Here is a 144,179-nt window from a genome sequence, read left to right as displayed (position 1 = left end):
CATATGAGATCCCTTCTGCGATCTGGATAGACAAAAGCACCCGGCCATCTGAGGAGAGTGAAAGGAAATGGAGAAAATAGTTTCAGAGGTAGTTTGGCAAATGCAGGGAACGTTTCCCTGAAGGGAAAGTAAATCTCCAGGACCTGAGAAGAAAAAAAAAAAGTATTCAATTCATCCTGCTCTTTTGGAAAGAAGACTCCTTATGTTGAAACTGTCAGCTCAGACCATAGCCAATGGTCCTCTACTGCTTTCTTTCCTGTTGTGTCACAGAAAAGCCTCCCCCAAACTAATTCATACTAAAGTTATAGGGATTAAATATGTTACCTCTTCTCCTTTTATGGTCTCTGACTGTAACAGTAACCTTATGTAGTTATGACAGATAAAGAAAGAGAAATCTAAAGAGGCTAAGAAAATTGTCAAGAGTTATACAGTTAGTCAAATAGCGGGACAGAGATTTAACTCCTTTTGACCTCAGTTCTCAAGTGATAGAATCTGAGCATCATTGAGGGGAGATACTTTTGAGCAGAATAATCTTCCTGGGATTTTAGGTCATGCCATGGTAGACAACTGCTTACTGTTTGTATTTAAGAGGAGCCTTGAATAAAGCAGATTTTTCTGAGAGATGATTCACTCCTGTGATTTGGGAGAGACGGGTCTGACATGAGCATGGAGGTTTGCCACAAGGTGACATACAAGTTTGCCAATAGTATAAATAATAATTGCTGTATTTAAGTAAACATTGATTAATTTATTTGTCCTTGAAATTAGAGGAATTCTTTCCAGATTCTATTTTTTCTCTTTTGTTTAAGGAGCAATCATTGAAAAAGCATTTTATTAACTATCATTCTTAATCTGAACATATCATGTGGATAGAATAAAAAAAGGGGATAGAGACCAAAGAAGGCAGCCCATGAAAGTGGAAAGGACAGTGTTTTAGAGTCTGGACATATGAATCCAAGGCCTCTCTGATCCTTATTTTCATCATTTGTAAAACCAAGGTGCTAAGACAACTAGATGGTATAGTGGATAGAGTACTGACCCTGGAGTCAGGAGAACCTGAGTTCAAATCCAGTTATATGCTTACTGGCTATGTGATCCTGGGCAAGTCACCTAATACTGATTGCCTCAATAACAAAAAAAAAATCAAGATGCTAAACTATATTGTTTCTATGATTCCCTTCTGGACCAAAGTTTTATCATTTCTATGTCTTTTTTCTTCAAGGAATCTGTAATCTAGTTAAGGGTACATACAAGAATATATATGTGTATATATGTACACATGACAAGTAGGCCCCATACAATTATACATATGTATATGGGTATGTAGATTGATGCATACATATATACATGCATGTGTAAATTTAAATCGATTAAATATCATTTAAGCCTAAAAAATATTGGTTAAGTCTAACATTGGGGTTTATGTTATAAACTGAGGATATAAAGATATGTAAAATGTGATCTTTGCTTTCCAAGAGCTTACAGTCATCCAAGGAGGTAAAATGAACAGAGATGAAATAAAAAGAATAACAAGTAACTAAACCATTTAATTCTGATGAGTTTATTTGGCGTTCTAAAAACATATCATTGTAGACTAGTGTAGTGGTAGAAGACTTCTTAGAGAAGGTGAAATTTGAGTTGGACCTTGAAGCATGGGTCAGAGTCAAATAAGCTGAAGGATGAAGAAGGTTTTAGCACAAAGCTAAAAGAAGAGCAATTGGTAAATTATTGATTTACCTTACTGATAACTTCATCTTTCAGACGATAGAGGCAGGACAGGGTGAACTGCTCTTCTGGACAAGATTTTGATTAATAAAGGAAGAATTGATTAGTGAATTAGAAATAACTTCAGAAAACAATGGTCATGCCATTTAGTTTTGGTAGACAACAAGAAAAACTGGGCTTGGTTATACATGCATCCTGAGAGTGAGCTTCTGAGAGTTCAGAGATAAGATAGGCAAATTTTATGACCCAAGATTTGAAAGATTTGAAAAGAGAAGTCAGCTTGATGAGGTTAGTAGCAGTTTAGAGAGTTGTGGGAATCCCCTTCTGGTTGGCGCAGGTCCTTTGTGAAAGAATTCACGAACCCAAAAGGTTTAAATGGCAAAAAGTTTATTGTAGGATGAGAAGTCAGCTTTGCTGGGAGACTGACTTTCTCAGTGGCAGAGAAATAACAAAAAGTTTTTCCCCTGAGAAGAGAATGTCTTCATAGTGGACAGGAGTCACAACAGGCAGCTATGCCCTATTCCAGACTTCTGCAAGGATCAGGAGTTTAGAAATATCTTGGAGTTTCAGTCACTCAGTATCAGGCCCAGATCTCCCAATAGAATTTGAATGGGGATCCGGCTATCAATGTAGGGGAAGGGGGTGATTTGCCTTAAAAAGGCCCAGCCTGAGAAATATGTTCTCTCATAGACTCTGGAGCCTGGAAGGCCAGGAATCTCCCTTCTTTTACAGATCAAAAGGGGACACAATTTCAGAGTGATAATTTTACAGATCAAAAGGGAACAGTTTTTTATTGTTTTCCCACATCAAACTTAAGAGGGATGGAAAGCCCTTTCCAATAAAGTTCTCATAAATTAATTAAAAATAGATTCAAATAATAAGGAAATTGATTAATGTGGTAGAAAAGGAGGCTCATCTATGAACTTAGATATTAACTTTTATACAGTGCTCCAGCATAGTTAGTTGTAATATTCTTCTCTAAAATGTAATGTTCTCTGGGAGCAGGTTTCTTGCGGGGTTTCTGGAGGCAGCCTTAGTTTCAGTTCAGTGTAATTACCCCAAATGCAGCCAGGAGTCCAAATCCTTTATTGTTTCCTTTTAAGTCCTGTCTCCTTTCTGGGGCCCGGTTAGCTTTCTTAGAGGCCTATCTCTCTACTTGGTTCTGAGAGCTCCTGCTGCTAGTTCTTTGTCTCTGCCAACTTCTGCCTCTAGCTCTCTCCGAATCCAAAGGTTTGGGGTTCAGTCTCTAGCCAGCACAAAGGTAGAAGATGGAATGAATCTGTCTCCTCCTCTGAGACCTTCTAGTGGGCTTGTGTTCTTTGGCCCTGAGAGCTCTTCCTTATATATACTCTCTTAAAGGTGTGAATCTTGTGGAATTATAGTAAGTACTAAGTACATGTAAATTAGAGAATCATTATCTCATCAATTCCACTTACTTAGCAGTTACTTTGTTCTTCCCATTTTGCACTTGCAGATTGGGTTTCCAGGGAGATAACTACACTTAAATTTAAGATACTCATGCTATCTGAAACTCCAAAAATATAACTAATGAGCCCCAACAAGTGAACTTAACTTTAACAGTCAGCCAGTAAAGACATTTATTGAGATGTTATTGTGTATGAACAATAGTAATGAAATAACCTCTCCATAAAAGGCAACTCACATCTTTAGCACTTAAGGCCTTCAAGTTCCTTTCTCTTCTCAAGTGACCTTGTATTATTTTTCCTAGGTAATATATCTCTTATAAGAAAATCACTCAGTTGGTTTCCCTGTACTTTTTCATTTTAATTCCCAACATCCAAGAATGGTTCTTTTCTCTGTTGTCAGAAGTTATATTTCCCAAAATCACCTCTTCCCTCTACTCTCTGGGTCTGTTTCCTACTGGATCTGGTATCTTCTACTGAACAAGTAATACCATTACAACATACAATGATCAATGAGGAAAGATATCTTTTGCTCCACCTCCAAAAGACCACATTCTTTCTCCCTAAGTATTTTCTTTTCTTCATTTAGGCACTCTCTTCAAATTGTCTCCTTACTTCACTGACAAACCAGTGAGTGGTAAATGGTAGACTTTTTTTTTTTTTTTTTTTCTATTTTGCTCTCATCCTAGAACTTCAGGGCAACTTTCCTGAATAATTTCTAATAATTTTGTATTAAGATTCTTTTTTTAAATCATAGTTTTTAGGTAATCTAACAATTCTTATATTATCTCCCCTCTATCTGTTGTTCAGATCAATTGTTTTTCTAATGACATGTTTTAGATTCTCTTTTATTTTTTCCAGTTTTATTATTTCTTGGTTTCTTTAATATCATCAGATTCCTCTTGTCCAATTCTAGTTTTCAAGAAGTTATTTTCTTAATATTTTGGACCTCTTTTTTTCCAATAGGTTAACTTTTTTTCATACTTTTCTTGGATTGCTTTTATTTTGTTCTTAATTTTTTCTCAATCTCTATTATTCAATTTTTAAAATTCCTTTTTAAGTTCTTCCAATAATTCTTTTTGGGCTTGTGACCATTTGATGTTGAAGAGGCGCGGGATTGTGTCCCCAAATGATGAGGTTCAGCGCAGGGCAGGGAGTTGTGGGAATCCCTTCTGGCGGTGCAGAGGTCCTTTGTAAAGGAATTTATGAACTTGAAAAGCTAGACTGGCAAAAAGAAGTTTATTATTGGCATTAGCAACTCAGCCTTTACAAGAAAGACTGAATTCCTTGATGGTAAGATCCCCACAGAGGGATATAAATTTATTATCAGAAAAATCCTATCCTAGCAGAGAAAGTGAATAAGGTCTTGTTAGGAACATAGGAGAGAGAAAAATAAAGAGTGAGTCACACTGAAAGAGAATATCATTTCAGCAGGCAGAGGGTTGCAGCTTATGCCAAAGGGAGAGAGAGGTTCCTTGGCATAGCATGGCACGTTAAGTCTTTTGCAAGGAGTGAGCCCCAAGTTGCCTCTTTTTATAATTGAAACCTCGGCTAGAAGCTGGGAGCAGCTATTGGTGGGGGCTAGGAGCAGTTTGAGCTGGAATCAGAATAGAAAATCTTGGTATTGAATGAGTGTCTCTGGGCTAATTTCCAATTCAGTAGGGTTAGGAATCAACCACTCTCACCCAGATAACAGAATAAAAACTACTTTATCTTGATTCTCTGGGGTGGGTCTCTCAGGGGGAGAACCTAGCATTCCCCCCAAAGTCAGGGAGAAAGAAAGAAAAAGAGTTTCAGGGTTCCCCTTGTCAATGTTACTCTTTGGAAGAGGAATGTTTGTGGGTTTTTTGTTTTTGTTTGTCTTTTTATCTCACTATCTTATTCTGAATATGAACCTAGATCTTTTTTTATACCAAAGTAGTTACCTATGGCCAGCTTCTTTTTTCTTTACTATTTTTTATTTTGCTTTATTTTGTTTTTTAGCAGCTTATTGTTATAATTAGGTTTTAATATAACATTGTAGGTAATGTTGCCCGAGGCCTCAAGTCCTCTGAATTCTATTCCAGGAGGAAAACTTACAGGAATGTCATAGCCATGTTTCAAAACTCCCATATTAGGTGAACATATTGCAAGCAATAAGAAAAAAAATTTAAATACTGTGGAAATAACAGTCAGGATTTCGCAAGACCTAGCAACTTTTACTTTAAAAGATTGTAGGTCTTTGAACATTATATTTTGAAGAGAATGTTTCTCAGTTTTAAAGTACCTTTTAAAGTAAACATGATTGTGTCTTTAACTAGTTATTGGTTTGTTACTTTTAAATTCTATCAAATTTGCCTGTTCTGTCACATTTCAATAAATACTGAAATTTTGTTTTCTTTGTTACTAGTTTTTTAATGTAAGTTCATTGACTAGTCTGGAGACAAGTTAATTGATCAGGTATTTCCTTATTAATTCCCTCTCCAACATTTAGTTTTATTAAAATGTGTCTTAGAATTTTTTTTTTAGTTTAAAAAATTTAGTTTAAAATTAAAATGTTTTATTAAAGTCTTTGAACATCAATATAAACAGCTAAGCTTATCATCTATTTGTATGTAAATTAATTAATTCCAACATAAATTATCTTAACAACTTTCAATCACTCCCCTATATCTTCATCAGGATTGTTTGTTCATTTTCATTCACTTTTCTTGTCAAATGGTTTCCATTCTTCCAGTTCTACTTTTTTTTTTCCATTTTGTATTATTTCATTAAAGAACTTTCCAAATTTCTTTGTTTTGATTGCATTATAATCTTCAATTACATGAATATACCATAATTTATTTGGCCATTCCTCTCCTGCTGACCATTTTGGTTGTTTTGAGTTTATCATAGTTATATGTAATTCTGCTATAAAAAGCTTTAAAAAGATATCACTTGTTTTATTTCCAGTCACATTTTCAGGGCAGATTCCTCACAATAAAATTATTGAACCAAAGGCATGATAACTTTTATAACTTGCTACCAGATTGATCTATAAAAAGTTTTTATTAATATGATATTTTAATACTAATGAATGAGTATCTCCATCCCTTCACAGCCTCACTATTTTTTGCTTTTAATATTTCTGGGATTCTTAACTTTGTTTGTTGGTCATAGATGACCGTAGTGTTGGTAGTCTGGTAGCAGTGGTCCTCAAAGTGTAGTCCAAAGAATTGTTGGGGTCTCTGAAACCCTTTCAGAGGGTCTACAAATTCAAAATTATTTTTTATTTCTAATATAGTAAATAGCTATAAAGATAACCCATGTGAACAAAAACTCTTTGAACAGATCCTCAATAGTTTTTTTTAACAACGTGAAGATACTGAGAAAAAAAGTTTGAGAACCACTGATTTAGGGAATTCTCAGAATAATGTTTTTAAATGCACAAAAATAAAACATGTAATATATCTATTTTTTGCTGAGGCAATTGGGGTTAACTGACTTGCCTAGGGTCACATAGCTAGGAAGTATTAAGTGATCAGATTTGAACTCAGGTCCTTCTGACTTCAGGGCTGGTGTTTTATCCACTGTGCTACCTAGCTGCCCCAACACATAGTATTTAAAGGAAAACAGCTATACTGAAATATGCAAATGTATCTCCTATCCAGTCCATATATTCCCTGAAATCTATCCTCTGACCCCTAGATTACAAATCCTAATTTTAATTATTTTTTTGCCAAATTAAGCTCAGAATGAGATGGTACCTGAAAATTTGGCTTTCTATATTTAAAAGACATTTAGAGAATTTCTCTTCACAAAAGTTCTATTCTGATTTCTCATTATAGACAAGAGGTGACCCTAAATTCTTGAAGGCTATTCTCATAGAACTCTGGTATGTTCTGTCAGGCTGCACAGTCCTTGAATAAATAAGGTGCATATTATATCTTCTGTATGGGAATGAGGCTAAGAACAGAGAGGCTTATTTTAAGTACCCTGCCTATTAGGAGATTAATTCTTTAATTATGGCAGTCCATGAAGCAAAATGACCTTCAGTTCTATATGGATTTTTTCCTTGTAGTGATGTAACTGAGAGGTTAAAAAAAGGGGGGCATGCTAAATATCATAAGTTTTGTTTTGCCTATTAAAATTTATTCACTTGTTCCTATTGTGACTACAGGTTTGTTATTCAGCAACTAATGGATGAATATATTATTATAGGAACTGAGTTGTAACAATATTGACATTCTTGTTGTAAATAAAACCAGAACTTATAAATTGTGCAAGTTAACTTACAGGCTCTCTTTAAAGAGGCAAACGAAAGAATTGACAGAATAATTCTTTGTGTTTTTAGTGTGTGCCCAGTGACTAAAAGAAATATAATTTTATGGAAAACTTTTGTCATCTTACCTTGTAACTCACAATGATTATGAGCAAAGAGACCACCATTGTAGTTTATGTGCTAGCATCTGTTGTAAAGGATAAGAAGATAGAAACATTTTATGAGAAATTCAGTAAGGACTTCCAAAGTAGGACAAAAATACTTAATATTTTCTTACTTTGATGCAAAGGTAGGCCTAGGGGAAGATGGTTAAAAAATCTGTTGGAAAATATGATTTAGGATCAATAATCAAAAGAAGCCAAGAATTTGTAGACAACAAAAGAGGCTCATGGTTATTTATTATGACAATAAAAAGAGTTGGGAGGCATGAGTATGGAAAGTAACTAACATGTCAGGCATTCCATGGATTTATGATAACAAATATATAACTATTCCCTGCATTGCTACAGACCACAACTGTTCATGCCTTTCCTGCGGAGGTTCTTTTCTGTGTCTTTCCATGGAAGCTACCTGAGGAGGATGGACCTAATGTATCAGAAGCCTTCCTCTAGTTCTAAGAATATGAAGATATCAAGGTATCATATGATTTTCCCTTACATTTTTACATGACTGGTCCATTTTTTTCCAATAATATTTCTTTTTGCATATCTTTTATATTGCTCTCTTACACAGAAATCTATTATTTATGATATTCTACAACTTATTTACACCCACCATGAAGCTCTCCACTGCTCTTTGGGACAAATTCAATTCAGTCCAATAAACATTTGTTAAGCATCTAGCACTGGGGATACAATTAATAAAAAGAAACACAGTCCTTGGCTTCAAAGTGCCCACAATCTAAAAGGAGAGACAACACATAAAAAGAAGCAAAGGAGGATAGGGGAATGGGTTACTTGGGGATATCCAGCAGTGTGGGGGCATCTTGTTTTGTGGAATTGAAACCAGACAGAACAGCAGATGCAGAGTGGAATGAGCTGAAAAATTTAGTTTCTGGACTCTATAAAAGAAGGCATTGGAAAAAAGTTTGGTACTTCATTATCCAGTCCTCCAATCTGGGGGAAAGGAAACAAAGAGGAGCTGTTGTCAGTCTTAAGTTAGCAGTTTGGGATTGAGTTTAGAAATTATATATTTACTCTAGAAAAGCAGCTTTTCCTGTTGAGTTGAAAAGGCAGCAGATGCAAAATAAAGAGCGACCCCAAATTTTGATTCTTTTAGTGATTATTGTGCTATCTGATTTTTAATCATTTAGCACCTTAAGAAGAATATTGTTTAAAAATTTTAAAAAGAGATGAAGTTTTGTTTCAGAGGGAACATTGAAAATATCTTACAATTTCATAAATACAGTTTAATTTTCTTTATTCTTTGTATTCAATTTTTTCATTCATCCCCAATAACATTATAGAACCTCCTAACTAAGATCCACAACTAAAAATTTTGAGTTAACCATCCACCCAGAAATCAACAAGGATAACAACAAGCAAATGAAGCATGACTATTATTTAGACAATAATCTGTAGTTTGATAAGTCCCTTAGATATTGTACCAATGTACATATATCAAACAGATAAACATTCAATTTTGAATTTCAAGCAAATTTCCACAATGGATTATTAAAGGGCTTTGAATCATTTAGAAAAAGAAACAATAATGAAAAGTTAGCATGAATTCAATAGAAACAAGTCATGGCAAAGTTACTTTATTTGTTTTCTTATCACATTATTGGAATAGGGAATCAGGAGGATTCTGTGATTTCAGGAAGATAGTTGACATTTTCTTGAAATAGTCTTTTGGATAAGGTGGAGATATTTTAGACAAAATAGTGCAGTCAAATGGGTTTGCAACCAAGTGACTGCACTGAACAAATGGTAATTAGTGGATTGGATCAGTGTCAACTTGGAGGCAGATTTTTAGTGGAGCCCTCCAGGACTATGTCCTTGGCCCAGTTCTGTTTGACATTTTTATTAAGGGCTTGAAAGAAGGCAGAATTGGCATGCTTATTAAATATGCAAAAAGTACAAGTCTAAAAGGGATGCCTAATATATGATAAAATGGGAATTCTAAAAGATTAAGACAATCTGGAATGTCAACTTATAGCTAACAAAGATGAAATTTAATATGAATAAATGTAAGTTTATATATACTTACATTGAAAAACACATTTCTGATGATCAAAACCATCTGTCATTAGTTAAAAAAATAGAGAGGTGGGTCAATGGAACAGACTAGAAAAAGGGGAATCAGAAGCAAAGGAACTCAATAACCTAGTGTTTGATAAAGTGGAAAACATAACTTGCCTAGGAAAAAACTTTATTTGATTAAAAAAAATCTTATAGAAACTGGAAAGCAGAAATTAGACTTAGACCAATATCTTATACCACAATCTACAATATATTTTAAATGGATAATTTAATTAATAATTTAAATCTTAATAGTAAAGATCATGCTGTAAAATTAGAAGAGAGGCAGAACATACACTTCTCTCAGCTAGAGATAGGAGATATGTCCTTAATCAAACAAAGGAATTATAGGGGGAAAAAAACGACAATTACAAAAGATACTAGGTAACTTTGATTATGTGGAGTGAAAAAGCTTCTGCACAGACAAAATTAATGCACTAGGATAGAAGGGCATGGGGGAAAATGTTCATATTTAATTTCTCTGATAAGAATTTAGAATCCAGAATATATAAACAATTAACATGAATACACTGTACATATGTGTGTGTGTGTTTCTTTAGTCATTTCACTTGTGTCCAACTCTTTATTTGTGTGGTTTTTTTGGCAAAGATACTGGAGTGATTTGCCATTTCTTCCAGGTCATTTTATAATGAGAAAACTGAGGAAAACAGGGTTAAGCGACTTGCCCAGGATCACACAGCTAGTTCTTTTTTTTTTTTTTTTTTTTTTTTTGTTTGTTTGTTTGTTTGTTTGTTTGTTTGTTTGTTTTTGGGTTTTTTTTAATAGCTTTTTATTTACAAGATATATTCATGGGTTATTTTTCAGCATTGACAATTGCAAAATATTTTGTTCCAATTTTTCCCCTCCTTCCTCCCACACCTCTCCCAGATGGCAGGTAGACCAATATATGTTAAATATGTTAAAATATATGTTAAATACAATATATGTATACATGTCCATACAGTTATTTTGCTGTACAAGAAGAATGGGACTTTGAAATAATGTACAATTAACCTATGAAGGAAATCAAAAATGCAGGCAGACAAAAATAGAGGGATTGAGAATTCTATGTAGTGGTTCACACTCATTTCCCAGAATTCTTTCGCTGGGTGTATCTGATTCAGTTCAGTACTGCTCCATTGGAACTGATTTGGTTCATCTCATTGCTGAAGATGGCCAGGTCCATCAGAATTGATCATCATATAGTATTGTTGTTGAAGTATATAATGCTCTCTTGGTCCTGCTCATTTCACTCAGCATCAGTTCATGTAAGTCTCTCCAGGCCTTTCTGAAATCATCCTGCTGGTCATTTATTACCAAACAATAATATTCCATAATATTCATATACCACAATTTATTCAGCCATTCTCCAATTGATGGGCATCCACTCACTTTCCAGTTTCTGGCCACTACAAAGAGGGCTGCCACAAACATTTGTGCACATACAGATCCCTTTCCCTTCTTTAAGATCTCTTTGGGATATAAGCCCAGTAGTAACATTTCTGGATCAAAGGGTATGCACAGTTTGATAACTTTTTGAACATAGTTCCAAATTGCTCCCCAGAATGGCTGGATGTGTTCACAATTCCACCAACAATGTATCAGTGTCCCAGTTTTCCCACATCACCTCCAACATTCAGCATTATCTTTTCCTGTCATCTTAGCCAATCTGAGAGGTATGAAGAAGTATCTCAGAGTTATCTTAATTTGCATTTCTCTGATTAATAATAATTTGGGAGCTTCTTTTCATATGGCTAGAAATAATTTCAATTTCTTCCTCTGAAAATTTTTTATATTCTTTGACCATTTATCAATTGGAGAATGGTTTGATTTCTTATAAATTAGAGTCGATTCTCTATATATTTTGGAAATGAGACTTTTATCAGAACCTTTGACCGTAAAAATGTTTTCCCAGTTTATTGCTTCCCTTCTAATCTTGTCTGCATTAGTTTTGTTTGTACAAAAGCTTTTCAATTTGATATAATCAAAATTTTCTATTTTGTGATCAATAATAATCTCTAGTTCTTCTTTGGTCACAAATTCCTTCCTCCTCCACAGGTCTGAGAGGTAAACTATCCTATGTTCTTCTAATTTATTTATAATCTCATTCTTTATTCCTAGATCATGAACCCATTTTGACTTTACCTTGGTGTACAGTGTTAAGTGTGGGTCAATGCATAGTTTCTGCCATATTAGTATGGCAAATTTTCCCAGCAGTTTTTGTCAAACAGTGAATTCTTATTCCAAATGCTCAGGTCTTTGGGTTTGTCAAACAGGTAGTAAGGTTCTGAGGCCATTTAGAAAGATGAATCTTCCTTGTTGGAATCTTTACAAACTGCTAACTCATTAGAGTTGATAGATTATTGATCTGCTCTTACAAGAAGATGTTTTGAGCCAGAACCTGAAACAAGGTCAAAACATCTTCTTGTAAGAGCAGATCGATAATCTATCAACTCTAATGAGTTAGCAGTTTGCAAAGATTCCAACACTTCCTGACTCCAGGCATGGCATTCCATTTACTGCACCACCTAGCTGTTCCCATTTGTATGTTAGTATGTGTGTGTATGTATGCATATCTGTGTATTTGTACATAACCATTTTCCAATGTATAGTTGATCCAAGATTATAAACAAACAATTCAAAAGAATTGCAAATTATTATAAATCACATGAAAGAATGCCCTAAATCATTAATAATAAGAGAAATGCAGATAAAAATAATGGTCAAGTTTTACATCATACCTTGCAAATTGGAAAAAAAATGTCAAAAGATTGGAATGACTAATGGTGGAGGATTTGTGAGAAGATAGTCATCTTGAAATGCTGTTAGTGGAGCTGTTTATCAGCATAACCATTTTGGAAAGCAGTTTGGAATTATGCAAATTAAATGACTGAAATGTCCCTACTGTAGACCTAGAACCCCATATTTATAGCCCAAGGAAACTATTAACAAGCAAAAAATATTTATACCAAAATATTTATAGCAAAACTTTTTGTGATAGCAAAAAATTGGAAACAAAATAGATATCCATTGATTGGAGAATGGCTAAACAAATTGTAGTTCATGAATGTAAAGGATATTACTATGCTATAAAAAATGATGAATGTATTAAGTATAGAGGAAGATGGAAAATTCTACAAGAAATGATGTGGAAGTAGAGCCAAACAATATACACAAGGATTATAATAACATTCTTGGAAAGAATCCCATTTACATATATACATACAAATATACATGCACATATGCACATACAAATAAATCAAAAGTGAATGTTGCAAAATTGCACGCATAACACAAAATACATGACACTTGATGTGCTTATTTGGTAGGTCCACAAGTATTGCATATTATGTGTGTTGTCAGTCTTTTCCCCAATATATTTATGCTGATATTTTTCCCTTTTTTTTTTCTTCAAAAATATTTATTGTTATGTGATGAACTTAGCTCTTTTCAACAATGGGGTAATTCAAAGAAATTCCAATAGACTTGTGATGGAGAGTGCATCTGTACCCAGATAGAGGACAGTAGAGACTGGATGTATATCAAAGCATAGTATTTTTACCTTTGTTGTTGGTGATGGTGGTAAGTGATTATTTATGCTTTTTCCCCCTTTTTTGTGTTTCCCCACACTTTGGAGCTGATTTTTTTTTTGTTTGCACAGCATGATGAATATGGAAATATATTTACAAGAATGGCATATGTTTAACCTATATCAGAGTGTTTGCTGTCTTGGAGAGGGGCGAGGAGAAGAGAGGGAGAAAAATTCAGAACACAAGGTTTTGCAAAATTGAATGTTGAAAACTATCTTTGCATGTATTTGGAAAAAATAAAATACTATTAAAATAAAATAACAAAAAACATTTGTTTAACTTGGGGTGTTGTTACTGAAACTATGATAACAAATAAAAAACGTCAATTAAAACTTAAAAAAAAACCCCAAAGTTAAATCTACCAAAGAAGCAGTAGTTGGAGATGATGTGGCTAGAACTTAGCTCATGTGAAAAATAAATTCTAGAAACTTAAGTGGATTGAAAGTTCTTTATGCGATAATAGAATTAATATAATCTTTTTGAAGGTAATTTGCTGTGATTGTTCCTTGTACTAGTGTTGATCATAATGCATGAAAACATTTTATGAGGAGGTGATTAGAGAACTAGAGGCTTTTCTCTGCATTATAATATTGTGTGGATACCTATGCAATATTTGAGTTATCTATCCATTATCCCCTGCTCTTAAAACAAGACTCATTTCTTTTTTGTTTTCTATATATATTATATATATAAACATATATACACATATATATTCTTGATGATGTATTTTATAATTGCTTCTTGAACACAAATTATCAAAGGCAAAGAAAATGTGTTTTAATCTATTTATAACTGTATTCTGTCTTTTCATTGTCCTTTGAAACATTTATGATTTTGATTCTTCATAGATTATAATGTTTTATGATTCACAATTCTGTATTATTTTCAGGAGGATGTTGGTATTGAAAAGAAGAGTTTCTATAGCAATAAAAAGCTTGGAATCATGAAAAGTGGCCAAAAAGAAAAGCTGAATTTTTCTTCCAAATGATGATTCTTCAAATAAAGATGATTCTCACAGTTCTCCCTAAGTCTTGTCTTTTCCAGGCTAAACATGCCCCATTTCTTTTAGCTAGACCAAAAAATCCTTCACCAACCTTGTTGCCCTTCATTAAAGATTCTTCAACTAATCAATGCCCTTCTTAAACTGTGGTTCCCAGAATTGAACCATATTTCAGATGAAGTCTGATGAGGGCAGAGTATTGGGGAATTGTCACCTCTTTATTTCTGAAAGCAATGCCTTTCCCTGTAGTCCAAGCAATAAACATTTATTAAACACCAAACCTACCACATGCCAGACTTTGCTAGATACAGGGGATGCAGAGACAAAAGTAACAAGATATCTAACCACAAGAAGCTTACATTCTACTTAGGGAAATGACCTACATACATGTATCCAACACAGATACAACACACTCATAAATACACATGTGCATGCACAAATTATGTGATAAGTTATTTATAACATAGAAACATCAATATAACATGTATACATATGTAGAAATTATATGTAAACCACATATGATTTATAATACATAAATATTACATGTATATCTATATTTATATCAAAATTTATGATTGTTCCTCTGACATGTGAGCTTTGACTGGAAGAATTTAGGATGTTCATTTTGGAGTATCTTATCTTTGTGTCCTGTAACAGTGCTTTGCATGGGCAACTAGGTGGTGCAGAAGATAGAGCATGGATTAGAGTCAGAAAGACTTGTATTCAAATTTACCTTCAAACACTTACAAGCTGTATTACTCCTCCCCATTCCCCCACCCCCCGGGCAGGTCACTTAACTTTTATCTACCTCAGTTTCATCATTTGCAAAATGGAAATAATAAAAGCATCTATCTCACAGGATTGTTGTGAGTATCAAATTTAAAAAAAAAGTAAAGCATTTAGCATAGTGCCTGGCAAATGTTAGCTAAGATCATCATCATCAGTAGCAACATCGTGTAATTAATACTTGTTGGATTGAATTGAAGAAGATATAAGAAGAACACATTAGTTATCTTCTAGTATTTGAGGAGCAGTCCTGGGGACCCTCCTATTTGGTTCTTGAAGGAAGAACTAAAAACATTTGCAAGAACATTGATTTTTATCTCAATAAATGGATCAGACCATAAATTTGAGAAGTTGAGGAGGGCATTGAATTAGTTTCTTTATATTGGAGGACTTTTAAGAGCATAGATTTGGAATTGGAAGTTACCACAGAGATCCTATGGTCTTTTACAGATGAAGAAATTGAGGTACAGAGGAGTAAAATGGCTTGCCATGTAGTCATTAGAGCTAGGATTTAAATCTAGTTGTTCTGACCCCAAATCAAGTGCTTTCAATAGACTTGTCAAGGAGGTTGCAGATAAGAACATTTGAATAGGGATTGGATTTAAAGAAATTTACTTCAAAATACTAAGATTCAGTGATTCTAAGTGGAACTGAAAGGATGAACTCTAGAGATGTTTCTAAGGAAGAAAGAAGAGGGCTTAGTGATAGATCCAATTACAGGGATGAGAAAAAGGGGTAAAATCAGTTACACATTAACTCTGTGGTTCCTGTATAAACAGTGCCAGAGAGAAAGCTCACACATGTAGAAGCTACACAATGCTACTATTCTTTCCTCTGCTCTCCTGCTGATTCAAGCAGTGCAGAGCCCAGGAGGACAGTTTAAAATTCACATTTCCCTCTCTGTGCTTTTTGGAAATGTTGCATCTCTCAATCCTCCCTCCTACTCACTTCCTTCCCCAAGAGGGTTTCCCTGAAAAAAGACATGACCATCTGGATGTTTCATTGCAATACAAACTTTCTTTCAAGATTCCTTCTCTGGAATTCACTTTTAGTTCCTAGTGTATTTCTTTAATCTCTCTATGACTTCGTTAAGTGCCTTTTTTGGGGGTGGGGAGTATAGGGGAGTAGCAATATCATGATCATAATTTTTGTTTTTTATTTTGTGGGAACTATATGGTTCTTCCTCACATGGATTTCTTGGCATTTCTGTGGTTTATGTTTTGTTTTGTTGTCATTTTGTTGTGTTCAGATTATGCCATATCCTGTTTGTATTGCAAACACTAAAATAAAGTTCCAAATTCAGGATGACTGGATGGGCCTCAGGGTCATCCCTGCTGAAATACTCCCATCCATCCTTGCTTAGGATGCTGGCTCAGAGAATACAGTTAGTATTAGGAAGGGAAATTGCTTTTGAGATACTAGCCAACAAAGGGGAAACTTCATCTTTCAGGCACATATCTGAGTTGTGTCCGAGAATAACCCTTCACTTCTGTTTTGAGAAGGGGTTCTGAGAACATTTAGCTGAGTCAATTCTACTTTATAGACTAAAAACTCCAAATGTTGGACACAAAAACAAATTTCATCTCTTTTGAAATTTTACCTCAGCTGGGGTATTTCCCCACCATGGAATTTCTCCCATTCTTCTGTTACTAATTTATTTTATTTCTTATTCCAATTATTCGCTTTTCTTTAATGATTTCTTTCCTCCCTTATCTGTTTTTCTTTCTTCCTTCCTGCCTTCCCCTTCATTTTCTAAACCCTGACTACTTTTAGGTTATTATAAAACTAGTATTGAATGGTATTTATGTTTCATTTCCATAAGATTTGTATAGCCCCATTTTGTATTTAATGTTGTACAAGTCACAGGTATCCTATTCTATTGTAAGTTCCTTGAGGACAGAAACTCTATTTCAGTTTTTACCTTTCTATTATTATGGACAGAGTAGGTGCTTTATAAATGTATGTGGAGATGGATTGAATCCATTTATTTTGGAATGACACTTTATAGATTTAAAACCATTTTCAAACTTTTTTTTTTTTATGGCTTTCTCTTCTACACTCATGGAGATAACTGGGAGCTCTCTACTGGCTGATGCAAATCACACACACACACCTGCTCACACACATGTGCAGTACACATATACATGAATACACACACTAAATCTGAGGCTCATATACATCATCAACTCATAAAGTCCTGACTTGGTCACAAAAAGATGTGCTCCTCTCTCTTCCACATATTACCCTCAAAGTTTAGACTGCCTTTTTGTGAGTTTCTTTCTCTTCTTAGCATTTGGATTCGTTCATCTAAATAGCATATCGGGGATTGGAAGGAAATTGAAATGGTCTTGCTGTAGCAGGGAGAAGCAGTATAGTCACTGACCTGCTCCTCCCAAATCATGGGGATTGGATAATTGCCCCAGTTTGCTATGGCTTTGGCTTGATTCTATCTGTATTTTTGCCTACTTTAGAAAGGAGTAAGTATTCTTAGCTTAGGTTAAAAGCATAATGTAAAATAGCAGATTCATTACACCAGGGAAGAGCAATTTATTAACCAATTATCACCAAACACATTAGCACTGATTAATTTACCAGAATAGCTGAGGCCCTTAGGAAATGGGAAACAGGACAGGTAAAGTTTGATGGAGGAAGGGGAAGAGGTAAAGAGAAAGGTTGAGAAGGAGAAGAGAAAAAAATAAGGAGGGCAAAAATCAAAATACCCATATTTCACAGTTTCGCTTTGTGTTCCTATTTCTAAGATTTGTTCTGTGAAATAGTCTGACTGAAGCTGGCACCAAACTTGTAGAATTTAGCTGTCAAATTGAAAAGAAAAATTATTCGGTTTCAGTCATATTTTAAAGTGCTTCATTTTATTTTTTATTAATTTTGCATTAAAACATTCTTTTTACATTTCAGTTGATGCAAAATGTATGACTGATTAAATTCAGGCTAATAAATGATAAATTATTTAAAGATGACCTTTTGCAAATCTTATTCTGAAGTCAGCTTTTTAAAATGCCAGCTTTTGAATAAGCAAATTCCAACTTTCTTAAGCAGAATCATTCCTCCAAATCGGCAAAAATCTTTACCCAAATTAGCAATATGTGAAATCTACATCAACTTGGAGACTTTGGCATCATTCATCTGGACAACCTAAATCTTAAAGCAAAATGATACAGTGGGCAACTTTGTGTTTGCTTCTTTCTACTTCATTTCTCCTTTTTTTTTTTTTTTTTTAAATAGAGCAAAAAACCAAGCAGCTCTCCTCTCTCTCCCTCGCCCCTCCTTTCCCACCCATCTTCCCATACTCCACCCCCAAAACCCAACCCCAAACCCAAACTGGTAAACTTCATGCATGGTTTCATATTCAACATTCTATTTAATTTTGGAGATAGTGTAGCTTTTAAAGTTAAGGTCAGAAGCTAAACTCATAGATCTAGAGCCATAAAGGAATTTAGAAGTCAACTAATCTCAGCCCTTCATTTTAGAGATGAGGAAATTGAGACCTAAAGAGAATAATTTACCCAAGATCATACAGATAATGTGTCAGAAGTAGGATTTTAATTCAGAACTTGGACTTGGAATATCTAAGTACAAAATCCATCTCAGACACTCATTACTTACATAACACTGGGTCAATTATTTAACTTCTCTGATTTTCATCTATAAAATGGGCATAATCACACCTTCTCAGAGTTATTGTAAGGATGAAATAAGACACGTATGTAAATGCATTTGCAAATCTTAAAGCCCAAATGAACAGTGAGCTATGATGATGATAATGATGATAACGGTGATGATGAGGGAGTTTCTTCAAAGGGAGTTTTCTCTTGCAGATCATAAGATATAATGAACTGAGGTTCAGAATCCCTTACTTGGATCCTTCTTTTTTCTTCTTTTGGCTTTTCCTTGTCTCCTCTATTCCTTCACGTTTCTTTATACTCCCACCTTCCTTTTTTTTTTTTTTTTTTTTTTTTGCCCTAGCCTTCCTACCAACTCTTTCTTTCTCCTGAGGCTAGTGAAAGAAACAGAGATAAATGAAGTCAGAGGACAGCATATACAGCAGTTGGTCTCTATTTTTCCTTTGCTGTAGAAGGTGCCTTCATGCTAAGTATTTTTTTAACTTAAAAAATGCATTCTTAGAATGTATATTTTCTTGGAATGGGGGTGGAGATATTTTTTATTTGTTTGCTTCATAGTTCTCTAGTTTGCTCTCTTAAGAAATCCTCTTTGAAAAATTTAATTTACTCCTAGGAGAAAGACAGTAATGGGAGGATGGGGAAGAGAGAAAGAGAGAAAAGAAACAAACTTTCCCTTCTCCTTTACTCTGTGTTGCCTGAGGCCCATTCATCTCCCATCGTATTGTGTGAGGCCTCCTTTCAATCTCTTTACTTTGCAAACCTTAAAGAACTACAGACATGGGAGCTATTATTATTGTTGCCTAACCTGGAGGAGTTATTTATGATGGGAATTTCAGGTCAAGCAAGAAAGGAGAGTTTTGCTGGTGAGGTATATTCGGAGGGCAGGTTAGACCTTGCAGAAATGATGTTTCTCAAATTATACCATGTAGATGGATATCTATTCTGCTTCAGCCCAAGGGCATTGATCTCCCTTCCCTTGACACCTTTACCTCACCCTAAACAGGTGTCCTTTAAATATTTCTGTGCTGAGAATATTTTAAAGAAACATGCTCTTATTTTTAAAATACATAACACTTTAAGAGGTCTAATTTTTTCCTGATCATAAACTTTTTGATTCTCTGTTTCTAATCTGTCAAAGGAGGAGGTTGACGTTGGAAGTCTTTCTTTCAAAAGCTCATTTTGATATTTTAGTCATGTTACCTTGGTTAAGTCACAATCTACTGGATTTAAATTTCCTCATCACTAAAATGAAGGCATGTAATTATACAGCCTCCAAGTTTTCTTTCAGTTCTCAATCTATGATTTCAATATTCTATTGTAGCCCTTACAGACAGTACCAGGAAGCAGTTATATATAGACCCCAAGTGTTCTAGGAGTATTTGGGGGTATCTTTCTAATACTAACAGAATTTTTTTTTTGACTGAGGCAATTGGGGTTAAGTGACTTGCCCAGGGCCACACAGCTAGGAAGTGTTAAGTGTCTAAGGGTAGATTTGAACTCAGACCCTCCTGAGTTCAGGGCTGGTGCTCTATCCACTGTGCCACCTAGCTGCCCCATACTAACAGTTTTGAATCTCCATTTTTAGTACATTTTCCACAATATTAACTGAGTTACAATTATTGTAACTTCATTAATTGGCCCAGGGATCACTACCTTTTAATTAAGTAACATCAATTGGCTTGATGGATATTTAGTGACAGGACATAGCAAAAACAAAAGTTAAGAAGCATTTTCCCCAACACTAGGGTCACTAGGGACACACTATCTCCTCTATTACCTTGGTTCCTAGGGAGTAAACAGTAAACATAATCACCTCACCAAATTCACTTCCAAATATAGCTGAGCTGATTGATAAAATCTAATACTTCCCTGAAAGACTGTGTCTTGGCTATTCACGAGATCTCAGCTATTTCCAATATTCTTTCACATAAGTGTAAGAAAGAGGAGACAGAAATAGGGACAGAAAAACATCCAGACCATGCATTCACCATCCCCATGTTGGGCTGGGCAGGAAGGCTTGAGTTTCCCTCTTCAGCCAGAAATTTAACAGCATGTCTTCCCTCACAGACATAAGGAAAGAAAAAAAAAATCAAGTGACTTTTTTTTTAAATGACTTTTGTATGCACACCCAGTTCTGACTCAGCAGCTAGTCAGGCTTTTCTTTGCCATAGTGTAAGCATACAGGAAATAGTGGCCAAATACCTAAGTATGATCTAACATGGAGAACAGGACTCTATTACCCCATGGTTGAGAGCAAGTTTATCCAGCCTCCATATGAGGCATTGTAGTATACAAAATAGCACATGCTCAAAGGATGAGAGTTAAATTAGCCATAGTCATCATCACTACCATGTCTCCCACCCTCCCTCCTTCCTTCTTACTTTCCTCCCTTCCTCCTTCCCTTCCTTCCTTCCTTCCTTTCTTCCTTTTAAAATAATCATGTTGAGGCATCTGCTAAATGACATGACATGATAACATTATAAACTACTGATATTATACCTAGAATAGAGAAAGCATGGTTCCTTCCACCAGGGGCACAGTAATCATTTTTGTTGTTGTTGTTGTTTATCTTTTTTTATTTATCTCTTTTTATTATAGTTTTTTAATTTACAAGATATATGCAGGGGTAATTTTTCAGCATTGACAATTGCAAAACCTTTTGTTCCAACTTTTCCCCTCTTTTCCCTTAACCCCTCCCCCAGATGGCAGGTTGACCAATACATGTTAAATATGTTAAAGTATAAATTAAATACAATATATGTATACATGTGTAAACTGTTATTTTGCTACACAAAAAAAATCGGACTCTGAAATATTGTACAATTAACCTGAGAAGGAAATCAAAAATGCTGATGGACAAAAATAGAGGGATTAGGAATTCTATGTAATGGTTCTTAGTCATCTCCCAGAGTTCTTTGCTGCATGTAGCTGATTCAGTTCATTACCGCTCCTTTGGAACTGATTTGGTTCATCTCATTGCTGAAGATGGCCAAGTCCATCAGAATTGATCATCATATAGTATTGTTGTTGAAGTATATAAGGATCTCCTGGTCCTGTTCATTTCACTCAGCATCAGTTCATGTAAGTCTCTCCAGTCCTCTCTATATTCATCCTGCTGGTCATTTCTTACAGAACAATAATATTCCATAACATTCATATACCACAATTTACTCAACCATTCTCCAATTGATGGACATCCTTTCATTTTCCAGCTTCTAGCCACTACAAACAGGGCTGCCACAAACATTTTGGCACATACAGGTCCCTTTCCCTTCTTTAGTATCTCTTTGGGGGATAAGCCCAGTAGAAATACTGCTGGATCAAAGAGAATGCACAATTTAATAACTTTTTGAGCATAGTTCCAAATTGCTCTCCAGAATGGCTGGATGTGTTCACAATTCTACCAACAATGTATCAGTGTCCCTGTTTTCCCACATCCCCTCCAACATTCTGCATTACCTTTCCCTGTCATTCTAGCCAGTCTGACAGGTGTGTAGTGGTGTCTCAGAGTTGTCTTAATTTGCATTTCTCTGATTAATAATGACTTGGAGCATCTTTTCATATGGCTAGAAATAGTTTGAACTTCTTCACCTGAAAATTGTCTGTCCATATCCTTTGACCATTTATCAATTGGAGAATCACAGTAATCATAATAGAAATATTGGCAAATAGATTCTGTAGCACAGTCCTAAGCATATTTGGCCTCCTCAAAAGGAAATGTGTAGAAGAGAAACTCAGTTGTCCTCACTCATGTACAAGGATATCCAGGGAAAATAGTGTGTTGGAATATTGGATTTGGTTTCAGGAAGCTCTGAGTTCAAATTCTACTTCTGACACTTATTAGTTGTGCTGCCGTAGTCTCTCTGAACCTCAGTTTCCTCATCTGTAAAAGGATGCTAATAATTCCTGCACCACCTATTTCATGGGGTGCTGTGAGGCCCCGCTGAGATAATGTATTTGAAGTCTTCAGCAAACTTTAAAAATCTGTGCATGTGTTAATTGTTATCTTAATTATAGATCAAAAAAAGGATTAAAATGAAGCAGAGACTCGGTCTCCTTTCCCAGCCCAATACCTAATACCATGTTTTATACATTGGAAGTATTCAATCAATACTTGTTAACTACATTGAGTCATGGAGAGCTGGAGAAGGGACCGATTTCTCTGAGGCAAGATGGGGTTAGAATCTTGAAAATGAATCTCCTTCAACAGCAGAACAAACACAGAACACAGAGAGATCCAACTGAGTAGTTCATTCAGCTTTGGCAAAAGTACAAGGTCATTTAACTGGGGCCTCCTGAAAACAGGCTACTAGACTCCCCATTGACATACTGCCATCTGGTGGAGCAGGGCCGGCTTTCCAAGTCTGGCTCTCCGAGCCGGGAACATATGCTTGTCTCTATTTCCTGCTGGTTTTTCTGACGCCTGTCCAAATATCCAGGAGAGGAAGGCAGCGAGGAGGAGATTTCTGCAAAACTGCGAACTAGGTGAAGTTTGTTTCTGGCACTTTCCCAGATCCTCTCTCAATCCCATTTCCCCTTTACAGTTGTCTCTCTCTCTCTCTTGCATCCTGTTCCCACTAATGCCTCTGAAATACCCTTTTAAATTGTTATCCCTTGTGAACTGGTTTGAATAAGGTGCCCTTAAAGACCAAAAAGCCTTCAAGACTATTGTACAGAGTTCCTTCTTTTCTTTCTTTCTTTCTTTCTTTCTTTCTTTCTTTCTTTCTTTCTTTCTTTCTTTCTTTCTTTCTTTCTTTCTTTCTTTCTTTCTTTCTTTCTTTCTTTCTTTCTTTTTCTTTCTTTCTTTCTTTCTTCTTCCTTCCTTCCTTCCTTCCTTCCTTCCTTCCTTCCTTCCTTCCTTCCTTCCTTCCTTCCTTCCTTCCTTCCTTCCTTCCTTCCTTCCTCCCTCCCTCCCTTCCTTCCTTCCTTCCTTCCTTGTTTCTTTCTTTTTCCTTTTTCTTTCTCTCTTTCTTTCATTTAAAAAAATTAAATTAATTAATTAGCTTTGTGCTGAGTTTCAATAAATAAATCAGCACTAGCAGGTCTTTCTATAACAATCCTTTTATTTATGCAAATGTTTTCTGGACAAAACTTTGTCTAGAAATCACGAAAGCCACAACTAAGGGGAGTCCCAAAGGAGCAAAACACAAGCAGTGTTGCATAGCAGAAAGAAAACTGGATTTGGAATCAGGAAGGACCTGGATTCTACCCAAAACTGTGAGACAAATTACTTCAACTATCCAACCTCATCTAAAAAATGCACCACCCACTAAGGAAAGCACATTGTAGACCTTAAAAATCTAAACAAATAAAAAAAATCCATATCAATATGAGTTATTCTTAGGAATATTAACACTTCCCCAAAATGTTTTATCTGGTGAGTGAGAAGTGAGGAGTTAATGGTCTAGGAAATGTTGACTTTAGGTTCAGTTCTAATTCTGTAAATAAGCATATGCTGAGTACCAAATAGAAGATGCTAGAGCTTCACACAGTGTGACATCATTAAAGGCTTAGCCTGAGAAAGGAATTAAAACTTGGGGTTGGTTCAAACTTTAAAAGCCAGGATTCTGTCCAGAACCCTGTGCCCAAAGAATAACCAAAGAGCTTGTGAATAGTTGTCAGCTTCTCACAACTATAACAGTACCACAAAGAAATTCCTCTGTTGTCTGGAAGAAGTTATATGCTGCAATAGCTACAAAATAGATTAGGAAGCTTTTTCATGATGGTGATTGAACCTAGTGTCCCCCACCATCACCCCCTATTCCAGCCAGCTGAGCCAGTAATGTGCAAAACTGAATGTCTTTCAGTGAGATCTTGCTAGGGAGTTCATGTCTGGTGGTGTAGCAAAGTCTTTCTCTATTTTGTGTTCTAAGTGTTTATGTGTCCTTTTGAGTCATCAATGTGGACACTTTCAGGAGAAATGGATCTCATCTTTTGTCTTCCTTACACAATTACCTTGTAAGCATTTATGTAAAGCTACTTGGTTCTTGTCATATGTTAAATGGAGCAATAAAGGACACCTCATAATTACTCTGTCATACAAGAGCCAATTGGACCAAGTATGGAGCTAGGTTTCATCAATAGAAGCCTAGTAATCCAAACAGCTCAAATGAAATCTTCACATTGCTCATACTACTTACTGCACATGCATATAGAAAAAACGCCAAAGCCTCCCTTTTCAAAGGGTATTCATTCTCTTAGAACAGAGCTCAGTAAATAATAGCTCACAGGACAAATTCAGTTCACCACCTGTTTTTGTTTAGCCAGCAAGCTGAGAATGGTTTTTACATTTTAAAATAAAGTTTTGTTGGAATATAGGAGCTTATTCATTTACATATTATCTATGTCATGCTTATTTCCATACTAAGATATTTTAAAAATTATCAGTTCATACCTATCATATCAAAAAAAGAAAAAATTATTATGATTTTTTGATCTGAAATTGAGATTGAAATTTTTCTGAAGAAAAAGAATTACCATCAACCATTATTATGGAACACTGAATGACTTTGAGCAGAAGCATTTACTGAAGACTTGATATTATTTCTTAATCAATTAAACCTGAGTAACAAGGCAAAACATCACTTATATGTGAAACACTGCAATAAAATCAATTCAACGATAACTAAGCTTATTTAAATCACACATAATAACAAGTTGCTTCTTATACTTCCTGTGCTGTCAAAAGTTAAATTTTTAAGTGAGATCTTCATTCCTACACAAATTTGTGGTAGATATATTTTCTGAGCTCAAATTACAGACCCAACAGTGTTTTTTGGACTTTAATGAAAGTGCAAAAGAAATGTTGATATTTTAAAATCTGCTTCAGTTGAGAAGAACTGTTCAGTTGAGAAGCTTGCATTTAACATTCATTTAGGAGTGATTAATCTGCAATGTAATGATATGCTTAAAGGCAGGCTAATAGAATTCTATAAATACTTCCTAAGTACTGAATATGCTCAATTAAAACCATATGCTCTGTACTGATATCAGTATTTGAAACTGCCTATTTTTGTGAAAAGGCATTTTCAAAGATGAAATACATAAGATCTTATTACAAATTAGTATTATGCAGGTGAACATTTACAATTTATTTCAATGATAAGACCACTAACTTTGAACCCTAATTAAATACCATCCTCCAAAAAGGAATTCCATTTTTCCATTAATAGACCTGCCTTACAAAGATTATACTTTATTATTGTTGTTGTTGTTGTTACTGTGTTTTGAATTTTTTTCAATAAAATGTTTAGAGAAAGTTTTTCTCTTATTGATTTTGCCTCTCAGCCTGAAAAGCCTAAAATGTTTATTATTTGGCCTATCAACTTCTGTCATAGAATATAGATATATGGATTGTAGCATGGTACTCAAGTCATTTCACATCAATTTCTCTTTATTGGTGAAGAATGATTATTTGATACTCTGAACTTGCATGAGGGCCAGAGTGGGAGAGAGCTTGGGAGAGGAAAGATTTTAGTTTTCTGCTTTTGAGAGAGGGCACACAGGGTTCTGGGCTCTCTTCAGGATAAGGAAAATAGAAAGGAAAGAAAGACTCTAGGAAGAAGTCTACATGCTCAAGGAACTTGTATGTCGGCTTCTTGGAGTCTTTCTCTTATTCTAGGAAACTTCTCCCTGAAAAGAGCCTGGAGCCATATGTGTCATTTCTCCATATCTACATGGAGCACCTAAAAATCATTCTCTATCAATAAGAAGTCTTATGCAAGTGAGACTGAACACTGTATTACAGGAGAGACACAGATTCTTGTACTTAGACCCCAAAATTAAAGTGCCAACTAGTTCACACAATAGACCCAAAGAGTAGCGTATTAATATTAGGGGCAAGATGTTCCCTGGTTCCTGTGATCCTGTACTCCAATTCATATCGTAACTGTGGAATACATAAGGATCCTATTTAGTACTTGCATTTAAATTGTAGATAAGTAGCCACATAAAATCACCAATATCTGGGCATGCTTGCACTTGATACTCTTACATTACTGCCTTGAGAAGAGATGTCAATTGCTAAGTTATATATATATATTTTGTAAAATGTGAGAATTGCAATATGTCAATGGTTCCTATCATTTTTTTGCTCTGTGCATTTCTTTCAACAACAACCACCAAAAAAGGGTTGTGAACTTTCAGGGCAATTTAACATGTTATTTATAATATTCTTTTCAATTTATTCATCAAATATTCACAGTTAATTATAATGATACATTTTGATCCCCAAAGCTTCAAATTAAAATTGATGTGTTATTATAATATAAAATTGCATTTTACCCACAACAGGTGTGAAATTCTAAATATAAAATTATAAAATTCCAATTATAATATAATTACAAATATTTTATGAGAAATTCTGTAAAGATTAAAAGAAGTAATGCATAATGAACTTATATGCTTATTATTACCTATAAGACTTCATATTAAATTTTTTTTTATTTCAAATTCTATCGAGTATAAATAACATTTTAAATGACAATTTGGAGGGTACCTAATATAATATGATAATCACTTGTAAACTTGATGCTGAACTTTTTTATTTGAATAAAGGCTTGCAATCTTTGACTAAACAATAGATTAACAGACTTAAATCTGGTTCTACATTGAATTTATTTCTCTATTTGGATTTACAACAAAGATGAAGTTAAAATGCTTACTTACACACATATCTGGTGGAAAATGATATAAGAATTTTATATATTCTCTTGATGAGAGATGGAAATTCAGTTTTTATTTTTTTCCACCTAACCAACTGACAAAAATGAATTGCTTATTTTTATATAAAATAATGTATTTACTTTTCTTCTAATGACAAGAACTCTATTAAATGATAAATACATTTAAATTTAAATTATATATATTATATAAAAACTAACTTTTGTAAGGAAAGAATCTCATCAGATATGACTTTCTTCTTTCTTACTACAGGTATACCAGCTTTACTCTCACATAAACTCTACTGAATAACTCACCACTACTCACAGTTAGTTCATTAAAAAAAAAAAAAGAAGAAGGATAGTAACATAAGCCAAGGAGAAGTTGAAATGAGAAAACAGTCTTAAAACTGCAGTGAGAGGCAATATAAAGATTGTTTCTACAGAGAGTTGAAAATGGTTCATGATTATTTCAAGAAGGTTTATAATGTGAATGCTCAGTGATTATGTTTTTCAAAAAGCCTGATATCTGTGCTACAAGAATGTAAATGTGCATAACATCTTGATCATGTGAGTACATTGCTGATTAATAATGATGATTATCTGGTAACAAAGGAACTACTTTAGTTCAACATTCAGAACACAAATGAGTGTATGTGATGTGCCTATCGGAAGTTGGTTTATGCTGAATGTCAAACCTTTGTAGCAGTTTGGCAATAATTTGATGACAGGTTGAAAAACTGCTAGAACATGCTAGACTAGATCAGAAGTAGTCAGAATTGGATACAATAACAATTGTGAGCATGATTGTGGTGGTTTTAATCTGATGAAGAAATAAGCCAATAATGCTTCAAACATGCATATGATGGGTGTCACAGAGGAAAAATATATTTGTAGCATAATTAGGCAATTATTCACTATTTAAGGAACCATTGAGGAATTTTTAGATGATTGTGTTGTGGACTATTGTCTCAAACACATGAGTATTCACAAGTCATTGAACTGGATGATTTCTAAATTATTTTCCAATTCAGTAATCATCATGATAGGAATGTTATGGACATATTTTACCTAGATTTTAGCAAAATATTTGATAAATGTTATTCTTTCTGGGAAGATGGAAGAATTAAAAACTAGATGATAATAAAATCAACTGGGCTCAGAACTGGTTGGATGGTTCAATGTCCATATGATAAGAGATTTCTAAAAGAGGGCCCCAGAAAGCTGTCCTGAGTCCAAAGCTGTTTAGCATTTTTATCAATGTTTTTGATAAATGCATATATAGAACATTCATAAAATATGCAAATGACAAATCTGGGAGAGATAGCTAGAACATTGGTTTGAATCTAATAAGATGAAATTCAATAAGGATAAATGTAAATTCTTGCATTTGGTCTCAACAAATCAGCTTTACAAATACAAGATATGGGGAAGACCCTTGGTTAGAAATCTGTGTGAAAAACACCTGTATTTTAGTAGAATATGAATTCACTATGAGTTAGCAGTGTGATACAGTAGACAATAAAGTTAATGCCATTTTGGACTGCATTAAGAGTGGTAAAATTTCCAAGAATAAGGAGGTGATAACTCCTCTGTATTCAGCCTTCATCAGATCTCTTCTGGGATTTTAACTTTATCATAGTTAGGAGATTATCCTGAGAGGGGCAGCCAGGATGGTAAAAGGCCTTGATTTCATTTCACATATGAATTGATAGAAGAACCAAGGGGGAAATGATAACTATGTTTAAATAATGAGTTTTTATGTCTAGAAAAGGGATTAGGTTTGATCTGTTTGGTCTCCTAGCATAGAACTAGGAACAAAAGATGAAAATTGTAAAGAGACAAATTTAGGTTTGATGTCAGGAAACACTTCACTTCCTAGCAATGAGCTTTAAAAAAATGCAATGGATTCCTAGGAAAATGGTGGTCTTTTCATCTTTGGAGATCTATCTTTAAGTGGATGCTGAATAACTACTTGTCAGTTATGCTATAGTAGATATTTCTCCTAGGTATGGAAACCTAGATAGCTGCTGAAGTAACTTTCAAGTTTCAAATTCTATGATTTGATTCTATCTATAGGAGGCTAAACTAAGGTTTTTGATCTTATATAAAACTAATCATTGAACACCATTGATTTTTCTGTGCAATAAATTTGCTACCTTTTACTTATAGAAGTGGTAAAACTTAAGTGTTTTATTTTCTAATCAAAATAACTGAAGGAGAATAGAAGATTGAGTTTAACACAAAGGTCTAATTCAAAAATTGTCTTGTAAATCTCAGAGTAGTGTGATTTTAAAAGGGCTAGAGTATTGTGGAAACAAGACATTCTTAGCCCCTATAGTAGATATCCGAGTCTTCTGCATAGAGATCATAGTTGAACTCATAGGAGCTGATGAAATCAATTAGAGAGAAAGTATAATTAGAGAATAGGGCAAGGATGTAGAAGTATACCTATATATAAGAAACGGACATAGATATTGTTAGAAGACACTAAGAAGGAATGCTCAAATAGATAAGAGAAAAGCTAGGGGAGAATGATGTCACACACCCACACATCCATACAGAATATTTATACTGTTTATTCTACCTTTCTCATCATCATCATCATCATCATCTAAAAATGTTTTAATATTGTCTTGGACCTTTTCCTTTTTGTTTCAATCTGATGAGATTACCCTTCGCTACAGTCAATGCTCTCTATGCTTTTCTTTCATCTCTTTCCTACTTTCTTCTCCAGTAGATTTTACTCTCAATCATCCCTTCTGTCCTTTTCAATCTTCAACCACTCCCTGTCTACTTACCCCCTGACGATAGACCTATCCAGGTTTTCCCCATCCTTGGAGAAGGGAGGAACCTTATTAGACCCTATTATTAAACTATTAGATCCTACTATCCTCTCAAGCTATTGTCCCATCTCTAGTTTTTCTCAAACTTTCAGAAAAGATAATTGATTCCTTACCTTTATTTTCTCTCTTCCCATTTGTTTCTTAATTTTTTGCAATTTGGCTTCTGACCTCATTGCTCAATCGGATGTCTAAAACTCCTTGTTTATTAATTGATGAGTCATAGAGTATTCTCAGAATGGGCCTCATAGCTTTTTTCAGCAGCTTAGACAGTAGAGGGGGCTGTTGCACCAATTGAAGTGAATAAAGAATTGAATTCTTGCCAAGGGAGCTTTCTTGATTTATCAGTTTTTTCCAAGATGCTTTCCTTTAACTCCAGAAATTGAAAAATGCCATGTCTAGTGCTATCATCAATAGTAATAAAAACTTGCCTGTTACTATTTATTGTCTTTTTTTTTTCAATTTGATAAACCTAAAAACATTTTTATCCTCAAGAAGCTTGCATTCTAACAGGAGATGTCACATATAAAGGTAAATGTAAATTATATACAAAGTATTGCAAAGTAATTTCATTTTTTCAATAATATTTTATTTTTCCAATTATACACAAAATAGTTTTCAGAATTTGTTTTTGTAAGATTATGAGTACCAAATGTTTTATCCTTTCCTTCCTTTGCAAAGTAATTTTGAGAGAAAGAATAATATCAACAATTATTTCTTTATTAAAATGCTCTAGAAACCCTACTGCTTGTTCTGTAATGTCTTCTTCCCTACCTAATGGCAGAAGTGGCAGTCAATTCTCATCTCCAGATGTTGTGATATTACAGGGAAACTCCCCTCTGAATTTTGTAATGTTTTTCATCTTCTTCTTCAGGGTAATTTTTTTCTCCCATTTATCATTCTACTTAGTAATTAAGATTTTGAATTATAAGATAGGGAGAATACCTGGATGGTTCATCTAAATTTTATTCAATAAACTATTAATAATTATCTACTCTAGTCTTTATTTCTCTCCACATTACATTCCTGATTCTGTGGACTTTCTCTACAATGCTCCAGAAACTTCTTCATTCTGGAGGCTCCCTTAGCTCTTGCACTTTACACATTGTAAGCACCCTTAGGTCTCTTCCTCTTATTAGCTGGTTTTTCTTAGAAACTCCATTTTAAGGAGAAGACCCAAGCTAGCCATGTCTTCATTTCTCTCCAAGCAACAATCTTAACTCTGCTGGACTTTCTCTACCATATTTGTTTTCCTTAGTCCATTGTCTTAACATAGTAAATACTTAATAAAGATTTGTTGACTATGTGCAAGATTTGGTTGTCTTGCCTAAGTACTAATCCCCGGAGGCCAACCTTCTGTTTAGATTTTGTGGTTTTTAAGAAGCATTTGACAATGACTAATATGGAAATGTTTTACATAATTGCAATATAACCTATATCTAATTGCTTACTATCTCAGGGAGAATGGAAAGGCATAATGTTTAGAACTCAAAATTTTAAATAAAAATGTTTTTAAAAATTAATAATTTAAAAAATAATAAACATATGACTTTGTAGAGCAAAATTCATCCTTTAAAGCAAAAGTTCATAATCTTGGATCTATGGATCCAAATTTCAGAGGGTGTGTGAATTTGGAAGGGAAAAAATTTATGTTTAGATTTTCTTTAGTTTCTAACTGGAAACTTAGCATTTCCTTCAATTTATGAATTTTAAAAAAATATATTACTCTGTGAAGGAGTCCATAGGATTCTTCACCGGACCATGAAAGGGATCCATGATACACAAAAAGTTTAGTAGCTACTGATTTAAAGGTTCTCTTCCAACATGATGGATTTAATCCATATGTAGGTAGAGTGCTGAACTTGCAGTCAGTAGTAACTGACTATTGCCTCCTGTCTTCCACATTAACTGTATAATTGTGGCTAAGTAATCACCTTTCTCTCAGTTTCTGAATTTACAAAATGGAAATAATACCTACACTATCTCAAAAGTGTATTGTGAAACTTAAAAAACATTGTATAAAATGTTTTGCTAACTTTGAAGGATTTTGAAATGTCAGCTATATTTGCCAGTCTCTGGTTGGATCCAAATAAAACAGCTTTAAATCAGGGAATTTAGAAGAATATAACACAATTATACTTCTTTAAACACATTAGTCAGTCAAAGAGCATTTAAGTGTTTATTATGTGCCAGGGATTGTACTAAACAATGGGGATACAAAGAAGGGTAAAAGATGATCCCTGCTCTTCAAATGCTCACAGATTAATGAAAGCTATAATATGTACTCAATCGTAGACAATTCTACAGGAAAAGATGGAAATTAACAAAAAAAGTAGGCACTAGAATTAGAGATCAGGAAAGACTTCTTGTTGAAGGCTTAAGGTGACTTTGCCCAAGTTTCTGAGTGCCTAAATTAACACCCTATGACGTATCTAGTAAGTCAAAGGGAATTGGGAATTACTTCAACAGGCTGATGACATATGAAACAATGTGGCAATAAGATTTAAGATAAGAAAAAAACTATTAAACAAGATTCTCTCTCTTTCTATCTTTGTACCTCTGTCCGGTTGTCTCTGTCTCTCTCTGTCTTTTCCCACTATCCAAGTGAGTATATATGTATATGTATATAAATATAATACTTCTCCATTATATTTTTAAAAATTTTGAGTTCCAAATTTTTTTCCCTTCTTCTCTTTTGTGTTGAAAAGGCAAAAAATATGACATCATTTATACATGGTAAGATATAGAAAACATATTTCCATATTAGCCATAGTTCAAATTTTCATTTTCATTTTTATTTTCATGATTACTGCTTTGCAACAGTTTGAAATCTGGTACTATTAGTAATATATATTTTAAAAATAATTTCTATGAACCTTGTACTTTGATGATTCATTGTGACTAATGGAGGGCTATGAGTACTCCTAAGGTTTGTCAGATCCTACTAAGCTGAAATGGTTTCAAGGAGGAACACAGCAACACACTGTCATCTGAGGACTAACCTGGCTAAATTTGGTGAAGTTGGCTACTAGATGATGGGATTCTTTTTATATTAGCAATTCATAAATAAGCCTGCTAAGTCATGGAAAGGATATAATCTGTAATGGTGGAAGGAATACTTACAATAATGAAATCATGGATGTTTTAAATTATTGAAGCATTCCATAATAAAAACCCCTTTTATATTTTAAGTGGATAGAGTGGTGCAGTGGCGTAAAACTCAAATAAAAACTAGGGGCCACTAATCCATAGACAAGAATCTCTGTGGGCCACATATTGATTTAGTTTTAAAATGTGATAATGTCTATGTTGTATTGTTGTTTAATATTTCCCAATTACATTTTAATTGGCTTCAGCTGCACTCAAAAGTGTTGTTGGCTATGGATCAGGTGTTTAATACCCTTGGAGTAATAAATAAAGCTGAACTTGGAATCAAGAAAATCTGAGTTCAAATCCTGCCTCAGGCAACTGTGTGATCCTAGGCAAGTCACATGATCTTTCCGAGGCTCAATTTCTGCATCTGTAAAATTAATAGCTTTTACCTGCCATTGTTGTTGTGGAGATCAAATAATTCCTGTACAGTGCAACTCTTGGTTCTCAATAATGCCTGCCATCTTCCTTTTAAGAGGTGACCACAGATAACAAGCATCAATATTTAAGAGTTGACTCTTAGTGCTGTATGAATAGCAATGCTTCAGAGTGCAACAACATGTATCAGCATTCTGTCTAGTTATAATGCATAAATAAGCTAAGAGCTGTGGACCAAGCCAAGATTTTGTAAAAACCAATTTAGTGTTACTCTTCTTAGCTGAGTTGATCTATGCCATTATTAGGTCTATTTCCAAAGATGATTAGATAAAAAGAAAAAGAACCTATATGTTCTAAAATATTTGTAGTTGTTCTCTTTATGGTGGCAAAGAACTAGAAATTATGGGAATATCCATCAATTGAGAAATGTCTCAACAAATTGTGGTATATAATTGTGTTTTTTTTCCTTTCTTTTCTTTTTACTTTTTTAAAAAAAAATCTCTCCCATGCTTTTTCCCTTTTGCTCTCATTTTTCTCTCCCAACATGATTCATAAAGCAATATGTATTAAAAAGAAACAAATTTGCTGCCACACAAAACAAAGCTAATTTCCTATGGATATTATTAGAAAAAAAGGAAAAGAATCACTTGTGCAAAAATATCTATTGAAAGATTTTTTTTAATGTAAAAAACTTGGTACATAATTGTGATAGAATATCATTATGTTATAAGAAATGATGAGCTGAATGATCTTAGAAAAACATGGATAGTCTTGCATGAAATAATGAAAAACAACAGGACCCAGAGAATGTTGTATACAATAGCAACAATATTGTTTTAAGAGTAACTTTGAACAAATAAATTATTTTGATTATTAAACATATCCAAATTAACCACAAACATATGAAAGAAGATGCTATTTGAATCCAAAGAAAGAACTGATATACAGTATGTATAGACTGATTTTACATATGCACACATACATATACATATATAAACATATGTTTCCCATGGAAGGTATGGAAAAAGTTAGGGCTATTTCCGTCTGGTCTGAGGAGGATTGCATGAATCAGGTGAAATGCTAAAGCTAGGTGAATTAATATTATTTAGTTTATTTTAAGATTTTGATTAATTTGATATGCTATGTGCACTGATGCTGAGTGAAATGAGCAGAACCAGGAGATCATTATACACTTCAGCAACAATACTGTATGAAGATGTGTTCTGATGGAAGTGGATATTTTCGACAAAGAGAAGATCTAATTCAGTTCCAATTGATCAATGAGGGACAGAATCAACTATACCCAGAGAAGGAACACTGGGAAATGAATGTGAACTATTTGCATTTTTCTTCCCAGGTTATTTCTATCTTCTGAATCCAACTCTTCTTGGGCAACAAGAGAACTGTACGGATCTGCAAACATATATTGTATCTAGGATATACTATAAGACTTCCTGCCATCTAGGGGAGGGGGGGTGGAAAGAGGGAAGGGAAAAGTTGGAACAGAAGTGAGCACAAGAGATAATGTTGTAAAAAATTACCTATGCATATGTTCTGTCAATAAAAAGTTATAAAGAAAATTTTTATATGCTATGCTTTGTAAATGAGTTGTGGATCTATAGAGGGTCACAGATAGTGGGGAATTCAGGGTGAGGTATAAGACCTCCAACCCAGCAAGGGGACCTGCTGACATCTGCTTTGGCTCCCCATCACCCCTTGGGATCTCTCAGCCTTCCTGAGAAGTTAGGGAGCATGACAACCTGTGTTGCGATTAAATCAGAGTTATACTAAAGTGGCAAGGAGATATCTGCACACAATAGCAAGTTGTTTATGTGTATTGCATGTGCAGTATATAGTTAGTGCATGCGCAGTGTGCTATAGATATGTAAGGGTGTTAGGGTATATAAGCCTGAGAGAATTTTGAATAAATGAACTCCTGTTTTGACCATCCTTGAGAGTTCCACCCCTTCACTCCTCACTCATGATCAGGATTCGGGATGGTACCAAAATCCTCCAGTGAGCAGTCCGGACATGGATCCACATAGCTAGGGAAGTAATAAAGATCAAGAGCTTGTAAGATGGTGGAGTAACATCCTTAGATTTTATTGGATAATGTCCAAATATAAACCCTAGATCAATGACATAAGATAACAGCATTTAGAAAGGAGAGCGAGTCAATCAACCTTTTGAGAACCAGAGAGAGCTTATTAGTTACCCAGACATCACCTTGTAGAGTTAAGTGGTACATGTGGCGGGCAGGATGAACATTTGATGTCATCTGGTCCTCACTATCAAATAGGACTAAATATTAATCATAGTGCTGCTCACCTGCTATGGAAACATCATGAAAATTCCCAAGACTTCTTTTTATTTGTGGTCACTTTTTAAAAGGAACATGGCAGGTATTAGTGAGAACCAAGCTTGCTAGAAATATTTTGTCTGGAATTAACAAATCAGCTACTTCTATGATCATAATTATGATATCCTTATTGATATACTATTGGGAACAGATATGTCTTATGGGAATACATTCAAATATTCAAAAGGGGAGTATATTTTATCTTTTTGGCACCTAGTAGGGGTCATTCTCTTGTTCTGCAAAGAAAAACAAACAGTATTCGTCACAAAATTTTGCTATTATTCAATTGTTTCAGTCATGTATGACTCTGTGATTCTTTGTGACTTTGTGTGAGGTTTCTTGGCAAAAGTGGTTTGCTATTTTCTTCTTCACTTCATTTTGCAAATGAGGAAACTGAGGCAAACAGGATAGGGTCACACAGCTAGTAACTGTCCGAGACTTGATTTGAACTGAGATCTCTTTGACTCCAGGCCCTATACTTTATCCACTGTATTACCTACCCATCTTCACAAATTATTAAGGTCTGAATGATATCAGTACCTACAACTGCCACTTCCCATGCTACTGATTTTAGGCTAAAGGTTCAGCAGAAAGAACTGTATCAAGTTGAAGTTGTGGGAAATCTCCAGCCTTTTCAGAATTAGCAATGAAGATGAATGAAAAATATTTTGGTCATGAGTTCTCAGATATATACTTTTTGGATTGTCTAATATCTCCTAGAATTTAACTTTAAAAATTGTTTGGTGGCTTCTCTTAACATGCTAGGGCCTATTTAGATATCATTTTGATTTTTTCTAGTTTGACCAAGGGCTTATCCCAAAGTTTTCTGAAGTGCTCAATTGACTCCTGCACTAAATCAATGAGATAATCTTTCTAAAATTTGGGGAGATGCAAAAAGTTATCAAATTGTGCATATCCTTTGATCCAGCAGTGTTTCTATTGAGCTTATATCCCAAAGAAATACTAAAGAAGGGAAAGGGACCTGTATGTGCCAAAATGTTTGTAGCAGCCCAGTTTGTAGTGGCTAGAAACTGGAAAATGAATGGATGCCCATCAATTGGAGAATGGCTGGGTAAATTGTGGTATATGAATGTTATGGAATATTATTGTTCTGTAAGAAATGACCAGCAGGATGAATACAGAGAGTCTTGGCGAGACTTACATGAACTGATGCTAAGTGAAATGAGCAGAACCAGGAGATCATTATACACTTCGACAACGATATTGTATGAGGACATATTTTGATGGAAGTGGATTTCTTTGAGACCTGAGTTTCAATTGATAAATGATGGACAGAAGCAGCTACACCCAAAGAAAGAACACTGGGAAACGAATGTGAACTATCTGCATTTTTGTTTTTCTTCCTGGGTTATTTATACTTTCTGAATCCAATTCTCCCTGTGCAACAAGAGAACTGTTCGGTTCTGCAAACATATATTGTATCTAGGATATACTGCAACATATCCAACATATATAGGACTGCTTGCCATCTAGGGGAGGGGGTGGAGGGAGGGAGGGGAAAAATCAGAACAGAAATGAGTGCAAGGGATAATGTTGTAAAAAAAATTACCCTGGCATGGATTCTGTCAATATAATTATTATTAAATAAAAATTAAAAGAAATAAAATTTGGGCAGATGACAATGTTTATAAATCTAAGGCATATAGAAACTACAAGGGCCTGGGTTTCACCAGCATTATATTTAGCACTTCTTGAACAATAAAATTTTAAAAAATATTTTTACTTTTTCCCCAACAGCATGTAAAAGGAATTTTAAACTTTTTTTTTAAGTTTTGAATTTTAAATTCTATCCCTCACTCTCTTCCTCCCTCCCTGAGATGATAAACAACCTAATATAGGTTATACATGTGATCACCTGGCAGTCTAAGATACAAGACACTGAGGTCGTTTCTCGAACTAAACTGCCAAGCATTCGAACTCTACTGCAGAGAGCCCAACTCTGTTGGGCTGGCCACAATGTTTGAATGTCAAATGTACTTTTGCCAAGAAGACAATTTTATGAAGAAATTTCACAGGGCAAATGCTCACAAGGTGATCAGAAAAAGCTATACAAGGACACTCTGAAGGTTTCTCTTAAGAACTTTAGAATTGATTGTATGACATGGGAGATACTGGTACAGGATTGCCCAGCATGGCATATACTCATTAGAGAAGGTGCTGTATTCTATGAGCAAAGCAGAATTGAATTAGCTCATAAGAAACATGAGATTCACAAAGTTAGAGCAACCACATAAAATGTTCATAGGGATTATTTGTGTCTAACCTGGGTGTTGATCTGATCGCTTAGGGGGATACCCCTTCCAACTGCATACAACTCTGACCAATTAACTTCTGTGGAAATACCTTAATTACACTTTAGTAATTTGGAAGTTTCTTGATATCAAGGCTGTACTGGAGATCTGACAGCATCTTCTGGAGGCAGCAATGCACCTTTAATCCACAACAACTTGGTTTACTTAAAAGAGCTTATCAAGTTGCAGTGCAACAAGTGGACAATGAGGTCAAGTGATTATTATTACAAATTCTGCTATCTATTGTAGAAAAGACACAGGTGGAACCCCAGGCATGTTCAGCAAAGATTAGTAGGTAGGAAAATTCTTGACTATAGTTCTTTTTTGGGTTGATTGAAGTGAGACAAACTATTTTTCCCTCAAAAGTATTTTATTTTTCTAAATAACTGTAAAGCTAATTTTCAACATCCATTTTTTGTAAGATTTTATATTTCAAAACTTTTTTTCTACCTCTCATCTTTATAGCAAGCAATCTAATATAAATTATATATGTACAATCCTTTTTAACATATTTCCATATTTGTGGGACCAAACTTTAGTGAGGAAGTGTTGCAGGAGTATCTTGATACTTTAGTCAAACACATTGGGGAAGTGAGGACCAAAAATTTAATCCAGCTGTGCTATTGGTTCAACATTTTTTATTAGTGACTTGGATGGCTTCTCACTTCTTGCCAGTGAGTTGTTGGAATACAAGTATAGAAAGAGTTATGCATTTATAGACATAGCCAATGTGTTGATTTACTTTACTTGATTAGTTTTTTTGACAATAAGAGAGGGCTTCGTGTGTGTGTGTGTGTGTGTGTGTGTGTGTGTGTGTGTGTATGCAGCAGAATTAATTGGTAATGAAATGCTGCAAACAAAAAAAGAAAAGCGCATCAATGAAAGATTAAAAAGTACAAAGAAGAAAGCAGAAGTAAATTCAGAAAGGGACATATATACATAGGGCAACTTTGTTTTTGTTGTGTTAAATTAATATGTATTTTAGAAACTGTATTAAGTTAATTTCAAATGTAATCCTCTTTTCTGTTGAAATATGTGGTTTGATGTTTGTTAAGTTCATAATAAAAAATAATGACTTGAATGCAAGCATAGATGGTATGATTAATCAAATTGCAGATGACCTAACAGCTGGGAGGGATATCTGATACATTAGAAGAGAGAATTGGGAAACAAAAGGATTTCAACTTACTAGAATGATGGTCTAACTTTAATGAAATGAAACTGAATATGGATAGACATAAGGTAACCTGTGCTCAGTCATATCCAGGTTGATGTTTGAGGTAATTATTTATTTTACTGAGTAGCTTACAAAACCACACGTATACTTTTACCAGATCAAACCAGATGACCATGAATTCAAAGCAAGGACATGTAAAGAAGTGGAAAAACTAGATAAAACAGGGAATTCAATTATGTTTTAAAACACTCTTGAACCCATCATCAAATAGCTGCCTTCATCTAGGTTTCTAGATTATTGTCAACTCTGTGTGAAGGAGGTTACATTAATCACTTACGGGAAGCTTCTAAAGAATTTATCACAGTTCTAAGGAATGCTGACATTCTCTGAAAAGAAACTGAATGATCACTGAAATCCTGTATAGGTTCTGAAGAGGGCTGCTTCTCTGCATGGAAACTAAAAAGATAACAGAACTCAGAAAAGAAATGCCAAATTTTTGTTGTCTTTTTTTTATCTGATCCCTTCACTTTTCCAGTTCTAAATCTCTTTCTTTATAACACAGGCTGGCTGGCTCCTGATGATACTTAAAGAAAATTAAGGCAATCATCTCAATAATTATTTGATTACATTATGATAATGATGATAATCATATATGCATGTATAGTGTTTTAAGGTTTATAAAATATTTTCCTCATAATAATACTTTAAGGTAAGTAGCATAAGCATCAGTATCCCCATTTTGCATGTGAGGTGATAGATTCTGGGAGATGAATCCATTTTCCCTGGATCACACAACTTGTGAGGGTTGAAACCAAAACTAGATGACCTCTTTTTTAGTGATTTATATGATATATATGTTTTGGTGATTTATATTTATTGGACTTTGTGTTGAACTAAATGCCTTGTATGGTTCCTAAATTCTTATTTTTATTTTTCTAGGGGTTTACTGGAACATACCCAGGGGTATACTGACTAATATTTAATAACTGAGTCTCCAGGGGAAAACATACAAATGACACATTTTTAAAATTTAATGTGCATTATTATAAGATTCTCTATCACCTTCTTTAAGTGTAGATAATCAACAAAACAATAAATCAAACTATTTATTTATAGCATTTGCCAGTTTTCAAAGTATAAATGCTCATAATGAAAATTTAGCAGTTGGCTTTCACAAACTAGTTTGAGCTGGCTCCAGCAAATCCCTGAACGTTTCCCATGAAGCATAGAAAATACTCATAGCTCCATTGCTAACTTTTACTAAAATATGGCTCAAAATTAAAGAATTTAATGCTTTTGGATGATTTAAGAAATACTGGGTGGTCTCCTGATACCCTCTGCTTTTCCCCTACTACTTCCATATACTTCCTTTTTTTGTCTTCCGAGAGAGACAAAGACTTGTAAAACTTCTCCATGGAGGGATAAGGGAAGACTAGTATCATCCCCTAACCCAACAGAAATGACAAATTGTCCATATATAGCAGGCAATGCATATTCTGGACTAGGTGAGCTTAATACCAGATCTCAAAATTAAATCTCTAGATGCCTCTTCTACATTCTGTTTCTTTCTTGAGCATAGGTGACTGTGCCATAATTCTAAGATGAACAGCCTTGGAGGCAACTTAGTGAGACTCAGATGCTGGAAATTTCTGAATCATCATCATTTTTCTGGCTGTATTCAGGGGAAGTACTTAACAACAACTATAGCACTTATTAGAGAATATAATCACTTGTAGGAGGATGGATTGACTTGCCAGAAGAATTGGTCTTAGGTAGAATTATATGGAGAGTATAAAACTGAGGTGAGGATGAAATGTCAACTCAGTGGTCTTAACAAATTATTTAATTTTGATGTTCTAAATACCAGCTTTTCCAAAGAGTAGTTATAAAGTTACAAAATATGCTATTTGTTTTAAGTTTTTAATCAAGGATTAATGACAAATGAATTCAGTCTTTTTTTTAACATTTATTTTTGCATAGCTGTCCTATGTCTTATTTATATCATATATTGAGTTTTTCCCTCTATTTTCTCCTTTGGTAATATGATTATCCTAGGCATGAAATAAAGTTAAGTTTTAAGTGACTTTCTCTAAGGATCCAATATAGTGATGCACAAAGCCAAAAAGTTTGGGGAAAAAAAGAGCCTGAATCTCTTCTATGGAGCCAGGCTTCCTTAGCACAGAAGTCATGCATCTAGAATTGAGATGGGCTTCTTAATAGGGGATGCACTTCTGGAATAGAGAGAATAAATGCCCCAGCTCTCTTGGGCTCAGCAGTGGGTCTTATTGTTACACTAACATTTTATGGAAATGGAGATATTTGGCTAGATGATCTCCAGTGTTCCTTCTAGCTTTTATTTGTGCAATCTTTAAAAAAGTAGTTGGTTTTCAAAACTACTCTGGCAATCTATGCCGAAAATATCTCAAACGATATCTGATATGTTTGAAAAATGACAGTGTTTTATATAGATTATCACTTAAAGACATGAACTAACTATATACATAAAAGTATGTCAGTGCAAATGGCATTCAGTTTGGAGTCAGCACACCAGGGTTGGAATTTCAATTTTGCTTTTTACTGTCCATGTTAATTTTGGCTAGTAATTTAACTTTGGTGGGATTCACTTTTCTCACTGTAAAATGAGGGGGTTGAAGTTGTTGATTTTATGACAGATAACACCATCCTTATTATCAGCCTGTATTACAACATATTCCTGGTAGTGTGATCATTTTGCCAGTAGAGGGTGACATGATGCCATAGCTTTGGAGCAGTAGAGACATTCCATCCTTTGAAGGGCAGTGACAGCCACATTGATCTGCCACAACCCAGGCAAGCTGAAGACAAATATTGAATACTGTTCTTGTTTCCAGGGTGCTTGAAATACAAAATGGGCTGAGATGCAAAATTTGAGTGATTTCATGTTTTTGAAGATAATAGAAATTGAAAAACTCTTCTTTGCAATATTAGTTATAATCCATATGCTCTAGCATTATCAGTTCAATTGACCTCTATATGAAACTCCTATTGTCTTCTAACAGAATATGGAAGTTGGCTATATATAGAGGATGATCTAGTCAAAAAAAGTTGCCATGACACATTCCATTTAAGATAGATAACTGAGGTTTCTAGAAGGGCCATACTTGCATCCTTAAATCTGAACCTATCAACAAGCATTTACTAAGTATTTCTTTAACACTAAATAAATAATAAGTACCAGATGTGATTTTATAATTTTATTAACTATTGTTTTCAAGAAAAGATAACATTTAAAGTTGAAGCATTCTTAGTAATGCAGTGGTTTTTATCAAGGAGAATAAAATTTTATAGCCACACATTGGACTTTCTTATTTAGGGGATGCCAACCAAAGACTTTAGACTTTCTTGTATATCTTTGCAAACAATTCAACAAGTCACTTTACTATTGGGGGAGTTGGTAGTGATGATAAACAAGAGTACATCTTTTATAAATTAATAGCAGAGTAGGAACAATTAAGTCATGCCCACAATCCCTTTTTCTTATCCTCTATCCAAAATACAGTTATTTTGCTTATTAACCTTAGTTCATCTTAGTTCTAGTCTAAGTTGTCCTTGCCAAGCTCCCAGGGAAGTTTCAGGGTTCTTTCTACCTAGAACTTGCTTTTAGTCTACTCCATTTCCCCCATCAAAATTGAATTTCTCTCCTTAGGCAGCATGAATATTCTATCACTTCTATTATAAGTCTTGGATAAACAATCCATGGAGAATCTAGAGCTATCTATAACCCCAATCTCAATTGGTATTCTATTTTCATAAAACTCAAATCCTTTTCATTTTTTCCTTTTCTTTCTCTTACCTGAAAAAATTGATTTTGATACATTCTTAGATGGGATCCAAAAATATTTTGTTTTCTAGGAGAGACAGAGCTGTACTCTTATTTATCAGTTCACAGTTAGCCCTCGACAATTAAGCTATCCTTTAATGAGTAGAGATAGACAAAAAGCAGCGAGGTGATAGAGTAGATAAAGAACTAGGTCTTGAATCAGGAAGATTTGAGTTCACATCCTGCTTCAGACACTTAGCTATGTGAACCTGGATATGTCATTTAACATCTCTAAGCCTCAGCTTCCTCATCTGTAAAATGAGGACATTAATGCCTACTATACAATGTAGTTATGAGAATCAATGGTGATATTGTACTTTGTAGTACTTTGTACTTTGAGTACTTTGAGAACCTTAAAGTGCTATATAAATATCATTATCTCAATATCATTATGTAAAAGATCAGGTGTAGAGGCATGTGTAGCATTGGGGTGGGGGTGATTGCTGCAAAGCTTAACAGAAAACTGTGGATCTTTCATCTGAAACAATAATAATTTATAAACTTCAAGCTGCAGCTTTCACTTTAAACCTATACCCAGATGATAGACATTAAAAAAATTTAACTATCAGGAGGTCAGTTGTGGTCACTACTGCCCAGAATTGAAATGAAACTCTCTTCTTCCATTTTCTCAGTTTGAAAAAGCAAAGTTTGTATCTGCTTCCAGCTCTCTAAACAAAACTGATTTCTTTAAAAAAAAACAATAAAAATTTTAAAATAGAATTTCTAGTTCATGCATGAGAATGTTAATGAGTAATGAAAATGGGGTAATAGAGACAAGGCTATTGGGCTAGGATATTTAGGATTTCAGAGCTCCTCCCTGGGCATTAATTTCTCCCTGGACAGTACTCAGTTTTATTCTCATGTTGTCTGAGTAAGTAATGAGTTGATACTCATACTGTGATGCTGTGGAAGGAATGCTAGATTTGAAGACAGAGAATTTGGGTTTGAATTCCCTGTCAGCTGCATGCAATGTGACTCTGGAAAAGTCACTTGGACTTCAGTTTTATTTTTTATCTATAAAATGAAGAGGTGTACTATGAAACCTCCAAGCTCTCTTCCAACTCTAAAATTATGTCATGATATTAAAGATCAAAGATTAAAGAATAATTAAATTAATTAACTAAAGATTAAATATTGAAGATATAAAGTTACTTTTAAATTAAGAATAGCTGTACTGATTTGGTCATTAGTGTGCCTTCCTTTGTGCAAAGGTTATGTTCCTAAAAAGATCCATATAAATTCGGTTTGCTTGCACAGAAAAGCCAATGAATTCTCTCAGGAGTGTTAATTGGTTACTGCTGGTGCTGCTATTTACTATTGTTTTTCAGTATTTATAGAGAACTGTCATTGGGTTGGGCTTGATATTAGCTGGCATCGGCCTTGGCTGCCCAGGGTTTCCAAGTCTGCATCCAACAAACACATGGTTATTCTTGGGACACAGATATTCCATCAACCCTCTTCTCCCCCTTACATTCTGGATCTAAGAAGCAACTGAGCACTTTCCAAATGCTAAATTGTAAATTACACAGACTTTCTTCAGAGGGCCTGTCCTGTTTCTAATTTCAGAAGAGAGTAAACTAACTTCCCAAGAGGTGTTCATACTCTTAATGTGCCAGCACAGCCAATCGAAAGGTGAAAAATGTAATCAACAAGTTGTTTTGTCTGTACAATTTTTCAAACTAAGTTGGCTGAATTTGTTATTATGCTGATTGAGATGACCAGATGTTTTGGCAGCTTATATAAATTTGACCCAAGAGACTAAATAATTGGCCAGAGATACAGTATCAAGATAGAATTGGCCCAAGAATTGAGAATCCTCTGCTTTGTGCCGCTTTAACAGGGTTACTGAGATATCATAAACTTTGTACTGGTCTTTCATTTAGTTGATTTTTAGAGCCTTTTAGATCTTAGTATCTGTGCAAATTTATGAATATATCGAAGGAAAATCTGCATTCTTAGAAATTTTAAAAAGGTATTTATTAGGTTTAATGTAGATACTATAAATGAGGTGAGAAAATGCAATAATTATGTGGAGAATTGAAGCAATTAGCAGGAAGCATAGACTATATTAAATTTGTAATCATGAAGTCTGGAATTCAAATCCCAGGGCTGCTATTTAGAATTTAGAGCTGGGAGGGGTCCTCTTAGAGGCCTTCTAGCTTAGCACTCCCATTCCCCTATTTTACAGGTGTGGTCAATGAGGCTTAGGAAGGGAGATGAAATGATTTCAACAAAGTCACACACAGAATGAGTAGCAATGATCAGATTTAAACCTACACTCTTTGATTCCAGATTTAGTATGTTCCACTGCACTAGACTCAAGTAAGTCACTTAATGTCTCAGGCTTCAATTTTCTCATCTGTTAGAATCGCTAAAGAATAACCCAGCTTTAAAGTCTGAAAATAAATTCAAGCCAAATGACCCTTTTGAGTTAGTTATCTATTTTAAGTGAAAGTGTTTAGGGACTGAATTATTGAGAGAATTCCTTTGATTATCTGGGGCTTTGAGTATATAAAAACAGCTATAATCTGTGCCCATGCTGCAGTCACATGTATACCAATGTTTATTTTCTCTGATAATTTTAAGGAGACATACAATTCTGGGGAAGGTTAAGACTATGCAGGAAATGTCATATTTTAGCTGATGGTTTATTTCCTTAAAAGTGAAAGTAGACTATTCTTTTTGTTTTGTTTTGTTTTTATTGATCCTTTTTCTTTAATCACATTCATTCATAAATATATCTTTCCTTACCCTCTCAGTAAGCTATTGCTTGTGTAACCTTCTGTATGGGGTACAGCAATACCAGGATACAAAACAATAGATGTTTCTTTTAAAACTCTGTAAAACTCTGTGTGTGTGTGTGTGTGTGTGTGTGTGTGTGTGTGTGTGTACTTCTAGGATTTGTTCATCGAAAATTTTGGGAAGAAGAGAAAAAGATATTCAGAATTTGAGAAAGACAGAAACATGCTTCAACTTGAATAAGAGAAGCATGCAGAACAATTTGTTTCCTCCCCGACACTTTCATCTAGCAGGACTGAAACCTGATGACCATAGAGATATAACTGCTAGTGTTGATTCACTATCAGTGAACTATATCCATTTTGGCTAGACTTCTCCCAGAAGTTATTCCTTCTCTGCCCATTTCTCCCACCCAAAGACTCACTTTAGGAGAAGGTACTGATTAACTGCTCCTCACCAGTGTCCCAACCAGGAAATTCTTTTCTGGTTCCCTGAAGTCAGGTGAATCTCTGAGAATTGTAGTTTCACTGTAAAGATCAGCTTCAGTGCTGCCCCTCTGCTCCCTACTCTTCCAATGAGTTTTCTATTACCTCTCTCAATTTTTTTAATTATATTTCATCCTCTTTGACAGGGTAGTGGTGGGAAGTAAAATAGATCCAAAATGAACATAATAGATTCATTCACTCAATGCACAGTTTGGGCCCCAGCCTCTGGAGCTAAAGATGCCAGGGAAAGGATGAATTTCTCCAGTCCAGCTACAGGATCTACAACTTTCTAAACTGCCCTATGATGATAAATGGGAAAAGTAAATAAGGGTCCGAGAGAGTGTTATAACTAAGTTTCATTTACCCCAGATGAAATATGAATCCAATAGTACAAGCAAGAATAAAAAAGAGAAAGGCAAAAGAAGGATTACAATGCGTGGTTTCCCCTGACTTCTCCTATTCTTGCCACTTAACCCTCCCCATTCAATTACAAGTAGAGCACTTCAGCTTCATTACAGTTATAACAAAAATTAAAATATAAATTCAACAAGACTAGAATATATCAATCTTATTTGACAGTATTTGCAGCATTCTGCCTTCAGTCCCCTATTTCTGCAAGGAAGAGAGGAAGTTTCATTTTCTTAACTTTCTCTGGAGCTTTGCTTGGTCATTACAATCATGTAACATTCAGATTTTATTTGTTGTTATTTAAATTTTCATTGTTGTTTTCATTGTATATATTGGTTTTCTAATTCTACTTATATCATTTTTCATCAATTCACACATTCAGCCAGACTTATCTGATTTTTTCATGTTCTTATGATAGTTATATTCAATTGCTTTATGTGATACAACTTTTTCTATTTCTCTTTTTTTCTAGTTTTTTTTTGTTACTAGGAAAAATGCTCCTGTGAATATTTCAGTTTACATAAAACTCATTCTGTTTTTTATCTTCTTGCCTAACAATGAATCTATGGATATTTTAATAATTTTTAAACTCCAGTTTGTCTCATTTTCCTTAACTATAAAATGGAGACAATAATGGCATCTGTCCTGCAGGATTGCTGTGAAAATGAAATAATATTTGTTAAACTTTATACAATACTTGGCACATAGTAGGTGCTATATAAATGTTCATTGTTATTGCTGTTGTCATTATTATTATAATTATTATCATTGCAATGTAATTAAGTACTAATCAATAAGAGTCCAGTCCTTAGAACATGAAGACATATTTTCTGCCTGTTTTTAATGCAACCACTTGAAAATTTGGGAAGTCAGTTTCTAACTAAGAGTAATTCTGGTGGAGGCAGAAGGTCTAATGATTTAGGAACTGCTAAATTAAAATTCAGTATGCTTACAAAAGGTACAATCTGCCCATTTCTCATTCTCTTTCCTTTATAACTGTGATGAGACAGGACTGCTTTGAGATAGTTTTGAGAGTTGGATGAGGGAAGAATATTGATCCTGTCTTCCACCACTCCAATGGTGTTTATGACAAAGCAGCAGCCTCTGTTTCTTTGTGGTTATTCTTTCCTGATATTGGATCAATGTGTGCTCCAAGGTAAACTTATCTAAGTATCAACCTTGTGAATCTAGGAGATTGAACATCTAGCATGTGCAGCAGAGCCAAGTGGAAACAACAGCAAAAATAGCAGAAGCCAGAAACCTTGGGAGGTGACTGAGCAGCAGCCTTGAGATGGATGTTCCCAGGTAGTGTTCTTGTAAGCACTTCAATGTCTGCATACATTGCAGGGTGATGGTTGCACATCCTTTCCTAGTAGCATCTGGGCCTAGGAGGAGCCAGCACAATAGGCTGTTTACAATGGAAATCTTCCCTTATTTTGGTACCCAAATTAGAAAGGAAGGAGAAATAACCAGTGGCAGTGGAATATTGGGCCAAATGGAAAAGAGTGATGTCCCAGCATTACAAGAGCAGCCTGACCCAGAAGTGATTGACCAACATGGCAGGAGTATATCTAAGGAGTACCTTAAGAGGACCCCTGGAAAGGAGAAAACTGCCAGCACCATGTAATTTATGTTTTCCTTCCAGAGATTTCCTTCATTAAGAGGAAATATTTATAACTATAAGTATTTGTATGCTTTATTACCATTTACTAATACAGTGGTATTAGTACCGTTGCTACCACTTACTACCACTATTCCTAGGAATCTTGTATATACAAGGAGAGAACGTGCTCCATATTTTGGGGATATGTTTTATAACAACTTTTTTTAGTACCTTCTCAGTAAATCTCTTTTCTAAAAGATAACTGAATTCAGTTGATTGATGGTTCAGGAGCTATAAAATTATAAATAACAACCCTCTAAAATCCTGAGAAAAGTAATAGTCAGATATTGTTTTGAGATATCTTCCTGGTCCAAATGGGAGTTGAGAGGAGCCCTATAGTAGTTGCTACATTATTACGTTTCTTAATTGCTTTACAGAAGGGTTGGAATGTTTCATACAATTACTAAAATTATGATACAGAATTGACAAACTATTGTCAAAGCAGATAAAAACAGGTAGAAGGCCATATTTGATCTGTAGATCTTATTTTGGGAATGATAATGCTTCATATGCTTATCTTTCCTTATCCTCTCCATTATTTACTATTTCCATCTTTTATTATCTTTACCAATTTGAAAGGTAAAACCTTGGAATCATTTTAATTTGTATTTTTCTTGTTATTAGTAATTTGAAGCAATAATTCCTATGTTGTAAATAGTTTATTTTCCTACATTTAGAATTATTTATGATATATTTTCACTACTTATCCACTGGAGAATGAGTCTTGGTCTTATATATTTATGTTAATTATTTTTATTCCTTGGTTTATCAGGCTTTTATCAAAGGTATTTGAGACAAAGATTTTTCTTAATCAATAGTTTTCCTTCCTATACTAGCTACATTAATTTTCCCTATAAAAGCCATATGCAATATGCATTTATATAAAATAAAAATTTCATCTTTTGTGATCTCTATTCTTTAATTAAAATTTCTGACCCTACCCACAATTGTGAAGTTACCTAAACTTTCTTCTTTCTCTTTCTTTCTTTCTTTTCTTTCTTTCTTTCTTTTTTCTTCTCCCTTTCTTCCTTCCTTCCTTCCTTCCTTCCTTCCTTCCTTCCTTCCTTCCTTCCTTCCTTCCTTCCTTCCTTCCTTCCTTCCTTCCTTCCTTCCTTCCTTTCTTCTTTCTTTCTTTCTTTCTTTCTTTCTTTCTTTCTTTCTTTCTTTCTTTCTTTCTTTCTTTCTGTCTAGGGAAGAAGGGTGGGGGAAGAGAGGGAAAAATTTTGAAATTCAAGGTTTTGCAAATGAATATTGAAAACTATTTTTATGTGTATTTTGAAAATAAAAAGCTATAATTAAAAATTTTAAAAAAGATTTAAAAAATGTGTTTTTATATTGCTTAGATTTACTCCTACATCCTTCCCACTTTCTTTCCCCCTAAATTATGCATTATAACAAAGAATTTAAAGGAGAAGGGAAAAAATGCAGCAAAGCCAATCAACACATCAAAGAATTTTGCTTCTTTATACAATATTTAATAGGCCTCTAACCCCAGCCACTACAAAAGAGTAGGAAGAGGGGCCTCCCATATATTTTAGGGTGAGACTTATTTTTATAATGTTACAACATTCAGTGTTGGTTGTTTTGTGGTTGTTCTTTCCATTTGTATGGAAAGTAGTCATTTGTTTCCCTGGCTCTTGCTTAACTTTGCTTTAGTTAATATGTGTTCTCCCTGTTTCTTTGTATCCAGCATGGCTCTTTAAGCAGTTATATTCCATTACATACCCGTATCACAATTTGTTTAGCCATTCAATCAAAGTCATTCCTTTTCAACAAATATCTTTAAAGTATTTTCTATGTGCAAATCAAAATGTTAAGCACTGAAAGTGATAAAAGGTTTCTTTTCTTTTTCACACTTTTATGTGAAGGAATTATATTTGTCTATACCTAAGATTGAAACTCATGAAAATTAGCATTGCCTTGTGAAGGTTCAATCAGGATGCCTGGCAGCTAAAATTAATTTTTTTCTCTATCTCATGAGATAGAGTATCCATTCTCTAAAGTTCATTTTACCATTAAGGTCTTATAATTTGTCTTCTTTTTGCATCCCTCTTTCCTCCTTTCTCTTTTTATTCTTCATTCATCATTGGAAAAAAATATTTCCAAGTATGTATTAATCCCTGCCCTTTGTAAAGGACAGATGAGTCACTCAGTGTATGGAGGCTTAGAGTGAGGAATATTTATCTTCCTGAGCTTGAATACAGCCTCAGACACTTACTTGCTATGTGATCCTGAGCAAGTCACGTAATCTTCTTTGCCTCAGTTTCCTCATCTATAAAATAAACTGAAGAAGGAAATGGAAACACATTCCAGTATCTTGGCCAAGAAAATCCCAAATGGGGTCACAAAGAGTCAGACATGACTGAAAACAGCTAAGCAACAACAAACAAAAGAGGTCATAGCCTCTTTCTTGAAGAATGCCTATTAAGTAAGGTTGAACCTATTACTTTCAAAAGATGATAGATTTAGTCATTCAATCACTCAGCAATCAATCAATAAGCATTTATTAAGCACATATTATGTTCTAGGCAATGTGCTAAACTCTGGAAATAAAAAAAGGGAAAAGCCAAGATATGATTATGTGTGTGTATGTGTGTGTGTGTGTGTGTGTGTGTGTGTGTGTGTAGGTATAGAGAAAGAGACAAGGAGATAAAGACAGAGACAGAGAGAGACAGAAAAAGAGAGATAAAAGGTAATCTGAGATAAGAAAGCACCAGACTCCAGAAGCATAGGAAAGCCTCCTATAGATGGTGAGATTTGAATTGGGTCTTGAAGGAAGATAGGGACACTAAGAGACAGAAATGAGGACACAACATTCCAAGTATGAAGGACAGCTGATACATAGGTATGAAGTTGTTGGAGAGACAGCAAATCAGTCAATGTAGCTAGATTATTAGAACAGGAAGGGAGTTTTCATTACACCCAGTATACTTAATAATTACCCTACTTGATTAGCATAGAAATAGTAGAACCAAGTAATTTTTTAATCATAAAAATCTTCTTGTAAATATTATTTTTCTTTCATGTGCTCAATAAGCAGATTGACTCCACAAGTTTTTCCATTTGCCAGCTAAGATAAGAGTATATTCTTGTTGACAGTACCAGTGATGCTAGTGATTCCTTGTTATCTTTAAAAAGCTGCCTTACAGTATGGGTCTTACCTCACTGGGTTATTAGTGAGGACTCCGAGGAAAGGTAGCCTGAACCAGGCTTCAAACCAAACTCTGACACCGGATTTGATAACACTAGTGGAATTAATTTTTTTTCTTTTTTCAAAAGCAAGGGAGGTTTAGGGCATAATGCAGAGAGTGTAGATGATCCTATGTTAGTATTTTCACCAGTGTACATTGTTTACATTGGAAGAATTATAAACAAAGCAGATGATAGACAGGTACAGATGTGCTGAGAATGTAGCATTAAGTGCCAGATGTTAACCAGAAATTAGGAATGATCTGTAGACACTATCATTTCTTAGAATCATAAAATCATTGCATTTTAAAAATAGGCAGGACCTTGGAGATTATTTCATTCAAATCTCTTTTACATATGAGTGATTTGAAAATAAAGAAATTTATCTAATTAATTAGCAGATTAAAAGATAACCCTTTTGAGAGATTTCTACTTAATTAATTGTCTTTCTAGAATGTTTTGGGCATAATTTCAAATTTAAGTCTACCTGATTCCAGACCTAGACTATTCACTGAACTGCTGACAAATTATAACATAATTTAATGTCTAAAAGTGCTATTGAGTATACCTAATTTTCCTTTTTTTTAAAATAAAAAAAACCCTTTTTTTTTTGGAGAAACACTTCTATACCTCCTTAGTTCTGGGTTGGTTTAAGGTTCTGAATGATAAAAGGATCATATATATGAAAAAAATGAAAGGATATATAAAACGATCATTATATATATGTATAAGATCATACTTTAATAGCAAGAAGGGATATTTGAGGCCATCCAGTTAAGTCACCTTATTTCATAGATTAAGAAAACTAAACCCAGAACAGTGAGATAACTTCTACAAAGTCATACTTGTTAGCGTATTTGAAAACAACTTCTTTGACTCCACATCTGGCACTCTTTTGACTGACAAACTCTGCTTCTACAGTCTTAAGATTTCTTAGGATATTTATTTTTAAGAGCAATTATCTTGTTTTATAAAGCATCTTATTAATCAAAAGCTAAATATATTCAAATTCTAGAATATACGAGTGTGTGTTTTAAATGAAGATCTTGGCCTGGTGGAGATGCTGAATTTTTACAGAAGAAAACAAAAAACAAAAAACTCTTCCAATAGGGCTTATTTCTTACAAATGCTAGGAAGAGGTTTCAAGCACCAAATATTGTGCGATTTTCAACTATTGTCTAAGACTCAGCACTGCTAGAGTGGCAATCTGGTTTTTTTTTTTTTTTTTTTTTTTTTTTTTTTTTTTTTTTGGCCAGTGGAACTTAAGAAGGCATGGAGGAAGTTTGCATCTGTATCAGTGATGAGGATACTCATCCTGAAGAAATTACACATCTTTTAAATAGTTGAAGAAGCAGCAAGTGCTTCAAATTCATACATAATCCTGAAGCGATTGAGTTCCCTTTTCAGTATTGCAACAGAATGAAACTGGCTCACCCACCATATGAAATAGAGCAACAGCAATGCTACTCTCCATCTCCCCACCCCATACTCCCACAGTAGCTTGGCTAGTGCGTTGCCATGGTTTGTGACCCCTATTTTCTAGGTAGGGAAACTGAAATGCAGAATAATCATGTGACTTGAACAAGATTCGTACTTTTGGCAAAATCACCATAAGAGAACGCTACAGCATCTATGTTAAAGCTTCCTTTATTTTTAATGTTTGTTCCTTTAGTGTTCCTCTAGATATTTGAAAATGTGGGTGATTGATTGAATTTTCATTATTTATTCCAATGACAGGTATTGTGAAGACATAGTCTTTTCCTGCCATCTTTTCAATTTAATGTTTTATTTTCTTAGAAACTGCTGTGAGAAAGAATAGAATAAATATTAATCCAAACATAGAGTGCTAAATTTAAAGCTGGGAAAGAAATCATTTAGTCTAATGTCCCAATTTTACTGAAGGGACAAAATTTTACAGAGTTGAAGTGACTTGCCCCAAATCAAAATCAAAGCAAGGGCTGACTCCCTGGTTCTTTGTTTCTGAATAAGGTGTATTTTGGATTTCAATTCTATGACATACTCAGTGTCTTCAGTTATGTAAATTATATTTCTTCCTTCTCAAAAAAAAAGTCACAAAAATTTGTGAAAACAGCAGCATTTTTATGTGTGTATGTGTATAAATAAAATTTTCATAATTAAAACTTCCTTGCCACTTTGGTTAAGTCTTGTTATATATTCTTGTTACAGAAAAGCTCAGAAGCTAGAGAAGTTTGGCATGCTCTCTCCTCAGGACTAATTTCTCATTAACACTTCCATTTTAGCCTGTTATGGAAATAAAAATCAATGACTTGAATGAAATCAAATAAAAATATTTTTTTTCTAGAACTTGAGATGTAGTTTTCTCACTGAATAGATTATGGATAAACACCCAATTTGATGATTTAATAAAATATCTACACATAATATGTCTTTGGGAAGGTTAAATCAAGTTATTTCTACTATTGTTATTTTAATTCTATTTGTTTGATTTGTCATTTATTCTAATAATGCAGGATTCTGTAGTTGACTTTAGGAGAAGGGACTGGCAAAGTGGTGAATTTTTGATCTTTAGTTTGCATTTGTCAAAACTTCTGATTCTAGCATTTTGCAAATGTGTCCTTGTGATCTATTATCCTTTGGCTGGGTTCTGCACCTCTCCCTCCCCACAGCAAAAGCAGGTGTCACATTGGGAAGTAGATTTCCTGATCTCACTTTGGTGAGAGCTTGCTTAGACCAGAGAGAACTTTCTCACTATATGTTTATGGGAATGTCTTCCAAAGGTACTACCGAGACATAGTCACTGGAGGCTGGGAAGCGTCTTTGTGGTTCCAACAGCTGTAAAAGGTTTGAGTCCCCTTGGCAGATGTTTGCTATCCTGGCCACTTCATTAATGTTGAAAACAAAACCCCTTACTATACTAAAGTTCTCCCTGCATGATTGACAGCTAGAGTGTGCTTCACAAGATAGAAACCTTATTATTGCTTAGAAAGAAAGAGAGGAGAAGGGATGTTGAAAAGGAAGGAGAGGGAGACAAGGGAGGAGAAAGGTAAGAATAAGCTGTTCTTGCTGAGAAGACAAAAAAAGGAGATGAAAAAAGAGAAACCAAAGCAAATCTAATAATAATGAAAACAACTGAATTCTACTTGGGAAAAGATGGTAACTTGAGCCCCATTTTATGAACTATTTCTCTATCCCTGATCAGAAGCCCAGAAACAGAATCAGAAGACCTTAATACCCAGCCTCCTTCCCTTGGCTAATTTTAAATGAAGTTACCAGATTTTAGATAAACCAATGTAGGGGTTGGGGAAAAAATGATAAATATTGTTTCCTTGGGGAAAAGGAATAGGTGAAAAGCAAGAACAAACAATGGGGGAGAATTTTGAGTAAGATTGGACAGCACCTTCCCCCTTGTCATGTGTATACTAACTTCCTTCCAATTCTTTCTAACCACACCCCAACCCCCAAACCCCATCCAAAAAGACAGAAATTTCTAGATAGAAAAAAATTTCAGCTACTGCTTTGAAAAAGAAAAAGAAGGAGGAAGAGAAAGAAAAAAGGAGACAGAAGAAAAGAAGAGAAGAGATAATGTAAAGGAAAGTGAAGGGGAAAAAAAGGCAGGAGAAGGTTAAGAGAGTTAGTAAATAAGACAGGAGATGGGCAAAGGAAGAATGTTGTAGAAAGAGGAGGAAGAGAAAGAAGGGAAAAAGAAGGGAGTTAAGCAGGAGGAAAGAAAAGGAAGAAGTAGAAGATGAAGGGAAGAGGAGGAAAAAGAAATGGAAGAAAAGGGAAAAGACAAGAAAGTGAAGAAAAGCAGAAATGAGAAAAAGGAGTACAAAAATAAAGGAGACACGAGAGAGAAGAGAAACAGAAATGGGGAGATGGAATAAGAGGAAAATGAAGAATGGAAGAGGTGATGGGGAATTTAATGAGAATGAAGGAAAAAAGAAAATATATGAATGAAAGATAAAAAAAGAAAAGCAGTGAAGAGGAAGATTCAAGAGAAGAGAGGAGAGAAGAGAGGGAAAAAGTAGAAAAGGAAGGAGGGAGGGGAAAAAAGAAAAAGAGACAGAGTAAAGGAAAAATAGAATGGAAAAGAAATATTGAGGTCCAGGGAGGAAATGAATTGCGATAATTCTGAACTTCTGCATGGGTATCTTTAGTTGAATAAAAAAAATGAAACTTTGATTTGATATTGCCTGAGGCAATATGCTTGGAGATCTAAGCTTAACCAGGAAACCTAGTTCTGGTCCTGGTTTGGACTCAGATTCTTTTTTAGGTCCAAGGCAGTCCTGGAGATAGATGAAAGAAAAGACACAGATGAGAAACTTCTGTTTGGATTTTTTTTTTCTTTCTGAAAGCTGAGATAGAAATCCCTTACTTTGGATTATTTGTGGGATATAGACAGTGAGACAGAGAATTTCTAACTTGTTGCTGCGTCCAGTTGCTCACCTATACCTCTAACTAAACACTCGCGAACTATCTGGGCGGGTCCTGTTCGGTGGTCAGTAGTTTTGAATTGCTACTGCCAGCTAAGAGTTATCCCTGCGGTTCTTCACTGTTCTCTCTGCTGAGAAACTATCGGGGAAGAGTCACGTCCAAGGTTCCAAGTAGCAGGTGCCCCGGACCCAGGAATTGGATTGGCTTAAAATGGAAGAAAGGGTCTGGGGCCTCCGTCCATAACCTCTTCACAACCTCTATAGGGAAGACAGTATGTGAAGATTTTTACTATTTAAGAATACAGATTAACTCCAGCTTTTTTGTTTGTACTTTGGTTTCGGCAGCATTTATTGGAACAAAAGATGGGAAATAATTATTACAAACAGGAAACAAGAACAAAATGAAACATACCATCCTTCAAAATCCCACAAAAGCATTAGAATTTATATTTTAAACGGACCGCTCAGTTTTCTTTTTTCATACCTATTGCTTCCTTGATCTATTATTGCCTTAATTAAAATATTAACCTACCAATTGTCTTTTTTTCTATCCATGCAGAGTTAGTTCATTAGTTTGTTTTAGGGTATTAGTCTGCATTAGTGTTTGTCTATTAATTTAATCGTCAGCTTGCTATTAATCAATCTATATGCGTGTCCGTTCTGATCAGTAATGCATTGTTGCTTCCGGAAGATTAAGAGCGGAAAGTAATTGTACACTTTTCTCAACTCGAGGTGAGTGAATCAGAAACGGGACTTAAATATGTATGTTTCCGATCCTGCCTTACGGGCTATTGAAGTAGAGATCGAGGTGCTAGAGAAGAGAGGCATAGAGACGCTCCGACTTAGCTTTGCGCAAATGATTTTCTGGAAGACAGTTTAACTAAACCGTGGTCCCCAAGCTAGAGCCAGTAGAGATTTGAAATGTGTGGGTCCGTTCGGACGTGTGTGTGCGTGTGTAATAAAATCGCCAAACACGCATACGAAACAACCCCAAGGAGATAAAACAAAAGGATTTGAATTGTTAATATTTTTCAATATATTAAAAGGAACCCCAACATTTTTTCTTAGCTCTGGAAATCTTTACCTGCAACAAAACAAAAGCAAATCTAATTTAATGTGGGAATAAATAGGACAATAAAAGAATATGTTCTGTGCAGCCATCAGCGACCAAAGCCTGGAGAAAAACCCCAGAATCCAGTTTGGGATAGGGCATCTGCCATCAATTTTCAAGAGAGAGGTGAAAAATATGCTGCAATTTATGTGTTTTTGCTTTCAAACACACACACAGACACACACACAGAGACACACAGACACACACACACACACACACACACACACACACACACACACACACACACCCCTCTCCACAATAAATTTCTCGTGTTTTGTTTTCTACTACTTACGTCAAAGGGTAGAGGATGGACATTTTGGGATTGGGGGAGGTAGGAGAGGAAAGTGAAAAGTTTGAATCTTTTAAAAAATGTTCCTACCATAGAAAAAACACAAAAGCTACCGCATCTTCCACGGATATTGCGCGAGATCAAAGCCGAGTGGAAACGGGGAGGGGTGCGAGGGGCGACGAGAGGGAGAGGAAGAGTTGGGCAGCTCCGTAGGAAGCTTCTCCGGTTGCAACAAGAACAGGCTGACTCTTCAAAGTATGCACTTCGAGAGCTCTAAATAGGGACATCGTAACTTACAAACTTTGCACTCTCTAAGCTTAGCTTTTGGTTACTAGCTTTCCCTCCCTCCCTTTTGTTCCCCTCCCCAAAAAAGTTCCCGGAATCTCGGAAAGATAGAAAAATTACTTCTTGTGACTAGTAAAAGGAAAGACAGCCCTGGCTGCTCGCTGTTGGGGCTAGTTTTCTGGAGATAGGAGAAGCGGTCTTCTATAGAAAGGGGCGAAATGGTCAGGCGCAATGTGGGAGTTGGGGCGAGGACTTGCTTCCTGGAGTTTTCCTTAAAGGTATTACACTTAATGGTACTAGGAAGAAGCGCGCGCAGACACACACACACACACACACACACACACACACACACACACAGACACACACACACACACACACACCTGGAGTTTCTCCCAGAAGGGGGAGGAGGAGAAAAAAACCTAGCTGTATGAGTATCTTAAAATAGAGACTTGGGGAGAGAGAGAGATTGAGAAAGGCAGAGAGAAGGGAGGAGAGAAAGGAAGGGCGGAGAGAGACAGTAGTTGAGAGACACAGAGAGTCCCAGAGATAGGTGGTGGTGGTGGTGGTGGTGGGGTAATTATCTGGCGTTTGTTGGCTGGCCCTCCCCAAGCTGCTGCTCGGAGCAGCGACACAATGCAGCCGGGCCAAGCAGTGCAGGAAACACGCCGTGATTGACAGCTGCGCTGTCCCAAAAAGGCTCCCAAGAAGATGCTTATCGGCCGGTGTGTATAGGAGAGAAGGATAAGGCGCGGGCGCTGCACTGTTCCCCGCAGTGCGCGCGGAGCCCGAACCCAGCGGTGCACTGTCTGTCCCCTTCAGGCCCCCTGGAGGAGGTGGGGGTCCGATCCCACAGCCCCCGCCCCTCGCGCCCGGAAGACGCTTCTGCCTCACTCGCTGTCCCTCTGGGTGCTTTGGGGAGCGGTGCTTCGGCCGATTGGCCGCTCGCTCCACCCGGGCTCGCCATGCACTGCCACGCCGAGCTGAGGCTGAGCTCTCCCGGCCAGCTCAAAGCAGCCAGGCGGCGCTACAAGACTTTCATGATCGACGAGATTCTCTCCAAGGAGACCTGCGACTACTTTGAGAAACTTTCCCTCTATTCTGTGTGCCCTTCACTCATCGTCCGACCCAAACCCCTGCATTCCTGTACTGGTAAGACTTCCTAGGACCTTTCCTATTGTCAATTATATGCTCTCCCTTGAATTGCTGAAAACAGGGGAGTCCAAGGAGAGTCTTAACTCTTCCTCTGCAAGAGGTCACACTCTCCTATCTTGGTGAATTTGAGGGTAGGACTTGAACGGAGCTCTTAATCTATCTCGAGGAAATAATTCCCTTACGTTACTTGCTTGGGAATAGGTCCCTTTAATGATTCCAAATAATAAGCAGAAGGGAATTGTGAGTTCCTCATCCACCCTATGGAAGGTCAGATTGAAGGTTTAAGAGCTTCCTAAAGTATTTTCAGCTACTGACAAAATCTTGGTTTCTGTGCCTCAAGACATTGATTAAAATTTGAACTTGTTACTTTTCACTTTAATCTATTTTACCCAGTCCCTTGCTTTTACCCTTAAAAACCTGTCAAATTAGTCCTTATGCTTGCATGCTCGACCAAATCCGTAATCTGCCGAACTAGTTTCAGGATGATTTTCTTGTAGGGGAGTACTGAGTTAGGTAGTTGAGTGTGGAAAGTCTCTGAGTGTGTGAATTCGGATTTGTTTTGCCTAGGGCAAATAGTTTTTCTTTTTTTTAAATTCAAATGTGATATCCTTTCTCCCCAGTTATCGAGGATAATGGGAGATGTGAAGTGAACTTGGATACACATGCATATATCTATGCTGAAAAAAAGTTAATGTATATAGTTTAGTTTCAAAGATGTTTAAATAAACGTGCATTAATTTAATATCTAATAAATCATATTTTCTTGGCACAAATAGCTTGGTATGACTGAAATCCATGCTATCATTAAATACAGCAAAAGATTTTGTTTGCCCTTCCTTCTTGAAGAGGACTACAAAAATCTCAACACACCTCTAAATCAAAGAAGTCATTTGTGTCTGTGAAAATATGATACATTATGAATCAAATCATTTACACACCTAAAGTGAAGAGTGGAGCAAAATTATTCAACGCATTTGACAAGACAGCTTGGATTTTTCAGTCCAAACTTAACTTCTAGTGCCCACTGCTTAGAGTTTTATATTTCTGTCAAATCAGTTGCTAGTTCAGTGGGGTGATGAGTGAAATATGTAACAAATACAGTTGAGATGGGTTGTTAAACAATTTATTAAATGAGTTCAGATATAACATCTTAGTATATAACTAATCTTTAAAATGAGCATTCGGTCCGACACTCATAACTGGAATCATAAATAGCTTGTGGAGTATAAAAAATAAAAACAACTAACATTAGCTATAATTCTCCATTTATTCTCCAAAATTTATCAATTGAATATCTACTACTGTAGATGAGAAACATTTATTAGGCATGAGAGATATATTCAAATGTCTTAATTTCTTCCTGAATTGGAAAAAATGGAAAGTTCTATATGAAGTAAGTAAATAAATGACTATCTGGAGCAAAACCTGAGAAGAGGAATCTACTTAAGCTCTTCAGCTGGTGAATTTTCTTTTAGGAACAGTTTTGCATACAATTAGGCATTTGTTATACCAATGCAAACACAATTTGGAAGAAAATTGTGGAACAACTTTAGTGTATACCTGTACACCAGGACAAAAATGTGACATTAGAGTATATAGAGGTAGACCTTCCTGGGAGAGTCAAGAGATGATTTCCCAAGACCAAGAAACACTTTCAGGTATTTTGCCTGTGTTTTGACTTGTTAGACAATTGTTTTTAGCTTATAAAGACCATGGAATTGGATAGTTTCAGATCACCAGCACACAAACTGGCAAGATTATAGAAGGGAATAGCCCACAAGCACTATTCATCCTTTCTCCTCCTCCCCCACCCCCCATGACAATGATAAATAATTTCAGAAAACTTTGATCATCAGTTTTTAGAGCTAAGAAACTTCATCTCTTATTGAAACTTGTTTGAAATATCCCATAGAGGAAATAAAATGATTTATGCATCTTTCTGTGATTGCAATGCATTTTTAGTGTCTCTGACTCCCCATTCTGTGTTTTCAATATTTAGTAACTTTATTCAGGGGAGTGGATTACAATTGTCCACAGTCACTATCTTATTCCATCATTTCAGTCCTCTGGGACATAAAATTGTTCTTGGTTAAGGGTTGTGACTTCTCTTAAAAGAGATTTGTCTGATGGAAACTGGGGTCTGCCAAGAGAATTAAATTTATAACAACTGACTACAATGGTCCACACTTTCAGATCCTAAGCCCTCAGTGGGTTTACAATTACAGTTAAAGCCTTCCCTGCATTAGATCATGGGAATCCACTAATGACTGCTCAATAGTTTTGCAAATACCACATTTTCAAAGCATTTTTGTTGCCTTTAGAATTAGTACGTGCATCACAAATCTAAGACAGGATGAGCCTAATCCCTCTTTGATTGAAAGAAGCCACAATAAAGCACTGATAGCCGAAGTGAAAATAAGATTTTATTTTGCTAGAGTATTTTGCAGATGAAGATATTTCACACTTTTGGAGGAACCAATACACTAATAATCTCAGGTGGGCAACCCTCAATTGCTTGTTCAAATAAAAATTATCAGACATAATAGCCACATCATTTATAGTTTGATAGTTGAAATAATGAAAAAATAAGATAAACATGTTTCTTTCTGGTGGCAGTTTTTAAAACCCATAGAAGTAGATGTGATAAATGTATCAGTTGGAATGGAATTGAGAGAGCTATACCTATTAGGAAGCTCCCCTCAGTTAGTCAGACTAGTCCAATTATTTAAACTCTGTAAGCCCTGATATCAAACTCTGGTGCCACATCTCCTCAGGCAGAAGAGTTGATATTCAAGGAAACCTGAGAAATTGAAATATTTAGGTTCTCTAAAATTGTCATTTAAAAGTTCATTTCAGTTGCAGATGTGATCTCCTATACCTTGCACAAAGTTCACAAAATTCAGAAACTTAAATTTTTTTAGATTTGATTGAAAATTTCTCCTCAAACTTGAAACTGAGTTTGAAATAGAAAAGCCTTGCCTTGATTAAGTTAAGTTCAAGAAAACCAGATCATAGACGTTTTCTGACAGAACTTTTTTTTTGCCCATCTAAGCCTGGATTGCAGATAAAGGAGAAATTCTTTTTGTCCATGAATAATGCTTTCTTGTATTTATTATTCTGGAGGTTGGCAGAGTTGATTTTCTGTTTGGATTATGATTCAAAAACATTTAAGTTGATGTTATCTTGTGATTTAAATTTGGAATGCAGTATGAATGACCTCTACTGAAGGTTACAGGATGGACCGTCTAGTGACTGAAACCACAAAGCAAATTGGAATTTGTGATGTCAAACAATGGTTAAATATAGGGAATATATTGAGTTTTTTGTTTGTTGTTACAGTTTTTTGGCAGACGAGCTGTCAGAGGAAATTTCAGTATTTAGGACTGTCTTACATTCTACTTCTGTCTTTTTTCCTAGCCTTTGCTCACCAAGTTCCAAAGTCCTGGAATGGGCTATTTTTCTGTTCTTCCTAGTTAAGGCATTTTCTCTCCTCCATGAAATATTTTCTCTTTTTTCAACATCTCTGAAATATCCTTTTTTCTCCAACTGATCTCATTTCCTTCAAATTTTATATAAATAAGCACAATAGAAGCTTATACTTTTCTATCATTTTAAAACTTGCAAAACATTTCACATGTATTCCATGTGTTTTAATTGTTCATGAGATATCATCAGAACACTGTGCCTGAGCTTTTTCTTTATTATCACATTTGATTTTATATGACAGCTACTTGTATGTATGTCCCAACCCTTCTGTGAGATCCCTATTATTTAATGGTAAACTTCTTGAGATAAATTTTGTCTTATCTATCTTGGCATCTTTAGCAGGTAGCATAGTGCTTTTACACATAGTAGTTAATAAATTCTTTTAATTGAATGAAATACAATTTAATTGTATTCTATTTTATTGTAACCTACTGAATATAGTAATCTATTGAAACACCTCTATAGTTGGAATCATCAATGGTAACAGAATTACATTTATATAGTATTTTAACTACATTATCTCAAGTTAGCCTCATATCCAATGAGGTAAGCAATATCAGTATCCTCATCTCCATTTTAGAGATGAGAAATTGACCCCTAGAAATGTTGGTAGCAGCTAAATGGCAAAGTGGATAAAATGTTGGGTCTAGGGTCAGGAAGGCAACATTCTAAATTAAAACCTTGCTCAGATACTTACTAGTTGTGTGATACTGGGCAAATTTCTTAGCCCTATTTGCCTCAGTTTCCTCATCTGTAAAGATGATCTGGAAAAGAAAATGGCAAACTACTCCAGTATGTTTACCAAGAAAATACCAAATGAGGTCATGAAGAATTGGATACCATTGAACAACAGCTACAGAGAAGTTAATTTTAATTGACCCGTGCAAGGACACACAGTAAGTGTTCAAAGTAGATGAGTTGGAACTTAGTCCTTTTTGATGATAAATCTAATGATTTGGCATTAAACGAGATGTATTTCTTATACTTCAGGAAATTAAGGAGCAAATGCAAAGCTTCTTTACTATTTCCTTCATAGGAACAATTCATTTGAGTGCTTGACTTTAGTGTGTTCCCAGGCCTAGAGAGATTTTATATGCCAACTGGCAAACAAGTTTACAGTACAAATTATATGCACAGTGATATCATATGTTGACCTCTTCTCACATGATAGACAGGAAGTCTCTACTTTTATCACCAGAATTTTCCTTCTAAGCTGTTACCTGATTGTTGATTTTTTTTTTTTTTTTGGTCTCTCTCTTCCTTTCCTGGACTGTGCCACTACAATCTCTGGTGCTCCTGATAAGACTTCTCCCCTAACCATAGTCACCAATTCTCACCTTAGACCAGGGCTCATTCAGAATGAAGGCTTTAGACCAGGGCTTGTTCAGAATGAAGGCTTTGCAGCAAGTCTGAAATACCCCAGGGGAAGAGCTGGGAAAGATGAAACTTCATGGCTCAACCATCCTCTCACTCGACACTGCTGACCCTTAAAGGTCTGGTTAAGATCTTGACCGGACCTTTGGCAGAACTGCTGGTACACTTGGTCCTCATTCCCCATTCCGACTCCTTTCGCCCTCTCTATTGCTGAGTTGTGTCTGGGTGATCCTCTTAATGGCAGATAATTTACTTCCCTGTGTGTCCAAAGATCTATCCCTTGGGAAAGGGTGATGATATAACCTTTTCATACCATTTCCTTTTGTTGTTTGCACTGAAAACTCTTAAAGATCCTCAAAGAGGTTGCGTGCTTGCTTCAGAAATTGCATTCAGAGAAGTCAGAAGTCAGAGAAATTGTAAGATTTCATCTCAGTTCAGGCTAGGGAGCAAGAGTTTTCTCACTGGAAGTTTTGGTCTGAACAATGGAAAGGAAAAAGAACCCTAATCCTTACTGGAGTCCTCAGAAGGAAAGAGGGATACAAGGAGCTGGCTTGGACTGGAAAGTGTCTCAGCGGCTCTAGATTCTGGAATTTCTGGTACCCCACATCAGAGAAACCACAACTGTTAAAACTGGGTAAATTTTGTTTCTACTGCTCAGCCTCTGGATATTGGGAAAGGTGAAAGATTGCAGTGAAGGTAGCAGTGGTGGGTGTGGAAATGTGCTCCCTGGATATCCCCAATTGGAAATTAATTTCCCCCTGGAAACATTGTTACCTCTGGTGCTTAGAACTACTTACCTATCTTAGTTTTGCAAGCACTTATATTTCAGGCACTTTGGATTATAGAAGCTTTTGTGGGCTGGCCTGGGGAACCTAATCTCATATGTAACACTTGATACAGGAAAATTCCTTCCTGGTTTCAAACAACCTACTTATAAATGAAACTTGGATTCTCAAACCACTTGTAAGCTTGAGTATTCAGACATGATCTCAAAATTTATGTTTTAAGATACAAAAGACTATGTTTTAAATATTCCACCTAAAATGACAAAGTTGATCATTTACCCCCATAACTTTTGACAACTAGGTCAGAACCTAATAAGATAGAAGATCTTAGCCAAATATGACTTTTGGAACAGAAGGGAGGTTAAAGATCATTGCAATCAATTGCTTCAGAAAATTCTACTTCTTAATGTGCCAAGGTAATTTTTGGGAGGGGGTCCAGTTTTGTGATTTTTTCATGAGGAGAATTCCTATTGAGGAAACATCTCAAGCTGATGCAGATCCCCAACTAATTTTTAACTTAGATTTTAGAAAATTTCCTTAAGTGGTAAGAGATTAAGGTATGGTCACACAGGTACTGTACTTTAGAGACTGGTCTGGAACCCATGTCTGCAAGTCAGACTTTCTTGCCACTGAGTCCCTCATGTGGCTTCTCTTACAGTAAAATGCTTTATGTATAATGTTTCACAAACCTTAAAGCATAATACAAAAATGAGTTATTATTATTGTAATGGGGGTGGTTACAACAAATAATAATATTTCATTTTAAGTCCATATTACTGCCACCATATTTGTTCTCCAAAGGTCAAGGAATCAGAAAGGTAGACCCCCACTAAATTATCTCCAAGGCACGGGGGAGAGATAATGGTAGATAGCCACTCATATCCAGGGTATAGCTAGCCAATCAATTTAGTGAAGAATTTGGGGAAGGGTTGGTTCATGTCATGGCATTGAGAACATTTTATCCTCCAAGCATGAGGAAAGAATACATTCCTTAGTTTGTGATTCCTTGTGAATTTCTACCTTAAAGAACATGCCCACTTGGAATGTAAAATGAAATAAGCAGCAGGAGTGGGTATCTTCTTTGGGAGTGAAGGGATTGCTACTCTCTCAACATGCTCGCTATAGATTTTTTCTTCTTTTTTTGCTGAGGTAGTTGGGGTTAAGTGACTTGCCCAGGGTCATATAGCTAGGAAGTGTTAAGTGTCTGAGACCAGATTTGAACTCAGGTCCTCCTGACTTCAGAGCTGGTGCTCTATCCACTGTACCACCTAGCTGCCTTCATGTGAGCTCTAGATTTTGCTAAAACCACAGCTCCTTTCAGATAACAGGCACCAAATCCCATCCCTTTGTCTGGGAACTTGAGAAATGGGCACTGAAATGTTAATGGAGAAATGCAAAATGGGGGCTTGGAAAATGATCATTATCAATCAGCATTTGTATTTTGGCCAGGGGCAAATTAGGTTATTATTGTAATTACTCATAACTCCTAATCTAGATGCCATTCCAAGGGTAAAGAAATCAAGGAGTATGTGCCAGGTCCAGGTCTTCCAAGATCAAGATGAAAAGAGCTGGGACTATTGAGGCAGAGCCTTTTTGGGGTCTGTACCATAGCAAAACTTTCTGCTTTCCTAATCTATAGAATCTCTTGGCTTTTGGTTCAGTTCAACTGAGTTTTATTGATTGCCTGTCTTTCCTCAGCTCTGATTCTCACCCCCATTCTCCAAAGTTAAGCAGGAAATATTTCAGTTTACAAGCTTGAAACTACTTTCAAAATATTTGCAATCCCCAAAGTCATTCAGTTTTATGAATAGTTGTTCTAGTGTATGTCCTATTTGCCAGCACTCTTGTTGATCAGGTGGTCATTTGGATCATTCATATTTTCCTAAATCCCCTCCATGCCTCTTCAGCTCACAGGTAGATTAACTTGGGAAAAGTAATAATTACTACAAGTCTAAATCCTACTGGAATCATTGCAAACACTTTTGGGGGTGGTCTCTTCTACAAAAAAGAATTAGAATCAGGAAGATACTGACAATTTAATCCCTAGTATGTACTCTGTGGCATTTGCACTCCAAAACCGACCTATGGGCTATATCACCCACAAAGTTATCAGGTTAATATCCTAAGTGTGAAATTGTGTGTAAAATCTATTATGGAGTGAATTTCCTGTAAATACATCATTTGTATCTTTTCCTTGGTGATTGAATTTCAGGCACAAAGCTAAGAATATTTGTTAGGTTTGACAAATCATCCCTTCTTTTGCTCCTTTTGCTCCCATCGAGATATAGATGGAACAAAAAGTCTTGGATTAGTTGAAGAAATTAATGAAAGTAGTATCTGTCCAGAGATAAATTAATTTGACCTTTGCCAGAAAAAGGAGTTTTTCTTGTAAACTCGGGAATCCTCTGGAATTCAACCTGAGAGCCACTGCTGCCTAAGAGTAGCTATGGAACAGCTGAAGTTTTAGTCTTAGGATAATGTCTTCCCGTGCAGACAGAAAAGACATAGATCCAAGAAAGGAAACCTCCTTTTGCATAGAAAGGTTGCAAGTTCTTTAAGAGTGGGCTCTGTCCAGGGCCTAACATTTCTCACTCTTTTGGACTATGATAAAAGTTAATTTAGAAACTTCCAAAAGCAAAATGTCTATTGCTCCCTTTAAAATTGAGGGTGGAAGTGGAAGAATACAACAGAAAAACCCAGAGGCCCTGGTTGTCAAGTTCCTCAAGTTTTAACAAGCACAAGGGACCGCTTATAATTTCTGTGTCCCCATTTGGTTGAACAGTCATAACAAATGTTCACCATAGGGGGGCTGCCGTTCCTGCTGTGCATCATTACTGAGACATAGGTGGAACTCTGGGGTTTTCAATGAGAAGAACAGAGCTTGCAGATAATGTCTGAAAGGAATTAAACAAGTTCCAAGTCTTCATGCACAATTGTACATTATGCTGAGTTTTGATGTTTAGTGAACTGTCACCACTACTGCATTTTGGAATGGATTCATTTCAGTGTGATTCCAGAAATATAGGTTCCCAGAGATCCCTAAACTATCTGGGCATCAGATCCAGAAAAGTCAGCTTAGGTTATCAGAGGACTATCTGACAAAGCCAGAAAGCACACAAAATTCTCCCAAAGCATGCTAGTGGAGTGACCAATTCTTCCTGGAAACAGAGGCATGTGGATCAAGAGAGGATCACTGGGGGCAAACATTTGAATACTTTAAAAAAAGCATTGTCAGTTTTCAATCTTACTTGGGGCCTGACTCTATTCCAGTTCCCTGTGAGGTTGTAATGGGTCTTTTCTTTTCAGTATGGAATGCCAAAAAAGAAATCAGAATTTATGTGGCAGGGGAACCTAGTTACAATTTCTGGTAGCAGAATTAATGAATTAAAATTAACCCTCTGGTTCCAAACTCACTACTATTATTTTTAAGTATCAACCACAGCAAACTCACAGGGTTTTATTTTTACAACTGCCTAATAGCATTTTTGGAGGGGTGTTTCTGATGAAAGTCTTGTAAAATATAAATGCTCTAAATAAAAACACAATTAATTTTTCATTATTGAGTCTAATCATCATTTGGGTCTTTGTATATAGTAATTTAATTTCATGAAAATGGAAACTTGGCACACATTTAATAAAGAAAGCAGCACACCTAGATAGATATCAGGAACTGGACTAATTACATTTGGGCTGGGATTGAATCTTAAATATGATTGTTGTAAAAGAGACAGAGATGACAGAAAACCCAACTCTGTAATCACTTTGGAAAGTCTGTAGCTTCTTTTGTGCTGATTGAAATTGAATATGGGGTGGGTAGTGGTAATTCTGAGCATTAGATGATGTACAAGTACATTTGAAATGGGTCCTTGCCAATCACCAATTGCATCTGGTGGCATTGCTGTTTGACAGGCACAAAGGGACAGCTATATATGCTTCCTGACTTCAGTGGCTGGGTTCATGAAGATGAACACAGCCTTCTTATTAGGAAAGGTCAAGACGTGGCTTGAACCAAAGCCAGCCCAAGTCTCTGAACACCAATTTTAGAATGGTTGGAGCCTAGGCACAGAGGACTTTACAATGAACACTTCCCCAGACTGTAGCTGGTGACACAGGGAGCTGCAAGACTTTGTCGTGCCCTGTTGCCCTGGAAGCATTATTTCTTGATTCTACCCTGGGTTCATTTCATACGTTCACAAACCAGTAGCTCCTGCCCATATATTTATTAGGGGTAGGTGTGTAGTAAGGTGTTCTCCTTGGCAATGTGTGGAAGGTTTGGGCTCTAAAATGGCTATTGCCTGGACCAGTAAGATTTTTGGTCATTCTGGCATATTAAACAGTCCCTTTGCTGCTTGATTTAGCTCTGCCATGATTATGTTTTCCCCCTTTATTTTCATCATTCTCAGATCACTTATATGACCAGTGACTACCAGAAGCACTTCTATAATGCTTTGAGGTCACAAGAGTGTTTCCATCTCAGGAAATACCTATTGAAAGCCTGACTGCTAATGTCAATTCACTGTCTCCACCCTATCCCCTACTATCACTATGACTGTTGAACTGTTGTCTGTTATGTCTAGAACAGAGAAATTAAACTGCAGCAAATGTGTACTACTTATAGTTGGATTTAGAAACCCAATATAGGCAGGACCTTCTAGAGTTGGCTTTATAAAGCTTCCCTTAACAAGACAGAAAATTCTAATTTTGTGCTTCTCTCCCTTCTTGGAGTAAGAGCCCAGAATAATGGTATTCAAAGTGTTGTCTGGGAAGTCTGGAGATTCCTGACACCCTTTCAGGAGGTTCACAGAGTCAAAATTATTTTTATAATAATATTATAACATTAAATTTCTAAAATGGTAAATGACAGACAGAAACCACAAAAACAAATGTTCTATAGGGAGTCCTCAATAATTTTTAAGAGGGAAGGGATTTTGAATTCAGAAAGTTTGAGAACTACTGTTCCAAAGATGGAGTCTGCTTCCTGTAGCATAGACCCTGACAGGGAAGTGTTGATGTATATAAAATCTTACCTACACCCTATGTCCCAATCTCATCAGGCAGATAAATTAAGTCATGTTCTAAGAAAAAAAATCAGTGCAACAGTCCATTCTCAAAACAAATTTATGATTTCAATCATAGCTAAGATTTGCCTCAGAGCCTCTATTTAAGGTACTTCATTAGAGAACTAAAGTAAAATCTATATACTGTATACTCCAAGTGTTAATTAATATCTTTGTCTTATGGATTAGTTAATGGTTTTCTTAATTATTTCTTGGTCCTGCAAGAAAAATCTATCAATATTTACTCTTATTCATCTTATACACTCAAAAGTACATTACATACAAATATACTTTCTTATTGGCCTCAGTAAAATCCTGCCTCACAGTTCTAATTGCTAAATGATCTTTGTTCATCTTAGTTGATTTCTGATCTCCTAATTGGTGTATTGGTTTCTGATCCCCTAATTCATGAGTTTTAGTGGATGGGTTAATGGCATTTTTTAATTGAAAACCTGTTCAAGGATTATTTTCCAGCCAATTGTCTTTTTCCCAAAATAAACAATAATCCTGACACTTGAGAACTTCATATCTTTCTGATAATATAAAAATTCTAAATGAATTGCCTGCCATGAAGGCAAGACAAATATGCCTTTTTAATTTTCTGGTTTGATTGTCTTTGTTTTAATATTTGACAAATATGGCCATATCCTATCCTTGTCTTCAGCCCAGCACAAATGTTGGCATTGACACTTTAAATTAAAAAAAAATTGTTATTGTTGTTAGATGATTGTTAAGTGATAATACTGACACAAAATTGCAGAGTTCTGCTTTTCTCTGATGTCTAATAGTGATTTTATAAATGTCTTTAAAAAACAGAAGAGAAAGTTTAAAGGTTAAGATGGGGACCAGAAATTAGCAATAAAAAAGGCACATTAGTTCTTGAACCAGTGGCAAGTCCACTCCTTTGGTGGAGTCTCATTCTGTAGAATGGGTGCTCTGGTTACACCAATATAAATTGGAATCCATCCATACTGTGTTGTTCTAGATGATTCCTGTCCCTGTTCTTTCAGAAATTTTCAGAGAGGATCTATCCAGTGTGGTTTCAGTCTTTTAATATTTTGTGACAAAATGTCAACCTTGGCTGAAGTTGTTATTTCTTGTTCTTGCTACTTGGTAATGTATAGACCTGGGCTTTTGTTGCTTGTGACCAATTTCCCACTGCTTTACAGAACTGAGTATAACCTGCAATGGATGGGTTCTATTACTCTCTAAAAGTTTTACTTAAAAGATGTGTTCTAATAAACAAGATTTTTTTCATGGGAAAAAATTTACAAATTGTAGATGTTATAGCTTGAAGGGGATCTTGGAGATCAAACTGACAATATAGGCTTAAGTAATTTTGATAAAAGTTAAATATAAGTTCTGTAGAGAACTTTATCTTCCAATGCAAAAATAAATTAAATAAATAATAAATGAATGAAATGAATAAATAAATTAAAAAGAAATGAAATAAGTGACATAAATAAACAAAATAAAATGAATTAAATGTTACTATAGTTAGGACAGTTGAAATTTTTACAAAATAATTTTCTTTTGAGAAAGGAAGATTGAGCAATCACTCTGAGATAACATTCTGATTATTTGTTCTCTTTATATAAAGAGAGTAAACATGTTATATGTTTACTTGTTACCTTCTCCACTAGAATATAAGCTCATTGCAACTAAAGATTATCCCACTCTTTGTATTTGTATTCCCAACACCTGGTATACTGCCTAGCAAACAGTAAGTGCTTACTAAAATGTTTGTTGGTTGATTGTGGCATTATCTGCAGTAGTAGATAGACTTTAGACTTGACATCAGGAAAACTGTATTTAATCCCATCTCATCGTGGTCGAATTGCTTTCTCTGAACCTCAATTTCCTTATTTGTTAAACGTATATAACAGTTGCACAACCTAACTTCACAAGATTGTTGTGAGAAAAGCATTTTGCAAACTTAAAGAACTGTACAAATGTGAATTATTTTTATTTGCTATCATTATCAAATCTGTGAGGAGCCATAAAGATTATCTTGTCCAATCTCCTCATTTTATAGGTATGGAAAGAAACTAAGACTCAGATAAGTTAAATGCCTTGACCAAGGTTACACAGATAAGAAATAGCAGAGATCCTCTAAAACCTGTTGCTTTTTCATTGACTGTCCCTCAAGCTTGGAGCAACTCTTGTGTTTCCTGACTTTCCAGCTTTTTTCAAGAATCAACTAAAATCTTCTCTTCTGATCTTCCTTGATGCTAGTGTCTTCTGTCTGAGATTATTTTCCATTTATATTGTATATATCACACACAGTTGTTGGAATGTTTCTATCCTTAAAGAGCTTCTTAAGAGTAAAGACTTAGATTTTTTTTGTCTTTCTTTGTATCCCCAGTTTTTAGCACAGTGCGTGGTGCACAGTCAGCACTTAATAAGTGCTTGTTGATGATGATAGTCAAGCTGTTCCCTTAAACATAACAGAGAGACACATATTACTGAAATTAATGTCTATCTCTATGGAACTGAAGTCAATTCCCCCATGACCAAAACGACTAGTGGGTCTGATTTAATGTAGCCATGGGTACTTCTGAGTATTAGGTTACTTGCAGAACAGAGCTTTGAATATTGTCTGTGGCACCCCAAGATTTATGTCAATTTTAGCTCAATCTAATTCTGTTGCATTTACAGATAAAATCCTTTTGTCCCTTTATAGTCACTGTATTATGTTTCATTTCATATAATTTATAAAAAAAATTGGAAGCTTTGAAGAAAAATAAAGTTCTGAAAACAGGTGATGCTGATTTCTTCAAGGTGAGAGATGTGTGGTTTTCAGTCATGTCCAACTCATTTGGGGGATTTTTGGGCAAAGATCCTGAAATGATTTACCATTTTCTTCTTCAGATCTTTTTTACAGATGAAAAAACTGAGGCAAACAGGGCTAAGAGACCTGCTTAGGGTCACACAGTGTTTGAGGCTAGATTTGAATTCAGGAAAATGAATCTTCCTAACTCCAGGCCCACTGCTTTATCCACTGTGCCTCCTAGCTGCCCCAAGGGATTTTGATCTTTTTAGGTAGTTTGGTTAAAATTTCTCTCTGACATTTTCCTCTTGAATGGGAAGGATGGAGATGTATTTCACAAAGGCTTTGGATTTAGATTATCTTCTTTTAATAAACAACTTCACGAAATGATTAATGAAGTTATACAGAGGAAGTCATTCATTATGGACCTGAAGGAAGGGGAGAAAAAGAAGAGTATGGAATGAAGACGATGGATTATGATGCTCCAGGGTAGATTCTTAGTCTTCAGCTGCACTGAGATTTTGCAAACCTTTCATTTTTTCTCAATCAGCAACTTTTGAACCTGTTTGTTTTTGTTTTAAAGGAACGTAGCAAAATCTACCTTATGCTTCCTAGTAAATGAGTGTTTTTCCTACATCCTAGAATGCCACTAAGATGCCTTTAAATAGCTATCATTATTCTTTATTTTGCTAAATTTTTCTTTTTACTAAACTCCAGTAGACAAAAGAAATGATCTTATTTAACTAGTGAATGAATTTTATTGTCTCTGAATATCACGATAACTCAGTATAAACTTTGGCTCTTCTTGTTTGTTTTGGAAAGAGCTTTTGGATTCCCTGCTTAGGGAATTCCAGCATATTATAAGGAAAGATTATCCTCCTGGAGTCTAATATCTTTGTTTTAGCTGCACACACACTCTCTGAAACAGAGTATATTTTCATTTTAGGGAGCTGAGTGGAGAAGACTGGCCATTGATTTTGTAAGATTTTTGGGAGGAAAGTGTAGTCTGTTGTCTAACAAATAGGGTGTGTATAGGATTCCTTTTAAAACTTCATGGTGAACCTATTTTTTGGAGGTTTGCAAGTTTTACAGGTAGGAAGGACTTAGGAGATCAGCCCAGTTTTCTTACTTATTTAAAATATCTGTTCACATTACTTACTAACATTGCAAGATTTCATCATTGTTCTGATGATGATTCCCTTTTTTTTCTTTTCAAAAATTTTTAACAATGCAGGGTATTTTTTTTTTTATTTTTTGGTAGTTCAATCAAGGATTCCCCCTCTTTCCTCTGAGAACCTTGTAACACATAAGTTTAAGCAAAACAAATCAGTACTCTGACAATGTCTGAAAATGTGGGCCTTTTTCTGTATCTATAATCCCCTACCTCTTTGGTGGGAGGAGTCATTTTTTCATTATCAGTCCTCTGAAGTCACAAATTGGCATGCTCTGAACCTTTCCATGTTTTCCTTTAAATTATTTTGGTCAACATGAAAAATCAATGTCTTGATTACTTAGGTCTTTGTCATTTCATATATTTTTCCTAAAAGATTCTTTAAATCTTTCAAATTAGACATTTTTTATATCCCAGTTATATTTCAATTACATTCATATACCACTTTGTGCCATGATTGGTGGATACATGCTTTTGGTCTAGATCTTTGCTACTACAAAAAGTTCTGCTAGGCTGTAGTATTACTCTTAGTTTTCTTGTCTAGATTCAGACTTTGGGGAGATTGGGAAAAAATAGTCAAGGAAAGAAGAATGGAAATTCAACATTGCTAGCAAAGAATAGTCTTTATCAGCAATGGAATTGAACAATTAGCCTCATCATCTGTGACCCTGGAAGCAAGAAAATGTGAATTAGAAACGTTATTGAACAAGAAAAATGGATAGAGATATGAGTACTTACTTTTTGAGCTTACTGAGAAATTCAAGCTCCAGCCTAGGATGCATAAGTGATAAAGAAGGCTGATGCATCTGTGAAGGGGGGAAAGGGTAATCCAGCAAGTTGTATTAGAAGTAGGGAGGGGGAAAGGATAACAGTGTGGTAACGACTTTTATTTCCTACTAGAAGAACAGAACTGAAAAACACTAGAATGGGATAATTCTTTTTGGAAATCTGTGCTGTGAGTACGTGCTTATTATCACAGGCGTTCCTGGTAAGTGACAGCCACCAATGATCTCTGATTAGGCAATAGCTTTGCTTAGAATACATGCGACCTAATTACCTTATATATTATTGATGCATTAAGGAATTTCATCAGCCAGCTTCATAGAAGATCATTATTGTTGTACTGTGATAATATAATAGTAATGAAGCAGTATTTGTATTTTGTGTACTTTTCAGATAGTCTTTGTATAGTGCATATTGTATGAACTTGATCTATGGAAGCAGCATGAAATGGTGGAGAAAAAGCAGAGGGTAATAGAAGGCATTGTCTATCTTTCCCATTAGGTCCTCCACTGACTTTTTTTTATGACCATAAATAAGTCTTTTTTTTTTACCTTTTCCTGAGTCTACACAAGGGGATCTACAGCCTTGATTTGCCTCTACTGGGTGTTGAGAAAGGTTGACTGACTAATGAATGTTAATTTAATGGTTTAAATGTATAGAAGAATGAGATAAATGCAAAGTATGAATGGGAGGGCAGCTATGTGGCCCAAAGTGAATTATACTTACCTATTACCATGTTTTTGTAGGCAACTGGTTTGATGGAAGCAGGACTTCTCAATTACGAAATATAGATGACTCTGAACCACAAGATATGTCATTCTAGGGCACACAGGTTTGCTCCATTACAGTCCAGGGTTTGGTTGTCATCTTGTGACACACCTGAAACTCTTAATTGTGGGAGTCAAAGAAGGATTTTTCAGGGACTCTCAAAGCAAGACCAGACTCGTGTTTCTGAGCTATCATTCAGTTGAAGCCCTTTCTAGAATTTTTTAGAGTCAGTAAATTGCAAAAATATCGAGAACCCAGTTATTAAAGTTTGGATGCCCTTTTTTGAGGGGTTGTCTTTTTTGATCTTATGACTCTCCATCTTCTTTCCCCAAAAGATGGGTGGAGTTGACAACTGATATGGGTGGGGGGAAGACTAAATGAGTGCATTTTTCAATTTAGAGTCTGTATGATGGCTCAAGGTGCTCCTGACTTTACTTTAACTGGTTTGCCAACCCCTAGAAATAAGAGAGTTGTGCAATCACCCCAGCTTAGCCCAAGCAAGCTTGTAGAGGTGGATGCAACCTTCCTCCATTGCAAGAGAACATTCTGCCGGTGGGACATATCTCCATGTGTGCCTTTTGAAACCTTCAGCCTTCATGGTTTCTCCAAGTCTTGTTACATGCTCTTTCAGGAGGAGAATTCTCTCAGATGCACAAATCTTTTCAATAGGAAGTTGAGTTCTCAGGAAGGCAGTATGTACTTCTGAGGCTAACAGACCATTTGTCAGTAGCTACCAATGGAGCTAAACCTCTAGGTTTACTTTAGACCTTTAAATCTATGATCTTATAGACCTTGGATTCTTAATCTGGGGTTTGTGAACTTTAATAAAAAAAGTTTTTTTTATTTTCTATATATATATATGTAATTTTTCAACATTAACCCTTGCAAAACCTTGTGTTCCAAATTTTTGCCCCTTCCTCCACCCCCGTCCCCTAAATGGTAAGTAATCCAATATGTGTTAAACATGTGCAATTTTTCTATACATATTTCCACAATTATCTTGCTACAAAAGAAAAATCAAATCAAAAAGAAAAAATGACAAAAAAACAAAATGTAAGCAAACTGCTATGTTGTGATCCATACTCAGTTCTTACAGTTTTCTTTTTGAGTGTAGATAATTCTCTTCATCACAAGATCATTGGAACCAGCCTCAATTATTTCATTGTTGAAAAGAGTCATGTCCATCAGAATTGATCTTCTTATAATCTTGTTGCCATGTATAATGATCTCCTGGTTCTGCTCATTATATTTAGCATTAGTCATGAACCTTTTTTTTATCACAAGAAGGAAAAGAATTTAAAAAATACCTTGAAGGACCAAGTCAAATCAATTAACAAAGTATGGAAAAAAAATAAGGCAAAGAAAATATAGTAGAATAAAAATCTTTATTTCCAAGCATAATTATAATATTTTTGCATCAATTTATATGGTCCTTTTAGTGCCAAATATTTTGATAACTATTTGAATATAATTTATTTCCTTTGTAAAATCCTATGTATTTTATTTTATGCATTTGAAAGCATGAGTTTGAAAAGGATCCTGTGACAAAAAAAGAAGTTAAGATCTCATATTATAGATCCTGGGGATAAAAAGAAAGCTGTGATAGATTCTGTCCTCTAGAAGTCTACAACCTTCTTGGTAGAAGATGGGAGAAGAAGAGGAACTTTAAGCACTTTGAAGGACAACCTGTAAAACAACTTTTGTGGGAGAGAGGAGAATAAGCTTTGGTTTTATATAAAGCAAATGCATTTGAAGATGTTACTTAAGATGGGCTCTGGGATAGTCCCAAGGAACTGATTCAACCTTTTTTTTTTTCTCCTCATTCTTTTCATGACAGAACAAAAAAAGAAGGGAATACTGACCTTTTTGCACTCAGCACATATAATCATACATGCCTTGTCCCAGTACTGCAACAGATTTACAGATTTTTTGCATTTATCTACCAACCTAGCCAGGGTGATACAAATAGAAACTGAGGCAGGATAGACATAGTGGCATTTTTGTGAATTTTTAAAAAACATTTTATTGATTTCTTTAGTTTTATATCACCTTAATTTCCAAATGTCTTTTCCCTTCCCTAGAGCACAATGTACTAATAAGTGAGAAACAGAGAGAGACAGGGACAGACAGACAGACACATACATATACACATACAGAGACAGAGACAGAGAAAGAGAGAGGGAGAGAAGGAGGGAAAGAAAGAGAGAAGAGATCAGTAAAATTAAGGCTGACTGTGAATGCAGAGATTCTCACCCATCATCCATTTGTAAAAAGGCAGGGAAAGACTTTTTTCTTCTCTTCTTGAGAGCTAAGCTTGAACAATTATAATTTTTGAATTCATTTTGTTCTTGTTCTTTCCATTGATTTTAGTTATCATGTCTCTTGTTTTCCTGATTTTGTTTCCTTCATTTTGAATCATTTCATGTTTTTCTATATTCTTTATTTTCCTTTGTATCATGTGGTTCATATAAGCATCATGGTATACAGGGGATAAAGAGTTGAATGAATTCACCCTTATTCTTCCCTTGTTTCCTTGTATCCCTAAAATATTTCCTCTCTTTCTTCACATCAAGGATATGAAAGAATGATAGAAGAACAACCTTTTTTCCCCTTCTCATCTCGTTCCCAATTTGGAATGGATAATCAGGAAGAATTTACTTTATCCCAGAACAGTGCTAGGCTCATAGTGGAGAATTGGTAAACACTTGTTGATCAATAAGAATGGTTTCTTTCCTTTTTAGTACTGATTTGATATTCCTTCTGTCAGATCAGAGAAGTAGATTATCAGTGGAGAGATGAGGTTGAAATAACTTTAAAAAACCCTTTTCTTTCCTCCAAGCGAACTCAAAGATTATTCCACAAATTCAGTTCCAAAGGAGAATCTAAATGCCAAAAACACAAAGTGAGTTGATGGCAGGGACTCAGGTTCTTTGTCATTTAGCTCAATACTTTGTCAATTAGACTTCCCCACCTTTAGTTTAGAAGAAGAATTTTATTTTAAATCAACTTGATTTCAATGACTTTAAATCACTATTCAAAAAGATTTTAAAAATCTTTTTTCCCCTATAAAAAATCATTCTTGTTCATGTTAAATATTAATACATGTGCTTCACCACTTGAAGAGTGATGAAAAGTTTTATTTATAAGCAACCTCAATTTGTTAATATTTATTTTGATATTTTTTTCTTGGTTAATCTTCTGGCTGGATCAGGAAACTGAACAATAACTGAACTAGTTTCTATTTTATAAAACTAATAGAATCAACTATTTTTATTAATTGTTTGAAATTAGGTGGTGAAACATAATTTCACATTTAGGATGGATAATCATTTTATCAAAATATGCAAATATTTTAATGTTTAATTGCTCTACTTAGAATGTGAACTGTGATTTACTCTAAAATAGAAATTAAACTGTGTTATTCAAATGTACATGAGAAACTTTAAAACAGCATTTGAGTATATAGCAATCTCAGTTTTTATCTTTGTTCATTCGTAGATTGGAAAAACACAAGCTTTACTGCTTTTTCAATTTAGACTGAAAGTTTAATATTTTTAAAATAAGTAATCTAGAGAGAAATCCTGGGATTTCCATTACATTCTCCCTTCCCTGTGATTTGTTCAGGCCTATTTATTAAGCAATGTCTTTGAAAAGAGTACTAGGCTAGATTAAAAAATTACCATTCATAGTGCTATCTCTGAATCTTAATGTATTTTAAATTTAAATTACCTTTTCTTTTTAAAAAAAGTGTTTAACAAAAAGCACACTCAGTTTTTTAAAAAGTTACTTAAAATTTAAAAAGAAGTTTGCTACTCATATAACAGGCATCTAACTAGCCAGTGGGGGAAAGGGCTGTTAAAAATGTCATTCCCCTGAAGTTATCTGGGAAACATCCAAACTGTGCTGAGCCCAAACCCTTGGCAGTGTGCTCTCTTTAGGAGCCTTTATTTAGTTCACACAGACTGATTTCTGGCATTGACAATATTTGCATTGTATTACAACCTAGCTACTGCCAATGGTGTTAGAATACAAGTTCAAAACTTGAAAGATCCTGCTGTAGAGTCAACAAAGAATGGCTCAGACTTCTCCCCCAGAGTCTTGTCCATTTCTTGTCCTCATCTTGTCCTGAGGGGGCTTTCCCATCTTAAGAAAACATATGAGAATCTTAATGAGGCCCTTTGAATCTGGTTATGTTTGTGGGCAGCAGATTCCTTGCATTTAATGAGAGGAAGCTTGTTGGCTCTCAGAATCTCCCTCTGACCTCTCCTATCACTTTCCCCCAATGTCTTCTAGTCCATCACCGTCCTATCCTGAATTAGCTGTGATTCAGCATGGAAAGGATATGTATGTGAAATTTTTCAGTCCACCCTTCCAGGCCCTTGTGAGTTTTACTTGCTTCTTGTGCATTTCCAAAGAATATGTTTAGCATTTCTTCTAAAGGAGACTGTTCATAAGCTTCCAAAGAATGAATATCTATTTCCAAACAGAAATGTACACATTCTATTAGGTTTAATGCTTTAAGGAAGTTGCACTTGTTGAGTTTGTTTGATGGCCAGAATGTCTATATGTGAACATAGTAGGTAGAGATAAATTAAAAGTATGTAAAGCAACTTCCTAGGGTTCTGAAATAAGTTAATACCAACAACTGCTTTTGTCTTTTTCATATTTTGTTTTCCATATTTTGGAGCCATTTTAAAAAAAAGTCTGCTGCTTTGAAAATGACATAAAATGACATAGGCTATTTTTATAGGAGTGGCTGATATAGGAGATTCCTTTCTCTTCCATTGACTTCCCCCCAAAAAACCCCAGTTATTTCAGGTTTGTACAAATATATTTAAGGAAAATCAGCTGTGAAGGAAACTTCCAAAGAATGACTCCTGTTTTTCCATTGATTTTCAATAATAATAGCTGACCTTTATACAGTACCTATTGTATGTCAGCCACTATGCTAAGCCCCAAGAACTCTGGGAGGTAGGTGACATTTTTATTCCCATTTTACAAATGAAGAAACTGAGGCAGACAGAGATGAAGTAATTTGCTCAAGGTCATAAAGTCATTAAGTCTCTGAGGTGAGATTTGAACTCAGGTCTTCCTGACTTCAGATCTAGTGCTCTATCCACTGTATAGTTAATTTACATTTTCGCAGGAAATAAAATGATCTCTTAATAAATCCAATAGGAAACTTCCTGTAATTATGTTTACCTTTGTATGTGTGTGTGTTTTTCTTATAAGTTCTAATTTATATGTGTTGTGTCTCCTATTAGAATTTCATGAGAACAGTCTTTTTTTTTTTTTCTTTTTCTTTGTAAATCTAATACTGTGGTGGCAGAAAAAAAATCATAACATACTTATTGCTGGATTTATGACTAGTCTCACAGTGTGTTGAACATTGCATGTTTTTTGGGAATTATATTCTTTTCAAAATTCTCTCAACTAACTTTTCCTATGTGTTAAATTGTAGCATTTTTGTTCAATCGCCTTCAGGTGTCGCCTATCTCAGAATGACCTTCCAACGCCGTAGGAAACTTTTCCCATTTTGTATTTATAATATATAGCCGGACTGAAATACCTTCTTCTAGGAGATGATGTTTTTCAAAATGAACTGGATCTGTGATTTCTTCCATAAAGAGAATTCCCATCAAAGAATTTTCTCTCTACCAATGAAGGCCGGCAGTTCTTCTACTATGTATGGTTTTAGCTGCCTAGAGCACTACATTATTTGCCCATGGTCAAATTGCCAGTATATGTTAGAAGTGGTGCCTACAATCAGGTCTTCCTGATTCTTGAGATCAGATTTATATTCTGCAATCTAGAGTTGTCTCTGTTATTAGTAAGTTATATTGTTTAATATACATCCACTCTCAAAGTAGTCTCAAGTTCCAGGGGTTTTTGTAATGTGATTTAATCTATTCATTTGTTTTATAAGTTCATATTGAATAAGGAGAAATGTTGATGATTTTTATTTAAAAGTTTAAATCCATATTTCTGACATATAGCAACATGATCAGATGGGGATAAGGAATTTCTTTTTTTTTTTAATTTTATTTTATTTAATAATAACTTTGTATTGACAGAATCCATGCCAGGATAATTTTTTTACAACATTATCCCTTGCACTCGCTTATGTTTCGTTTTTTTCCCCTCCCTCCCTCCACCCCCCCCCCAAGATGGCAAGCAGTCCTATATATGTTAAATATGTTGCAGTATATCTTAGATACAATACATATTTGCAGAACCGAACAGTTCTCCTGTTGCACAGGGAGAATTTAATTCAGAAGGTAAAAATAACTTGGAAAGAAAATCAAAAATGCAAATAGTTCACATTTATTTCCCAGTGTTCCTTCTTTGGGTGTAGCTGTTTCTGTCCATCATTTATCTATTGAAACTCAGTTAGGTCTCTTTGTCATAGAAATCCACTTCCATCAGAATACATCCTCATACAATATCGTTGTCGAAGTGTATAATGATCTCCTGGTTCTGCTCAGGGGATAAGGAATTTCAAGATAGAATATTTTTTTTTAATCCAAGGTGGATACCCATAGGTAAGAGGACTTGGGTTTGGGAATATCCTTGTGGATTTCATTTGTGTTTCTTAAAAGTCAGGACTTTTCAACTGTTTTACCCCCAGAAGAAAGACCTGTGTAATTAGCACCAATGCAGGGCTCTGAGTCTTGACACCCTAATGTTGACTCAACATCTTACAGAGGGGGGAGATGAGGAACCTTAGGGGAAGTCTGCTGAAGGCCTGTCTAGACCTAAGAAAACTTAATGCTCCAGCAAAACCAGAGCTTCCTCAGCATCTCCTTACTTTTCTCTCACAGATATATCTTTGGTTATTTGTTGTGGTATTTTTAGTAGTGAAACAGAGCTGGAAATGAGATGTGTATTTGAGTAAGTAAACTGACTGCTTATCACATACATTCTACTGAGGCTATGCTTGTAACATTCAAATATTCAGTTTGGCCAATGGGAGTATTCCATGAAGGCATTTCCCCTCCCCCCTCACCCTTTGATAGGTCAGGGTCTGTGGCTGGGATTTAAGTTAGCTAGATGTCTGGTCTTGCGCTAATAGGGATTTCTTTAAGAGCAAGTTGAACCCTGTTAGCAAATGGGTAAACCTTGGAAAGGACCAACTGGTTGTTGCCATGGCCTCCAGAAAAACTGTAAAAACTCAGCTTCAAGGTGGCCCAGTGAAGCCATTCAGTCATCATCAATCAACGGCCCGTGAAATGGAGACTGACCTGAAGATGAGAGCATCTCCAGAGTCAGGTGAGTTGGAGACGGGAAGGTTAAGAGAGAGAGCCACCATCAGCCTGGATGCATGATTGAGCATCCCTGCTACATGAGCCCAGGAAAGCCATGTGGGATAGTGTGGTCCCATATCCTCCTATATGTTATTTATTCTCTTGCCATTATCCTCTATTTTACTAGTGGTTTAACTTTTCCTCTTCAACTCTTCCTTGGCTTAACAGTTTGTAAAAATGGAAGCACTGTTGTTCTTGTTACTTCTGTGTCTGATAAGGCTTATGTGATAAAACATAATGACTAAAATTTAGGTGACAGATACTTTGAGAAAGTGAATGAAGCCTGCTATTCACTGTCTTTCTTATCAGCACTGTGACATCTTGAACATAATGAGCATTCATGGACAGCACACATCATTCCTGATGAAGAAATGAAATAAATCAGTGGGTCCAATGCATCAATAACAAAACTGGAAGAGCAATTTTTAAAGATCTTGGTTCTTTCCCTGATGGCTGGGAGATTGTTGGTTAATATAGTTGTGATTCTCTGAACTTTAAGATAGTTACAGTTTTAGTTGTCAGAGATCATCTAAGTTTTAAATTTTTAGTGATTAGTAAATATACTTATATATCAGATAGTCTTGCAAATGAAAAATTAAATTGTAGTTAGACCTATTAAATGGGCTTCATTTTTATTATAAAATTACTATAATGTGGGGGGAATGGGCTATTAATTCAATAAGTATTTATTAAGTACCTCTTATCCACATTATGTGCAAGATCTTGGGTTTACAAAACAGTAGAAAAATCACTGGCTTACAAATCAGAAGACCTGAATTCAAATTCCACTTCTAATGTTTATTATTTGTGTAATCACCTGACTCTCTTGGGTCTTAGTTATAATCATCAGTAAAATGAAAGAGTTGGATTAGAATCATGTTTTTAACCTGGGGTTCATGCACTTTAAAAAATATTTTTATAACTATTTCAGTATTTCTTTCCTTTATAATCCTGCATGCTTTATTTTGTTCATTTAAAAAGACTATTCTTAGGAATCCATAAACTTCCCCAGACTGCAAAATGTGCTCGTGATACCAAAAATGGTTAAAAATTCTTGGCTTAGATGATTCCTAAGTTCCCTTTCAGCTCTACAGCTATGAACTTTGATAATCACTTTTTTTTGCATAGCGTTTTAATGCTGACAAAACATTTTCCTCAAAATAAATCCATAAGGTAAGCATTGGAAGTATCTTTATTTTATAAATAAAGAAATAAACTCTGAGAGGTTGTAGCTCAGCACAGTTATATGATAGTTAAAATCATATAATTGCATTGGAACTAGGTTTGAAAACAGATCTTTTCTGATTCTAAGTCCAGTATGTCTCTTTCTTTCTTTTTTTTGCAAGGTAATTGGGGTTAAGTGACATGCCTAGGGTCATACCGCTAGTGAATGTTGAGTGTCTGGGATAGGATTTGAACTCATATCCCCTTGACAGAGATGATATTCTATTTACTGCACCATCTAGCTGCCCTTTGGTGTATCTTTCACAGGCTGCTTGAGGAAAAGGTATATATAGTCCATGCCCTCATAGAACTTTAAGTTGAGTAAGGGAATGAAACAGGCCTGTACAAATAAATAAAACAATTTTCTCAGTGAGTTCAAAGTTAATCAGAAAGTCCTTTTGTTGAAAATATCTATAATAACAACAATAATAGCTACTGCTTTTATGATACTTTTATGAAATTTACTTTATAGTTCATTCTCATGTTTCTAGGTAGCTGGGTGGTTCAGGGGATAGAGCTCTGGACAAGGAGTCAGGAAGACCTGACTTCAAATGTGGCCTCTGACAATTACTAGCTGGTGACCCTGGACAAGACACTTAACTCTGTTTGTCCAAGTTTTCTCACCTGTAAAATGAATACCTACCTCCCAAGATTATTCTGAGGGTCAATTGAGATAACAGTGCTTAGTGCATACTTGGTGCTTATAAACACTTCTTTTCTTCCTAGGTAGAAAGGTAGTAACAGTTGAATCTGTGCCTTGTCATACTAAATACAAGTGTATGAATTAAATTTTTTTTGGTTAGTTTTGGTGCTGTTGTGTAATGTTTATTTGAGGAAACATTATAAAGTCCTATGAAGATAGATGTAGCAAGTCAGAGATTAGATTGCTAGATTGCTGCAAAACCTGCTATTTGACATTGTTCCAAAAATTCACAATATTCACTAGATTTCTTGTCCTAGAAGTAGTGTAAAAAACATTCACTTCAATGGCGTGTCATATGTTTGAGATCTGCTTAAGAGGTTTATAAGTACTATTTCACCACTGTGACTTTGAAGGATCAAGGTGTGATCTACTCTCTTGTCTTGTCAAGAGCATAGATGAGAAGGGAACTTCTTGCAGCATCCTGGGTGTGTGAGTCTCATTTTGTTACAGGTGCTTGAGTGACTGTTCACACTTCTGCTCATTTTTTTTCTCTGTGAAGACGGCTCATGTTCCCTGGTAAAGTGCTCTGAGTTTCTTGAATGTCTCAGGTTGTTATAAAATGTAGGTCTGAAACATAACTCTGAAATAGATATTTATTACTTCTATGATTAAGGAAAGAGTGCTGGATTTGGCAGTCAGATGACTTGGGTTCAAATCCTGATTCCTTTTCATCTCCTCTTCTTTCTTCTCCTTTTCCCCCTCGTCCTCCTCTTCCTTCCTCCTCCTTCTCTTCTTCCCCAGGATCACATAGCTAGTAAGTATTAAGTGTCTTAAGGCTACATTTGAACTCAGGTCCTTTGGACTGCAGGGCTGGTGTTCTATCCATTGCTTCCCCCTGACTGAACTTCTAAGTACCTGTGCATGATTTTGGTGTCATCTTTTGTAAAATGAGGGGTGAAGATGGTGTTGGACTAGTTGAGCTCTAAAGTGACTCGCAGCTCTAAATCTATGATCCTTTGTGGTTCACTAATCTCCATTAAAACATCAGTAAGATTAGAATATTTCACTTATAGCTTTGCATCCCCAGTGTACTTAGTACAGTGTCTGTCTATATGACAGATATAGCCCATGGCATTTGCTAGATGCTTCTGTGCCCATACATGGCATTGCTATGTGCCAACCATGTTAAGGCATTTATATTGCTTTTAGAATTTATCTCAGCTTTGAAAATTCAACATGGGGAGAAGAAACAATTTTTGTATTTTGTTTAAAACCTGATTTCCATCAGCAAAGATCAAACTTGATTTTGATTTTAGTTTGGAAAACCTAAAGAGAACATGGATACTCAGGGCGTCTGCCCCAGCTGGCTGTTAGGTTATTTGTTCTGGAGTGTCTGAGAAGACAAGCTTTCCCAACTTGTCTAGCAGCAAAGCTTTACTTTGCTTCTATGTGAATGACTTATAGAGCAGGTGTTAACCAGCATTGATAGAAAGAGTTTTCTCACTCTACCAATTAAAGCACAAATGTGATTCAAAGTAATTTGTTTTTTTTACTTGCATGTGTACATGTTGTCTCTCCCATAGAACATCCACTTTCTTGAACTTAGGGACCATTTTATTTGGATTTTTGCATACTTTAGCACAGTTCCTGATTTATAATAAATGCCTATTATATGCTTGTTGAATTGAAATGTGAAGTGAGGGTGACATGAAACTTAGAGCAGTCTCATATAATTCCTTATTCTCCTATGTTTGTCAATGCACAATATGGTATATGATAGGAGTAGTATGCATCTAATTCAATGATAACTGCTATGAACTTTCTACATTAATGGTATTTTTTGAATAGGATAAAACAGCACTGTAAGTCTGGATTCTACATAGACTCTTACATTTGCCTTGTTATTATTTTTTACAGAGCTCAGAGTAGGAGCAAGAGACATCAAATTTTATAAGCCAACTCTTAGATCACACTAGTAGCTTTTTCATAATCTTGTTATTGCAGCTATATACCTGTGAGCAGAAAAGTTAGCTGCTGTTATGCCCTAGTTAAACATTTTGCCTCTTCATATCTTATTTCATCCTTGCAAGATAAAGGATAAGGAGAAAAGGGAAGAGGAAGTAGAGATGGGAAAGCATCTGGTCTGTATTCAAATTTGGTGTCTTTTTTAGAATGTGGTCAGAATAGTATCTATTAGGCAGAGCCTTCTCTGTCAGTTCTCTGATTGCTGATTTCCCCCCTCCATCCCCTCCCCATTGTGGTTTGGCCAGCACTACCCTCAGCTTTTTATTTGTTTGATTGATTGGAAAACTTACTTTTCTATCTAGGAAGGAATGGATCACTTCATTGTTTTCTCTGAGATACACATCTTTGATATTGGCATTCTGCCATTTTAAGTCTTGTTATTTAACACATCAACTTGCTCATTTTGTATTTGCTCATTGTTGAAGGTTTCCACTTTCCCTTTTGGTCCCCTTCTTCCCCTTTTTCTCCTCTCCATAGTGTTTGGTCAGTGGGAATGGGTCACTATGTAGAGGTGAAGGAGGGAGATCCTTTTTTTTTTTAACATATATTCTCTCTCTCTCTCTCTCTCTCTCTCTCTCTCTCTCTCTCTCTCTCTCTCTCTCTCTCTCTCCCTCCCTTCCTCCCCTCTCTCTTTTTCTGTCTTTTGCTTAGGAACCCTTCCTTCCTTCCTTCCTTCCTTCCTTCCTTCCTTCCTTCCTTCCTTCTTTCCTTCCTTCTTTCCTTCCTTCCTTCCTTCCTTTTTTCTCAGTGCCTGGCTTGGATGTTTCATAATAAACCTAAATAGATTGCCTGGATATAAATCCAAACCTAACCAATTATTTGTGCTCCTACCTCAGAATATCCTTGGTTGTATCCATGTTAGTGAGTTCTTGAGATTTTGTTCTAATGAAAACAGTAAAGAAGCCTGGGAGATCGAAGGGATTAAGGGAGATGTAGTTAGAATTTTAATGACCAGAGAGACTAAGTTTTATGCTTTCTAGTTCACGGAGTTCCACCAGAAGAAGGGTCCAGGGAATGGGAAAGGAAAACATAGACCCAATGAACCCAAAGTCTTGCTTAAGTAGATCATGTCCTTCCTGGAAATCATTTGGCAGCTTTCACCGACATTTAAATTAACCTGAAAATATTGCAGAGCAGAAGAGGGAAAGGAGGGACATAAGAGACATAACTTCACCTATACCCAACTTGAAGTCTTTTTTGCTTTCTGCCCTGACTACTCTTGCCACATCCACTACTAAGTCAGGGTTGTTTTGGGGGTAGGGCATCAGGCATACAAAGCACCATTCAGAGGTCACAACAGCACTCTTGTCTCCTGTGCCAAGCCAAATGAGGCTAGGAGTAAATGTCATTCCATAGTCCTACTTTAGATATTCAACACTGTCTGGAGAGGAACAGAATATGACATTGGGTAGAGAAGGAGGTAATGGTGAATTTTTGTATCTTTTCTTTCTGCCTTTAGGTGAAGGTAAAGAAAAAGTGTTCAGCATCCAACTCCTTCCCATATCCACCTTTGAACTTATGGGACTTCATTTAATATCTTGAAGCTTCAGTTAACTGACCCACCTTGACCATGTTATTAATAATGGGTAAAAAACTTGGTAGGAAATACTTTCTTATTCAGGAGCCAAGCTACTGTTTCATGCTTCACTCCTCAGAGTAACACAAAGCCTTTCCATTTGGTGGGAGCAATGAAAGGAGGCCTCTAACAGGTGCCATTGTAAGCTCTTTGGGTCCTATCGAGATTCAGAGGCCATCAGTCCTGTTTTGATCTTGACTCAGATGGAAAGCTTTAGTAGAGAACTCTCAAGGGCTGAGAAGGGGATTCTTTGATCTCTGCTCGGCCCTAATAGGCAGAACCTCTTCTCTGTTTCCTCTAAGGACAAAAATAAACAGAGCGGCTGGGTTTGGGAACAGCTGCATAAACAATACAATTTGGAGGGATGCAAACAATGCATGGGTTATATATGCATCCACACATGTATACTTCTTCATCCAGACTTCTGCATCCTTTGTGATTATCATTTGATCTCAGGAAGACCTTCCAGCTGAAGAGGTGAAACTTTGTGCCTAAAACTCCAAGGAGTTTGAAGCCTTGGGACACTGAGCTTAAAAAGTTTTGCCCTTTTGATGCCATAATTAAAATGTCTAAAAGTCTTACCTGGTTTGTGTCTCATCATTCCCCTGAAACAGTTCCCTCAAAAGTGGACAGTGACCTTCCCAATGACCAAATCCATTGGTTCTTCTGGATCTTTGTAGCTTTTGCCAGTTGCCCACACCCATTAGACACTTCAGAAATGCTGTCCTCTCATGATTTCTCTCTCTACTTCTCTAAGTATTAGTTCTCTTACTCTTTCACTGCCTCCTCACATCTTGATCCTTTGATGAGGGTATTTTACAAGGACTTGCCCTTTATTCTCTTCTCTTTCTCTTCAGTTTCTCCCTTGGGAACTTAATTCATTTCTGTGGCTAAATCTCTAACTTCCATGCATATGACTTGCAAGTCTTTGCTCTTACTTCTCCTTTGAACTACAGATCTGCATCTCCAACTTAATTAGGATATCCCTGTAACACTTCAAATGAAATCTCCCTAAACCTACATCTCTTCTAGATAGTTATTTCTGTGGGTAGCGACCAACATCTGCTTTGTTTCTTCTATTTTAAAAACTCAAATTTTCGACTTTTCTTTTTTCATTAACTCTCACATTCAAATCATGTGGATTCTACTTCTGCAACATTGCATGGGTCTGTCTCCTACTCTCTACACTCATCTGGGATATTATAATAAACTCTTGATAGGTCTTCCCCATTACTACTTTCCTGCCTCCAATTTGTTCTTAACATTAACAGCTGAGTGGGGAAGGCCTGAATTCAAATTCAGCCTCAGGCATTTGATGACTAAATGATTTGGGGAGAACCACTTAACCTCTGTCTATCCATTTCTTCACCTATGAAATGAGGATAATAATAGAAAATTGTGGGAAACCAGGTGGCTAAGTGGATAGATCACTGGGCTTGGAATCAGGAAGACTCATCTAAATGAATTTAAATCCAACCTCAGATGCTTACTATTTGTGTGATCCTGGGCAGGTGGCTTAACTCTGTTTGCTTCCATTTCCTCATCTGTAAAATGAGCTGGAGAAGGAAATGGCAAATCACTTCAGTATTTTTGCAAGAAAAAACCAATGGGATCACAGAGAGTTGGACATGACTGAAATGGCTAAACAAAACCAACCCAAGGTAGTTGTCAAGATCTAATAAGAGTGTACCTACTGAAAATAGGTTCTTAATAAAAGTCAGGGGCAGATTAATCCTTATGATTATACTTGCTCAGAAATCTTCAATGACTTCCTATTATTGCTATATGAAAAAAAGTAAAAACTACTTTGCTTGGCATTCCACATCAGCTATAATCTAGCAACTTTCCAGCCTTATCTATAAGATCTATCATGTTCTTTATTTCATTTCTAATTTAGAATACGATATTGTTTTCCTAGCCACTGTCTTTTGGTGTCTTATGTTCTCTACCTTTGTTAATGATCTTCCTTAAGCCTGAGTTGCCCTCTTCCCCTTATTTAGCTGTTGAATTCTTACTCTTCCTTTTGAAGGTCAAGCACAAGTATCACCTTATCAAGGTAATCCTCTAACTGGAAGCATCTTACCCTTCCAAACTTCCCTAGCTTTTTATTTTCTAACTCCCCAACTATATTTTCATTTTTCCCCATCTATTTTTTTTCAATTTTCATTTAACAAGCATTATTTTTTTCTCTTTAGCACTCACTCAAATTTGAAAGAAAAATCAATTTAAAAAAACCACACAAACCCTTATAACAAATATGGATAAGAAAATGAAACAATTTCCCATTTTGCCTATGCCCCCAAAATATCTCTCATTCTATATCTTGAATCCATCACTTTTCTTTCAAATGGTGGATTACATAGTTTGCCACGATTGTTCCTTCCATCAAACAGAGATTGTAAGTATTTCAAAATTGTTTTTCTTTATAGCATTATTATTATATAAATTGTTTCCTTAATGCTGTAACAATGTTACTTTGTATTGGTATATAAATATAAAATATAAATTTTTTCAGGTTTCTCTAAACCCATTCCTTTTTATAGCACAATAGTGTTTTATTATTTTTATATAGGGCAGGAGGAAGGGAGCAGGCATTTATTAAGTACTTACCCTGTGCCAGGCACCATGCCAAATGCTTTATAAATATTCCATTTGATTTAGTATACCATAATTTGTTTAGTTATTTCCCAACTGATTGTCTTTTCTTGGATTTCCATCTTTTGCTACTACAAAAAGAATTATGGTAAATATTTTTGTACATGAGTTCTTTTCTTCCCTCTGAGTTTTTTCGGATATAAGATTAGGAATGATATTGTTGAGTTAAAGGACTCATTATTTAGTGACTTTTTGGACATGATTCCAAATTGCTTTCCAAAATGACTAGACCAGTTTACAGCTCTAATTAGTATATCTGTTTTCCTGAAGCCTTTCCAACAGTTCTCATTTTCTATTTTTGTCATCTTGTCTATTTTATGGGTGTGAAATGGTTATTATTAATGATTACTGTTTTTTAGTTCTTTCAACTTATATGATATTGTCCTCATACAACATTTTTCCAAAACCTTCACCATAGTTGTCCTCATTCGGATCTGCTTAAAATGTGGTGCTCAAAACTGGACATGCCCCCTCTAGAGGAGAGGAATTACTAATATAGTAAGGTAATTAGCTCCCTGGAACTAATTGAGATTCAGATTACATTAACTTTTAGTTGGCTATATAACACTGCTGAGTAACATTGAGCTTGTGGTAAACCAAAATCACCAGATCTTTTCCCCATGAACTGTAATGGCCAGGTGCCTTTAATTATTAGAGCTTTATTTTTATTTATTTTTTAAAAAAAATTTCCACATAATAGCCTTTTATTTTTTTCCATTTACATATAAAGATAGTTTGTCATCATTCATTTTTGTAAAATTTTTGAGTTCCAAAATTTTCTTACTTCCTCCTCCACTCCCCTCCCAAACTACATCAAGCAATCTGATATAGGTTATACATGTGCCATCATGTTAAACATATTTCCATATTAGTCATGTTATGAAAGAACTAGGGAAAAAAGGGGGAAACCATGAGAAAGAAAAAAAACAAAAACAAATTTAAAAAGTGAAATTAGTGGACTTCAATCTGCATTCAGTGTCCATAATTCTTTTTCTGGATGTGGATGGAATTTTCCATCACAAGTCTTTTGGAATTATCTTGGATCACTATGTTGATGAAAAGAGTTAAACCTATCATAGTTGATGATCACATAATGTTGTTATTGCTGTGTACAGTGTTCTCCTGTTTCTACTTACTTCATTCAGCATCAGTTTATGTAAAACTTTCCAGGTTTTTCTGAAATCTATCTTACTTAATAAACATTCATATTACATTAATTACATTCATAAATAATGACTTGCTTAACATTCCCCAATTGATGGGTGTGCCCTCAATTTCCAATTTTTTGCCACCACAAAAAGAGCTGCTATAAGTATTTTGTACATGTGGGTCCTTTCCCCCTTTTTATGATTTCTTTGGGATATAACCCCAGTAGTGTATTGCTAGAATTGCACAGTTTTATAGCCCTTTGGAAATAGTTCCAAATTAATCTCCAGAATGGTTGGATCAGTTCAGAGTTCTATCAACAGTACATTAGTGTCCCAGTTTTCCCACATCCCCTCCAACATTTATTATTGTCTTTTCCTGTCATCTTATTCAATCTTATAGATGTGAAGTGGTACCTCAGAATTGTTTTAATTTGTATTTCTCTAATAGCTTTCATTTTTTCATCTGAACACTACTTGTTCATATCCTTTGACTATTTATCAATTGGGGGATAATTGTTTTAACATAATTATATGACCTTTACATTTTTTTAACCTACATGCCAGCCTTTACCCAACTGGACGTAATCTTACTGGTTTGGGCCCAGATTCCCCACCTAGTGACATCTTCTCGAGTTTCTGTTATAAGACATTTGTTCTCCTTTCTAGATTTGTGCTTTCCATGAAGTGTGATAAACATGCTTCATATATATTTATTAAAAAAAGGTTTAATAGGTGAGGATGCATGATGTAATGGAGAGAGTAATGTTTTGGAACCTATTTTAAAAGCCAAATGATAAGTTGGAATAACCAAATGCTTTATTACTTTAGTTGAGAGAAAACACACAAGCGTATGAGCTGGAGGGGACTTGGAACAATTCATAGTTGGGATGGAGATTGAACTGGGCTTTAAGGACTAGTCAAATGTTAAGTAGAACATGTCAGAGAACAGTTTGAGATTTAAAAAAGAAAACCCTCACATTTTGTAGTACTTTTCAGAAAATGCTGTGAAAAAAGTTATCACTCATTTTATAGCTGTGGGGACATGCTCAGAAAGGTTAGATTAATTGGCCAGGGTCACATAACTAACCATTCCCAGGCAGAATTGAAACTTCAGTGGCGCAGCTATAAATTTAGTACTCTTTCCATGGTACTATCTTGTAAGTGGGGTAGATCAAAACTTCATGTTGGGGTAGATGAACAAACCTACTTCAGTGGGTGACATGTTGATGATTAGTGAAGAAAAGTAGATTGGGACCACATGGTGGCCTTGAATGCTAGAGTAAGAAGTTTGGATTTTATTCTACCTTTTGATGAGCCCTGGAATACTTTTGAGTTTGGGAGCAATATGATGAAAATGATGCTGTAATTACATTAATCTGAGGAGAATATGAAGAATAGATTGGAATGTGAGAGAAAATGGAGGCAAGCAAAGCAGGTGAGGATGTGTTACAATAATTAGTTATTAAATATCTGAGCAGTGGGATTGGAAAGGGTACTAGGATTGGAAAGAAAGAGACAAATGCTTAGATCCAAATATTGGTCCTTGTGGCTCTGTTTTGAGCTTAATACTTTTATTCTTATCATGTATTCAGTCTCATTTGATAATCATATAACAATTTAACCTTCAGAAAGGGTTTTCCTCTTAACAGCTCTGTGAAGAAGAGAGGACAAGTATTATCTTTCCAGAGGGCAGAATTAGAAGCAAAGGGTAGAAGTTGTAAAGACATAAATTTAAGCATAGAAAAAAAATCCCCAAACCTTTGGACTTTTTTACTAACCAAAAAGATTAGTAAAGAAACACAGATAATTACATGCCAATCTTCTTAGCCATATGCAATTTTAATAAGAATAATATACACATGAAGCAAGGACTTCCTTGATGAGGGTGCCAGAAAGGAACAGGCAAGCTTTGTCAAGTAACACTCTATAGGAGAACACATCTTTATTCCCACATAACTGACTAAAGACTAGAGAGAATATAAGATCCTACTCTGCTACTTTCTATTGGTTAAAAAAAACAATTTATTTAGTAGATCAAATTTTTCAATAGAAACAATTTAAAGGTGCTTCTCCCACAAGGTGTTTCTCATGTGTATTTCAACATTAACGACAAAGAAAACCTTGTTGGAACTTCTCATTATTAATATTAAGCAAAGCATAAACTAGGAAGAAATATGTTTATCAATGTTGTTCAGTATTGTCATGGATGAGATCCAAAGTAGGGTCAAGAGGTAATTATATATATATATATATATAAAATGGGATGTATATAAAGTTCTGGATTTTAATTTTAAACTTTCTGAACATGTTTCCTTATCTGTAAACCAAGGATAATGATAGCATCTACCTAGCCAGGTTCCCTAACTTGAATCAGATAATATATGTAAAGTGTTTTGCAAACTCATAAGTGTTCTAAAAATGTCAAGTATTAATCTCCTTTTCCACATCCTTCTCCTCCCCACCTTGTCCTCTTTTCCCTCCTTTTCTCTTTAAATTTTTCTGTTACAGTATTGTTATAAATAAATACATGTGTATGTGTAGCACACATATACTACATGCATATGTAGATATATATAGAAACTAGTGTATTGATAGTAGAGCTGTGAATTAGTGCAAACAATTTGGAATCTGCAAACAGCATGACTAAAAAGTCTATACTTTTGGGCCCATAGATTCTACCACTAGACTTACACTTCAAAGAAACCATTTAATAAGAAGAAAATCCCCATCAATCCTAAAATATTTATGGTAATACTTCTTGTGATAATAAACAATTGGAAAAATAGATGCTCATTGTTTAGAAGAAGGTTAAATAAATTGTGATACATAAATGTAATAGAATATTACTGGGTTGTAATTCACAATGTATATAAAGCATGGAAAAAATTATAGGATATGATGCAGATTGAAGTAAACAGAGCCAAGGAAATAATGTACACAATGACTAATGCGATGTAAATGGAAAGAACCACCACAAATAGATATACAAATTACTAGAGATTATAAATAAATTATATATAATTTATAAAATTAGAAAGATTAAGCATGGCTCCACGGAAGAAATAAGAGAAGACACCTCCATTTCATCTTTTTGCAAAATGAGAAGTAGTACACTGTACATATGAGGTCTTTTTTCTTTTTTCTTTTTCCAATTTTTCATTTTTTATTATAGCTTTTACTTATAAGATATATGCATGGGTAATTTTTCAGCATTGAAAAATTCTGTTCCAACTTTCCCCTCCTTCCCCCCACCCCTCCCCTACATGGCAGGTACCAATATGTTAAATATGTTAAAGCATAAGTTAAATACAATATATGTATACATGTCCCTATAGTTATTTTGTTGCACAAGAAGAATCAGACTTTGAAATAATGTAAAATTAGCCTGAGAAAGAAATAAAAAATGCAATCAGGCAAAAACAGAGGGAGTGGAAATTCATAGTCATCTCCCAGAGTTCTTTCTCTGAGTGTAGCTGGTTCTATTCGTTATTGAATACATGGAACTGATTTGGTTCATCTCATTGTTGAAGAGGGCCACTGCCATCAGAATTAATCATCACAGAGTATTGTTGTTGAAGTATACAATGATCTCCTGGTCCTGCTCTTTTCATCCAGCATCAGTTCATGTAAGTCTCGCCAGGCTTTTCTGAAATCTTCCTGCTGGTCATTTCTTATCAAACAATAATATTCCATAACAATCACATACCACAATTTATTCAGCCATTCTCCAATTGATGGGCATCCACTCAGTTTCCAATTTCTTGCCACTACAAATAGGGCTGCCACAAACATTTTTGCACACGTGGGTCCCTTTCCCTCCTTTAAGATCTCTTTGGGTTATAAGCTCAGTAGAAACACTGCTGGATCAAAGGGTATGTACAATTTGATAACTTTTTGAGCATAGTTCCAAATTGCTCTCCAGAATGGCTGGATCCATTCGCAATTCCACCAACAATGTATCAGTGTATCCAATGTATCACACCTCCTCCAACATTCCGCATTATCTTTTCCTGTCATTCTAGCCAATCTGAGAGGTAGGTAGTGGTATCTCAGAGTTGTCTTGATTTGCATTTCTCTGATTAATAATGATTTGGAGCATCATTTCATATGCTAGAAATAGTTTCAACGAAAATTGTCTGATCTGCGGCGGAGCATTCCAAGCTCATATTTGGTTTTATCATCCACAATCAGATATACTGTAACTCAACTCTAACACAGTGATGTCATTTTGGTACTTTTTAAATATGAAAGACAACAATCAACTAAACAACTAGTACATTGCATATATTTTCAGAATTTCCTTCCTTCCTTCCTTCCTTCCTTCCTTCCTTCCTTCCTTCCTTCCTTCCTTCCTTCCTTCCTTCCTTTCTTGCTTTCTTCCTTTCTTTTTCTTCTTTTCTTGCTTTTAACTCCAATCCTCCTTTCTCTATGTATTGTGCCATCTATCTGCTCCTCTCAAGAGATTTTAAGGTAGCCATCTCTTATCTCAATATGTACCTAACCTTTAACTACTAAATGAGTCTCACCTCAAACAAACTGAGACCTGGAAAAGACTAGCTTTAAAAGGTCAAAGTTCCCCACTGAATCCTGGTTCATTGCTAATGATCCTGACTTGGATGAGTCTTGAGGGGAGAGTGAAGTTGTTGACTTTGCACAGCTCTGTCTCACTCAAATCCAATCCATTTCAAGTCAAGATGTCACTCTTTTGAACTGTTTGTTGGTCTTCTTTGAGAATGAAGAATAAACAGCAAGTCAAAGGTAAGAGCGTCATTTCCTATTTATGTGGCCGAGGACATTCTTAGATACAGAATAAATTAAATGACCCCAGAGATTTCTTCCAACTCTGTGATTCTCTCAACCTTCTTTAACAGAGGACAAAAATAAGGTGCCATAGAAGCTAAATAAAGTTGTTCAAGATCGCATATGTTGAGAGCAACAGGGTTACAATTTGACTCTAGGGATTGTTTCTTTGTCATCTCATTAGCCCTGCCTCTGTCACCTTTTTTAGAATGTCACTCTCCATAGGGCACCGACTTTTGGTTGGTTCTCTCTGTTGCTCCTATCATAGTATTTTGCACAATTGGACATTGTGAGAAGTTTATTATAAGCCCAAAAGTGATGGTAATCCTTAGAAACTGTGTTGTTTAACTATATATCTTCACTGACTTAATGTATTGTTGTTTAGTTGTTTTTCATTGTGTCTAACTCTTAGTGACACCATTTGGAGTTTTCTTGGCAAAGATATTGAAGTGGTTTGCCATTTCCTTCTCCAACTGATTTTACAGATGAGATAAATGAGGAAACAGGGTTAAGTGACTTGCCCAGAGATGCACAGTTAGTAAATGTTTGAGACCATATTTGAACTTGCAAAGATGAGTCTTCCTGACTCCACACCTGGTGCACTACCTAGCTGCCCAACATATTAAGCTATGTGGTCTGTTCTACCTTTACAATCTCTCTGGGGACCCATTGGCAAAGGCAGCATTTTAATCTTATTCTGCTTTTCATTAACATTTATTTGTAGATTGCTGGCTATCATCTGAAGCCTCCTCACACCAGTCTGTAGCTCACTGTAGATCTTCTGTGTCTATACTCCAAACATTTTCACTAGCTGTTTCCATGCCTAGAAATCTCCACCTCCTCACCTTTAATTCTGGCTTCCCTGGGCTCCTTTGGGTCTTGGTTAAAATCTTACCTTCTTCAAGTAGCCTTTGCTGCTCTTCTTAATCTCAGAGCCTTCCTTCTGAGATGATCTATTTGTGATTTATCTAGTGTATGTCCTTTTTATGTGTAAAACTTTTTACTAGTAAAAGGTGTTTACTAGATAAGTAGAAGGCCATTAGATGAAGAGTCAAAAGACATGGACTGTCTAGTCTGAGTTTTTTAGCTCTATCAGCTTAGTAATTCAACGCCCCCCATTATATAAATATTTTTAAGGGAAAGGAATTGACAGTTTTTGACCCAGTGATACTAGTCTTGCTGTTTTAGGAACAAAACACTCCACTTGTCGCCTGTGGATTTTCTCTGGATGTCCCAAATGCCTGGAATGCTCTCCTTCCTCATCTCTACCTTTCCTACTTTATTTAAAGTATAACGAAACTCTCACCTCCTGCAATAAGCCTTTCCCAATAATCCCTCTTCATTTTAGTACCTTCCCTCTCTTAATTATTTCCTATTTATCCTACATGTAGATTGTTTGTAACATGATAGTGTGCTTACTGTCTCCACTATTAAATTGTGCACATTTCAGGAGCAGGGTCTGATTTTTTATAAATTCGCAGTCCTTTACAGAGCGCCTGGAACACAGTAGATTTTTAATAAGTATTTTTTAACTTGGTCTACAAAATTCCTGAAAGCATCAAAATGCTTTTCCCTAACATTGTCTAGGAGTTTCATCTTAACAACCATGGCTAATCTGCTGAGATCATTAGTGATAACTTTTATGGGAAATGTATTTTCCTTCCCATCTAACAGTCCTCCTCCCTGAGATGGACCAGATGCTTGTAAACCAGTTCCCAGATTAGAGAGCATTGGATCCTATAATCTTTTGGCTCCTTCAGATGGCTAAATTATATCCAAGGAATGAATTTATCCTATCCTTCATCACATGGGATATGCTTGGGAAGGACATTTATCAAGACTTAGCTGAAAAAAAAAAACTACCCCCCCTTCTTCCTACCCTTCTGTTAAAAAAAAGCCACCCTGTAATTTAAAATAAATTTGCTGAAGCCAAAGATGTCCCTGGATGTTTCTTAAGTGGGTTGGTGGCTTGGGTCCCAGTAATTTCTCTCCATCTTCCAAATGATGTGGCTCCTTAGAACTCTCTCATGTTAGTTTCTGAGGGGCTGGCATGGCCTGAGATCTTAGCTCCCCACAGTCTCAAACAGACTTCTTCCTGACCCCCCACAAAGGTTGGCATGGCTTCAGAGAAGTAATTGTTTTGAAATCCCTTTTGATTTTTGACCCTGTCATAAAAGCTTTGATTAGATAGGTCACTTAGGATTTGGGCACGTGAAATAGGCAGCTAGTATGTTTGGTTGGCAAATAATGAATTTTTATATTTCCATAGCCACTTTGGTCATGGCCTGGCATTAGGATGGCAAAAGGGTATTTAACTAGTTTAAATCTTCACACTCTGATGGTTTTATATTCAGTAGCTTCAGTTTACATTGTTTGGGAGCTATTTACTTGGATTCTATAACATTTTACCAGTCTTAGTAGACTGGATGAGATTTAATGATTGTGACCAATAAAAGATTAAGAAAGGGATTACACAGGTAAAAAAAGGTGTTTACTAGATAAGTAGAAGGCCATTGGATGAGGAATCAAAAGACATGGACTGTCTAGTCTGAGTTTTTTTAAGCTCTATCAGCTAAATTTTTTAAAAGCCTCAGTTTCCTCATTTACATTGCCTGCCTCAAAGGCATCTTATGAGATGAGATCAAATGAAATCATTTTTATTAAAACATTTTATAAACTGCAAATTTCTATGTAAATTAAAGTACTTTTCTTTCTTTTGAGAGGTAAGATACAGAAGCAGTAGGAGAATTACAATTTGAGTGCAGAGATGCTTGGCAAGATGAGATAATATCTTATTGAAATTTAGAAAAAACTTCTCAAGGGAAATAAATAATTGCTATTAATTAATTAGTGAATGTTTTTAATTATCAGTAGGTATACTGTATAGTGGCTTCTGAAACAGGACAATCATAATAACAAAGTATTAGTCCCTTGACATTGTTTGGAATTACTTGGGGAAAGCCTCTTTTTCACCTCTGACCCCAGGCCAGAGACCACCATTGACCAGGCCCTATTTCACTTATGGCCCTAGAAAAGTAACATAAATTGCCTTCTTGGCCTTAGCAGTATCTGCTTATCCTGTGGATGCTAAAACCACTAAGAGCCTGTTTCTGTCCCTGTGGCTATATGATTTCCACAAAGATTTTGGCTCAGTGAAATTTGGCTGCTGTCTGGACCTATTTTTGGATGCTTTCAAAATGTCCAAGGAAGGATTTCTATTTACTGTCTTTTCTTTTTACTTGATAAAGATTCTATTACATCCCTGCCTTTTCCTGAGCTTGTCCTAACTTTTGTGGAACACAAAATAAACACAGACAGAATAGGGGAACAACACATCATCCCAGCTATGTACCTTAGGGCAGGGTTTCTTGCAGTCCCTTTACACATGAAAAATTTTTATGTGATTCCAAGTATATGGTATGCAAAATAGATGTGCAAATCAAACATTTACTGATAACAAATCGTGAAGTAATTTATTTTAAAACAATTCTTTGGTATATATAATTTTACCATTAATTAAAGATGAAAGCAAATTTGCATATTAAGGAGATGGATATGCTTGTTTATTTTTACAATGTTATTTATTTTTACATAAAGAATTAAATCTTGGTGAAATATTTGATACATTTTACTGTTGCCAAATTTTTCATGACATCCCCCCCCACATACATTCAATGGGATCTCAACCCATCATTTAATAAGCTTTGCCCTAGACAGATGGGTCTAATTCCTCAGCAGTTCTAGTATTGTTTTCTGGGATTTACACTGACAAAAGGAAAGGCAGATTTAACCAAATAGGGCTGCACTCTGAAGGTACTGTAGGAGATTTAGGTGAATATCCAAAGATTGGAAAAGACCAAAACCCCAGATGAAAGGACATGGGGGCAGAATGCTTCTGGTTCTTTCTCTGTTCTCAAATTCCATAAAGCCACTTTTAGGAGACTCTTTCAAGAGCAGAATCCAATTGCTGGTCTCAGAGATGAGTGACTCCTGTATGGAAGGATGTTCTCAGATTATCAAGATGGAGTAAAATGGAAATGCACATTACTGAGTGTGTGAGGCTCAGCCTTCTTGGGTTAAAAGTAGGAGAGAAACTGTTCCAGATGGATTATCTAGCTCTGACCCTACTCCAGTCAACCCAACCTGAAGTTTTGCCTGTCAGAAGCAAATAAAGTAGGATATGTTGACTATTACTCTGAAACCTTTTCATAACATTGCAATTTTCCAGAAATTTTCTTTTAAAATTCATTCTGCTTTTTTTGAGTCTACCATTATTCATATGATTCTCTTGGGTTTTATTGCCTTTTTTGCTATCATTTTGGTAAAGATGGAAATTCTATCCAGTACATCACACTTTGTTTTGGTGGCTGCAGGATTTATATTTCTATGAGAAAAATGATCCTCTTTTCATCCCCTTGATTCATCTCTTGGTGAGAAGATAGCGTAAAGAAGAGAAATCTAATTTAAGAAAAATATAGCATGGAACAGATTCTGTAGAGAAAATGGGTGCAAGTGATACTAATCTCATAATAATACTGTTCTAATTTTCCCATGTAGGATGGGAGAAATGGCTAACCTGGTTGCAAAAAGTACGTGAGACAAGAACATTTAGATACAGACTAGAGAGGTTTGCCATTGTGGTTTGCCTCAGTCATTTGGACCTTGTTATAAAGTTTACATTTCTCTGCTGAGTGCTCTATAATTAGAATGCATGTTCTTGTCATGTTGGCTATTTCTCAGCAGGTGGGAAAAATCTGTTTGCATTACTCTATATGAACTTATAGCTAAAACACAATCTTCCTGTCTGACAAAGATTCATCATTCAAATCCCCAAATGTAGTCATTTTGTCTTTTTAGTCATGAAATCATAGATCTAGAGCTAGGGGGAATATCGAAGCCATCTAGTTGAGTCCCCTCATTTTTATAGATAAAGCCTAATTGGCTCTCCCAGAGTCATTCAGATAAAATCAGGAGGAATTTGAATCCAGATCCTCTGATTTCAGAATTAGGTATTCTTTCCATGGCCATCCTGGTTAGTTATATTTTGCTATTTTTGACTTATGGGATTTGAGATAGGGAACTTTTAAGTTATTAATACCAAGGATGACCATGCCTTTAATTGAGATAAAGATGTTACAGAGTCACTATATTGACGCCTAGAAAAGCTACAACCAAGGTTGGGCTTTGGCCCAGGGCATTTAGAAGGCACTGATAAATATGAGAAGATACCTCATCTGATTCCTTTGCAACAGATGGAATTGAATTTATGGAGCATTGCATATAACCATCAGATTTTTTGATATTTTATGTTTTATTGAATTTTATTTCCTTTTTCTTAACATTTTAGTTTGTTTTAAGGGATGTTTCTTTGGGAGGGATGAAGGAAAAAACAAGGGCAAAGCTAGGAGATAATGAAAATAAAAGATATCAATAAATCTTATGCTTCAGAAGAAGTTTTCCCTAATGAAGAATTCTGCTGACTGCCACTTTCTTGAAAAATTCTGCTTTCTTTGTCATCAACAAATATCCTCTGGTTCTCCTCCTACTTCTTCAGTTATTTCCCCTCTGTTTCATTCACTGATTCTACTTCTTTTATCTTCTTCAAATCTAATTGTACCCCAATTCTTGTACTTAATCCTTCATTTTTCTTGCTATATTCTCTCTCCCTTAAAGAATTCATTTATTCTTAGAACTTCAACAAAACCTTTAAGCCAATAACTCTCAAATCTTCACAGTGAGACCTGTATTCTTCCTCAAATCTTAGTTTAGTTTCCTAATAGACTGCTGGGTGTTATCAATTGGATGTGGTCTTGTTTCTCAAACACCATGCATCCTAAATCAGGCTTGTAATCTTTTCCTCAGTTCCCTTCTGAATTTTACTATGTCTATGAACCTGTTATATTTCTAGTCAATTAGGTTTGAAAGCTAGGAATCATCCTTCATTCTCTCTCTCTCTCTCCCACAATCATCACCTCTTCTTTCTTTTCCTCCATACTTTCTTACATTTAAGTCTGGGAAACTCTTGCATGTGCAGTTTTTGTTTTAAGAAGAATATTTTTTTTGTTTAATTCTTGGCCATTTCAGTATCTGTGTTTTAATGTTGATAGTTATATGTAGTAGATGAACTTGATTTTTTTGGATATTATATTCACCATACATGTCACATATGCTGGGAAAACAAAATCATTTACATATTTTCTGTTATCAAAGCATGATATCCAAAATTTTATGGCATACCTAGAAAAATTTGTGGCACTTTAATGTACTGTAGCATATCCTTTAAAAAGGATTTTTTTAGCCAAAAATTTCATCACCTTTCCTTCTCCATTGCAAAATCATGCCATCTGAATTCCCCCTCGTATGCTTTTGTAATTGTCGTTCTCCTTCAAAAGGGTACCATCTATTACTATATACCTCTCAGATTGGCTAAAATGACAGGAAAAGATAATGATAAATGTTGGAGGAGATGGGGAAAAACTAGGACATTAATACATTATTGGTGGAGTTGTGAATTTACCCAATCATTCTGGAGAGCAATTTGGAACTATGCCCAAAGGGCTATCAAACTGTGCATACCCTTTGATTCAGCAGTGCCTCTCCTGGGTCTGTATCTCAAAGAGATCATAAAGGAGGGAAAGGGACCCACATATGCAGAAATGTTTGTAGCAGCTCTTTTTATAGTGGCAAGAAACTGGAAACTGAATGGGTGCCCATCAGTTGGAGAATGGCTGAATAAATTATGGTATATGAATGTTATGGAATATTATTGTTCTATAAGAAATGATCAGCAAGATAATTTCAGAAAGGCTTGGAGAGATTTATATGAACTGCTGCTGAGTGAAGTGAGTAGAACCAAGAGGACATTGTACATAACAACAAACAAGATTATACAATGATCAATTCTGATGGATGTTACTGTTTTCTACAAAAATGTGATTCAGGCCAATTCTAATACACTTGTGATGGAGAGAGCCATCTGCAATCCAGAGAGAGTACTGGGGACTGAATGTGGATCACAATATAGTATTTTCATCTTTTTGTTGTTTGCTTGCTTTTGGTTTTCTTTCTAATTTTTTTCCTTTTGGATCAGATTTTTCTTGTGTAGCATGATAATTGTGGAAATAGAAGAATTGAACATGTTAAATATATTTTGGATTACTTACTGTCTAGGGGAGTAGGTGAGGGGAAGGAAAAGAGAAAAAAATTGGAACACAAGGTTTTGCAAGGGTGAATGTTGAAAATTATCTTTTTTTGTTTTGTTTTGTTTTGTTTTTGCTGCGGCAATTGGGGTTAAGTGACTTGCTTAAGATCACACAGCTAGAAAGTGTTATGTGTCTGAGACCACATTTGAACTCGGGTCCTCTTGACTTCAGGGCTGGTGCTTTATCCACTGTGCTACCCAGCTGCCTCTACATATATTTTTGAAAATAAAAATCCTACTATTTAAAAAAAAAAAGGAGGGCACCATCAAATTCCATCACATCCTCCATGTTTGATGCATTCCCTTCCTGGGAAGCTTTCCTTCATTTCATCAGCCCATAAATGGTCTTCATCTTGTCATCTTGTAGCACCTATAGCATTTATCATATGAACCACTTATTTAATATTCATATGATACCCGTTATGTGAGTATGTGGTATCTAGGTGAAAAACCTAAATTGTAACCTCTTGAGGGCAGGAACTCCTAGATATTTTGTCTCCTATGTAGTCAGTAAATGTTGGTAGTGGTAATAAGCTAAAGGATTTTTTCTATCCAAAATTTGAAAAGGCTGCATGCCTCATTGCCTTAATTAAAATATTGTCTATGAATTTGATACCTTTTATCTTAAACTTGTCAAGTATGAAATCTGGAGTAGATTAGATGATAGCAGAGAGCCCTATTGTGCAATTCAGTTAGCCATGATGTTAAGAATCACCCTGTGAGAAGTGTATATGGTAAGATGTCAGTACTCTGAAGGTGGATTCCTTACTTATGAAGGGAATTCCTCTTGTTGATGAAAGCTTGATAATGTTGTTTGTTATATGGATAAGGAAAAAACTTAGAAGTGATGTATGTGCTAAAATGTATGTTGTCTTTGGATAATTATGTGTGCATTTTTGATGATAATTTGCTTACAGCATCCAACTTTTCATAAGAAGTATTAGGATTTAATACAAGGCTTCTAGACACTTTTATACAACTCCAGGAATTTAGGTATATAAAAAAGATTTACAAATCAAACATTTACTGATAATAAATCATAATTTTGTGACTGCCACATTCAGTCACGGCCCACAGTTTAAGAAGCTTTGATTTAATGAATAAGAAATATTGTGAGACAGCTAGATGGCTCAGTGGATAGAGTGCTGTGGGGCTATCATCAGAAAGACCCAAGTTCAAAGCTGGCCTCTGCTCTGTGACACTGGGCTCTGTTTTGCCTTAATCCACTGGAAAAGGAAATGATAAACCACTGCCAAGAAAACCCAATGAACAGTAGAGGCATGCTGTGGTTCATGGGGTCATAGAGTTGAACATAATTGAATGATTGAACAACAACGATAATAACAAATTGTGATTTAAATCACTGATATGTGCAGAGCCAAGGTAAGTGTCTAAGTTTGGGTTATTACAGTTCATACAATCACCCTTGTTACAGTTCTGTACTACATGTACAATCATTGTTGGTTAGAGTTAATCTTTTCACTTACCCCCTCCAAGGTATTTGCAACACTATTCTTCAAATATTGCAGGAAAAATGGTTTTCACTGTGATAGCTCACCTTACTCCCACACTGCAATACTGCAATCCCTCAACACACCACAAATATCCATAACTTCATTTTCAGAAAGTGTTTTCAATGTCATTTGATAGCTGATATCCAGAAGTTAGAATAAAGTGAATGACTTATAGTCACTCTCCAATAATACTCCTTCAAAGAAAAGCAGATAAGGTTACCCTTTTTGCAATAATAATAGAAGACCCTAGTAATGATATAAGTTTTAATGAAATAGGTAACTTAAAATAGAATTTTTGATGCATCTTAAAATTTTAATTATTATTTTTAAAATATTTGTTGCATTGGCGATACAAAAAAGCTAATTGAAGGAATGGTGATAGTCTTTTTACATTTCATAGTGCTCTATTTGTGACATATCAGCTATAATAATTATCTTTCTGAAGTTTAAGTAATAATCATTTTGTATTAAATGTTCATAAAACATAAAAATTACAATAAAAATGAAACCAAATGGAATTTGTTTTAATTGTTGACACAAATTTATAATGTTCTTTTCATATTAAAAATTGTACTATACCTAGTTTTTTCCACCACTTTTTGATAGTTTAAACACACATACAAATACAAAATTAAAATTAAAAGTACAAAATACATACTGGTAAAAGATACTGGTCTATCTAATGTAACATTACATAACAGAAGATATTGTGCCCCACATACCATGCTTTTGAAGGAATCCCTTCTTGGTACTTCTCAGGAAATGTATGTTTTTTTCCAAATCCCCCCAAATCAGATGTAAAATCAAGGGAGAGAATGATAATTCTCCTTTGAGAATTAAAGGTTAATAACCAGTATAAAGATGTTATTGATTTGAAGGACCCCCTCCCCCCTGAACATCAAGTCAAAAGTGAGAACAGGAAATGTTGACACATAGTCGAAAGTTAAGGTTGACATTTCCAGGAACTGGGACAGGAATATGTATGACAGAAGTGGCCGCAATTTAATCAGTCAGTCTTGCTTGTAACTGTTGCCATATTTTAAGAGTGTGTTCATGGCCCTGTCTGAAGCTAACAGTGAGACATTCCTGCAAATAAAATATTAATAAGTTTATATGCATAGTATACTTTATATAAGTCTTATGGGAGTGTTCTAAGAAGTAATATCTTAGAAGTGAAAGAAGTGCTTAAATTGGCAGTTTCAAATAGTGATATTGTATAAGAGCTGTTAACCTTGCTAGGAGATTTGAACATTATGTTATTAGAATTCTACCCAACAATAACACTTTTTCAGTATTAAATATTTGGTGTAGACTATAGTTCTCTGTGAATACAACTAAACTTAATATCTCTTATTTATTAAACAATTTTACTTAAATATTCATGATTATTAGGAGAATAGAAAGAATATTGGAAGTATTTTAAGAAAGATTAAGAAAACTTAACAGCTCATTGCCAAAATTTTTTAAAATCATTGTTATATTATGTTGGCTTATAATAATAATAAACCACTTATTAGCTTTTTTTTAACAGAAAATCTCTGAAACTTCTAGTATAACTATCATAGAAAAATGATTTGCTGTTTATTACTAAGGTCACTCCTTTAAAAACACAGATAAAATGTTATGAAAAATACAAAATAAATTGTGATTCTGTCAATTCCTGATGATTTCTTGTTCCTAAATCCCCTAAGTTATATCTCTTGGAAATTTGGAAATACTTGTCCTATAGAATATGATGAGCTAGTGTACACTTTGATGGCAACTGTCCTTCTTTAGACAGGCTAGTTTAAATTTAAATTTGTTACAATCATAAAAGTAATGATTGAGATACAGTTTATGAACAAATGTAAAGAAACAGTAGCTTCTTTGTGAATCTTTAAAAATTTAGTTAAATCGCCCATAATTTTTAAGCAACCAAGGAGGAACATATTAGAAATTTTTATTTTATTTATATTTAATATTGTTAAACTTCAATGTAATATATGTCATTCCATCTCCTTTCTCTGTGTCTGCATAAACTCTGCCTCATTCCTGGAATTCTCTCCCTCTTAACCACCACCTGTCAACCTAGTCAGCTACAGATGCCGTGAATAGAGTACTGGGCTTGGAATCAGGAAGATCTGAGTTTAAACTAGCCTCAGTTACTAGCTGTGTAACCCTAGGCAACTCATTTAAATTTTTTGTCTCAATTTCTTTAACTGTAAAATGAGGATAATAACAATACCTACCTTGCAGGATTATTGTGAATTATCAAATAAGATAATATTTGTATAAGCACTTATTTAACAGAGTGCCTAGGTTGCTTGGTGATTAGAATACTGGGTCTGTAATCAGGAAGACTCATTATCTTGAATTCAAATTTGGCCTTACACACTAGTTGTGTGAATTTGGTAAGTCACTTAAGTCTCTTTGCCTCAGTTTCCTCATCTGTAAAATGAGCTGGAAAAGGAAATGGCAAATCATTTTAGTATCTTTGCCCACAAAACCCCTGGTGGGGTCTTGAAGATTATGACATGATTAAAAAAAGACTGAGCAAACAATTAGTTAATAGCTGAAGTCAACTACTTAAGTGTTTGTTTGCCAAGAAAATACCAAATGGGGCTACAAACTGAACAACAAGCACAGTGCCCAACATGAAGTAGGTGTTATAGAAATGCTCATTCCCTTCTCCCCTCCCTTTTGAATTAATAGTATCCTGCAAGTTTCAGCTCAAGTGCAATCTTCTCCAAATGGATTTTCCTAATTCCCCCAGTTATTATCCTTATTCAACCCAATGCATATTTATTTATATATAAAAATATATATATATTTTATATAAACTCTTACTCATCTGTGAGCACATTGCTTCCTCCTAGTAAAATATAATTGAGGGAAAAAAACTGCCTCATTTTTGTATTCCTATCTCCAGCATCTAGCATACAACATCTGACACATATCAGGCTCTTAAAACATGATTTTTGGTTAGGCACAAACACTATAAAGATAAAGATATACAATCCCTGTCCCCATGGAGTTTACCAGTTATAACATGTATACAAACAACTATCATGCAAGATAGGCCATAATAAGTGTAAAGTCAAGGTATAAAGAGCTCAAGAAAAACAGGTGTGAGAGAGATACTAGGAGAATCAAAGAGCAAAATGGCTTTGGAGACAGGAAAAGGGGAATTTTAAGCCCTACATTTGGCATCCACAAGTTGTCTCATGCTGGGCAAATCAATACTTCTCAGTGGCCTAGGGAGCTCTCTTAATTCTATATTTGCTGAGAATAAGCTAGCCTGAGGAAGAATTTCCTCACTTTGGAGCAAACTCTCTATACCAATGAATTTAAAAGTTCAGTTTCTATTCTAAAAGTGATTACCCTAGTTAATATAAAAATGTCCACTGACTTTAAGCTCGACTAATTTCATAAATCAAAGTAACTGAATAACTAATTAAGATTACAAACCTGAACAACTAGGTGGCACAGTAGATTCTGGAGATAGGAGGACCTGAGTTCAAATGTGACTTCAGACACTGACAAGTCATTTAACTCTAATTGTTTTGCCAAAAAGAAAAAAGAATATAAAAAAGAAGACAAATGTTATTTATAGATTTATTTGCCAAGATGTACACTTTTTTAAAATTAGAAGGCATATTTAATCACGCTGCTCTCATCAAAAGAATTGATAATTTAATATTAATTAAAAGGCAAATAGTGCCTTTTAAAGAGGACAAATAGTGTTTTGTTCCATTAATTATTTTTAAATTGATAATTTTTAAAATCTTTTTACATTCCTTTTTGTGTGTATGTTTTATAACATATTAGTGCAAAAAACTATATTTACAATTTGTAATTTTTTTTTTTTACTTATAAGGATTCACTGTCAAAATGTTTTTAAAAAATTTGCCTAGGGCACTGAAAGTTATGGTCACACAACTACCATATAATGGGGTAACCTGCTGTAAATCCAGCTGTTTCTCAATTCCTCACATTGAGCTAAAATCAGGTTCTTTGAAAATTAAATCAATTACTTCTAGTTCCACATGTTCTCCTTACAAGCAACAGAAAATTTTTAAAAATGTGCTTCCAAATTGAAATTGACTATTTCTGAAATTTCAAAGTTAGTGATTAAGATCTTGGTCTAGTTTAAGTTCTAGTCTAGATAATGCAATGAAGAGAGCCCTGAATTTGCAGTTAGGGAGGCCTACCTTCTAATCCTGACTCAGACACTTACTGGCTATATGATGCTGGGCAAGACACTTAATTCTTTTCCTCCTTAACTCATTTACAGGCAAGTTTTCTCTCTTGTAAAATGAGGATAATAATAATAATACTTATTTCTCCAGTAAAGGGATTCTCTCAGGGGTCTAAGTCTGGGCACAAGGGGTTCAAGGGCAGTAGAAGTTCTATCCCCAAACACTTTTACATTTTTGTGCCCCCTGAGGCAGGTTCCCATTTACACTAATCTAAAGGAGTATAATATGGGAGACATACCCAGTGAAGGTTATTTCTGTCATCTAAAGACCAGCTTAGAGAAGAGAAGAAAGACTTCATCTTCACTGGGATGGCTTCCAGGGGAGGCATTTTTTCAAGTCCACCTATAAAATATAGAGGAGTTGTGTTGTATGTCCATGAACATAGCATCTCCCTGCCATAGATTGGTGAACTTTTAGCGAGACTGGTAAGGAAGGAACCTAAATCTATTTGCAAAGTTGGCTTAACTCATCTTATACTATGTATCTTGGCTTGACTTGTGCATGTTTAAATATTTTAATTATGCTAGTTGACTACGATGAGACAAGAGCTTGTTTTCTTGTTTAAGTAAGTGTTCTGACACTTTGAGTAAGTGATTTAGGCAGTCAGGTAGTATAGTGGATAGAATAGTGGATAAATCTGATATCAGGAACAGATCAATATTTATTAAGTAATTACTGCCAGATACTGTGCTAAGCACTGAGCACATAGAAATAAGAAAAAGACAATCCCTATCATTAAAGAACATATAATCTAATACTGGACAAGTCATTTAACCTATCCCAAGCTCAGTTTCCCCATCTCTAAAATGGAAATAATAATGGCCCTCACAATAGGAATGTTGTGAGAATCAAGTGAAATAATATTTGTAATAATGCTTTGCCACATTTAAAGCACTGTATAAATGCTGGCTACTATTCTTGTATGAGGAGATGGTATCATGCTGCCTCACTGCTTGCACTGGGCAGATGTTCTGACCTCCTTTTTCAGTTCTTCCAAACCTTAATAGAGCTGCTTTGTCACACCTCTTTACCCTTCATTTGTTAGGCCTACATGTACATTTAAACTTTTTTATTTGATAGAATAGTGATTTCAGGGCCTACATCTTGGCTATTTCAGATGTCCAATTCCATGTAGACACTGAGAGAAATTCATTCCGTATGTTTCTGATTCATTTACACTTAACTCATCAAAATGTTCTCTTCACTTTATGAGCCAGTCTATGGCCAAGACATCTTGCCGGCCTTTGAGTTGGCCTCTTAAAACATTTTCTATTTTATTTAGACACACAAAGCCAAAGTTCATAAAGATTGAGTTCATTCCAACCACTGGTTACAGTGAGATGAAGTGGCCAAGTATGAGCTGTTCCCTTTCTCTCCTTCTTTACTCCCCCTGACACTTTTCTCTTTCTCATACAATTATTTGAGCCTCTATGAAAAACTTTGTCTTATTTCCCTATTTCCAGAATTCACTTCTAATAGAAGATAGCCAACTAATTTTAACCAACATATCCATTTTTCCCACACAGTTGATGCACATAGATTCTGATTCTGGATTGTGTTCAACCAATTCTTTTATTCCTCCTTGAGAGTTATATTAATCAGGGCCCCGATTGTGGATTTTCAAAATGTGGTTTTGGATTTTTTATGGTGATCTGTAAATATCAAAATTGTATTTGTAGAATCATGACTATCCTTCATAAAAGGGGCAAGGTTGTGATATAGGTGACATGACAATCTCTCTCTGTGGACAACATCATCTTTTCCTGATTTGGAGAAGACTCAGATTTGGCATGGAAACTGGCAGATGTTGGGGCTGTTGAAATTGTTCTTCATATGAGAAAGTAGAGGAGATTGGGAGAGAGATATACACAGAGTTGACTAGTCAACTGACTTTGTGGAAAAATGTTCCCAAGTAGTTTTGTTCTATGCCTCCAGCACCAGGCAACCAAGCTGGAGTTGTGATTTATAAACTTGTGAGCCTGTATCTATAGGAACAGGTGTGTATGTGAGAGTGTATATGTGTGTATGTGTGTGTGTGAATGTGCTTGCTCGTTCCCACATGTGCATGGATCAGCAGAACTGTTTCTATTTATCTCGGCCTGTTTGCATTTCACTGCAGATTTCCCCACCATGTATCTCTTTATCTGTCTGCACCTGTGTCTTTGTATGTGTTTGTGTCTTACATGTGTTGTTTGGAAGCTTTGTGCAAGATATATAGGCCAGGAATTTTTAATCCATAAATCCATCAAGCCAGAAATTTACAGATACGTATGCATTCAACACTCTGTCACTTACTTGCCTGTCTCAGTCAGAAATGAGAGTACATTTTAGGGGTTGTATGTTAGAGGAGGAGTGGGAGAGAGACTCTCAGGAAGCTTATCAGAGCACATTTAACCTTTGAGAGCCCTATTTTTGGGATGCTCATTGCTGGAGGGAAAAAGTCCCCTGTCTTTCCCCTTTAGGAAAGAATGACTTGCCATATAGCTGAGTAGGTGACTAAAAAGTTTAATCTCTGACTTAGATGTGCATTCCATACCCTTGTTCAAGTATATAAACTTTATATATGACTTAAAAAATTAGTAAAGCCTAGACTTCCAGTGCCAGAGTGGCAGACTGAAAAAGAAACCCTCTGCAGCCCTCCCAAGCTACTAGAAAACTGCCTCAGAATTAGTTCAGGATCAGGGAAACAGCCCAAAAGAAATGGGCTATCTCACTAGGATTATAAGGTAGCTAGTCCAAGAGCAGCAGCAGCAGCCACCTCATATCAGGGTACCTCTGGGAGGGCTCCAAGGGCATTCTAACAGTGAAGTCCCAGAAATGTCTGTACAGTACAGCAAGACCCCACCCTAATGATCCTACACACAGCACAAACCACCAGCAAGGCTTTGACATCATTGCTGACCATTAGGGCTGACCAACAGAATACCCTGCCCATGGAGACTACCAGCTGAGAGACCTTGTTTCCATTGCACCCCAGCAGCTGGACCCCACCTCTGAGCAACCAGCAGCAAGATTTCTCCTCCAGGTGTAGCCACCAGAAAGATTCTGTTACCATAGCAACTCAGCACCAATGCTTTACCTTGGAGCAGGTTTGTAGCTAAACATCACACTGCAAGCCAGAAGGGAAGACTACTCTCCAGAGAAAAACCCAACTTAACTAAGCCCTGAAGCTCAGTGAAAGCTAGCAGTAATACTCAGAAAAAGCTTGGGACAGTATAGGACTAGAGCCCAAACCTCATATAAAAACACCATGTCACAAAAAAGACAAAAAAAAAAAAAATGAGCAAAAAAACAAAGCAAGTTTGATTATAGAAAGTTACTATGGTGATAGGGAGGATCAAGACATAAACCTACAACAGGATGATAGTGTCAAAATAGTTACATATGAAGTCTCAAAGGAAAATGTAATTTGGTCTGAGGCCCAAAAATAATTCTGGAAGAGTTTAATGGGGATTTTAAAAAGTGTATCAAAGAAAAGAAATGAGAGTAATGAAAGAGAATCATGAAAAAAGAGCCAATAGCATAGGGGAAAACATGTAAAAATTTACTGAGAAAGAAACAAATTCCCTAAAAATAGAAATTGGCTGAATAGAAAAGGTTGTGATTTATAAAGTTGTAAGCCTGTACACAGGAAAAAAGCTCATTGAAGAAAATAATTCCTTAAAAATTTGAATTGAACAAGTTGAAACTACTGATTCTATGATACTTCAAGATATAACAATACCAAAAAAAAAGTTAAAAAATAGAAAAATGTGTAATTTCAAGATACAATAAAACAAAATCAAAAAAAGTTAAAAAAAAATAGAAAAAAATGTGAAATTTCTCACTAGAAAAACTGACCTAGAAAACAGATCTAGTCCAGCCATTCTGGAGAGCAATTTGGAACTATGTTCAAAAAATTATCAAACTGTACATACCTTTTGATTCAGCAGTGTTTTTATTGGACCTATATCCCAAAGAGATCTTAAAGGAAGGAAAGGGACCCACATGTGCAAAAATGTTTGTGGCAGCCCTTTTTGTAGGGTCAAGAAACTGAAAACTGAGTGGATGCCTATCTGTTGGAGAATGGCTGAATAAACTATGGAATATGAATATTATTGTCCTTATATATAAGAAACAATCAGGAGGATGATTTTAGAGAAGCCTAGAGAGATTTACATGAACTGATGCTAAATGAAATGAGAGAACCAGGAGATCATTGTACACAGTAAACATCAATATTATATGAAGATCAATTCTGATGAACATGGCTCTTTCTAACAGTGAGATGACTGATGCCATTCCAATGATCTTGTGATGAAGAGAACCATCTACACCCTGAGAGAGGACTGTAAGAACCGAATGTGGATCACAACATAACTTTCTCACTCTTTTTGTTGTTGTTTGCTTGCATTTTGTTTTCTTACTCATTTACTTTCCTTTTTGATCTGATTTTTCTTGTGCAGCAAGAAAATTGTATAGATATGTTTATACATATTATATTTAACATATTTTAACATGTATAATATCTATTGGACTGCTTGCCATCTAGGGGAGAGGGTGGGGATAAGGAAGGGAAAATCTGAAACACAAGACTATCCATACATATGATTTGAAAATAAAAAGCTTTAAAAAGAAAAAAAGATCCAGGAGGGATAATATAAGAATTATTGGACTATCTGAAAGCTGTGATTTAAAAAAAAAAATCATATTGGTTCTAAAATATTCTTTAAGAAATTATCAAAGAAAACTGTTCTCATATTTTAGTACCAGAGGCCAAATTGGAATTAAAAGAATATAACAGTCACTACCTGATAGAGATACTAAAATGAAAACTTCCAGGAATATCATCGCCAAATTCCAGAGCTCACAAATCAAGGAGAAAGTATCGTAAGTGGCCAAAAAGAAACAATTCAAATATTGTGAAGCTACATTAAAGAACTGAAGGGTTTGAAATAAGATATACTGGAAAGCAAAAGAGTTAGGATTATAAACAACAATCATCTACCCAGAAAAATTGTATATAATCTTTCAAGGGGAAAAATGTAAATTTAATGAAATAGGTGACTTTCAAGCATTTTTAATTAAAAGACCAGAGGTTATTTTTAAAAATTGCTCTCCAAGCACTAGCTTAAAAGGAAATATAAAAAAGATAAAAAAGAATTGAGAAAAGGCACAAGAAATTCAATAAAGCTAAACTTTATATTTCTATATGAAAAGATTATATTTGTAGCTCTTAGCAACTTCATTGCCATAAGAGCAATTAGAAGGAGTATATGTAAATAGAGGGTGTGGATTTAAGATGACTCTGGTGGGATGATACCTCCTTCTCTCCCCCCAAAATGAAGGGATGAGAAAGAAAATTGCTCTAGAAGAAGAAAGAGGGAGAGATTGAATAGGGTAAATTATTCCACATGAAAAAGCTTATTGTAATAGAGAGGAAAATGGGGGAGGTGGTGGAAAAAAACTTAAACTTTATTGTCATCAAAACTGGCTCAAAGAGGGAATAACATAAACATTCATTTGGATGTAGACATCTATCTTAGCCTTTAAGGAAATAAAAAGGGATGAGGATAATAGAAGGGTGAGAGAATACTGAGAAAAAGGGATGATATTGGGGAATGTAGTGATCAGAAGTAAAGTACTTATGAGGAGAGAAGAGTGGAAGATAAGAGAGAGGTGGGAATGAACAAGCAAAAAATTAGCATAGAGGGAAACACCCAGATAGTTATCTTAATTATAAATTTGAATGGGATGAACTCACCTGTGAAACACAAATGGAGCAGAATGGATTAAAAAAATCAAAATACTACAATATCCTGTCTCCAAGAAATGTATCTAAAGCAGAGAAATACATAGAGGGGAAGAGTTAGGAGTTGGAGCAGAATCTATTATGCCTTAGCTGATGCAAAGAAAGCAGGAGTAACAATAATGATCTTAGACAAAGAAAAGGCAAAAATAGTTCTAATTAAAAGAGATAAAAAAGAAATTATACCTTGCTTAAAGGTACCATAGACAGTGAAATCATGTCAGTACTAAATATATATGTACCAAATAGGATGGCATCTAAATTTTGAAAAAGTTAAATGAGTTACAAGAAGGAAATAGATAATAAAACTATACTAGTAGGGGACCTCAACTTTCCCCTCACAGAACTAAATAAATCTCACAAAAAATAAACAAGAAAATGATTAAGGAGGTGAATAAAATTCTGGAAAAGTTATATCTTTGGAGAAAATTGAATAATAGGAAGGAATATATCTTTTTTCTCAAAAGTACATGTCACCTACAGAAAAACTGACCGTATAGGATATAATAACCTCCTCATCAAATGCAGAAAATCAGAAACAGTAAATTCATAATTTTTAGATCATAATGCAATCAAAATTACATTCAATAATGGGCAATGGAGAGATTAAAAATTAATTGTAAATTAAATAATATAATCCTAAAAAAAAAAAACCTAAGTGGGTCAAAGAACAAATCATAGAAACAATGGATCATTTCATTAAAGAAAATGACAACAATGAGAAAGCGTACCAAAATCCATGGGATGCAACCAAAGTGGTTCTTGGAGGAAAATTTATCTTTCTAATTTCTTATATCAACAAAATAGAGAAAAAGTAGATCAATGAATTGGGCATGCAATTAAAAAAGAAAAACTAGAAAAAGAACAAATTTTAAATTCCCAATGAAATAATACATTAGAAATAAAAATCAAAGGTGATATTAATAAAATTGAAAATAAGAAAACAATTGGATTTATAATTAAAACTAGAAACCAGTTTTGTGTAAAAAGCCCAACAAAATGATAAAGCATTGGTTAATTTGATTAAAAAAGGGAAAGAAGAAAATCAGACAGCTAGTATAAAAAATGTTGAATTTATGACCAATGAAGAAGAAATTAAGACAATTGTCAGGAGCTATTTTGCAGAATTATATATCAATAAATTTGAAAATCTAAATGAAATGAATGAATATCTATAAAATATATATATTCACTCAGATTAACAAAAGAAGAAATAAAAGACTTAAATAACTCAATCTTAGAAAAAAGAAATTGAACAAGCCATCAATGAACTTCCTAAGAAAACATTCTCAGGGCCAGATGGATTAAAAAATGAATTCTACCAAATTTAAAGAACAATCTCAACATTATATAAGCCATTTGGAAAAATAGGTGAAGTAGAACTAAATTCCTACTAAATTCCTTTTACAACACAAATGTGGTGTGATACCCAAACTTGGAAGAGCCAAGACAGAGAAAGAAAATTATAGACCAAATTCCTTTATAAATACTAATGCAAAAATTTTAAATAAAATACTAGCAAATAGATTACAGCAATAAATCATAAGAATGATGCACTATGACCGTGTGGGATTTATATCAGGAAAGCAGAACTGGATGATTACAATGATCCAAGACAATCCCAAAGGACTAATGATGAAGTATAATATCCTCCCTTCAGAGAAAGAACTGATAATGATTAAAAACAGAATTTGGATCAAAGACTTAAATTTTTTTTTAAAGTAGTAGAGCCTGAAAATATTTGTGTTAGTCTATGAAATTTGTTTCTGATAACTTGGTAAAATGGAAAGAACAATCCAACCCATTCAAGCAAGCTTTTTATTAAACTCCTGTTTTGTACAGGGCATTGTTATGTTCTGGGCCTATAAAGAAAGAATGGGAAAGAGTCCTTCTGTTCAAGGAGCTTATGTTCTACTGTACTTCTACTGTGCAATGCTTGAACATACTATTTATGATTATAGGCAAAACCTATAACCTCTCAAAAGCACATATTCTGAAATGGAGGTGCTAACGTCCAATGAAATGGCCATTCTATCTCAGAATTTGTGACAGAGAAGAAGAAAGCAAGCCATAATCTAACACGTACCCTAAATTTTAGAAAGTCAGATTTTGATGGGTTTATAGAAAGAATAAGTAGCATCCTATAGAATAAAATGCTAAGGGCTAGCCTAGTACATGAGGACAGAGAAGCTGTTGAGAATGAAATTCTAGAGACATAAAAAGCAATATATTTTTTGGATAAAGAGGAAAAAGTGAGGTTGTCAGAAGAGATTGATACAGATATACTTTTTTTTCCAACTCATATTTAAAAGACATGTACAAAAGATGGAACAAAGACAACTGACAGGAGATCAATGCTAAAGTGTTATCATGGTTGAAGTAGCTAAGATCTGGCTAAAGGATAATGAGAGAAAGTAGAGCTAATTATTTTACTTCATTTCTTTTTCCAAGGACAAAGATCTTTTAGTTGTAAAAAAACAGGACAAGAATGGCTAACAAGTAGTTAATATTAATTATTTCACTAATTAACTTGTATAGGAGGTCAAATAGCTGCCCTTGATTAGTTCAATATATCAGGTCCACATAAACTATATATTTCAGAGCTTTGGAAGAATTGATGATGAGTGAGATTGCTGAATCATTGTGATGACTTTAAAAATGGAAGATTAAAGAAGAAAAAATTTTGTCCCAGTCTTAAACAAAAAAAAGAGGAGAATGGAAACTATACTAGCACACTATATAAGCCAGTGGTTTTGATCTTAATTCTTGGAATAATTTCAAAATGTTATTAAAGGGATGATTAATGAGCATCTGAAAAGAAGGCAGTGATTACAGAAACAGGATATTAAGTCATGTCACACTAGAGTAATTTCCTTTTTTGAAAAAAGTTACTAGATAGTAAACTAGGGAAATTATATAGATATAGTTTACAAAGCCTTTCATAGTTTTAAAATATATTATAGTAGATAAAATAATAAGATTAATGATAATGCAATTAGATATAATAATCAAAATTGGTTGAATAGACAGATTCAGAGAGTAGTCATTTGTGGGTCAATGCTAGCTTGGAAACAGGTCTTCAATGGTGGCACAGTGGATAGATAAGAGTGCCAAACCTGGAGTCAGGAAGCCTCATTTACATGAGTTCAAGTCTGGCCTCAGACACGAGCTGTATGATCATGGGCAAGTCACTTAACCTTCTTTGCCTCCGTTTTCATATCTGTAAAATGAGCTGGAGAAGGAAATGACAAATCCCTCTAGTATTTTTTGCCCCTAAAATACCCAAATGAAGTCATAGAGAATCAATTTTAATGGAGTCCTTGAGGGAGGTGCACTTGATCTTCTAATTTTTACTATTTTGTCCAGTGACTTAAAGACTTGCGTAAGGTTCTTACTCATTTTTTAGATTGCAGAGGTAGGAGAAGTAATGAAAATGTTAGAAAGCAGAATCAGGATCTCAAAAGATCTCAACAGGTTAGAACATTTGTACAAACAGAATAAGATAAAACTAGATAAAACAAATTTAAAGTCGGGAGCATCAGGAAGCACTTTTTAACAATTAGAGCTATTCTAAAGTAGAATAGGTTGTCGTAGCAAAGCGTGTATTTCCTGGAGAAAAGGCTGGATAACCACTTGCTGGGTATGATATAGAAAAAAATTCTATTCAAGTAGGGGTTGTACTATAATGGTTGCTAAGATTCCTTCTAATTCTGAGGTTCTGTGATTCTGTGAAAAAAATTATTAGAAATTCCTTTCATTTTAGTTTATTCATTTCCATGTCTACTTTTGTCAACTAACAACATATGTTTATTTAACCTGAGATATTCAAGTTTATAATAACCATTACTGTTTTTCAGTAAGAGACAGTGTTAAAATTTCACATATACACGAGAATGATACGTGAGAAGGGTCAACCTCAGTATTTTCATCATGACAATCCTTGGGCACAGGTTCTTTTTTTTTAAGCCAATGAATATCCTTCATAATATAAGCAAGATTCTCATGAATAATGTTATTAATTTTTTTTAATGTTTATAGATCTTAGGCCAAGATTGGATATTAGTCTCAGAATATATATTTCCATATAGTTCTAACCCAAGGCCTAAAGGAAATACAATTAAATAGAACAAAAAATAAAATAGAAGATACTACAGAGCCTAAAGTACATGTTTTTCTTCCTATTCCCAATCGCCAAATCAGCCTTTAAAAATAATCTTCCCATTTTCATTATTTCCAAAATACATGGATTTTTGTTCCTCTAAATTTATTTTGTTTAGTTCTATAAAATAATACTTTAGTATTATGTCAAATGTATTGAAAAAATAGGCAATATTTTTATTTTTATTATATTAATAAGGCCTGACCATCAGCAATTATTCTTTCTCTAATTATCTAAGTCTTTATTTTAAAAGTGTTTTGTAGCTGTATGAATATAATTTCTATGTGTCTACATTCAGTGGTCATTTTGAATGACATTTCTGTTTTCTCAGCAGGAACATACAGGTGAATGGTTTTTATAGATTTATTTTATATCCTGCTACTTTACCGAAGTTATTGTTTCAATTAGATTTCTTTTATTTGAAGCTTTAGAGTTCTCTTAAGTAAACTATCTGCCATTTGCAGAAAAAGATCATTTTCTTTCTTTGCCTGTGTTTATCACTTCATTTTCTTTGTCTTAAACATCAAATGATAGTAGTGAAAATGGACATCGTTTTGCCCCCTAAAGTCCCTAGTGTTTCTCCATTGTAGATTAAAAAAAATAAAAATTTGTCTTAGATTGTTTAATGTTTTTAATATAAATGTGTTTTGCATTTTGTTAAAAGCTTTTTCTGCATCTAGTTTTTCTAATTTTGAACCAACTTTATTTTCCTGATATAAACACAACCTACTCATACATAGTCTGCCCATTTTTTTTAGTTATAGAGAAATTTGTCTTGTCCTCATGATTCCTTTAGTGATCCTTTTCATGTACCTGTCTTTTCATTTTATCTCCTAGGCTCCCCTTCTCTTCGGGCATACCCTCTTCTCTCTGTGATCACCCGACAGCCTCCTGTTATCTCCCACCTGGTCCCTGCCACCCCTCGCATTGCCCAGGCTTTGTCATGTCGCCCAGCCACAGAGGCTACCTCTGATGCTCCAGCCAGCGAGGTCCCAGCCAGCAGTGAGTCTGAGACTGAACAGCCAACTCCCAGGTTGAAAAAACCCCGTCGTAGCCGTACCATCTTCACAGAGCTGCAGCTCATGGGATTAGAGAAAAAGTTTCAGAAGCAGAAATATCTATCCACACCAGACAGGTAAGCTCTGGAAAAGGGAAAGGGCAACTCTATAGGTTTAAAGTGGAAGTAATGAGGGAGGAAGAGGAAGCATTTCCCAGAACTCTTTGGGTGGGCAGTCACTAATTAATTCCTAGTATCAGTTAATACTAATATTTGTTAATATTATTTGTTAATAATATTTGATTTGGAGGAGAGAGTCCTTTTTAAGAAAAACCCTTGTATTTTCTGATATTTTCAGTGAATTACCTACTAGCCTATGCTAAGGATTATTATACAATTCTGCCCTTTGCTAAATATTGGGAATTGGAATAGAAGATCCCCAAGATTCCTTCTAGCTCTGAATTTCTGTGAGTCTCTGGGCTAGTGGTAGGATTATTTTCCATAGCTCACTGTTTGGGGACATGATACCAGTTAAGGTGATAATAGACAGCCAAGGGGACTGTTACTGTAGTCTCTACTTGCCACATCCTGAGCGCAGTCCTCTCAACTGTTTCCCAGTGTGTGTGGCTACTTCAGTAGGAAAAACACTTACCTAGGCTGCCATTAGGGTAATGGCTTTAATAGTATCTTCCTCTCTACCCCTATTTTCAGGGTCATTCAGGGAACAGAGGGAACCAGAATGCTAGAAATACTAAAAAGCTGTCTTAGTGAAATGGGCAAGTCCACTGGTTGGAGTCTGAACAGGTCTTGGCATTGGTGGTCAGGGTCTTTTGTGCCATCCTGTGTGTGGCAATCTTGGCTTGGACAAACTGCTTTCTGTATTTAAGTGTCCTGACTGTTAAATGCACTCTCATCACCTGCAGAAAAAGAGGAAGACGTAAAGAGGGTTTCTGAGAAAATATGTCAATCTTTTAGAGGCTTCTCAAAAGCCTTGTTTCTTTTCTTTCCATATTAGGTTTCATGTCATTTTCACCACTGAGTTAACAGGATCTAGAGCACGAGTTCTTAATCTGGGGATCTGTGAATTTGTTTTACTTAATATTTTGATAATTATCTCAATAGAATTGAATTCCTTTGTAATTTCATGTAATTTATACACTTAAAAACATTCTTCTAAGAAAGGGGGGCCCTTAGGCTTTGACCCAACATCCAAGGAGTGAAGACCCTGATCTAAAGAAATCACAGGAGTTTTAGGATTGGGAGGAATCCTTTAATTCTATAGCTGAACTCCTTCATTTCTTTTTTGTTTGTTTGTTTGTTTTTTCTCCAGTGGAGAAATTTATTTATTTTTGATTAAAATTGTTTATTTTCAAAACATATGCATAGATATTCACCTTTGCAAAACATTGTGTTCCAAATTTTGTTTCTTCTCTTCCCTTCACTCCCTCCCCTAGATGGCAGATAATCCAATATGTTAAACATGTACAATTCTTGTATACATATTTCCCACATTTATCATGTTGCACAAGAAAAATCTGATCAAAAAGGAAAAAAAAATGTGAACTCCTTTATTTCAAAGGTGAGAAAATCAAAGCCAGAAAAATTATGTAATTGGCTATAGTCCCAAAGATAGTTAGAAACGGGATTGGGATTTGAACCAAGGTTTTTAAAATCCAAATCATTGCACTTTTCTTTCTATCACAGAGAAAGCCATTAAAATTAAAATGTGTCTATTAAGCTCTTCTATAGTTGCTTGAGTCAGAGGTGTAGTAGGAGGAAAGAGTGAAATCATTGACTAAAAGGAAGTTGGGGATTAGTTGTAGATATTCATTATTTATCCTTATGACCCCAATCCTTGACATGGCCTTAAGAGCCAAAGTTACTTTACAGGTAAGTTAAATGGGCAATAGTATTTAATTGTATGATGTGTTTAAAGGACTTTGAGATGAATAAGTAAAACCAACTACTAATTTCAGGCCAATTAAAAAAAGTCAGAGAAGCTTTTTCCTAGCTCCTAAAAAACCCTTCCTGGGGCCTCAGATACCTGCCCAGGCATCTCTCAGGTGCTCTAGAGACCTGTGCAGGATTGGCTCTTTTGCCTGGGGAGGTGGACACCATCTGGCAGGCACCCGAAGTTGCTGCCTTAATCTGCCATTATGGATATTCCTCACCTCTGTACGTGACTGAGGCTATGAGCAATCACTCCTCCCTGAGCTTTCTCCCTCTTCTTCTGTGTTTGTTTCCCTGGTTTCCTAGGCAATCACATTTAGGTAAATGTGCAGGGAAGAGAGAAGTTGTAACGGTGGCAAGTAGGGAGAAAGAGAGAAGATTACAGAGATGCATGTTTCTTTAGACAGGAATGAATCAAAAATGCATATTTCCCAAGTGAGCTAATGCAGTTTGGTAACTAGTACCAGGACGTGAACTGAAGCTTCCATTGACTAATGTACCTGATGACCTCAAGTGGACTGAGTCATAAAGAACTGAAAGAAACTATGGAAGGGACCTGACTTCTGGGAGATCAGAGAGATTAGAAGTCCAGAGAGATTACATATTAGGTCCCAGGATTTTTGGTGAATTGATGTTAAGGACACAATTCTCCTATGTGGGAGGAAAGGGCTAAGTTATTTGGCATTAGAAATTTGTTAGGCTTCAGTCTTTTGATTGTTTTCAATAAAACTTTTTGCCTTTTAGCAGTCTTGCCATGGGGATTGGTGAATTGGAATGGACACAAGAAAAAAATGACTCTAAATTCAAAATACCCAGTTCTACATTTTAATTTTAGAGATTTCAGTTATGGCCAGGACTCAGAAGAACATAGTTGGACCAAAGGGATAAAACTATTAAAGAGAGAACCTACATTTCTATAGTTGAGAGATTATAGAGATCATTGAATTATGGAGGGTCAGAGTTTGAGTTTGCAAGGGACCTCCCTGTAGAGATTTAATGGTCCAGCCATAACAAAGCTGAGAATTGTGAAGTGACTTGCCAAAAGTTCCACATATAATAAAAAGCAAAAGAAGGAAGAGGAAAATATAAGACTAAAGGTCTAAAGAAGTATAGGGTAGCAAGAGAATCAGACTTGTAGAATTAGAAGAATAAAGTTAAAAGGGATGTCAGTGTCTAACTTATCTCAGTAACTAAATGAGCACACTTGAAAAGAACCTTGCTTATGATAACATCCCTGAGAAATGCTCATCTAAATTCTACTTGAAGACTCCCAAAGTAATGGAATTTGCCACCTTTTAATGTAGTCCATTCTATTTAGGACAACTTCAATTTTTTTTATTTTTATTTTTTGCTGAGGTAATTGGGATTGACTTGCCCAAGGTCACACAGTTAGGAAGTATTAAGTGTCTGAGGCCAGATATGAACTCAGGTCTTTCTGATTTCAGGACTGGTGCTCTATTCACGGTGCTACCTAACTGCCCCAAGGACAGCTTCAATTTGGGAGATATTTTTTCTGACCTCAAGCCTCTTTTCAATTTCCGCTGCTCCTGATTCTGCCATCTGGGGCCAAACAGAAAAAAATCATATCTTCCCTATATATGACCACACCTGTCAGATATTCATAAGAAGTTATAATATCTCCCCAAGTTTGTTTGTTTTTTCAGTCTAAACATCCCATTTTTTCAATTCTACTAGAAGCTATTCATTGTCAACTGGATACTCAGCCCTGAGGTAGAGGGTGAAATATGAGTCTGGTTTCCTGTCTTCAAGAAGTGTATATTTCTAACTAAAAATAGAATTGACATATATGAAGCAAGTTAAAAAGAATAAGGAGTTAAATTCAACCATGTTGCTTCTAAGAGCAGTGGGAGTTTAAGAAAAAGAGATTGATTTGGACTGGAATAGTGAGGGAATATCTCTTGGACAGGTCTTATAGAATATATAGAATTTATATAAAAATATATAGCCTTGTATTTTATTTCCATTTTGGATGTTTAGCAAAAGCCTTCACCTTAGAGTCCCAGAGGTGAAATATATCAGGAAGAAAACTTTGTTATGAAGGGATGGAAATGCCTTCCATCTTAGTGAAATTTTAGAGGTAGAGAATTGTTCTTAGAAAATTTGGGGATGAGGACTCTTCTCATCTTCTAGAGTAGGGGTTCTTAGTCTTTCCAAGGAGTCTGTGGATAAATTTCAGAAGGTCCATGAAATTTGATGGGGAAAAAATTACATTGTTATATCAAGGTTAAACACCTTTGATCAAGGGATTTTCATCCATAGAAAGTTTTTCTGGAAGAGCTAATATTGATTTTTGTGGAAGAGAAGGGCTGGGTTGAACCCTGGAGGACCCCATTACTGCCTGCCTGCCTTTTCCCATTATCTCATTACATATCTGTTTCTTTTGCCTTCTAGGTTGGACCTTGCCCAGTCTCTGGGACTCACTCAACTCCAAGTAAAGACTTGGTATCAAAATCGCAGAATGAAATGGAAGAAAATGGTAAAAATAATTTTTTAAATAATCTCATTCCAAGATTTTTTCAGTGGTTGGAAGCAAGCTATGTGATGTTGGAGAAATCATTTCATTTCTGGTTTATTTTCATCAGTTATGAAACAAGGGTGGTATGTACAGGATGCTCTCTAAAGTCCATTCCAGTTCTGAAACTGGAATTCTCTGAAATTTGGTTGGATGGGATTTTTCAAAGTCTCTCCTTGGGGATGGGCAAGATCACAGGATTTATAGCTGGATGGAACCTTAGAAATCATTCAGTCTAATCTCTTCATTCTGTATATGAAGAAATTGAGACTGAAGTGTCCCACTGAGTTGGGATTCAAATCTAGTTTTTCTAACTTCAAATATAGTGCTCTTTCTCATCCCATTGTCTCTGCTTCCAATGTTATTTAATATAAAGTTGACCTTGGGTAAAGAGAAAGTTAGAACTCCACTTCCTTTTCCTATTAACAATGTCATCTCCACATGACATCCTTATCATTCTAACACCAAGAGGAATAGCATAAATAGAAAGAATTTCAGGTTGGGTGACTAGGATGATAGATCCTTACAGTGTCTCTCCATTCACATTGTCTTCAAAGATAAGCTTTCTCTATGGGTGGGGAGTAGATATAGGAACAGGATTTAAATGGAATTAAAACCAAAGAGACTGTCCTCTACCTTTCTCTCCCAGAAAAGGCAGTGTTTGTTTCCCTTTGTGCCAGTTGGATGCTCTTTGGGGCAAGTGAAACCTAAGAAGGCTTTTTAAAAGATGGATTCTTAATGTGAAGATTCTGACTGATGAAGCATAAACAAAATGAGATACAGTTACAAATGCAAACACATTTCCTTTTAATAAATTAATCAAAAAGTATTTGTTGAGCACTCCCTCTGCCCTATAATCCCTTTGATAAATGACTATTATAATAACTCACATTTATATAATACTTTAAAAAGATCTAGTAAATAGTGGGAAAGATTTAGGAAGACCTGAGAAACAAGAAAAGCTAGGCTTAAGTCTTCTCTTTGACACATACTGGCTGTCCTCCTGGGCAACTCATTTACTCCTTCTATGTTCCCAGGCACCTCTCTAAATCACCAAGCAGTAGCTGTTCTGAATTCATAAAAGAAAGTTTTCTTATCCTCAGTTTCCTGTTCCAGTGAAATCAGGTCACAATATATCTTTAGATGTATAACTTTAGACTGGGTTCCTGTCTCAGAATTTTCAGTCTAATTGGAGAACCTACGCAGGAAATGATTAGGGAACAAAAGAGGACAATGTATAATTGTATCTGTATATACATAAATGTATAATTAAGTGTTAAATTGTACTGCAGAGAAGGGAGAAACTCAAGTGGGCTGGGGTAGTCAGGGAATGCTTCCTGGCAGAGTAATGTGATCTGGGATTGAAGGATGGGTAGGATCTGGATAAGTGAAGGGGAAAGGGGTGGGAAGAATGTGAACATGCCATGCATATTCCCAAGGGTGAGACCACATAGGGCACAAGGACAGGGAGGAGACCGGAGTGACTAATGGTAACTTCTTTAAGATCAACAGAGTGTGGGAGGTCTGGTAGGACTGTCTTCTTCAGGGGCCCCTGACATTTGTGTTAGGGTAGCAGAACAAGGCTGTCCCTGGGGTGCAGAACCCTCACAACTCCCTGTTCTTGACTATCTGGGGTCCTCAGCAGGGACAGTATAGGGGTACCTGGAGCAGGAAATGATTGGCGCTTGACCCCCTGTTCTTACTTCTTAACTATTTTCTCCCTATATCTAATTCTCTCATTTTACAAATGATAATGAATTCCCCAAAAGCCAAATGTTTTGTCAGGATTACATTGCAAATTAGTGACACCTGCAGTACTAGAACTGAGATCTCTTACTTTACTCCCAGTTGAGTATTTTGTCATTTCCCCCAAGATCATTTTATCTGATAGTTCTGGCTGCCAAAGTCACATCACTGATTTCTCCGTCTCTTACAACTTCTCAATGTTTTCTGCAGATATTGAAGCCATATATATCCAGAATTAAGGTTAACCCTAGGTGGCACAATGGATAGGATCTTTGGCTTGGAGTCAGGAACACTTGAGTTCAAATCTTTCCTCATATATTTATTAGCTTTGTGATCTTAGGCAAGTCACTTAATTGGTCTGCCGCAGTTTCCTCACCTGTAAAATGGGGATGATAATAGCACCTCCCTCTCTAGGTTGTTGTGAGGGTCAAATGAGATAATAATCAAAAAGTGCTTGGCAGAGTGCCTGGCACATAGTAAGATCTCTGTAAATGTTAGCTATTATCATTGTACTTTGTAAACCTTAAAGTTCTATAGAAATGCTAGTTATTATTACTAGAGAAGAATGAGAGTGAATATGATTAAGAAGCACACTAAAAGCACTATAGAACATAGTAGGTGCTTATTAATGCTTATTTTTCTCCTTTCTTTCTTAGAATTTGGGGCCTCTGTTCTTCTTTCTAAGATTCCTACCTAGACTATCCTTTAAATCTCTTCTTCCTCTGCACTGGAATGCCTGAAATTCCTTGAAAAAGGACATTTCAAGGGGCAAACTGAGGCATATTCACACCTAGAGAATTTTGGACCACTTGTAGAATACAGATTCTTGAAAACTTTAGTACATCTACTTTAATCTCATTAGTGCAAACTAAGCTACTGGGCAGGAAAAGGAAAAAAAATAATTGGGCAATAAAGATATCTCCAAGGCTAGTGCCCTAATTGGAACTGGAAAAAGATTAGTACTTGGTTCTCAGTTACTCATACCACTGCCAAAGGCTGAGTTGCCAGTTTGCCAAAACTGAGATAGCATCTCTAACTAGTTTTTACTGGTCATCATTGGTAAACCATAGCGGGTTGAGTAAATTTCATCTCACATGTTAGATGCTAAACTCATTCTGTTGCTCTTGGATTTTATTCTAGAAACATCCACAGAATGTTGCAATAAATTGCAAGTGCGTCATTGTTCAGAACATCCAAAAGGAATGATCAGCCCCTCAAAATTCACTCAATAATGTAGCAAGAGCATTAGGAGAAATGGTCTAACAATTCCTGACATTTGACCTATTAATTCCAGGATCCAGCAATTCTGGATCTAAACCATGAAATTAGAATGGAAGTGTCAGAAAAAGATTAAGTCAGAGAAACTAAATTGGAAGGCACTTCTTTATCTTTAACTTTCAGAGGCCCATAGAGACAAACCAAAGCTAACTTTTTAAGATTTCCAGGGATCTGCCTTTCTCTTTGACTAACGACTCTACTAGCATAATGAGTGACCAACACCAACCCACCAGTTCCATTTATTTGCATTTTCAGCCATGTTTGTAGCCTAGCCTAGTAGGGAATTTTAGCTTTAGCAAAAAGTATTTCTATTGGCAATGCCGAGGGAGGAGAGTTGCTGATTCTAAAGAATTTGAGCTTTTTTTTTGGTTTTGAAGAAATCTCTCAACAATTACATCCAGTGATGCAAAACATTTTGGGGCAATATTGAAATGAGGGAAGAAAGTACTCTTGTCCTTGACCTTTCATCTGGGAGACTAATGGGGGAGTGCAGAGCCAGGACGGATGAGATAAAAACCTCTAAACACAACCAGAAGCAATATTGTAAATCAACCTAAAAATGGGGAAGAACAGGACGTAATTTGGGAGATTATCTGGTCCAGTTCCTGGTCTTTTTGGAAAATTTCAGACCAATCGCCTTGATAAAGTCACAAAAAGCCAAGTTCTTTGTATGCAAAGAGTAGTTTGACTTCAATCTGGCATTAGAACAGGAATGTCTAATGGAAGAAGTGGATGTGCTTGCCAGGTGTTTTTCCTGAGAGCCTGGGAGAGGTGTGTGACCCAGCCCACATTCAACTTAGAGGCCGCTCCTGACCCTGGGGGGTTAAATTGGTACAAGGGAGAATTGTTGGCCATCAGGAGGGGGAAGGGGGAGGACGTGGACTGCAAGTCAACAAAGGCTCATTTGAATATGCAGGACTGGGTGTGGGATGGTGGGGGTGAGATAATTGCAGTTTCAGGTGTGCTGAAAGGCAGGGGGCCAGAGGTCGAGTGCCTGAAGCTGCTGAAGAGGATAGTTATCTCCTAATTATTACCACTCATGAATGTTTGATTCCATTTAGAAAATGGTTTGATTGTTGTTGTGTTTTTCCCCCTCAAAGTAGGAAAAAGGCCAGGTTGGGTCTATCCAAACTGTGTGGGTGGTGTTCACTAATTGCCTGGGCTGGACTTTCTTTTGCCAATTAGGTTGCTTCTTTAGACCTGCCCTTTTATAACTTGATTGTTATACCAGGTAACTTAATTTTGTATAACCCCTTTCATAGTAAGTGGAGCTACTTTCAACACAAACTCCACCTTGGCACCCTATTCTCCTCAGGCGGGTGCTTTCGAAAGAAAGCCTGAAATCATGATCAGATATTGACTTTGGTAGAAATGCATCCACAGACTTCTTCTCCCTAAAGGGAAATCCTGTCAGTACAAATGCCTTATTAAAGATTTGTCTTTGCTTTGACAATGAGGTGGAAGCTTGAAAAGGGACTCATTCATGCAAGAACCATCACTCTGACACATTAGGTCTGTTTGTTATTGCAGTTCAGCCACCTGAGGACTTGTAGCTCCTTCTGTGGTGTAGATTCATAAAATCCTTTGGCAGGAGATTTGGGGGAGGAGAGAGGACAGGGGTCAGATATGTAATTTTATTAATGGAGGGAACTTCCTCTCATCAGCGATGAAGAGTAACAACTTAGTTTCATGAGTTCCTAACGGCTCTGAAGTTTCCACAAGTGTTGGAAATCACGTTATACTATGTGATTTCTTATTTGACAAGAGACTGTTTTTAGGGTCAGATTGTGTTGAGGGTACTTATGTAACAGAATCATGGCATTTTATAGCCAAGAGTCTCAAAGACCTTTAGTTTAACCTGTATGCCAATGGTCATATGTTCATAACAGCTCCCAAAATGATCTGACCTAATCAGTCAATGAGCATTTTTAAATCCAGCTACATGCTAGATACAAAACAAAAAAATGATACCGATGGGGATGTGAAACTGTGTTCCCTTTAATCTGTAAAATTAATCACTCTGAAATTGTGTCCCTTTTTGATCTGCAAAAGAAGAGAGATTGGGGTCTCCCAGACTCCTGAGAGTCTATGAGAGAGAGAGAGAGCATATCCTCCTGGCTGGGCTTTTCTAAGGCAAATCACTCTTGTTGATCTTTTGGGGATGCAGACCCTTTTCAGGAAATTCCAAATTCCATGAGCCTTCAAAGTGATTTCCATTCAATTGGAGATCTAGGCCTGGGGACTTTGGCTTTTTTTTCAACCTGAAACTTGAGCCTCAAGATTCCCTATTAAAGAGCAATTTTAAACTCACTTCTTTGCAGAATGTCCAAAGTAGCATGCTTTGCCTCTTTGGCATAGCTGCCAGGATCCTGCTCCCTGTGAAGACATTCTCTTCTTAGTGCCAGCTTCCATTTCCCAAACAGGATTTTGCCACCGGGAAGTCAGTCTCCTAAAGAGGCTGACTTCTCATCCAACAATAAACTTCCATTTTTGCCATTTGATATTTCGGGTTTGTGAATTTTTTCACAAAGGACTTGCCCACAACTCTCTGACTGCCACTAGAACCCCATCAATACCCTCTTTTCCTACAAAAAGCTTACATTCCATTGGGAAGAGACATGTACATGTACATCATCATCATCATATCTATCATTTATATAACACCACCTATGTGCTAAGCACTTTGCAATTATTATTATCTCATTTGATCCTCACAACAATCTAGGGAGGTTGGTGCTGTTGTTATTCTCAGTTTACAGGTAAGAAAAGTGAGACAGACAGAGGTTAAGTCCTTTGCTCAGAGTCACGCAGCTAGTGACTGAAGCTGGATTTTACCTCAGTACTTCCTTACTCTAAGCTCTTTCTCCACTGTACCACTTAGCTGTCTCAATCCTGTCTTCCTTTCTCTCTCCCCTCTTCTCCTCCTCTCTTCTTTCATTCTCTCTCTCTTGTTTCTCTCTCTGTGTCTCTCTCTCTCACACACACAATAACTAGAAAGTAAAGTATGGAGACCACTAAGTGTAGGGATTATTAGGATATTAGGGAAAGAATATTAGGAAAAGCATAATATGTGTATTTGAGCTTAGTTTTGAAGGAAAATCATTATTTTAGGATATGGTGGTGATGATAAAATTATTTCAGACTTGGATGTGTAAAGATAAAGAAGGGAAGCATGTATGAAGAACATAAGAAGGCCAGCCTGGATTGTAAATTATATACTGTAAAGTTATGAATGATAAATCAGGGAAATGAGGTTGAATTCAGGTAGTAAACAGCTTTAAATGCCAAACAAAGAAGTTTAAATAGACAATTATTGGAGTTCATTGAATGGGGTGTTACATAGGAAGACCTTTACTTTAGGAATATCATCTTAGAAGCTGTGTAGAGGATTGGAGAAATGAGAGTTATCAATTAGAAAGCTATTTCAGTAGGCCAGATCAGAGACAATGAAGGCCTAGGGTGGTGGCTATATGAGTAGAGAAGAGACACATGGGATGAACATTGTGGCAATATAAAAATAACAAGACTTTCCAGATCCTAGGCTACATGAAGTGAGAAAAGCAGGATGTATGAAACATAATTCCATGACTAGGAAACATGGGTTACTGAAAGAATGTGGGTATCCCTTGAAAGAAATAGTAAGGGTCATAATGGAGTGAATTTGTAAGAGTAATTCTATTTTTGGCATGTTGAATTTGAAGTTCCTATGGAGCATCTATTGGAATCTATATGGCTGATAAAACCTATATGAGTTTCTCCTAGCCAATATAAACTTTTAAGTTTTCTAAGAAATTTCTGAATTTTATATAAGAAATTTAATGCTACTGAAAGACATGGTTTAAATAACCTGAGGAAATCAAGTCCTCTTACATATTAAGAGCCTCCTTCATATCAATTCCTAAGAAAATTGATCAGTCCCAAACTTGTGGAACAGATATTCAAGTGCTCTGATTTATAGGTTTTGGTCAAAAGCAATCATTTTATGGATTAATAGAATATTAAATCTGGAAGAGACCTCAGAGATAATTTAGTTCAACTCCCTTCTTGCATTAACACAGACAATGAAACTCAAGAGAGGAGAAATAACTTGGCAAAGGTGGTATATCACCATCTAGTTAATAAATATTTGAGCCCTGAGAAAGCATAGTAATTCATTCAGTGATAAGGAAGTTAAAGATTAAGCGTGGAATGTATTCCCTAGAGGACACAGGTAGGACCTGAATATGGAAACAATGAAGATATACTTCTCTTAGTTATCTTTGGTGATCTAAGGACACTTATTAAGACTGTAAGTTCCTTGAGGGCAGGAATTATTTTTTGGCCTTTCTTTGTATCCCAGTATTTTCCTCATAGTAGACCAATTGACTGACATCTCTGTGCTTGAATTTGCCCATGTAATTATATAATTAGACTAGATCAAAGAATTTCAGAGTCAGACATAGAGAAAGTTGTTCTTTAAAGACTTTGTATTATCCATCCTTTTATCTCTGTCTCTGCTTAGGGTCACATTCTTAAAGTTGGAAGAGATCTCAGAGATCCCTAATCAAACCCATAGCTGAAAAAAAGATTTCCCTATACTATATCGTCACCAAGTATTCATTCTATCTTTACTTGAAGAGAGTATATGACTTCCTGAGGCATCACTTTACACTTTCTGATAGCTCTTGTTCTTAGGAACTTTTTTCTTATGGTAAACTTATATTCAGTAGCTATGGGGCACAATGGATAGACTCTCAGGTTTGAAGTCAACAAGGCTCATCTTCATGAGTTCAAATCTGTATCAGACTAGCTGTGTGACTCTAAGCAAATCACTTACCCCTGTTTGTCTTATCTGTAACATGAGCTGGAAGATGGAAATTCAGAATCAGACACAAATGAAAAACTGAGCTGAACAATCAACTTTCTAGATTGCATTTATCACACTTTTTCTCAAAAACTTTGCTTTCCAGTGAAACTGGCCTATTTTCTGATTCCTGTGTATGGCATGCCATTTCCCACCTCTTTGCCTTTGCAGAGGCAATTTCCCATGTCTGGAATGTTCTCCTTTCCTTGGAATCCAATGTTTTTTCACGGCTTAGTTCAGGTGCTGCTCTTGCTTTGGACCTGTTCTTGTTCCCCCAGTTATTAGTGTTCTCTCTCTACTTGGTATTTATGTTGTATGTGTTTGTTTTTTTATTTGTTTATTCATTTATTTATTTATTAAATTTGTTTATGCTTATATGTTTTTGTTCCCTCTTCCTCCAATGTACTGTAAGTTTCTCGAGGGCAGAGACTGTTATGTTGCTGTCTTTTTATCTCCCATGACTAGCACCACAGTTCCTGGTACATAATAGGTGTATAGTAGCATTGATGTGAAGCCAGTAAGAAATTTAGAGGTATATTGTACACTCCATGAGGGTAGGACTTGTCTTTTGACTCTTTTTTTGCAACCTCAGCACTTTGTATGGTGCTGAAATTTAATGGGATCTTAATAAATATCTCTCTATTAATAGTCTGTCATCTATAAAATGTATCAAAAGTCTTAGTAAAGTTTTAAGATTTAATAGCTTAAATATAAGAGAAAAGGGGGGCAGCTAAATAGTGCAGTAGACTGACTGGCAAAGTCAGGAGGACCCAAGTTCAAATCTGACCTTAGACATATAACACTTCCTAGATGTGTGACCCTGGACAAGTCATTTAACCCCAATTATCTCAAAAAAAAAAAAAGAAGAGGAAAAAAAAACATGATAGAAATATATATATATATATATGAGGAAACCAAGGCCCACAGAATCACATATCTTATAAAAGGAGAGCAAAGATACAAATTTGGGCTGTCATTTTCCTGGATTAAATTTCTAAGGTAAGGTCTGACCATGTTATTCCATAACTGAGAAATCTTCAGTGCTTCCTCCCTCCCTCCTTGCTTCCTTCCCTTCTTCCTTCCTTCCCTCATTCCCTCCTTTCCTCCTTCCCTCCCTTCTTCCCTTCCTCTCTCTCTTCCTTTCTCCCTTCCTTTCACCAAATGAACTACAGTTTTTTACATTTGGCATTCCATCTCTCCTTCTAATTGCTTCGCACCTCTCCTCCATCTCAGGATTCTTATCTTTCTTCAAGGTTCAGCTCAGGTATCACCTGAAAAGCCCTTCTTTCCCTTTCATCCACAGTTGTTAGTGTTTTCTTCCTCCTCAAATTTTCTTTTCTTTTTTTTTTTTTTTGAGTCATTTGTTTACTTGCTATGTCCCCCTTACTCCCATCAGAAGAATGCAAACTCTTTGAGGGTAAAAACGTTTTTTTTATATCTTTGAGTTCTTATTATTTAGTACCATACTTTATACATAGTAGTTGCACAATACATGCTTGTTAAATTGAACTTTTAGCATCTTAGTGACTGGTCCACTGTGAGAGCTCATTAACCTGATTACAACATCTTAATGACTATATTGTTTATCATTAATAACCCTAAGTTGTGGGTAGTTGTTGGCTCATGATAATAATTAATTCAAATAATCCTATTAACAACACCCTAATAGTATGCCTTGGAAGGAGAGTAGTATGGACAGAGATTGGGAGTGGGGCTAACGGAGAGCTGCCAAAGATAATGTTATTGTCATGGGGCAAGACATTGTTCTTACAAGTCCCTAGTGAACACTCAGTTCAAATCAATTTAATTCAACATGACTATTAATTAAACACCTATTAAAATCAATAAACATTTATTAAGTACCTATGTATGCAACTCTGTGTGATAATTTCACTGACATATTTGGAGATATTGCCCCATTTTTAAATGACTAGCACTTAATAGAAGCCTTTCCCCTTTCCTACTTATTATATTTTATGTATCCTATTACTATTTCTGGAACTCTTTTGTGAGGAGATATAAGCAATGTAAGATATTCACTCAAGGCCTTACAGTTTTGTTAGAGAAGTACACAGATAAACCAAGTAGGAAAGATAGTATTTGGACAAATGCTAAAATATGTGATGCTAACACAGTAGGAGCTGTCAGAGTATAGAGGAAGAAAGATTTGATTTGTTCTAGAGAATCTAGGGCATATTTTACAGGGAGTGTGACTCCAATTTCATCTTGCAGGATATAGGATTGAGCACTCTTTTCATCAAAACTGTGATACTCATTGCTAGGACAGAGAGAGATTGTTTCATGTAGCGTTGAGGGACCTTTATGATATTCTTTTACCTATTTTTCAGCCTTTTTTCATATTATTCTCCTTCATGAACTCTATATTCCAGCCAATCTAGGATTCTAATTGTTCTCCAAACTTAATAGCCCATCTTGATATATTTGAAAAAGCTATTCCCTGGCTGAACAAATTGTGCTCAGAAAAATCTGGAAAGACTTACATGAGCTGATGCAAAGTGAAATGTACTGTATACAAATGTATAGCAATATTGTAATATAATCAGCTGTGAATGACTTAACTATTCTCAATAATCCAATGATCCAAGAGATCCAACATCTCCAGAGAAAGAACTGATGGTGTCTGATTACAGTTTGAAACATACTTTTTTGCTTTCTTTATTTTTCTGAAGATTTTTGTCTATGTTTTCTTTCACAATATATCTATTTTGAAAATGTTTTGCATGATTGCACATATGTAACCTCTGTCAAAGTGCTTGTCTTCTCAATGAGGGAGGAAGGAAAAGAATTTGGAACTCAAAGTTTTAAAAACAAATGTTAAAAAAAATGTTTTTACATGTAACTGGGAAAAATATAAAAATAAAATCAAAACTATAAAAAAATACAAAAAAAAAAAAAAAAGAAAGAGCTATTTCCCATGTGTGGAATGGTCTGCCTCTTCATCTCTGCTTCTTAGAATCCTTATCTTTCTATAAGACTTAATTCAGGCATCAATCATGATTTCTCCACCTCTTCATATTCCCTTTGTCAGGGTTATTGTCTATTATTTTCTGTGATTTCTTGAATTTCTTCACCCTATATTTATATACCAATTATAAGTAAGTAGCAGAATGCAGCCAGCCTGAGAGGCAGGATTCCATTGCACTATGTTGCCTCTTGCTTTACATATAGAGTCAAAATATGGTTTGAATGCAATCTGTTGGATATCCTTTAAGTAATTCCTTCTCTCACTTCATTTCTCCTCTTTCTCCTTCCCAGGTTCTAAAAGGTGGGCAGGAAGCTCCTACCAAACCCAAAGGGCGTCCCAAGAAGAACTCCATCCCCACCTCAGAAGAGATTGAAGCTGAAGAGAAAATGAATAGTCAAGCTCAGAATCAGGATGTGCTAGAGCCCACTCAGGAACACAAGAAGCTGGAACCTCCAGAGGAACCCAAGGCATCTGATCTCCCCACAGAGGCCCTTGAGTCCCCCAGTAGCCAGTCCCAGGAGCTGCCACCTCCCTCTTCGGAGACAGCATCATCAAGCTAAAATTTACCTTTTCTTGGGAGGGGAGGGAGTGACTGAGGGTAAGAGGAAAAGGAGGCAGGGGGAAGTAAGGAGAAAAAACTCACCAAAGAACTCACACCTGATGTGCCTGGGGAGGAGAGAAGGCAGGCAAACCCTTCCCCTCCTCCCAGAATGTTCTCACATCATCATCAGCATGCATGCACTTGAATGAACCCTTGTTTGTTTTAGGCCTTGCTCCTGCTGAAAGGGTGTGCTGCCACAGGGCTACCCAACTTGCCTAAAGGAAGAGAGCTCCTTGGGGATCTTACTGACACCATGGTTGTCATGGAGATGGTTCCATGGAGATGGAATACCCAGGTATTCTGGCTGAGAATACCTATCTATGGGGTAGGCTGTATCCTGGAACAAAGAGGGAGGACGCCATAGCTCTTTTCTCTATCAGCTCCAGGGCAACCACCAATCAAAGCAGAGAGATATGGAAGAACTGGGGCAGCTGCCCAATTTCCTTGGTGACCTAGCACTTATTTCTTGTAGGTTTTAAAAGAAAACATTTAAAATTTTTTGAGGGGAGGGGGAAGGGCAGGGTGGGTCAGGGGATAAGGGAGTTCTGAATTACTAGAGTTGTTTCTGAAGAAAGTTCCTGTTTGTTTGTTTGATGTGTGCCTTTGTACCAATTAAAGGGTGATAAGGTGACCCAAGAACATTTTCCTATAGCCTTGCTCCAGTGGGGATGTCATCCCCAACAGCTGCAACGCAGATGTGTTAAGATAACTTTTATTTTTTAATTAAAAAATAAATAATTGAATAGGATTGTGTGTTCATTGTCTTGGGGGGATGGGTAGGAATTCAACAAGGAATTTCATATTCCCACATTCAGACCTGAGAGACCATTGTTTGAGAGTAAATGCATGTCACTAGACAGAAGCTTGTTCAGAACAGGGCTCTGTTCCAATGATCTTTTTATTTGCAGCACCTAGGACTATCGTTGTCTTAGAGCAGGGGTTTAATACAGGTAGGTTTCACTGAATCAAATGTAGTGGACCCTAAACTGGGTGTAGGAGTCCGAAAATGTGCAATCTCGTTTCAGGAGGCCTGAAGGTTTGTTCCCAAGCTCTACAGTGGGCCAAGTCAATCGACAGAAAATCATTAGCTCCCAATACCGTGATCCAGGAGATGTGTTATGGAAACACACAGTTGTGCAAAGTCATTTTAGATCCTGAGGCACAGTCTCCCATCCTACTCAGCCCACTCTGGGAAGGCCTTTATCAACTCTGTTCTCTCAGTCCTCGAATGCTTGAATGTTGATACTTAACATTGATCATTTTAGGGGTAGCTGGTGACCATGACTTACATCCAGGGGACAGGACCGGCATGTTCCTGAGTGCACCTTCAATATCCTAGCATCTGACACCCTGTTTCCAGTTCTTGGCTTCCAGTCCTTGTAATTAAGGCATCTTAAAATCATTGCAGGGGAACAGTTAAGCTCTCAGAGCTCTCTTCTCTTATTTTAAAAGTACCAAGCTCTGGAGCTGGCTCCCCTTCCACTGAGTTGCCTGACCTACCTGGCTACTATCTTGTCCCAGCCCTACTTCATTTCCTCAAATGGTAGAAAAGGAAGCATAGAATGTTAAAGTTCATACAGTTGTTAGACTCAATGTGTGATCTTTGTCTAAAGGTCAAATCAATACACTAATAATAGTAATAGAAACATTATATTCTGGAGGAAGTAAACCCCAACTCTCAAACCAACAAACATTTATTAATCAACTACTATATGCACAACCAGGTCCTGGGATAAAATATAAAAACACCTAATTAAAATATTAAAAGAGCCAGAAGTAAGGCTCTATCTCACTGAATAGCTTTTATGGAATAACATGAATGAGAATTTTGAAGACTGGAAAGAATTGGAGGAGTTTCAGTTTACATTAATGGAAGAAGGGGTACCTGTACTAGCAAAATTCAAGTCCATCAAATTATCAATCGACCAATAAATAAACATTTATTAAATGCTACTATGTGCCAGGCACTGTGCTAATTTTTAGAGATATAAAAAGAAGCAAAAGTTAATCCCTGCCTAAATGGAGCTCACAATCTAATGGAGGACATAACATGCAAAAAATTATATACAAAGCAAGCTGGGTACAGGATAAATGAGAAATAATTAACTGAAGGGAAAGCACTAGAATTAACAAAATGAAAAGTGGAGTGGAACCCTAGACTAACTAGGAAGTCTGCCTAGGGACTGGAAATATAGATATGGTAATTGATAGTTGCATAATACATAAATAATTTATTAAGCTCTTGCCATATGCTTGATAAATTAAGCCAATGTATTAAGTGCTGTTATTACGAATATAATCAGGCAAGATAATTCCTGTTCTCATAAAGAGCTTATATTCCAGTTTCAGTCAGGTGTTCAGTCATTTTTCAGTCATGGCTGATTCTGTGACCTCATTTGAGGTTTTCTTGACAAAGGTACTGAGGTGGTTTGTCATTTCCTCCTCCAGCTAATTTTACCCCAAGTTAAGTGACTTGCCCAGGGACACATAGCTAGTAAGTGTCTGAAGCCAGGTTTGAACTCAGATCTTCCTGACTCCAGATCTGGTGTGTTGCCTTATATAGCACTCTATGCCTTACAAAATTCTTTGTCCTCATTGATGGGATTCTCTGAAGATCTGCAGAATAACAGAGAATTTTGCATGTGAGGTAGGTGGTCTGAACATGACTTCTGTCTTATAAATGAAGAAAACTGTGGCTTAGAGCATTAAGATCGATTTTGTCCAAAGTTACACGGAGATGCTGTGACAGATAGGATTCAAGCTGAGGTTTCTGGACTTCAAGTCCAACAGCCTTTGAACAGATTATGCCATCCAGCTGAGACTCTACTCCTCCTCCTGTTCCTCCTGTTTTTACTCTTCTTCCTCCCCTCCTCCTCATTTTCTTTCTTCTCCTCCTCTTTCTTCTCCTTTTCTTCTTCCTCCTTTTCTTTTCTCTTCCTCCTCCTCCTCTTCTTCTTTTAGAGTAAAGTGACTTTCTCAGGGTCATACAGCTAGTGTCTAAGGCTGGAGCTGTACTCAGTTCCTCCTGACTTCCAGGCTTAATCCACTGCACCATTTAGCTGCCCCTCATCCATTTTCTTTAGAATTACTGACTACTAGATTATACAAAACTAAAATACTTGCCTTCTTCTGGCTCCTAGAATGGATCACTTCAGAATTATCAGATATATTCTTTGGGACTTCAGTTGTTTCCAAAGAGGAATGGGAAAGAGTAATGAGATATTCTACTCAGTAAGCCATATCAGAAGGCCTGGGTATAAGAATTTCTATTGCTCATCTTAATGGAAGCTGAACTACTCTGGCAGAATCCCAGAATTTCTGATGTAGAAGAGAATACAGAGATCAAAAATTCTCTTAATAATCTTCCCTCATGGTCCATTCTTTCTAAGGATCTCCAAGCACTTTCTAATTCAGACATTTGCCATTCTTTTCCTTGCCCCTTCCTTACAATGTAAAGAAAATCAATTTACTCTTAGTTTTATTTTTAAAAAACTATAAAATATAAAGAATTTGGGGAGAGGGAAGGGAAATGCCTTGACTTGGTTCACCTAATATCAAGAACAATGCTAAGAACTAAATGGAGATGCTATTTGTCAGCAAAGTCCCATTCTTGAGCACCAGGGGCTGACTGAGATCCTTGCTAAGCTTTTAGAAAGAGCTTGCTACCTCTTTGCCACTCCCATGTTAGCTTCCACCCTCACCCTAGGATTTAGAAGAGGTCTTCACTGTGCTGTGGGTGATGAGTCAGCAGGCAGGAGCAGTCCTGACAGGCTTCCTGGTCCCCTTAAGTTCCTCCTCCTCTGTTGCCTTCCTTGGATGACAGGGTGCCAGGCTGTGTGTGGTTCCTGAGCCCTGACTCTGACACATTAGTAAGTAAGGAAATCCTAGATACAGTAAATTCTGAAAGTGTTTCTAGCTAGGGTGGTTGACAATGAGACAAGTATTCTGGGTCATGGTGCCCTTAGCCTTGTTTGTGAATGTACTGTGTAAAAATTCATAGGGTTACAAGAAAAAGGAGTAACCCAGAGATCCAGCTTGATTCAAACTATAAATGTGTGTGTCATCAGGCTTCCAAGTTAGATTGAACTGATACTAGTTTTGTCTGAGACCCTGGAAAATATGTTAGCATCTCCCCTTCCTTTCAGAGACAGTCCTAAAATTTGCTTGCCTTCATCTTTAACCTTAGTCCTGCGTTGGGTGAGTTGAAACTAGACTGACCTTCAACATAACACAAACTGCTAATCTCAAAAAGTTTAGTGATTTGTCATTTCGAGCCTAAAATTATCTACAAGCAGAAAGTGAGATGCAGAACTAGTAACTAACTATCCAGTTAGTTTTATTCACATAGACAAGTCACACCTGATACTGCAGGACTGAAAGTGGTTTGAGGTATGAAGAAGGCTTTTCATTCTAAATTCATATTCTGCATAGACCAACTCACTGCATGATTCACACAGTTCTGTGTTGCCTAGTGCATGCAGACATATCCTAAACCCCAAACTCATTAGGTTAGAGAAGAGGCTTTCAAATCATTGAAAATATTGGAGTTAAGAGATTCTGGAAATAGATATTGTATCCAGATCATCCAGAGTTTCAATGGACTTTGTAAACCTTTGAATTTGTTAGTGCTACTTTTAAACTTCAAGGTTCTCTCTAATACTACCAGAACCAAATATATAATTTCCAAACAGTCTGAGAAATTCTATGCATTTCTATGAATTCTCTTCTCAGTATCTTTTGTATCCTAGACCACATCATTTATTCCAGTCCCAGTAGCCCTTCTACCCTTTCTTCCAGTTCTCCACTCTACCCCCTCCATCTCAATGGTAGACTGCCATGTTGTTCATACATATTGAAAAAGGGAATGGGGTGTTGAGTTGGAGACTAAAGGAGAAAGGAGAGTTTTCAATAATTGCTGTGAATATCAATAATCAGTGAATTGAAGTATTTCTGAACAACCTAATTACAAGCAGTTCAATAACAAGATACAAAAAGATATAACAATAACAAGAATTTATAGTAGATCTAAATAGTAGATGATTTATAGTAAATATTAAGTTAATATAGTTAATATTATGTTAATATTGTTGCCCATTATTTGCTATTCATTATTCATCCAAGATCTAGTCTCAGTAGTTTTGTGACATTCCAAATTGAAGATAGTAGAAAGAGTTCTGAAATTAGAGTCCAAGGTCCTGGATTCAAATTTCATTTATGCTAATTAATAAATTGCTTAATTTTGCTGGGTTTTGGTTTCCTTCCTCTTCTGTAAAATGAAAAGGTTAAACCAGATCACTTCTGAAGCCCCTTCTAGAACTAAATCCAAAATACTCTGGAACAATCCCCCATTTCCTTTTCAACCTTTCTATACCCCTTCCTTCCCTCTATTAAAGTTACACCCTTCAGGAAGACTCAACCTAATCAATCTTGTCTACTCTCTAAGCTGCTAATAAAATCACTGACTTGTCTCTTCCTTTGGACATTCTTATAATGGTCCTTACATGCTTCTGGTGATGACATGTGCTGTCTTGTTTCCTCCTTTAAACTATATGTTCCCTATAGGAAAAATAGGAATTTGTCCAATTTATCCTCTTGCCTGAGAAGCTAGCTACTTGTTAACTTTCTGAAGTCCAATAGATGAATAAGGAAAAGAAGTGAATGGAGTGATTGCAAAATTTCTTAAACCCTCTAGAAATGTGAATTTTTGCCGTTATTATTTTCTTAAGCAACTTTCTTGGGAGAATCAAGGAAAAAGCTCTGACTTTTCTGTGCCTCAGTTGACTTATTTATTCAGTGGGTATAATGACAGCTTACTAGCAAAGAACCCTGAGATCTCCCAATTTTGAGAACCATTCTAAGCAGCCTCTTTAAATCATAACAATTAAAGGCACACTGCCTGTCAGCAGGCCTAAGAGTTGCCAGCAGTTCTCTGGACCAGCAAGGGAAATCAAAACAATGTAAATTCTCAATCTGTCACAACATGCCTATTATCTATTAAAAACAATGAGCTCCTGTTTTCTCCAGAACACTCAGGGAGAAAGGACCATGCGTAGGACACAGTGGATTCTCATGGTAGAAGATTGCTTGGTAGAAAATTCATTGCCTGAATTTTCAGTGGGAGTAGCAGAAGGATATTAAAGAGGAGCAATTAAGGAGGAGGCTTTTCTATAAAGGCAGGTGCTGTTTTGGATTTAGGGGAAGATGCTTAAGCATCTGATGAGAAGGTGGGGGGAAGTCTCTCTGTCCAAATATTTGTCACACCACCAAAGAGAATGGCTTTTTAGAGCAGAATGATTTTTGTCTTAGAATCACTGCAGTTGAGATCACTTATTTAGGACTGAAAGGGATCTCAGAGGTCATCAAGCCAAACCCTTTTGTTTTATGGGTCAGGAAACTAAGGCCTAGAAAAATGAAATAATTTATCCAAGATCACATGGATAATAAATAGCAGAATCAAGAATCAAATCCATATTTTCTAGATTTTAAATGCAACAGTTTTCATTACACCACATTGCCTTAGGGCAAAGATTATGTGAAGGGAGAAAGGTCATTTGACACAGTCTTAAACACTGAGTATTCTGAAGTAACAAAGGGGTTAGAGACAAAAAGAAAGGAGAAAAATGAGACCTGTCCATTGCATTAAGGGCTCAGGAGCTCTCATGACAATACCAGGAGGGCTCCCCAGGAGGGAGAACAGTAGTCAGTTTGAAGAAACTAGGAGCTAGAAGGCCTTGATCACAAAGATGCTTATGACTATAATTGGGGCAGTGGGAGGAGGGGACGAACAATTTTCATATGTAGAAATATCATTACATATTTTAAAGTTTTCTATTTATATATAAGTTCCCCGATATCTTTGAATTATCCTCAGATACTCTGTCTGCTTCCCAGATCCTTAAGATGTGTATATACTCTCTCCCTGTTTTCAGGTGATACATGATTTATCTGTATTGAATTCTACCAAACGGTGCTGAATTGGAAAAATGGATGAAGTTGCCACAGCTGCCAAAAAAAAAAAGGGCAATTTATGGCTGGCAGGTCTTTTGGGGCAACTTCCAAGAGAAAAGATGTGCCAACTGCTCAGTGGTAGAGAAAGGGTCCTTCCTTCCCCAAATATAATGGAGGATTAGTGTATTCTGGGCTCGTATCACAAGCTGTACTGGATGCCCTCTACTTCCTTGCCTCTCCTGTGTTTGTAGAAGCAATAGCAAGCTTAGACTTTCAACAAGGAAAATGTTGATATTAGATAGGGAAGGTAGGGAACAACAGTCCAGTTTCACATTTGAATAGACAATGCCATTGTACCGGTGATAGGTAAGATGGCAAATAAGCAGTTTTGTTCTGTGTTCCAATGAGGCTTAAGTATTACACCTCCAAATGACCATCCTAGCAATATGTTTCTAGATTCTATTCTGGTTGGTTGTTGTCCTTCATTCTCAAAGAGGACCAAAATGACATCATTATGTTGGAGTTGAATTAGTGTGTCTTATTGTAGCTGATCAGAGAAATGCAAGCTTGGAATGCTCTGCCACAAGTGGGACACAAATAGTCCCTATGAACATTTGGGGTGGATTCTCTAATTTTATGCATCTTATATTTCTTGGGAGTTAATTCAATTCTGCCACAGCACCTTCTCTGATGATGGCACAGCATGCT

At 35.7% G+C, this 144,179-nt stretch overlaps 1 protein-coding gene across 1 annotated transcript; it reads left to right on the top strand.

Annotated features, from left to right (window-relative positions):
* The first annotated feature begins 58,483 nt into the window (after positions 1-58,483).
* On the top strand, positions 58,484-137,266 carry BARX2 (BARX homeobox 2). The gene is made up of 4 exons (XM_051986686.1): positions 58,484-59,117; positions 120,427-120,724; positions 124,949-125,033; positions 136,213-137,266. Exons 1-4 carry the CDS (start codon positions 58,931-58,933, stop codon positions 136,480-136,482), a joined length of 840 nt encoding a protein of 279 aa, XP_051842646.1. The 5' UTR covers positions 58,484-58,930; the 3' UTR covers positions 136,483-137,266.
* The last annotated feature ends 6,913 nt before the right edge of the window (positions 137,267-144,179 follow it).

This window comes from Antechinus flavipes, chromosome 3 (genome assembly GCF_016432865.1).
Source record: "Antechinus flavipes isolate AdamAnt ecotype Samford, QLD, Australia chromosome 3, AdamAnt_v2, whole genome shotgun sequence".
Taxonomy (NCBI): Eukaryota; Metazoa; Chordata; class Mammalia; order Dasyuromorphia; family Dasyuridae; genus Antechinus; species Antechinus flavipes.
The sequence above is the reverse complement of the archived record's forward strand: the minus strand, read 5'-3'. Positions and strand labels throughout refer to the sequence as shown.

Coding starts and splice junctions, on each gene's coding strand:
- BARX2 (XM_051986686.1), top strand. CDS start 58,931: ATGCACTGCCACGCCGAGCTGAGGCTGAGCTCTCCCGGCCAGCTCAAA. Junction 59,118..120,426: donor ACCCCTGCATTCCTGTACTG/GTAAGACTTCCT, acceptor TTTATCTCCTAG/GCTCCCCTTCTCTTCGGGCA. Junction 125,034..136,212: donor GAATGAAATGGAAGAAAATG/GTAAAAATAATT, acceptor TCTCCTTCCCAG/GTTCTAAAAGGTGGGCAGGA.